This window comes from Ammospiza nelsoni, chromosome 2, assembly GCF_027579445.1.
Source record: "Ammospiza nelsoni isolate bAmmNel1 chromosome 2, bAmmNel1.pri, whole genome shotgun sequence".
NCBI classification, from domain to species: Eukaryota; Metazoa; Chordata; class Aves; order Passeriformes; family Passerellidae; genus Ammospiza; species Ammospiza nelsoni.
In genome coordinates, this window is record NC_080634.1 from 102,921,853 (window position 1) to 103,066,031 (window position 144,179).

Here is a 144,179-nt window from a genome sequence, read left to right on the forward strand (position 1 = left end):
AAGTGGAATGTTGAAAAAACAATCCTTTGAATCAATGATTAAAAGTGGCCCCTCTCTTGGGATCATTGAAAGAGAGGGATGTCCAAGTTGAAGTGGTCCCATTTCCTTGATGACCTTATTAATTCTTCTAAGATTATGAAGTAATCTCCAATTAGAAGTTTTCTTGTGAATAACGAACACTGGGGGATTCCAGGAACTGTTTGTTGGATTAATGGGGTCTTTCTGCAATTGTTCTTTCACTAAATGTTCCAGAACACTAATTTTCTTTTCTTCCAGGGGCCACTGGTCCACCCATACTGGGTCATTCATTTTCCAGGGTAATTTTAGGGTGCACCACCTCAGAGAAAAGGGTTCAAGACTGGCTTGCCCAAAATCAGAAAGCCTCTTTTTAATGGCATTGGTTTAAGAAATGGGAGTCCTGTGCTCTGGCTCCTTTTCCAATGACAGTTTCTGTCTTTTGTTCATTATCTATTTAAAATTCATACACAGTCTAAAGACATGGGCTCAGGTGCTCTCCCTCCCTCTCAAGGAAGCTCTTGTTGCTTCACCTGCAGAATCATATCCTTGCTGGTTTTCCAATACAGGCCAGTGGGGATTTTGGCAGATGGCCCTGGTATTATGAGAGCCATGAACATTGGTACTGAGAACTGGCTTTAACCTGGAGGAGTGGGCAGCCCCCAGAGGACAGGGGGCCTGGCTGCTTCTGAAAGTCAGGAGGAAAGGGCTCATGTCTCCTACATCCTGGGGGAGTGCCCTGGGAAAGGGATGTTTACCCAAGCACCTACACTGGGGAAACATAGGGAGAGGCCCCTGGCTGGGCTTCAACAAGAAAGGTTGCTACATTCAAGGCTTTGACTAACACAAAAATGGGTTTGAGGCCCAAGAGAAGAATGAACTCTGTATTCTGAGGAAGTTCAGCCTGTCTGGGGGTGAGACTGCTCAACTGAGCCCCCCAAAACCAGGGAGCCAGATACATCTAGCTGATTAGTAACAATGAGTAGATAGTAGTTGTGGAGGGATTGAATGTAAGAAAATAAAGATAGTGCAGAAGGTAGTCTCACCCCTGAGGAGTTACAGCTGTACCAATCACCAAAGATTAGGAACAGGCCTGCCCTTAATAGGCCACAGCTGTGTCCAATAAGAAGAAGAGTGCTACAAAAGAGTGGCTTAGCTGGGTGTGAAGAGTTGGAGTTTGCTGTCTGTGCTGTGAAGAGACTGGAGTTTGGTTGCTTTGTGAAGAAGAAGGAGTTGCACATGAGAAATCACTGAGAAGGATGGAACTTTTGCAATATGATGACAAGTAGTGACTGATTCCCAGTTCAGCACCTACAACTATCAGGAATAGAATCATCTGACCCAATCTATGTATTTTAGCCATTTGGGCTGGGCTCTTTTTTAAGGTTTATGCCAAGAAAGAAGCAATACCCACAGGTAATTCATCTGATCTGCTAAGGTTGACTTTAAAAGTTCCTGGTTTGTCTGCTGAGGACAAAAGGAGCCTGTAGTAGTTCACACATAGGCATCAATATTTAGCAGTGCAGGTGCGATACAAGCATGGCCCACAAGGCCCAAAGGACTGTCTGTGATGCTGTATTTTGCAGTGTCCCATCACTCAAGTAGGACGCTTACCAAGCTCAAAGAGGACCAGGACTGTGCTGCCTGGTTTCTGGTCTTACATGAAAACACACCCCCAGCAACTCAGAACATGGTGCCTGTGTGGAACCTTGAGGAAGCTTTCAACAATAAAAAATACAAACAAACAAAAACCAACAACAAAAAAACCACAACAATGACAAGGCTGATAGGAAGGTGAATACAAAACCCATACATATACTATGGCAGTGTTCTTCCCTGGGTGGGTTCAGAACTGAATTACACTGCGTTTTGGAATGAATCTTCAAATTTATTTCCTGAAAAGGATCTGAGGTCTGGTGCACAACAGCTGCTGTGCGAAATCAATCACATGTAGTGAGAATATTTGCTCCAAAACTGCACTATTTCTCCAAATCTATATTTAGGCAATGAGGACCATGTTCCAAAGGTAGAACAAGTGATATTCAAACAAAAAGACACCTGAGGTCATATTTTTATTGCTCAGATTGACTCTGTGAAATCAGGGATTATTGAAGCTGCTACTGGATGAGGATCTGTTATGCAGAAGCTCAGAGCAGACTATCCTGACTATTCCTTTAAATAGATGGAGTCTTGGATTATGCCTTAATCCAAGACTTGGGTCAGTCCTTAGGTTATCCAAAGGATGCTACTGTGAACTTCACTAGCATCTCCCAACTTTCCTTAAATTATTAACTGAGGGTCCATAGAAGTAGAAAAAATAACCTTACCTTTCCAGAAGCATTCCTGAAATACAGAATGTTGTCCACACTTCAGGAAAAACTGGTTTTCTAGGCTCTGATCCAAATTTGAGAGCAGGTTACCAGGAGTCCAAAAAGGCAACCAATTTCTTCAAATGAATTAGAATGTTACAAGCAGGGCAAATATTTCATATACAAACAAATCATCAAAGTCTAAAGATTAAAGTACACAATTTTTACAAGATGAAAGACATTTTAATAGAGTTTATTCCAGCAGTAGGTCAGCTAGGTCACAGCAGGATGTTAAATCCTGCAGTCTCTGAGGTGTTTTAGAGAGCAAGAAACCAGATAGTAGTCAAGATGACTTACTTTTATAGGAATAAAGAACAATAGAACTGACCCACTTCTGTGTTCCATGAAAAGTTAATTCACATTAAACAAAAAAAAGTTAAAAAATGTTTACAGATAAAATCAAGATGATCAACCAGAGATTGGAAAATCAGCATTTCTGGAATTGCTATTCAGAGGGAATTTCCAACTGAGGCAACATAGATATTTTCTTTGGCCATCTAATAGACGCTGATGTAAATATTCTGAGCCATTTTAGGGCATCTATACAAATATGAGCCTGCTGCATAGTAGAACATATGCAGACTCTTTTAATGCAATTATTGTAGATGAGCTCTCAATTCATTTCACCTTGTTAGCACATGCTAGTTACCAATTCAGACAAAACTGAATACCTGAAAAATCTAGACAGTAGCCAGTAAAGGGAGAAATAGCTGAGATGCTAAGTTCATTGTTATCAAAAATACAAAGGCTGCTACCTGAGACAATGTGAGAAATCCCTGAACAAAGTACCAACCATAGCAACAGTGGGGACGGGGTGAAGTGATAAGAGGAAGAGTTTGTCTGGAGGTTATCACAGAACTAACAGCTACCAATTCACTTTGCAAGCAGGGAAAAACTGAGCACTATATGGGATAAAATGCTGAGCACAGAAATGCACCACAACTCCCATGCAGATGTCCCAGGGAACAAGCCTCCTTCTACCTGTGTGCAAGGATAAGGTGTTATTCAGTCCTAGGTACAGAAAGAAGTGTATAATTTGTTTATTTCCCTGTCAAGTGAGTTTCTGCAGCATGTTGGAAGAGGCCACATGTTCTCCCAAGGACAATATTATTCTGATTGCCCCCTGCTCCCCTTTCTCAGCACATTTTGCTCACCTCACATATGCAGACAGCAAAGTTGAGGGAAATGAGCTTCAGCCAGTCCCACATAGGTTTCCACAGCCCCTGTTCCCTTGTGCTGATCTGGCTTTGCTGCTAGCTCAGAAGCCCTCTAGGCTGTAATCACACTCCCTTCTGTCATTGATACACACAGAGTTTGGAGAGAATCTTTCGTTTGCATTGCCATGGCAGCTGTAACAGCTCTCCTGAGGAGGTTAGCTCAGGCTGGTAAGTCATTTGTTGCACCTACACTTGACTCTCCCTTATCATGCTCCACATCATTTTGGGCACCAAGACCCTGCCCTTATGATTAGTGACAACCTGCCTTTTCTCTCCTGAAAACTTCCTTTAGTTTTGGGCTGCAATTCCTGCTTACACAGGTTCTTGCAGAAAACTCAACCTCTACTTTTAAGGTATTGCTCAAAACTTCCAGTGTCTTCCTGGAAAGCCAGGGCTTAGATGCCTCTAGAGGATTTCAGAAGTAGTATGCCAGAGACCCACGAATCTCAGGTCACAGTAAGCCTTTTTTGGTACTACTTTGAACCAACAATCATACTCTGTCTGATATTATTATCTTCAGAAAAACAGCAACCTAATGTAGCATCTGGCCCACCCTCCCACAAGAGCTCCCTGATGAGGAACTGTCTGTTTGGTCAAGCAAATCCTCCTCATTAGATCCAAACTCTGCAGGCATTACCCACTTGCACATGCAGATTCTGTCTCCAAGCAGTTACATAATGGGAAGCAATCTCAGCTTTGGGGTATGCATTAAATATGTTAGGCAGGTGCTAAAGGAGCTCACCTGTAAAGCTGACAGTGAAACAGGAACCCACACTGCTCAGATGCAGCACTGGACTGCAGACAGTAAGAAACAGCTCTGTCCACAGAGTCAGTGAAGTGCAATACCTACCCTGCAGTCCCATCCAAACTTGCATGCTGCTCCCCTTCCTTACAAACAAGCACAGATTCATTAAATGATGAATTCTTTCTTTAACACCACAGTTCACATCACATTGGCACCATGATTCTTTAGCAGTACCCAAACACTTCCAAATAACACAATTTATTGAAAATGTTTTGAAAATACATTTGCAAATTACAGTCAATCTTAGGAAATTCTTCACTTTTCACAAAGCAGTGGCCAGTGTCTCATTGGGGAAGACCTACAGTGACACCAATGATGCTGTCAGCATTTCTAAGGCACATATTCACAAACTACTTTAGGAAAGTGCAGCCATAAAAATACATTTTATGTTTCATTACCATTAAAGCTTCTTTTAGTGAAAAGACAAATTTGATGTGTAACCTGAGATTTTCTAGAGCAATGCACAGCCCTCAAACTTGCTGTTTTACAAAGCTGTAATAAGGAACATGGTGCTACTTATTTTTGTGCAGATATTTACTTTTGATGAATTAAAGCAGACATTTTTGAGAGTTTGACACAACTCTCAAAATTCAGAATTTTTCTTTATAGGAAAGTGTGCCCCAAGCATCTAGAGCCCATCAGTTACATGGATCAGATTCACCTCCTGTGACAGGTTTGATGATGCCCCAATGCTAATAGGATGCTTACACCCCTTACACTTTAATGCTGCCTTACACCCAGAGCAGCACCTCTCACCTTCCTCTTCTGTCCCAGTGGTTCAGGCTCCAGCCCTGGCCTTGCAGGGCTGCCTGAGCTGTGATGCAGTTAAATAACTTGTGATTTCTAAATTAAAACACATCATTCCATTCTATTGGGGAATAAGTGCCATGATGATGGAGTGGTCACAGGATAAAGAAAACAAGGGTGAACCTTACTTAATTTGCTTCACACTTATTTACTACAACTAATTGAGTGTGACACAGCTGGAACCCAGATAACACCCCAGGTTTATGACTGGTTTTTCTACAACTTTCATAAAAGTGTTAAAACTGGAGTTTAATATATTAACGTATTTACTTTCTCTCTTACAAAATACAAATATGAAACCACCTTCTAGTATCACTTCTGTAATTTTGTAGGTCAGACTTATGTTCAGCATTATCAGACTTCCAGGAGAAATAGAGAAAATGAATTTATGTGAAATCAAATTGCTTATAAAAGCAAAGTGAAAAAACTTATATCCAACATTAATTACTATAATCACACAGAGCTGAGGTACAGCAACCATTTTTCATTTGTACATATTGAACAGCAAAAAAAGTAATAAAAAAATATATATACAAACTTAATAGGAAAAAAACCTGAAATGGTTTTCTACTGCTCAAGAGAAAGACAATTTTCTCTTAAATGCTTTAGTGCATGGCCCTCCTCATTCCCAAGAGCTAATGCATTTATTCTTCCTGTTCCAAGGCAAACTGAAACCAGTCAAATCTTTCTTCAAATCAAGAAAGGTGTGAACTAGTGAATTGATACATATTCACCTGAGATTACTCTGAAATATAGGACAAGATAACAACGATTAACAGCTAAGGTGCACAACTGTTTGGTAACTTTTGAAGCAGCATTTACACAGAACAGTTTTTGCTACAGAACAGTAAAACTGCCATCTGTAATGAGAATTATTGAACATAGCAGGGGAAGAAACAGTATGAGAACTGCAAGCAGCTTACTCTTCTACTTTCTTCTATTCAATATTGTCCTGTTCCCAAGTTTTCTGTAACATAAAAAGAGGGAGAGAAAGGAAGAATAAATTTTAAAATATCAATTATTAAAAATATTTAATCTTTAACTCAGTTTATTTCATGCTTATGTAATTCTCACCCAAATGTGTTGACTCATTTCAAAGTAGTGCTAAGTAAATTCTATGAGTTTTATCTAAAGTGAAACCACAAAGCTAAATATAATCTACACATGTATTCAGTTTTGATTAATGGGTAGAATTAACCACGAGATTAAAAAAAAAAAGCCAATGCTTTTCTTATTTTTTGAAATCTGGATTTAGTTATTTAATCTTTTCTAGAGTAATTCTGTTGAATAAAAATCGTTATCAACTAGTGACAAGTTCAAACAAAATCAGCTTGGCTACTGATAACCACTTAAAAGCATCACAAAAGTGCATTCATCCAAGCACTGAACAAGTCACCTGCAACAGAGAACTACCATCCATAAATTCCATTGAGGAAAGCAAGGGCTTTTCCAGAGGCACTGTCCTGTACCTTGTGTTGGCTCAAGAAACAGAACCATTGTGATGTTTGGAGGTGGGAAGGATCCAGGCAAGAGTGAAAAGGAATGTCTTGTCTACTTATTTTTTGGTTATTTTAGGGCAGGCATCAGTACTATATGTACATGTGCCAGGTCATTTAATCTCTTAACATTCTGTTCTTTGCTCTCATAATTTGGGGATGGATCATTATCTTTAACATGTAGTACAGGAGAGCAAAAAAGAATTCAATTGAAAATCATAGAAGAAACCCCTGCATCTAAGGACTGAACTCCAGTTTCTAGTATCCCATGCCACTACTTGGATCAGGAACCATCAGGCAGAAATGCTGTTCATATGTAGCCTCAATTGTCTGCTCAGCACAGCTGCTCAGTGTCAACACCATGTGAGACATGTTCAGAGGGGAAAGTTGTGCCCTCCTCACAAAAGTGCTCAGAAATACTGAAAAGCTGAATGGGACACTCATACCAGCCCCAGCTCTGATGAATCTGCATAGGAAAAATAAAGTAAGTTTCAAGCCCAAGTTTCAAGCCCAGATCCTGCAGAGATCAGGTGTCTCATAGGAAATACAACCTCCAAACCAAAAGGAAATGTACGACTACCACGTTTACAGGTGAATAAACAACCAATCCAACATCACTCTGGCAAAAGCTATGGCAAACAAAGCTACAATTTTATAAAACCTGTTTGTATCTCTATCACTCTGCAGATTGAATACAAGTATTTATGTTGGGATGTCTTAGTTGCATCAATGCAATTACAGGTGAATATTAAGGCAAAATAAAAACTAATGTCTACACAACGTAGTTGAAGTGATTCTAAATTGTAAACTGAAGACACAAAAAAATGAAATATAATTTAAAAATGCATTTTTAATATATCTTCAAACACACAACTTGGTTTTGTACAGCATCCTACGTAAAAGATGTACCCAAAATACTTAGCAGACTTTAACATCTCAATTTGAGAGTTAAGCAGCAGATGAGGAAAACAATTAAATGCTACAGACAAGAAAGAAGACATAAGCTCTCAGATGGGACTTTACACAAATGGGAGAATTAAGTTAACTTTATTTCCTGTTTTAAGTCTAAAATAAATCAGTGTCATAAAGCAGTATCAAAACATTTCAGTTTACCTCAATAGCATCATCCATTTCCGTGCTCACATACAATAATTTCAGCTTGTGTCAGAATAAGGAAACTCTTTTTCTGGAGAGCTGTCATCACTTAGGTCACTGTAGCTGTCACTGTTGGAACCAATAAGAATTCAGAAAGATCTAAACCAAATATTTCATTTCAAGCCCTCCAACCCATGATGCATATGATCAACACTTTCCTCAAATGCAACCCATTTCCAGAAAACTTCTTTAGGCTCATGCTAAAAACATGGTATTTTAGAACACCTTCTTCTAAAGGAATGGGCTGAAGTCTGGAGTTTAAGACCTGATGCAAAATAATGCTCTACCTGATAAACAGTACATTCAATTTCTTTTTGCTTGCCTCCTGTACATTCATTCTGCATTTTGCTGGTGCTGTGTGTCTAAGATCATGGTTAACATGATAGATAATAACAGGTATTCCGAGCTAAAATAAAAGGAATTTCTCCCTTATGGTAAAGAAAATCATTAAGTTAAGACAACTTTATTAGCTCACAATTCTACACTTAAATTATAGTTCTTGCTCTTTTAGTAAGAACACAAATAATTTTCATTGCACCAAGCAATATCCTGACAGTTTTTCTAGAGGTTTTATCCCCATTTGTTGTATCCTGAGAGAAGCAGACTGGTTTTCAGAGACCAAATTGCCATGCAAGTGATTGTTTTATAAGTGGTAAGAACAAGGAAACAGCGAAGAACAGGAATCACCACAGTGACTGAGAGAAAGAAGTGCCCACAAACCACATTTTCAGTTAGTGTCTATTGGGTCTCCAAGCTTATCTTAAATTTAAGTGTACTTCAGAAGTGCCTCCAGCCTCAACCCCTCCCTACTATACTTCATGCTACAGTCTGTTTTCCGGATCTTTTAATTTCCCCAGATGAGAAGCCAGCAAAGGCAGCCCAGGGAACAGATTAAGTACATTTGAGCAGCAATAATTGTGGTCAGCCCTGTGACCCTCCAGAGCCCAGGCCATGGTTAGCACAGCACAGTGGGGATCTCAGACCCCATTTGTGTGGGATCATGACAGCCTTGGGTGCCAACTCTGTGCCAGGCACTGACTGCACAGCTGTCCTGTGACACCTCCCCTTTACACACCCCTTCATCCTCCAGACAACAGGACCCTACTCATGTTGTGTTCCCCATCTCTGGGCATGATCGCCTACTGAGACATGGAGCGCATAGCCCAGCCAGACAGAGCCTTATCAGTGACTGCCTTATCAGTGCCAGAGCCTAATCAGTGACTGCCTGCTGGACACTGCTGCAAGGGAGCCATGCAGCCCCACAGTCTCTGATGAGGCTGCATTGGGGAACAGTGAACAAACTGCACTCAGCTACTCTGCTGCTTGCTACTGAGCACTGCTTTATAGCCTGAATTTCACCCTCTCTTCTTTGAGAGAAAAGGAAAACTAAAGAAAGAATAGGTAAAAAACAGACACTTAAACAGAGTGGGACAGGAGGAATGGCACCAAGAGTCACCTCATTTAATTTCTACCTCTGTTAGGAAAGTTTCCCACAGTTACAGCAAGTCACTGTACCAAATCTGTGTAAAACAGCATAGATATTCTGGCTGTCCTGACATTCAGACTTTGTCTACAGCATTCTGCCCTGGTCTGTGTGACACACACACTGCTGATGTGTTCTTATAAAGGGTGTGTCACATCAGGCTAGTGTGAAATGCTCAATTGGATCATTTCATCAGCTGGTGATCAATTACACAGTTCAAGTGAGGAAAGTGTTGTTAACAGTATGATCAAGCATGCCAGATGCACAAGACAAACACAACATTACCAACATTGTACTTACTTTTTTCTGAAAGTACCCATGGAAACATGGAACAAAAATTCAGTATTATTAAAACAGTTTTGCATTTTCACATCACAGCAAAATAGCAAATACTGTCCACAGAGCAGAGAGTAAAACTGATTGTAGAGAACTGCACAATCTTATGACAGCCATGATTTAAGACCCAAAGTTTTCAGAGCACTTCTATTTTTTTAATTATCTCTGCTAGCCAGTGGCAATCCCAGCCCAAAACCATGCCAGAGCTCTGTAAACAACACAGTATGGGAGTCATGCTTAAGTAGAAGTGCTCACCAACCAACGGGGTGAGTGGGCAACTGCCCAGCTTCATCTCTTGAAGGCAGTCAGGTGCTGATCCCCACCCAGCACTCTCCTCATAGGTCCTCCCCCACTCAGTGACACAGGTTTTAGAGGGATTTGCCCACAGAAGTGGATGCTTCTCTGGTTTCACTGACTTACCACCCAAACTTCTTAAGCCTGTTTTCAGTTTCCCAAAGCTGAGGCTCACCTGGCCACTAGTGCAGAGGCTAGAACACTTAACTCGGATGATGACAATTTTGTTCCTGCTCCCACACTGCCCAATTTCAGTACAGGATTTGACACCAAATCCCAGAGAAGGGACATTCCTGACATCACCACATTCTTGATTTCTGCAGTAGCACCTCACAGTCTCCCCTACTTTAGGGCTGATCTATGGGGTGAAAGTCAGTTTGATGTCTCACAAGCAGGTCACAGGGCAAGAAAGGCAGGGGAAATACCCAGGTAAGGATCAGCGCTTGGGCTTCAGACTCAGGTAGAGGCTATCAGCCTCTCAGGTTCAGCTGCTTGAATGATTTGTCTAAGCATACCCAGAACATGTGGCATCATCTTAAAAATAAAAACTTGGGCCTCAAGGAAACCTGAACTTCAAGAGTTAGGCTGCCAGTGGACTTGAAAGCAAATAGGGACTCCTGAAACTTGGCATATCTGCACCTGTGTGTTACAGCTTCAAAGCAGCACTGGTGTCAGGTTTCTGAGATTTACTCTGATTTCAAACATATTAGTATTAGGTGTAATCTGAAGGAAAAGTTCAGATTTAGGTGGCATTAACCAGGAGCAAGCCATCTTTTCTCTTTGGAATAAATGTATACTTTGTTCCAAATTACAATGAGTTGTACACAGATACTAAACATAAAACCCTAATGGATGCTTCGTGCTCACAGCTGGTAATATTCAGTAACCTTATTTAAATCTGCTGGCTGTGAAAGTGGTAGTGGTGAGAAACCAAATAAGCCCAGCTTTCTTTAATGAAATTCTTTTGCACACTGAGCCAACCACTGAAAAAATATGCTTACATTTGCTTCAGCAAATTAGTCTGTTTTCAAATTAATCAGTAATTATTTTGTGCAGGAGCTCGACACCCACTTCATCTTATTTGTAACAATTCTTACAACAGTGGACAACAATAAGGAGGTATTGAGCAGATCTGAGGCCACCAGATCTAAGACCTAGCCCCAACAGGTTATGTTTGTTTGTTTTTGTTTGTTTGTTTTTGTGGGATCTCAAGTATATAGTGGTGGCCAAGGGAAAAATACATAACAAAACTCAATGTAGTGTCACTGGCTCTAGTCAGTCACTTCAGATGATGAATTTTGGTCACCTCACTCCCGTAAAACTTTCTGGTTTTCACTTGGAAAATCCACATCAATATTCTTTAGAAACAAAGCAGCAGTTTCAAGGAAGCTTTTCCTTCATCCATTTTTAATGTACAATTGATAAAAAACTCCTTTTCCAGAAACATAAGGAATTAAAATAATTACTACAGTAATGCTATACCCTGCAAGGTGCCAAGCTAAGTGCATTTCTTCCTCAGTGCAAATTAAAGATACATGAAGTACAGATAAATTTAATACAGACTGCAGTTGTTTAAGTGTTTAGCTTTTGAGGACTCAGCAAAATGAAATCTGCAAATTATAATAATTAATTTCCCCCCCAAAAATCTGAATTATTAAAATTATTATGTCATTAAAACATTATTCTGAATAAATGCATATTTGATGGTGCAATGGTTATAATTGCAGTCACCCATATTCTTGGTACATATTTTTATGATTATTATATGGTCATAAAAATCTCAGATATCATTTATGGTAATAAAAAATTTATCTGTCATTTAAAATCATGATTATCCTTTAAAACGATGGTCATCATGATACAACCCTATGCCTCCATAAAACATCATTTAATTTGGGAATCCGTCAGCACAAACCCAAAACTCCCCAGTCCTGACCTGTGAGCCCCCTGCCCTCACATAACTGGACCTAAGATAAAATCTTCATCTGGGACAGGCAACAGCAGCTCCCTACAATCACTGAAGAGAAATAGGCTCTGGCAGTGTGTAATGCAGAACTGACCCACAGAACAGCTATAATGAGCTATTTGGTTCCTTAAAGTGCATTTTCACTGAACAACTGCAGAAAAAGACTTGAGGTCACTAGTTCAGAAGGGTTTTCACTAACATTTAAATGACATTTAAACATCTAACATTTAAATGACAAAGTGAACTGACATAACTAGCCATTACTAAGTGCCAGTATGGTTAAGAAAGGATTTCCTTTAAAACTCTTCTGTAGTTTTCTGTAAGAGCTCTGAGGGTAACAGGATCTTTGCTGTCCCAACCATCCCCACTTGGGACCTGCATCACTGGAAGGTCACTGGAGCCAGAGTACTTGTCTTCTGTGGCAACTGTGGTACTGACTCAGGACACCATCCCCACCAGGACAGCTCTCATCCCCGGCTCCTGAAGTGCCATCTTTTGTGGAGCAGCCCCTCTCTTGCTGCTCTCCTGACAATCTTCAAATCCCATTTCCATCAAATCACATGTCTGGATTCAGCCAATGGCAGAAGCATGATGGTGTGCCAAATGTGTTCTTGACTGGGGACAATGTACAGGGGACATCGGGCACCAGAACAGGTCACACAGGCTGGTTTCTGTCCTGTTCATAGGTGCTTTCCTCCACAGCTGGTCTGAGAGAGAGCTGGACCATGCTAATGCAGTAAACACCATATGGGCAAATTTTCTGAGGTTTTTGGTGTTTCATTTAATGCACCATTCCTTCTGTTGTCTGTTCCTTTTGTTCTTTGTCTCTGAACACAGCTCATAGGTCATCTTTCATTAATGTTTTTCCTAGAACTCAAGAGTACTCTGTGACTAGATGGCATTGGATTGGTACTTCACATTAGCATATTCACTAATGCTTTGGAAAGCTTTGTTTTGGCAGTAGTCAGTGTTGCCTACACTTACTCACCTAGGAACACCTCTCATTTCCTACATTTCCTCCCTTGTACTGGATATTTGTGTTTATTTATCTTTAGCTTCTTATCTTCTTCCTCCAAAGATATCATTATACTCAACAGAGATTACTAAATTCCCTACATATTTTTTGTTACTTCTTTGTTCTGAATAGCGCTTTCATCTCTTATTCAAATGACATTATTTGCAAATATAATTAATGCACTCAGGCTTACTCTTGCAGGCCATTAATAAAGGTGCTGGCTGCAGACAAAGAAGAAATAAAGCGTGCTGATGCTAAACTGGATAAGGGGGAAAAACACATCAAAACAAAACAAGTAACATGGCTTTATTGTACACCAATGATTTTGCAATCCATATTATACCATTCCCAAAGACAAGTCAGTTTTTATTAATTTTTTGAAATGAAACTACGTAAGTCTCAGTAAAAGCCAACAACATTATATGTGAAGTTCCCCTCTTCATCCACTAGTTTCCTATTAAAACCCTTTGTTTTATCTTTTAAAGCAGCATATCTGTGGGTATTGAGTCTCATGTAGTTTTGGTTTTCTCTGCCTTGAAAATGAAAATGTAAACTGGCAGCCTCCACCACATTCCTCACTTCTATATGAAATGGTGACTTCAGTATTTCCATGGAAAGGTTTGGAAAAGGTCATGATCTAAAGCCATTCACAAGGAAATGAAGTGCAGGGTTTTGATGGTTGGGCACTCAAGCCATAAAGCACAAGAGGCTGAAACCACAAAGGCAACTTGGGAGCCCAACTAGTACTTCAGGTAAATAAGTAACAATTAATCACTGAGCTACTCTTTGGTCAGTTCTTGGCTGTCTCTTGGTGTATACACTGACATTTCTAGGAACTAAATTTTCCCCAGAGGATGCATTCCAGTCTCAAACTAGGTATGCTCATGCCTATGTGGGCCTATGTCTGTACCAGAATAGGCCTTAAAAAAATTTAAAAGACACTTTATTCACTTTCATTTATTTAGGGCACTCTCCCAGAAGTAGTAATGCATCCTTGAAGTTATTATTAGCTTTGCTTACAAGCTAGGAATTCTATCCAGGTGTCAAATATTCTAAAATCACACCCTAATTATGGGGCTATTAAATGTTCTGGAGTAATAGTTTCCTGTTAAGACTCTCATGCTGAAATACCCATTTCCTTTGTCTCAGGACTTCATCATTCACTCTCTCTTTAGTGTTTATGGTAGCCTTGCTTTGGTAATCTGCTCAGCTTGCTGGTCTCCACAAATTCTCTGCCAGCTTACTTTGCTCTAGTCCACAGCACAACTAAAACACAGGTGGGTGGTGCTGGATGAGGTGTGCAGAAAATCCTCTCCTCAGATTTATTTCAGCCTTGCTAGGACATGCCTTAGTTTTACAACTCAATGACATCACCAGCATTCTGGGGTTTAAAGGTTTACATTGGAAATCTTTCCACTCAGCAGCTGGGTATGTTAATATGAGTGTGTGTGCTGTAACTAACTGCAATTCCCTCCTGAACATTCTTCCATACAAAATCTTCCTCTTTTAGCCGCAAAATGCCTTCCCTATTCTAGTGATCTTAAGACACAGGGGTATGCTTGACTGCTGTGTAACTAGGTAAATAGCAAAAGTCTGCAATTTTATAAATTAAGTTTTGGAGTATGGATTTTTTTCTTTGCTAAATGTTTAAGATTTGGTAGGAGCTTATTCTATGAACATGAAGAAAAAGAGTTGGGTATACATTTTGAATGATTAATTCAAGTAAGTCTAAGTGGGGCAAATTCAGTAATGGCTGAAACTTTAGGTCAGGGTTAGATGGCATAGTTGTTATAACACTAAGGGATGTAAATTAGCAGGATACATGCAGATCACTTATTAAAAAAAAAGTAATTTTTCTTTATCTCAGAGAAATAAATATGGTTACTTATGGGACAAAGCAGTGTAAGAAAGGATATTGGGGCCTGTGAAGTGTGAGTCAGAGTGCCCACCAAGAGGGTAATGCTGAAGATCACAGTGATGGAATGCTCTGCCTTGACAAGCACCACAAAAATTTGATCTGTGTATTTCACCAGCACACCTTTTAAAAGGTAGCTAACATTATAACTGCTTCTAACAATAACAGGCTAAGGTAACAGGATTGTTTCAAACAAGCTCTGGTTTGCAGATCAGAAATTCATTCTCTTTGTATGTACATCACTGCACAACCAGGCAGAGAGAATAAAAACTGATACCCATAAAGGAGTAGGGAACCAAAAGAGATTGGTCTGGTCTGGCTTGGCTGTTTTCCCATTACTACTCAAACTTGAATAAAATTGCTATTTCTCTCCTAACAAACACATCTTATTTTAATAGAACACAAGATTTGGGGAAAAAAAAAAAAAGCCCAACCCACAGAATTAATAAGTTTGGTGTCTTGTTTAGAGGAAAAGCCAAAATGCCAGAGTTGGATCTGTTCAATGTTATTATTCAGTCATTTTATGATTTTTTAAAAATTTTTGTTACTGTGCCCAAGGCTTCCCCCTGATTTCTTTATTATTGCTACTATAATGAAATTTTAACTGTTCTTAATATCATTGAAATAAACAAGAATTAGTTAACCCTGGATAAAAAAATATTGGTACATTCAATAAACCAAAGCCTCTGTGTCCAAGAGACCAAGGACAGAGTTTTGGCTGAACCATCCAGTTCTGACCTAGATCCAAATCCTTCTGTAAGTCTAAAGGTATCCCAACTCTTTTATTTCAGGCCTGTCTCTGAAAGATAGTATTTATTATTTAGCTACTGCAAAATAAAATCAGTGCTTTCTTTGTTGTTGTTACCATCATTCAAGTACAGCTAGGTATGAATTTCACTTCATTGCTTGATCCTGTAGCAAATCTCTTTCCCTATGAAGCTACTGTCAATGGAAGTTAGCACAGGAGGCTGCTATCTTCTTTTGAATTTATTAATGTTTTTTACTTTTTTCTGATTGTAATGTGGAGTTCTGGCTTTAGCCCTAATAGCCTCTGAAAAGGAAGAAGTGAGGAACTGTGCTTCCTGCTTACAGGTTATTTTACACCCAGGTATATGACAGGCACACAGTCACAAGTAAATCAATACATGAAGAACTCCTTTTCCTCTTCTGGGCTTCTGAATTGAAGGATGGGATAGTCCCTCTGAAAATGTGACTGTCAAATGCAGGCAAGCAAAAAACAAAGATTACCTGGGAGACAATTTACATCCACGCTGCAGGTATGCATTCAGTGTCCCAGTTGCTGCCAGCAACAGTCCAAGGTATGGAGGTGAAGGTTTCATAGGTCTTGAGGAAAATTCTGGGTGGAACTGAACTCCCACAAAATATGGGTGATCTACAAGATAGACATCAAAGAAAATTACACAATGTAGGAAGAAGATAGTAGAAAAACTTTTAGGAAAAAAACTTATTAAAGATTTCAGACTAGCGTCCAGAAGCCAGAGCAGCACATGTGAATTTAAGGGTGAGGGACCAGAAAACTTCTTTCCACAAAAGGCAACTGACAACAGAGGCAGAAGGTTAGTAGGGCAAACCAAAGAAAAATCATCCTCTGATTCATAAAAACTGAATAATAAACCTGTACCAACATGTAAGGGTGGGAGGAGAGGGACACAATTGGAAAGTCACAAAGTTTACATTTATCATGTTATTTTCATGGTATTTTGGTTTCCAGTATCTATTTATGCATGTCTATTCAGAACAATATGCTCAAAGCAGGGACAAACTCAAAGTTAAATCAGGCTGCTGACAGCTTTGTCTAGTCAAGTTTTGAAGGTCTGGATGGAGATTTCACAGACTCTGTAGGTAATACACTCCAGTAATGTCATATCCTTTGCCTATACTGGATGTAAATGAAACACAAATTGGGAAAAATGAAATACATATGGAGACCTTACCAAGAACATTTGAAGGTGCTTAGGGAGCAGGGCAATGTCACTGTGAAACTGGCATATAGGTAAAAATCTATAAAAAGCCAGGAGTCTCTGATGAGTAGGAAAAGGCAGTCACCATGCTCTTCTTCAAGACAAAAAGAAGGATCCAAGGAACGACAGAAAATTCCTGACGTTCAGAACGTGAAGGTCAGGAAGATTGGAACAACAAACCTGAGAAGAATCTGTCTTTGGATGCAGGGAGAGCACTGGCTTCCCTTAATTCTGACTTTAACAAAGCTTTTCATATGGTTTCCTACCCTTTAAATTGGAAGCTGTGGACAATGGGTAGACCACAAAGTATGTTAAAAAAATGGCCAGACTTCTGTATTCAGAGAACAGTCATGAGTGGTTTGAAGTCCCAGCAACAGCATACTTGGAGGTACTCAAAACTTTACTGATACAACTCTAGAGAAGTTGACGTATAATTGGAGGTATCCCTGTGCTGAAGCAGAAGGTTGGATAATATAATCTCCCAAATCACTCAATGATTCTACATAGCCAAATGCCCCTGAGCTAGACTTAGGGCCTTTTGACAAGGAGCACATTTGTCCCACATAATCAAATACATGCACAGTCTTTGCAAAGTGTAAGACTTTTCCTAACCCACTCTGAATTTTCACCAATTGTAATACACAAGTGGAGTTAGCAGTTAGCACCCAAAATTATCTTGGCTGTTAAGACAGATAAATATTGTGCCTACATGTCATTCAACAATCTATAGCTTATAGTTCATACAGTTTTAACAGATGCAATAAGTATTACAAACAAGTAAGACACTCACTCTCCAGTTCAATAATTTCCATCCTGTTCCCTTCTGTATCATGACCAACAAATTTCAACCCTTTCTCTTCAAAGCAGTGAGTCAATTCTGGGTTCACCTGAAATGTTGAAAGCAATAACAATGGTAGTTCTGTTTATTTTTGGATTTAACAAACAGTAATTGTAATGGTTTTTACATGCATACAAGAATGAAGAGAATTGGGTAAGAGTTGGGAACTTTTGCTTTCTTATTTTAACAACTCTGGCATAAATTTGTAGAAGTGGTCATGTTTATTAAATAAAGAGATGAACCAGTAATTTTAAAAGTGACTATGCAATATTCAAAAATTAAAGCCAGGACCCTGGACCTTCTGCTTGCTGCTCTTCTGAAACCAAGCAGTCTGAATTCCCCCTTTTTAAATGACCCACCAGATGCCCACTGACCTCCCTTTGAACAGTGAATTTCAGTGGTTATGACAAAAGCTGTGATGCAGCTCTTCCTTCAAACTGAGGAGCTCTGCAGTGAGCTGTCTCATTTCCTTGATGATGTTTTAACCACTCAGTTAATATCCAAACTTGAGCAGGTTTGCCACCATCATATTCTCCTCCCTTTCAAGGAAGGTTAATATTGTCTGAATCAGTTACAGCATGCACAAATCTGATAGTTCAAGGCCCTTTAGAGACACTGATGGAGTCAGATCCCTTCTGAACTACCTTAGAGGTAACTCCAGGAGTCCACCTCATGTGTGTCTCCTTGAATGTCAGTATTCTGAAAGTATTCAGGCACCCTATCCCAGATGTTTGCATACAGAGGAGTGGATCCATGCAAAGGACAGTGCTTACCTCATAGCGATGCCTGTGTCTCTCCTCTACAAACATTTCATCACCATAAAGCTTCCCTGAATAAACAACAAAAGAGAAATTAAAAGCTCATGTGTTGCTTTAATAGTTGCTACAATTATTCCTTGTAATTTAAACCTTAAAGAAGTCACATTTAACACTTGTTAAACACAACAAGACATTATTCATCTCACTGCATTTTTCTGTTCTTCCTGAGTGGAAGAACACTCATCACTCATCCTGAGTGATGACTAGTTTCTCTTAATTCACTGTTACCTGAGTTTATTCAGGATTCAGATTCAACATTCCTTGACTAGAAATAGCTTAGGCAAACTAGACTCTAAACACACTTTAACTAATTTAAATTATAAAGCTTTAAAAAAAAAAAGTCTGAGTGAGCCAGCAATGTAAAATCCCTTCAGGGTTTTACAACAGTTGTACACAAAAGATGCAGGGAAGGAAGCGTTTTAGTAGCATCTGTTCCATTTCAATAGATTATGCATGGCACCTGGCAGAGTACCTCCAAAGAACAGAGAATATTGCTTTTCTCTGTTTTCCTGATCTCATTACCGAAATGACTCTGGCAGTCTTCTGTGCGTCATCTCGAGCACTCTGCCTTTCACAGCAACAAGGAGCAAGTTTGAGCAGTAAACCAGATTTCAATCATATCACTTACTTATAATCATGGCTCAAACTTTGCTCTCAATTTACACTAAGGTCATGAGAATTACTGTCTTGCCAGGGGGTTGGTACATGAACTAAACTGCCAAGAACATCTTCAGAAACTGTAGAATAACAATACTGCCATTTTACAAAGTATGGTGTATGTCTTGATTTTAAGGGACCACCTTTTTAAAACTATTCTTTTCATCCAAGTTGTAAAGCATAAGGAAAATAAATCAGATTTCCTGATTAAACTACCATAGCTTTTTCTTATTCTTTCCAAAGATCTAAACAGATTTAAACAACTCTTAATATTGGTCAAAGGTTACAACACATGTTAATTTTTATTAACTTTTCCAAGTGTTTAGGTCACACAATGACTAGAACATTGTGATATGCATATCTATATCACACATAGGCAAAGTATCACCCAGGCTAGTTAGATCACTAGTATGGGCATCTCTAGAATTGCAGATTTTTCATTAAATGTGCATATGGTATTACACTCTGGTCTCCTGCTGAAGTAGATGTAATTTTTAAGTATTCAGAAGGATACATTCCTTAAGTTTAACATAGTTAAATAGAGAATACCTCAGATCAATATCGGGGCAGGGCAATATAAGAAATAAACATATATTTAGTTAATGGACAAGAAACTACTTTTCACACTTTTGCAGCATCATCTCTATTACTATTGTATAATGGGCTGATTAATAGGAGACAAGCATTACCTCAATTTTAAAATACATGTAGATCTAATTAAATAATTTTTTCTATATTCTGATTTCTTTTATTTTGTTATCTGAAGCATCCTGTTACAGCAAATAATTTTCCTTTTCTGCAACATATACTTTGCTTTCCCAAAACAAGATTCCTTCCAGGATCAAGCAAGAAAATAGGAAGAAAGCACTCTGACCTTCTCAAGAACATAATGAATTAAACTGCCATCAGAAAAATTTCAGTTTTCTCAACATTTTACTCATTGCTTTTAAAAAAGCATTGGACCTCAGTGATAGTTTCACTGGGAGCTACAGATGCCTCTCATTTCCTTTTTTCACTCCAATTCTCAGTAAATGTAAATAACAGGATCAGAGTGAATGAGCTCAGGGAAGCTGCCACCTAACTGTTTGCTTAAGACTACAGCATTTTTGGTTTTCCATGTTACAAAGCTCCTATCCAAAAGGCAAAGTCATAAGAGCAGAAAAATAACTTACTTAAAACAGAATTTTCAGTTTTAAAAACAGTCCTCCTCTTCCCCAGTCTCATTGTTCCTCCCATATCTCCAGGATTGTGTTCTGGCATGTCAATAACCTGTAGAGAAAAGTTGCTCAGACACTGTTTCATTCAACAAATAAAAAAATCCTAAAACAAACAAGCCTAGCCTAGCAAGTGGCATAGATTTTTAAGTGGCAACTTTACATATTTTACCTCCAACCATTCCCAATCATTATTTTTCTTTTGTTTTTCTAATGTTTTGTTCTTCAATACTGACAAGGTTAACTAGTTAGTGACAAATGTTTTCATCTGATGTTAAGACAAAAGCAACTTTAAAAATTCTTATTTTAATTTTTTGGGGTGGGAAAAACACCTTTCTTTTAAAACTTATACCAAAATGTTACCAATAGGATAACTCTGCCCAAAGCTATTCTTTGTGCTAGGATAGTACACAGATTTTTAAAAATTCAAATTCATAGACCAAAAAAGTCCACCAAGTGATAAAGACACCATCTCTGGAAAAACAAAGTCCCTTGACCTCACAGAGGCTGAAAGATTATACATATTAAATATGAGTAAATAATATGGGTTAAAATTTCTGTACACTAGGCCATTTCTTATATTGCTTTTTCTTATGCCAAGAGGCAGACACAGATGTGGTATCAAGTAAGAAGGCAACCAATCTCTTGGGCAGTAGGAAGAGGGGAAGGGCATGCAGCAGCAGAGTGAAAAGAGGACACTTGTAGTGACAGGACAATGTTGTAAAACCAGAGTATGGGAACAGGTGACTCCAGTATGTGTGTGCTATTTCAGATTATAGATATAACTAACTTATCACAGAAAATGGAAAACCATACCCCTCCTTTTATCTCTTCTAAAGGGTTTCTCAGATTGCTGAAGAGTAATAAGAGTATTAACAAAATACTGGGTTGCCTTGTATGAAGAAAATGCTATTTAACATAAAATTTAAAGACAAGGATATACAAATACTGGGTTTGAGGACTGAAGCAGATGGGCCAAATGGCTTCTACGTGGGTCAGGTGAAACCCAGGAAAGTGGGATTCAGGGCATGTCAGAAACCACAGCCTAGTGGAAGGAGTGCACCTAGCTTTGCTCAGTTTGAAAAACCTTGCAGGTCTCACAATCCAGCTGAGAGGAAATGTGTCTAAGAGAAGTAAAACAGTTTGAAATTGTAGAAACATGAGCTGAAGCTTTGACCTACGTACTTGTATTCACATAAACATAGTCAGTGAGAAATGTAATTGACAAAGAAAAGTTCTAAAAATACAAATATTCACATATATGGGTAATCTCAATGGATTTTTATTAACCTTAATTTGCCCTCTGAGAGTAATGAAAACAATATCTGATGATACACTTCATAAAGTGAAGTTATTCAATTTAGGAGAGATGGTGGAAAGTGCTCAACCTTTGGCCTTGTGCCAATGCATTTCAGCTGTGCAATTATCTCTGTACAACCTTATACATTCAAAATGTTATTTATAAGCAATATATTCATTATAAAATGTCATGAGCAGGAGTTGTGATGAAACCAAAGGGATATTACAGATTCTTCAATTACCTCTCAAATCACAAAAGTAAGGACCTGTGCAAGATGTTGAGGTAAGCCCCCCTCTACAAATACATAAAATAAAAGAAAACCCATTCACTGAATCCTTACTATTTTAAAAATATGAAATTTCCTGAATTTATTTTATTTCCTTTCATTTATTTTCACTTTTTTCCTGAAGTAGTGGCCACAATAAAAGACGAGAGTCTCAGAAGTAGAGCATCTGCTCTGCTGAAGGCTTCTGTCATCCTCTGGGTCAGACCCCCTCATGGCACTGCCAGCACTACAAAAAATTTGGCTGCAGAAATGGTCTCACAGGGAAGGTTCAGGTGAGTTTCCACACCAAGTGTTTGCGTGTATGTCTGTGTGTTTGTGTGTGTGTTTTCAGCATTCCATCTCTCCCAATGCTGTTATATTAGTAAGAAATGGACAAGGTTTGATTTATTACTTTTTGTCATCAGGTGACAAAAGGAGCTATTTATGAATTAATGCCCTGGAACTACTTTGGCTCAGTGGCCCAGATGACCTCCAGCAACTACAACAGCACAGCCCTCAATATTACTTGTCTATATATAACTTGAGTTTCTCTGCAACAACATCTGTGCAAGAAGCTTTTGAAACCAAAGTGGCACTGCTGCCCTACAGCCCAAAGAAAGTCTTGAGAATCAGAAAAGCAATGTCATATTAATGAAATATTTTGCCATATTATATAGAATTTATTTGATCAGAAAAAGAAGAGGTTTAAAATAGTGGTAATTTTGAACTGTGCAACTGAATAGACTCTTCAACAAGCTTATGCTTCCTGGCACAGAATAAATCAGCTCTTCCTATGCATTAGTTCTTTGAAGGGCAGAGAACAGCACAGAACAGGCACCACAAGCAACAAAAATATATCTGTAGGGAGGATGCAAGAATAAATAAGGCATCAATTAGGTCTTTCTTGCCCAAATCTCTGAAAACTACCAACACTACAGGGATTTTATAGAGATTTTATATGTATTACACCAGATAGCCAACATGAAATTAAGAATGAATCACTGGAACACAACACAAAGCACATTCTAGATATAAAGCAGTCTTACCACTATTTAATCATGTTACTAATGAATAGTGACTTCAACTATCCATGAACAGAAATCTTCTTTCAGATATCTACTGCCTGGATTGTTTCATTGTTGATAGAAAACATAAAAGCTAATGAGAAAACTTTTCAAGCCCTGAGACTCAACACAGAGCAGCCAAGGCTCTGAAATCCCCACAAATATCATTTTAGCAATCATGCCAGGACCATTACATTTTATCTTTGTTTTGCCTCATGTTCTGCAATGCCATTTTGAGAAATTCATCTACTCTGGTTACCTTGGCAGGGGAAGGGGAGGGAGTGGGGGGGTGTCTGCTTGGGTTTTGTTTGCAGGCTTTGTTTTTGAGGAGTTGAGGAGGGACATGAGCATTACTTGTTTTGAACAATTGAGAGCTAAGCAGCTTTGAAAGCACCTTTTTACAAGTTTGGGGTCTAGGGGTTTTTTTGTCTTTTTACTCAGCCCTTGACTGGTGAGCAAATGATTTAACAATGCTGAAATAAATTACTACACATGTAAGTGCAGATCAAAGCATCAGGAGATGCCACAGCCCTGGAGATTACCTGAACACTGAGAAGAGGCTCTGAACACAGCACACAAGGGATTGTGTAGAGGGAAAGCTGACAGGAGCAGGGAATGCAGTGACAGGTACTGATGAATAGTAATCCCTGCTGAACATAGCTATGGAAAAAAAATCTAGCAGCACAAACTGACAAGGACTCAACCCAAACTTAAGGAATTCATCCTTTTATTGACTCTTCCATCATTCTCTGTAGGATTAGTCAGTACTTGCTAGATTTGATCAAATCAATCAATCACAAGTTCATCAGTAGAAAAATCCAGACACCTACAAATGGGATATTTATACTAACATCTATTCTGTTTTAGAAACAAACTAGTACAAATATTTTAAAGAAAAAGTTGACAACTACAACACTACCAGGGGCACTGAGACCTTCCCACTTGGCAAGGAAACCAAAATGACAGACTTTTGCTGTTCAGAGGGTTACATTTTCAGCTACTGAAAGAATGTGCAAATATTACATCTACCTGCCTTGCTCCCTTTTCCCCCAGAGATTTCCCAGTTCCAAGCAAACTGCATCACTGCCCACCCATGTGAAGCACTCAGTGCCCTAGGACTGAATTAACTGCCAACAAAGCCACTTCCAGATTTCAGACTACTCAGTGCCCCATTACTCTGATCGGAGTAATGTTTTTAAAGGACATCCACCATCATGTGTAAGATCAAAGCAGAAATTATCAATAGCTGATTCATGCAATTACATACTGATACAAGCAACCAGCTTGAAAAATCCTGTCCTCTACTCTCTTCAATAAACTACAGCACAGTATCCAAACATTCCAACAAACACCAATTTAAATTTCTTAAAACTCTGAAAATCCCATAGAATACCACTGTCAACTATTTTCCAGTTTGGGTGATCCTCTTCTCCACAGATCTGTTGTTTCCTATTTTAGAATTAAGTAACTGCCATGGAGCATTCATTTATTAAAGTCTAAAAGCTCTCTAAGGATTCTGTCTAAGCAGAAATTCTGCTCCAGAATGTTTTGTAACATTTTCTCTAGGAGAATTCATGAAGGCCGTGGCTTCTTTTCAAACAGTGCTTACTCACTGGTAAGCAGAGTGCAATGAACTGAGGAAGTTAATGGAGATGTTGATATGCAAAGCCCATAAAGATATTGCTTAACAACATTTTGAGAACTCATTCAAGTTATTCCAAACACATGTCCTAGAGTTGGCTTAAAGACTTAATCAAGCAGAAAGTTTCAGACTGTCAGCATTAGTGAAAGGCACAGGGTCAGATAGTGCTGGCTACAGAAATACACTGGAGCGTCAGTCACACCATGCCACAAAGGGCAGGATTTGCCACAGACTTGAATAACTAAAAAGGATGTGCAAGGGTGTTCTCAGACTTCATAATGGTCCATCTCACATCATAATTAATGACTAAATTCTAATTTAATTTCAGAAAGATCAGCAAATCTGTAGCTAGGTGAAATCCTTAATCCTATCATATATATCTTTAAAAAATCAGAACTCTGTCACTGCCTTTGAAGAAGACTTCTGCAGCTGCAGTTCCAAGCAGGTGAAATTCTTAAATCAAATGCCCTTAAATCTACATCAGGTATATCAGAAAGAGGAAGGCATGAAGCAAGTCTGAGCATCCTAAAGAGAGGGAGAACCTAGAGAGTGAGATAGAGCCTGGTGAGTATGTTCATCAAACACCCCACCCACAAAGGTGAGATAGGAATAATCAAACACAGCCTGGGACTGTTTGAACAGCGCTGTGCTTGGGTGGTCTCTGACTCAGAGAGTTATTACATCCTGCAGGCAGCTGCCACAGAAGACTGGGCCACAGACAAGGCCCATTACCTAAAATACACAAAATAGCCACAGAAACATGAAATTGTCCCTGGTGGACACAAAGCACAACAGATGTTTTACCCTCAAAATTGTCCAATATTCTATACTTGCTCCTCCCTGAGTTACCATGCTTGAGCAAGTATCCATTCCAGTTGTTTCTCATTCATTAACAGACCTGTGCTAGTTTAAACCACTTCATTATCAGTTATCTCTGCCTTCAGCAAGCAAGACAGAAGGAAAATTGTTTACTTCAAGGAAAGTGAGCAGGAAAACTGATTATTTCAAGTGGTCACTACTCCAGACCATCACTGAGGAGAATTACTGATACCAGCTTTCAGGCAGTGCTCAGCGCCATGACCTACACTATCATGGTACTTCTTGAAGAAATTCTATTCATCTGCCATAAAAACCATTATCCTCACAGGGAACATGAGGAGAACTAACAACTGTTTTTCATCCCATTTCCCTAAAGTAATCAGACCACCATCAGACTTGTAAGAAAGGCTGCCTGGAGTCCAACCACTGATCCCTCCCACAGAATGGTGTCACCACCCATTTGATTTTCTGTCCACCTTCAAAATCTGCTCAGTGATGATTTGGTACTCAATAACCAGAGACACAGAAACTGAGGTATTTCTTTGAGAAAGGAAGTGAATGGGCAGCAAGTAGAAAATTACAGATTGACCCATTTTAATTCTTTTTCTAGTTGGAAATTGTTTTTATTGTAGTGTAAAACTTCCCAGCTAAATGTAGAGCTGAGAAGAAATCCCTGGAAGATCAGCTGAAAGACACCTGTGGACTATTTATTTGATTCACTGGATATGGAAAAGCATCCTATAAAAAGGATAGCTATTTGAATAGAAAATAAAAAGATAAGGACCCTTAGTTGAAAAGTTGAAAAAGAGACAATATTTTCAAGTAAGAGCTCTACTCACAGAAGAAAGAAGTGCAAGTGCTATCTAGAGCATGAAATCCATGTCAGTTTTAAGAACACAAACCTGAACGTCTGTATTTTTTGTGGTTTTGCTTCTGTTTTAAGAGAAATTATTTTCTTTTTGATTCAGCCTGATCATTCATTTTTACATTATCTGACAACACACATTTGACCAAAGCTTAAACAACTTCTAGCTAAGATGATTTCACCAACTAGGTTTAGTTGCATCTGATTAATGTATCATTAAATTGAGGTTTTAAACTGAAGGACAAAAATATACAATCACACTGGTTGATACTGAAAGAAGATAATTCCTTACTTACAATTTGGAGTAAATGAATGAAACAGAAAGAATGGACTCTAGCTCCATAAGGATTTCTTTGCTACAGAAAGATAGGAAGCAGCTCTCTACCACTCCTTCTAATTAGGGTATTATGCTTCATATTATGCCCAAAGATCAGTGTCTGACCATCACTTTAATGGCTGATTGATCACCTTTTGAAACAGACACCAGAATTTAAAATCTGACATTTCTACATCAAAAAGAATTTTCTACTAGTTGGGCTAAATCGGTATCTCATTTTCATGAACATTCCATGAAAATCAGCTGAATAGAAGGAAGAACAAACTCAGAATAAAAAATGCTAATTTTTAACTCTTCAAAGAACAAAACCCCTGTAGTACAATTCAAAATCCCAAAGAAAAGTAGTGAGAAAATATCTTAAAATGTGTTAAAGACACCACTGAGCAAGCATGTTAAACTGCTACAAGGTATGATGCAAGCTGTCTTTGGAAAAAAATCCCACTAAAGATAACTGCAGACAGTTGTGAAAGTAAATCTTGATCTATATCCAGTGCCCAAATCTTGTGCCAATCTGACTCCTTCCACAAGCAGCTCAGCTGAGTCCACTCTGGAAAACCACACAAAGCAGGCAGCTCATGCCCACCACTGTAACCTTTAATTGAAACAATTTGCTCTCAGGCACAAGTCTATCTTCTTTTCAACTGTTCTTTTACATCTAAGCTGTAACTTTGTAGAAATAAAAATAGATGTACATAATGAAGCTCTCATACTAATTAACAGTAGAGCCATGCTTCTTCCTACCTTCCACTTCATTCTGTTCTTCATTTACATTTTTTCATTTTGAAACAGCATCTCACAGAGGATCACAACCAGGAAGAACACTGCAAGCTCAAATAACTGGTATTGGAATGCATGCAGGATCACTTTTACTGTTTAAATTGATTCATATCTACCATGTAGAGATCTTGAAATATTTGACATGCATTTTTGTAATGCCCTCCTTCTCTCTTCCTCTTTGAAAGCTTCTGGTTTGATTTAACTCCTGTTTAAATGTCATCCCAGTTCCCTCACCTCTACAACCTACACCCCATAACAAAGCAAACAAAATTAAAGGCCCTCTAGAACTGAAGCTGACCACTCCATTACTTAGTGGTACTTCCAAATTTACTAATTTGAGAAATTCTAGTAATGTTAATCTTATGGATTAAGAACAGAACAAACATATTTTAACATGGAATATCTAGGCAGAAAGCCTCTGGCTCAATCATTCTAATTTTAAATACTACTCTTGTCTTCCATTGGATGCCAAGAATAATACATGTACTTTGACATATCTGGTACATCTGATATATCTGTCTTTCCTGTCCATAACTTTTCCTAAATTATAGAGAACATGAATGCTGGGTATCTTGTTAGGCATACAGTATCGACATTTATTCTTCTGGAAAGCTCTCCAGCAACAAGCAATGGGATTTTCTTTCCCCCATGAATTCAACAGCAGATTATTTCCTTGAGTCCTTATCCTCCCTCCCACACATACATCATAATGTTTCTCTTCTCATTCTGGAAAAACTGAAGCAAGAGCTGGATATCATATAGTGCTCATCAAGGAACTGAACTGTAATTCTAGGATTTTCTAAATCCTATAGTTTCCTAGTGTGAACTATATTAGAAAAAAAGACAGCATAGGGAGATAATTACAACACGACTTTAAACAGATTATTTTGTAAATACTTTGGTATTTCCATTACTGTCTATCCAACAACAGTAAACATCTTTTCAGCTTCAGAAAACCAAAAGGAATGCTGCATATTTATATCATAGCAGAGATTAATTACCTTGATTGTCTCTGCCAGGCATTTCAGGGATGCTTTGAGGCACATGATCTACATTACATTTAATAGCTTCCTGCTTCCATTTCAGAAAAGCTTCAGTTGGCCAAAGACCATCTTTTCTGGAAGACTCTATTCTGATAAAACACTTATGACCTACAATACTTTTTTTTTTCCTCAAGTAGAAACCATGATGTTTTCCTTCTGAGCAGGATCCCTCCCATCTCATTTTGTCTGTCCTACTTCCTCCAAAAACCTAATAAACATCACTGTTCTGATCATTATTTAATTCTGCACTTCTTGTGATCTTCTCCCCCAGCATGTTAACTCTATCCCCTTCAACATGAAATGACAAGAATTCTTTAGAATTTGCTTTCCTTAGTTGTGTTTATAATGTATAATCAGGGGGTAGGTTCAGACACCATTCAAAGGGACAAGTGGCTTGACCAGTTGCACCCACACCACGTACATCAAACAGTAATCACTTCCTCTCCCATTCCAATAACAAGGCCCAGAGTTAAAATGACAGTCCAGACATGCCTGTGCAGTTCTTGCTTGCTAACAGATCATAAAACCAGAATTGCAAATCTTCATTTCCATTTTTAGGGATGGACATGGTACACACTTTTAGAATATAAACCCAAAGAAAGAGCTACCTGTGAGGAAGTAAGAAGAGAGAGCAGAGAGGATGTGAGTATGCATATGGAGAACCACTAGAAAAAAGGTCAGAGAGGAAGAGAAATGGATCTTCATATCGCTTCTTATTTAGCAACAAGATGGTGAAAGCCTATAGAAAAAAATACCAATATTGTTTCTAAGAAAGTAACATTTACAGATTTGACTTTATACTAGTGCAGATCAAGCAGACATTCCATTAGCATGACATCAGCTGAACACACCCAGCAGAATTGTTCCTCTGTGAAAAGTGTGGGTGGCCAGGTACAGATTAAATCAGCAGATAATGCAGTGATCTACTCAAATGCTACAAATGTTTACTGAGCAACCAAAAGACATTGCCACACAGCCAAAGCTCCAGGCTGCATCACCACAGTGGCACACAACAGGCACCTAACAGCCAACCTCACAAAGGCAAAGTTTCCCGGTGGCACCCATACAAAAATAATTTTTATCCTTCACCTGCACCTCTGATAGTCTCCAACAGCAGAATGAAGAGACAGAGAGCACGAGAAAGAACTTTTAGTTTAAAAGCACAGATCTACAGCACATCACTGTCAAATCCATTGCAAATGCAGTTCTGTTGTTCAGTGCCTAACCCCCCAGTATGGAACACTGAATTATCACATACAATGAAGGATGGGAGGCAAATAAATACAGAATTAAGGAAACAGAAAACCTCATTAATAAAAAGGTCTTCCTTTTGGGGAACTTTCATAATTTTCTTATATTCCACATCATTTTTTTCTCCATCACATCAACTTCACGGGAGGGGTCAGGGGGCAGACCAGACCCTCCCCATGAACTAAACTTTACGCTAAAATGAAAACTTCAGCTAATAGCTTTTTTTAGTTTTAATAAAAATTAAATACTTCACAACATAATAAACAGGCCACTCACATCTAATAAAACACACCCTCCAATACAACCATTCAACTGATTTGAATCCTTTATTTTTCATTGCCCATGCACTTCTAGGCACATGTTCAGCTCCAGTTCTCACACTGGGGTGTATAAAAGGCTATTAGGAAAAGGGTGGAATTCCTCAGCTGCTGCACAGACCTTTCTCTGCAGGTATCAAGTCACTTTACAAAGGCAAGTGTGCTTCATTACCTCCATTTGGTATGGGAAAAATAAGGCAGATTAAACAATTTTTTTCACCTAGCAGAACCAGGATTTCTGTGATATCTAATCTTGTTCCTACACTTTATAAACAAGGCAGCTAAGGATACAGAAACCACACCTTCCCAGGTAACCTTCTAACAAGGCCAGTGCCTTAATGTCACTTGGTGCCTCATCTGAGTGGGAGAAATGTCTACAGAAATGGCATTCATAAAATTGAAGATTTCATGTCATTTTCAATGTATGAACCCCAGTAATCTATTGAGTTATGCAGGAATCTGTGAACATTAAAATAAGGAATTAAATATTAGGTAAATATATAAATTGAATATAAGGTAAAATATTTCATGTTCCCTAATTTTTAGATCTTTTGTTAATGCACAATTTATGCAAGCTTGTTTAAGGCAGTGGGTGGAGGAGATGTTTTGGAATTGTTATACCAAGCAATATAGTCACAGTATTAAGGGATCTGGACAATTCCCCTTTACATTATTGACTTGCCAAACAGAACAATGGTGAGGAACTACTTCCCTAGTTACAGTGTTTCCCCTATGTGTGACAATCACCTCACATAACTTCAGCTGCATAACTTCTAGATAAACAATTTAAGGGAACCACCCAAGTGCTTCTCTCTGTAGAGACCACAACACAGACAGGAGGCAATACATTCAAGCTGGAGAACCTCACCAAAACATGTGGCAGCTTGAAAAGCTCATCTAAGCCATGAGGTGAGCAGTGCTGATCTGCCCTAACCTGCACAGAAGGAGTTTTGTGAATGTCCCTTCAACATCCATTCTTTGTCAACACTCTACAGCATCCCAGAGCATCCTCAGCTCATTCTGAAGTGACACACAATATATTGCAGCATTACCCATGCAGACTCAGGCACACAGTTCTCCATTAAATAAAATGTTCTCTGCTTATTAAATCAAACCCTGACAGACACTCACCTACATCCACTTCATCCAGAAAAATGTTTTGTACACAGCACAAATTTCCCTATTTGATTTACAATTAGTTACACATAATTCCTTTTGTAAGTACTGGAAAGGGCAAAGCTTTTTTGATAATCCAGCATACATTTCTACTTAGAAAAATGCTTTTTTTTGAAGAAAATTTTAAGAAAGAAAAAAGGTGGGAGTTCATTAACAGCAAAAAGGCATTCTTCACATAAACTAAATGTCCAAATGAAGAAACACAAATACCTTTAAGTTTATATATATATAAATACCAAATAATTTACCCCATCCCCCAAATATTTAAGAAGAACCTTGTAAAAGGCATCAGTAACTGAGAGTCAATTGTTTTTATTCATTTTCATTTAAGGAGAAAAATGGCATTGTGAAGTTAATCAAATATCAGGACTAAAAGATAAAATAAAAAACTCATACACAGAACAATGACCATGGCAGATAAAACATGAGCATTCTGCTTGTGTGCAGTGTCAAGGAGTTGAAATTGCCAAGCTTAAATCCATTTTCAGGGGAAACTCTCAAATTGAAGTGTTAAAAGAAGTGGTTACAAACCAGACAAAATAGACAGCAAAAAATCACTGAAAACAGGTGGTACTCATTCAATTTTGAAGAGACTGAAGGGTGAAACAGCTGATCCAATACCTGTGGGGAATAACTTCCCAGCAGCCTTGTCACCCAGCCAAGTGGCAAATGCCTCATGGAGATAGAGAGACCCAGGGTCTGAACAACCTGACGGCCATGCCAGGCAATGCAGCTGAAGCTTTAACAAAAATGTAGAAGTACAGAGCACCTGGGCAGCTATAACAGGTTGGGACACTGACAACAAAGATTTTGTAAAGGGAGAGACAGGACAAGTCTGGCCAAGGGGCCTTTGGCCTGGATGGAGCTGTGGCCTGACCCAGTGTGCCCTTGTTAAAGGCGATACCGTAGCATGCACTGTAGAGCACCACACACATTGCCTTCCTGTGAAATAATTACAGGTGTGCTTAGCCACAAATGTATTTCATCAGCTCAATCTGGGTCTCCAGAGGAAAGCAGGGTTCTCTCCTTTTAATTCCTTATCTAAAGTAAAGGTCCTCTCAGTGCTATTTGTCACTTGACCTCCACATTTTGCTGAGTTTGCAAGTATGTGGTGGAATGAAGAAAATAAGTTCACTGAAAAAATTCTTTTTAGAAACTTTTTCAGTTGTTTGCTTAATTACTGGCTGTCTTATTTCTCCAAGAAGAGAGATATTAAATGTCTCATTACTTAAGAGTCGGCTCAGAAAAAGCAGGTAAAAATTAGTTGAGTGAGAAGGTGATAATATAAATATATTCACCACATAATGGTGTTAATGATACTAAATCTCTAAAATGGTAATTTACTTTGTATTAGTTAATTCATACTGTTTCTTTATAGTCTCACTTACAATTCCAGATTCACAGTGAGAGAAACAGCAAGACAACACAAACCTTGCAAGAACTCTATTTATCATTACTTAAAATGGATTATCCTGAGAAAGATTAGAATATTTCTTTGCCACAAGACAAAAAAGTTGTACACAAAGTCAAGCTGTGCAAGAAAGTACAGTCGCTGATCTGTGTCGTTTGCAGGCGCAGCATGTCTGCTGTGATTTGTCAAAACTAATTTTTCATTTTACAGCTTCAGCAATACTGAGGTTTTGGTGGTTTTCCCAGGCTCTTGGGCAAGTTCCTTCTCATCAATGAAGACCAAAGTTAAGAGTTTCATGGCAAGTTATGTCTCTGATGCCTACATAGGCTCCCCCTAATTAGCCAGGCCAAATGACAATGCCAATGGAAGCCACAGCTAATAAATCTGTATTATCTTTCAGTGGCAATGCAATAATCACCAAGTGGTTTTAGACATATATTTTAATTTTTTTCAAATTTATAATTTCAGATTCTTCACAGCTAGATACTTAATACTAGGATCCAATGGGCAATGGAAGGTGACTGTTCAGAGGTGCTGGGAAAAATGGACTTCTCTCAGAGGATAACCAATGTCTGGGAAAAATGTCTCAGAAGAAAAGCAATGTTTCTCCTTTTTTGATGTTTCAGCATAGCATGCACAGGTATCTTGGGTTACACAGCTCTGCTCCAAACTGGCACCAGCCTTAAGGCTGAGCTCTATATGGCATCTGGTGCACTGCCTCACAAGCTAAAGACACTTAAAACTTTCTTATAAAATTCACTCCACTCTTGATTCTGAATCCTAAGAAATTACTTAAAGCTACATTTTGTTACAGCTTAGCTGTGAACTCCTGTGTATTACAGGAAGAAAAAAAAAAAACAAAAAAAAAAAACCCCAAGTCCTTTTGTGTTGAAGGGAAGACTAGTCACTAACCCAAAATAAATTAAACTGCCTTTAAGGAAAATTCAACTTAATTGATAGTTGGTTTCCTCACTAGCACAGCTAAGAAGCAAGTTATGGCTGAGTTGGATAATTGTTCATTTCAGCTTACAAAATGCAAATCTACTTCTTCAAAGCTCTGGTTTACAGATGTTTAAATATGATGCACTTGTCTAAACTGAGAAAATCCAAACTACTACTCCAGTTACTTCTTGAACCTAGAATAATTTGGTTTTGATTTAATATTCAAATTGAGTAATTAGATAATCTAAAATTAAGCCAGGTGTACAAGCACTACCCTTTCTTAACTACAATTTCTGTAAATAGCAACAGCTTAATTTCTTTCAATAGGCCATAATCACATACAAAATAGTTAGAAAACTGATTGCTCTATACTGTTTGTTAGACAACTGCTACTCTTCTCATAGGCCTCATTGGTCCCTCTAAATTCATTGATTTTCCCTCATGTCCACTCTTACTTGGTCAAAATAGAGGATAAGGGGAGAATTTTCTGGGAGCTTCTTGCTTCCATTGTCCTAAATTTCTATTAACCTTTCAGAGAGACCTGAAAGTTACTAATGCCAATTTTGACAGTTTTCCTTTGAAAATAATTTAGCAATAATTTAGCAGTATCTATTCTATCTAGACATTAATACATCAAAATGCTAACAAGATGAGGGATTTCTATGCCAAAGGTAAAGCCATTACTTTGTAGCATCATTTTTGTTATGCTTCCCATTGGTAATGAAACATACCCCATAATACCACTAATAATCTGATTTTACAAAGCATGGCTCACTTGCAGTCTTCTCACTGAGAACTAGTAACTTCTGGAGCTCTACTGGTGCATATAAGCATCTCTTTCTCCAAATCAAAGAGAGAGCTCCAAAGTTCTTACCACTGTTCTATTTATTCCTCTGTCTCTGTATTTTGTACTGCTGAGTCTGATCAGGCCAGCAAGGCTGACCATCCAGATACACAGTGCTGAAGGGGAAGAAATTGAAGAGAATCAGAAGTTTCTACCAAAAAATGACCTCCATTTATTTCTGCCTAAGGGCACCTCTCATGTTTGCTGCTGTTTTCTCCACACTTACCTTTTCCTGGCAGAATGTAGGTGGTCATTATCTAGCACAAGCACCTTCAGCTCAGTATTTTGGCACTCCCTCAACAATTTCCTTCCACTTCAGCAGCAAAGTCAGCACAGCTCCAGCTGGGTCCCAGGGGCCTAAAGGGTCACTGCAGCACAATTCTGATAAAAGACCTCAGTCACTGATTGATAGGGGCTTGAACATGGTTGACTGCTGAGAGCCCCCTGTCCCTGCTCAGTGTACATCCACAGAAGAGTGCACACTGGTCCATGGGGGAAAAACACCAGAACACTCCTTCTCCCAGCTTCTGTTCTTTAAAAGAAAAGCCAGAACTGTTTTAGAGAACACAGAACCCAATCCCCCATCTTTCCCACATGCACACCATGTCAAGAGGATCCTATCATGTCACCACACCACACCTATCACCACACCATCATCTCAAGATGCAGGCTTTATAAGAAAGCCACACAAACTCATATGGTATCAGACTCCTGTCTGTCAAGTCATTTTCAATAAATTCTAAGAATACAAAATGGATTACATCCTTCCAGGATCAAGACAAGCAGATATGACATTTCTTACTCACCAGTAGGATTATTACATTGAAAGACAGTAGTCCTAGACTTGCATGAAAACAGATTATAATTATTTTTAGATAAAAAATATGCTGGGCAAGGGAGTTTCTTAGTGGTACATTTCCTCTTTTGAGATCAAGCATCTCAATGTGATATAATCCCTAAATTAGGTGCCCATTTGTCTTATTAGATGCACCTCTAGACCTCTTTTGAACAGTCCATCAGGTTTGCACTGCTGAGAGCAACAACAATGCTCTGAAAATGAGCTACAAACTTGATCCCAACTCCCCTCATCGATTTTTTCTTCAGGATTAAGAAAGGTTTTTAGATACAGATGTGACATCTAGAGACTCCAGTTATCTCCAGTGTCAAAGGGCAGCTGAGAAAAGACCTCATCTCACCAGAGAAATAAACTCACTAGTGCCTCTTGTACAGCATTATTGTACTTATAGTTACTTTGCACTACCTGAAATTCAACCAAAGCCACTCCTCCATAAATGCATATATGCTTTGCTGGAATGGAGATTTACACATTTTTGATCACTCTAAAGAATTTCAAAAAACAAATCTGAGTTAGTATGCAACAAAGAAGATAAAGGGTTTTAGCAGCTACATAACTGTAAATTTCAGCTGTGGCACTAACAACCAGACTGCACTGCTGCACGAGTCAAGGTTCACAAATGGAAGGATAAAACCTCTTATTGAAACACATTCTCCCTCAAAACTATCTTGTGCAATACAGAATATCTACATCACAGGGAGTTTCAGTAATAAATTAGTCTGCCAGATGTGTACATATGACAGTAACAGCTGACACATATAGTTACAATGAATAACACATCACCAATTTAAAGCTGACTACAAACAATGCATCTTATTAAATAATTCATCCCTGTAGCAGTCACACCCCGTCCTGTTTAGGGAGACACCTTCAACATCTCATTAGGTGTATGTCACAAGGGAGGGCCTGCAAGAGACTCTTGTCAGGATAACCCATATAGCTCAAGTTTAATTTGTGAGATGAGACAACCCTTTTACACGTCACCACTACAGGTTTTACAAACAATGACAATTTTAACATAGGGAATGCATCACCTGTGACACATAAAGGATTTTACAACTCATCCCCAACTTCCATCTAACAATTCCATCCCTCAAAGCAATGCCATGTTCTCTACAATGGCTGCAGTGCAGTTTGCTGAACTTCTCACCCACAATTATTTGATCTTTTTCAGAAAGTTTGTTCACTGAATGTTCCTTTTCTCTCAGTCAGTCCTTTGTCTTCTCCTAGGCTAACAGTAATAACCAAGTGACAACACTGAAATGTTCTATCACAACGCCCCTATTTGCACTACAGAGCTATTTCCCACATCTGCCAGCACCCCATATCTTGGAAAAATTCCCCATGGGTTACACTGGCTCTCAGTATCCCAACTTTAAAGCCCGTTCCTTTCTGTAGACAGGTCAAGAATGCCTGAAGATGAGTGCCTAAAGCTGTGGGACTGACTCTGCAAACTCACCAAAGCCCTTAGAGCTGAAATGAACTCACACCATGGTAGCAGCAGCCATCTGCACCTCCATGGATTTCATTATTTGCAAATTATCTACAGCACAATGTATCCCACATTTAACTTCAGATGCAGCATGGGAATTGGTAATTTACAGAGGCAGAGGCACACATACATTCTTTATACCAGAACTAGTTCTACACAATTTCTGCTCTGCCTTTTCACACAACAAGAAATCAAAACTTGACACCTTGCAAGATTTCTTTGCAAATCACATAGGACTCATACATTCCACAGAGTCCCCAGTCCACCCCAATTTACTTTAATTGTCCCATCATTTTTCTCCCACATCTCCCATCTTTTTCTGCGACAAAAAACAAGCAAAGTTAACAAAGGGCTTTCTTTGATCCAGTGATGGATGCCTGTAAGCCTGAGATGATGCACAAGCACTATGTATGTAGAAATAAGTGAGTGGACACTAAGCACAAAGCCGCTTCCTGCTCTTTTTTTACAAGTGTTCAACATCCACAAAGGTATGTTCTCCATTGCAGCAAACTTCACTTTGACAGCAGACATTTCAGTACTCTGGCTAGGCTGTGAAATAAGCCTCACAGAGATCCCTGAAATTGCTTAAAGTAGCTGGGTTTACATACAAGTAAGCCTGGTGCTGCTACAATAAAATACACCAAAGAAGGTGGAAAAATACTGGAGGGTTAGGGCGTTAACCCATCACCAGGGGATTAAACAGGATGATTTGAGATAGTCACTGCCCTCAGGTGACAGCCCCACCCCTGTGGAGAGTGCCCTGTCCCTTCCAACAGTGTCAATGAATGGCATAGAAACCCTCTTGCAGACCAACCCGATTTATTGTCCATCACCTTAAGGTAAGCAAAGAGCACAGAATCACATAACATTCAGCCATCAGTGGTGGCAGGAAGGATGTGACAAGGGCAAAAGAGACAACACCTGGATTACCATCCCACTGAATTCATCATTAAATGCACATGACTGTGATGCTGTAAACTTCACCCCTCCTACCACTTTGGTGGCACCCAGACTTCAGCCATCCCTGCAGCTTGTGCTCCCTTACTTTCCAATGTGACTGGAACTGCTTCCTCCAAATATGCCAACAAGCCAGTTTACTGGGGAAATATTCACCAGTAGCCAGTTTTGAGTGAATACTGAATGCGTACACTCTGAAAGAAAATGACACACCGCCACCACAGGGACATGCATTAGCCATTGCTAATGGCTTTGTACCTAAGCTAAAATAAAAATGCCAGTTCCAAAAGGGTACTGTGCTTACAATGACTTCTGTAGAAGAGGGCAAACCCAAGTGAATTATGCCAGAAACTGCAGGAATTATATATTTTCATACCTGCAAGAAAGAGCAGCAAGGCCCTGGAACCAAAGTTGGATTGCTGCTTCTACACTGGAAGTCAGCTTGCACAGACATCAAAGCTCCAAGTGCTGCTCTTTAGTCCAGATAAATGCTGATATCTGCTAGTCACACATCATCAGGGCAGCAACAGTAACATACTATCTTCCCCTACTTTTGCTCAGATTCTTAGTGAGCAACCGGAATTCATTCCACCTGGATATCATTCTGCCATTGCTGGGCTGTGCTGGGTAAGGTGGATGTATTTCAGAATAACACTTAAGTTCTACAAGGAGACACTTCTGGAAAAGACAGAGTACTGGGGCCTGTCAAACTGAGTTCTGTGGCTGATTCCAGAGTTCAGAGATGCCACACAAACTACTGGAGGAGGACAAAGAGTCAGGAGATCAAACTGCAAATCCCAGTTCTGCCATTCTCTCATTCAAACAGCCTCACAGATAACAGTGCCTTGTGAACAGAGCTGATCTGAGAACACTGGATTCACCCCCAGATTTGGCACACAACTCTTGAGGAAATCACCCACATTTCCAGACCTTGGTCTCACTTTCCCAGGAAGATATTTCAGTAAAACTGGTTATGCTATTTTGCAATTAGGTGGTGTTCTTTAACGAACTCTCAGTAAATTACAAGGCTAATGTGCTGAATTCTGAGTTGTGATCCCTCAAAATGCAGCTTTTCCATATCTTACTACTAAGCATCTTACTACTCCATTCTGTACTCAGGGAGGTGCCTTAGGTACAAAGAGAAGTCATTTGACTACTTAAAACAAATCTTGTAAATACTGTAATGTCAACAATTCAGATCAGGCACACCAGCTTCCCAACACTGCTTCCAAAAGGGATAAAGCAGCGAGGATGGTGAGGCCACCAGACAGGAGCTGCAGGGAGGAATTAGCAGGTGTGGAACTGAAGCCTTAGCAGATTAGCCAGTCACACAATACTACTAAAATTTGACCACCTACCAAAGGTGGAAAATAGGATGAAAGGAGAAAGAAGCAGATATTTCTTTTTCATTTTGTTGGCAGAAAGAAAAAGAAGACAAAAGGACTTATCATTATCTTATTGTCAGGAACAACCATGGAGTTCATGCCCCAGTTTGGTGTGTGGGACTCACCCTAACCCATGCAATGCATTCTAGGCCACGAGCCCCATGCTTGCTTGCACTGCTACTCCCAAATCCCATAGCAGCAGGAGAGGTTCTGTTAGTATAGACAGCAGCAGCTCCTGAATTTCTGTAGAGCCAAAAAGCAATTCCAGCTTTGTCCCTCAGCTGGACTGGACAGATACTGGGGGATGCCTCGCCCCAGTTCTGTGAATTCCAAGCCAATGCCAAGCTTTTGCACTGAATTTTAAATCACTGTATTTGTGCTCTCCACAATCTTGAAATTAAGTGTCAAGGAACTTGACAAGTCTTCCACTGTTAAAACTCTGTAGCTGGACACTTCCCTGTAAAATAACACAGAGATTGTCCTCATCTGCCAAATGCCTCTGGAACTATTTAAATCTGCAACACCACCCAGAGAGGGGAACAAGTGGCGCAACTCTGGACATGGCATCTCAAGCAGAATGGGAAACAGCTGAAGAAAGTCAAGAAGAAATTACTAAAACTAAGTAGCTGGACTCACAAAGGAAGACTAAACTAGCAAAGATTTCTGATTAAAAAAAAAAAGGAAGACAGGGAATTTCACTGATGTCAAAGGCCATTTTAAGAAGGAAGATGTCTGTTCTGCCTATCTACTGAGACAGGAGAATCAAAGGGCTTGAGTGCAGCAAGGCTTGTGGACACACAGTAATACACTCTAACAAAACCCAAAAGGAATAGACCAGATAAGGAGGCTGTAGATGCCCCGTTATTAAGGCACTTAATAAGTTGAGCAGACAACCAGTACAAATATTGATAACTCCACTCCAGGGAAAAGGAAATAATTAGCTATATGATCTCTAGGGACTCTTCTAATACTTTCCTGACACTTGGAAGTGAGTGCAAGCACACTCAAATGGGCTGCTAATGCAAGGTGTGTATCTACATAATTCATCTACCAAAGTTTGCCTGGTTTTCTCAGGAAACCTCCTACTTACCTGTTATGGAATCCTACACCCATACAGCTGCAGTTCCAAAAACATCCCTTCTGCCCCATCCATGTCCTACAGAACCACAAAGCTCTTTGTTTAGAGTTATAAATGATGAAATGATAACTGATTCTGAAAAAGTGATGGACAAGGTGAAAAATCTAGTCAGTGGGTCTGAAGCCAAGCATCAAAAACAAAAAAAAAAGACAACAGACAGCAGGCAGATTAGAAACCACAAGAAGAAACCACAGCCAGAGCCAGCAACTCAGCAGTTGCAAAATTAACAGTGTTGGGTCATGAAGCATCAACCACAGGCTGATTATCAGCTCCAGGATGTCCCACAGACCATCAATGGAACATGATAAAACCATTGGAACATTCAGAATGGAACATTCAGAACCTGCAGAACACAACAGTCAGTTATAAAGGTGTTCCCAAGAAGGGAGTGTTTTTCAGAACCTCACATTCAACTTTCTCATTTAGAACACTTCCATTTTCTACCATTCACATCATGCAACGTTTTGTTTCTTAACACTAGCAACCAATATTTTATTCCAAAGGAACTTCATCTTTTTCCTGTGCTAAGAAATAGCACAAAATATGGAGAAGTGTGATTAACTACTCACACAAAGAGTGAGTAGCTTCTTAATATTTTATTTACATATCTGGATAGGTTTAAAAACCCCTTATATTTGCCATTTTCCAAAAGACCACTATAATAAAAAATGCTATACACATCGCCATAGGAGTCTTTTCCACACTTCTCTGAGTGTAGTTCATCTTGAAGTGAAGAATACACAAATTCAAGCAAGAAAACCTCTCCAGTATCACCCATAAAGACCAAATAAATATACACCAAGTGCAGTGGAGGATGATGACATATTTCAGAGATAAAAAAATATTACTCATTTCTACTACTAAAGTGTCCTATTCCTTTGACTACTGAAAACACAATAACTAGTGCACTGACTCAATGACACATGCCAGTTTCATAATTAGGGTGGAGCATGCAACTATAAAGGTTGTCCCAATCTGAGACTCTCACTGCTGGACATCTGAAAGCTCTGGGTTCTGAGTGAGGTAAGCATAACCTAAATATATTGGGTCTTTCAAACCCTTAAACCTAACTTAGACAATTTCCTTTCTTGGGAAAGTTGATCAATTTTACAGAGAAAAAAACTCAACTCTTTTCATGTAGGTTAAGTATTGTTCATTAAATGGTTAATTAAACAATGAAGAGTGTCAGATATATTTCAAATTGTGATTGTTGTTGTCTGTTCTGTTTGCAGTTATTCTTCAAGACAACATCTGAGAAACATGGAACATTTACTCAACGAAAACCTCCTGAAGTATTTTACCCAGTATGCTTTACAGGAGGGCAGCACCAGTGCCCTGTCCATTGGTGGGCTGAAGAGTCTGCTTCAGAATCAATTTGCACAGTACCTGAAGGTAAGTTTCACTCTCATTCTATTCACTGTGCTTCTATGGAATGCATGAGAAAAAGGAAATAGAGTCAATGATGTTCAGGGCAGATTACTGTGTCCAAATTGTTTCACTAAATCCATAATTCTTAAATAAGGTTTGGCTTATAAAACTTCATTTACATTGGTAACAGTAGCTTCCAACAGATATTTGAGCACAGAGTTAATACAAAGTCCTATGAAATCAAATGCAAAAAAAATGTAAGAGCTGTTCTGTTTGGGTGTGGTTTTTTTTAATGCAATCTGAAATACTGTATCTGAATCTTATAAAATATTTTTCATTTCAATCTAAATAATTAATCTTGAATCTATAAAATATATAGAAAAAATCTATAAACAGAGTAAAATAGTAGAACACATTTAAAAGCAAGAGACTTCAGCCATTTTCTATCTAGGTTAAATTACCACCATCACAAAATAAAAGAAGTTTTGCCATTGCAGAACGATGCCAAGTAAAGAAAAGAGATGCCACCAAGCTGGAGAGAGAAATACCCATTTCCTGTAGCTAGAAAAAAAAAATCTCTGTTCTGATTTTATATATATTCTCTCATTTTATATATATTCTCTGCCAAATCTTTCCTGAATTGCATTAGGAGTCAATTTAGATTTTTCTGCTAGACTAATATTTGAATACTGTGTTTCGGATATCTCACAAAAGCAATTTTTGCTGAAGGTCTGAAATAAATGGCACTCCCATTGAAAAACAGTATTTTGAGAACTACAGTAATCCAGTTTAATAAGTTCAATTAACATGAGATGGCTTATTAACAACAGGCTCCCCAGAAAACCCAATAAAACACAAAGGGTTTTTTCTTTCTCTTAAAAGACAGCTTAGAAATTGGTTGTCAAAAATTAACAGGAATGTGATGGCAAATTCAGAAATATAATGCTTTCTGTAACACTGAAGACAATTCAGCATCATACAGATTTTCCCAGCTATGTGGAAATGGAACTGTTCAGAAAAAGCAATATTGATGTTTTCTGTCTGGACCTCAGACATTTTCAAGCAACAAGTCTGTTTCCAAATATTTAGGACGCCACAATAAATCAATATCAAAATATAACAGGTCATTATAAAACATGCAGAGATCCAAGGTATGAACAAAAGAAAACATTTTATGAATTTAAATTATAACTCCAAATTTGGTTTACATTATTTAATTAGCCTGATCAGGGTTGTTATCAGAATATTCACTGCATCAGGATGCTACATGCACTCTTACCAGACACAACAAATAAAAGAAGCTAATAATGTATTAGAAGCTAAATGTATTACATCAGCAAAAAGTTTTTAGCAGTGAATACAGTATTCCTGCTAAGGAGGGAGAAGGGAGAGGGAAAGAGACCCTCAGATCCTGGCCCAAAGCATAAAGAAAGTAACAATATTTTTTCAAAATGTGCATACAGGGCCAAATTTAGTGTCTAAAAAAGGAGTAGATCATATGCTAATTAATTTTGACTGGTGATTATGCACCTGCTGCAGCTATTTCACCTGTTCCATTTCCCAGATTCCAAATTTACCCAGAAGAATGAAGTAACCCATCTGAGTAATACTTCATCTTTCTCAAATATTTATACATCTTTGTTAACATTTTTGGCAGGCAAAAGCAGACACTGTCCTACTAGTTTAACCAGTCAAACCAGTAAATACAACACCACCAGTAACACCTTCAAGCAACACTGACTGTTATTGACTGCATCATTTCTTGGCAACGTGCTTCATAGGAAAATGCTCATGGTGATCTAATCATTTCATTCTCTTTTTTTTCTTTAATTCTTGTCTTATAAAAACAGGATCAATTCTCACTTGATAACATAATTAAATCGTTGGACAAAAATAAGGATGGATCTGTCAGCTTTGATGAGTTTATGATGATTGTAAAAAAGATAACTAGTACAGGACAGTGAGGCATCTGCAAGGACGAGTATCACTGCTTTGGAGAAGAGCCTGGCATTTGTTTACACGACATGTACATCTAAACCCACAGATTTGTTATTATTTTAAAGCATATGGAATAAAGATTTAACAGAAAAAAGCATGTCTGCATTGCATTTTATCCACAGTCACCAGCCACACATTCCAGCTAAAATGCCTTCCAGTAGTTCAGAACTACTGCTTCTATTTCATGCTACATTTGAGGTTTTATTTAACAAATTCTGCTCTACCTGGGCTATTATTTGGACCTCTAGAGAAATTCAAATCACACAGCTTCTAAAACACACAAAAAGAAAGATGCAGCATTCCATTTGAGGAGTGTTTCCTAGAGTACACTATCCAATACTCCTCACAGTTCAGTTTCATAATTCACAAAAGATGACACTTCATAAAAGAAGCCTTTTAAATTTTTCAAATATTAAGTATTTGTTTTCAATATGTTACCTTTTCAATGTAACAATGCCAAATACGATAACTGCAACATTAGCTGCTCATTTTAAATTATATTTACAGAAGTATGTACTTTTTTTGTTATGACTCTGTGAATGGGAACATACAAGTATATATATAAACGGAGTGACTGTCGTTGCAGTTAAAGTTCATTAGCTTTATTTGGTGCAGTCTTAACCTTTTCATTGCATGATTCCTGTAACAGATGTGTTTTCATGGGCATTATTATTTACTTCAAGAAGAAATTAGTGAAAGAGAAATATGAAGAATGTATATTTTGAAGACAAGTAATCAGTGGATTAGGGACTAATCCTACTAAAGAACTTGGAATTTTGGACTGAATTTTAACACCAACATCATCCATTATACTGATAAATCACATAGATCTCTTAAGTTACTTAAGGACTTAAAGACATGGCTTAATTGCAAAGCCTGTGAAGTGCATTCAAGATCCCACACTACGGTAGCTCCCATCCCTGAATTTCCCCTCAATGAAAGGAGGAATAAAGTACTCCACACCAGTGATGTATGAACAGAAGCCTTAAAAAATATGATGTTTAAACATCATATAATTGTCCTAACATGCTCCCAGGCCATTCTTTTACAAAACCCCTTTGGTTGTTGAAATATGTTATTTCTTGAAAGAAAGAAAATTGTATGTATTGTTTTTTTCCCTGGTTTGCAAAAATATTTTAAATTAATGATATGCTTTGATTTACAAAGTAAATACACTACATGCACATTATGCTAACCAAGCTCCACTAGCAAATTTACACACACACCTAAGTACAATCACAGAATTTTAGGACTTTTTGCATGTGTGAGACATACATTCCTTTTCATCTCTTAGACAACCTTAGAAATTTCGGATTTCAATCAGGTTACTGACATCCTGAATAGGAAACATGGGCACTAGGAAATTAACATGTTTTAAGAATGTCACCTACTGGCAAAAAATACTTCTGCACAATTTCTTGAGTATATAGAAAATGCAGTTATTTTACCCAGTGCAGTAAGATCAGGTTCATGATCCTATACAAGATGTAATTGCTCATGAAGAACAATGATCACAATTAAAATTAGCTTTTGTAAATCAAAGGAAAAAAAAGGAAAATTATTTCCAGAAAGTTTTTTTTCTTCTTCCAAAGCAGTATTAGATGCAGTTGCAATAAAACTGACAAATAACATAATTTAAAGGATCTTTTAAAAAAAAGCTAAGTTTAATAGTAGAGGAAGATGAGAGAAATGGAACAAAACAACTCTTTATCCATCCAGTGAATCCAGTTCACTAGCAGTTCAGACCATATTGTTTCCCTTTAAATGAGTTATTTGTGAAATTACTATTTGCATGAGAAAATTCATACCAAGCTCTACACTCAAGCATATGCATGACCTTTCTGAACAGCCATCCTCCTGCAAAGAATACTAAAAATTTACCTATCATTATTTATCAAAAGGGCTAGGAAGTAAAGCAGAAAGCTTAAAAATATATAATGGGAACATCATCTGCAAATAATCAATGAAGAACTTGGGCTGTGCTCAGAGCTCATTTATCTCCCTTATTGCCTGCTGAGCTAGGGCAATGCTCCAGGCTTGGGAAGAGTGACTGGAAATCTGCTCTGGGCAAAAGGGCATGGAGGTGCTGGAGTATGTCCAGAAAATGGCAACAGAGCTGAAGAAGGGTCTGGAGCACAAGTCAGACTGGAGCTGTTGAGGAGGCTGGGGTTTAGCCTGGACAAAGGGAGGCCCAGGGGTGACCCCATCAATCTCTACGACTGCCCAAAGGCAGCAGGTGGGCACCGGGGAATTCTCCCAGGCAGCCAGTGACAGGATGACTGGAAAGGGCCCCAAGCTGTGCCATGGGAGGTTCAGGATGGAAATCAGGACTAATTTCTTCTCTGAAAGGGTTGCTAAGCATTGGAATGGGCCAGCCAGGGATGTGGTGAGTTCAGCATCCCTGGAGATGTTCAAGACACAGATGTACGTGGTACTTAGGGCTGTGGTCCAGTTGACAAGGTGGTATTTGGTTTAAGGTTGGACTTGATTTTGCAGGTCTTTTCCAACCTAAGTGATTCTGTGATTCTGTGTAATACTGACTTACAGGACTACTTGATAATTGTAGTTTTTATTTGCCACAAAAAGTTTAAATTTACATAGATGCAGTCAACAAAGAGAAACACAAGAGACCAAAATATTTTCTAAGTGCTTTAGATGAAACTATCAACTTTAGTAGTACAGTTCTGAGTACCTGAATGCTTAGCAAACTAAGAAGCAATGTAAGTAGCTGCATCTTTTATGATGCCCCTCAGTTCCCCTGCCAAACTACCTGTCAAGTTCTATCTTTTTTTAAAAAATAAAAGGAAATGTAACTACTGCCCCACCAGTACCTTTCTTCTCCCTCCTCTGTTTTCAAAGGAGGAGAAACCAAAAGAAAAGTACACTGCTTCAATCCTAATTTAGTGCACATTGGCATCACAAGATATTATCAGTGCTTATATACTCCAATTAATTTTCTTGGATAATGAAACATCTACATCAGTTTGATAGTTCAGCAATCTGCTTCTCTTCCAACTGTTATTATTGATTACATAGAATATCTAAACAGCTTTCACACAAGATGGACTCTGCTAAGGCAGATTATTTAGTGGCTGTAATTATTGATAGTGCAAATCTCCCACTTGGAATGATTTACATCTGTTTCTTGTCCAGAACTGAGGTGTCAAAGATCAGATTAAGATGCTGAAATATGACTGTCAATAACCAATTTCAGAAGCTTAATGCAGCTCAGAAAAACAGAATATCCATTATACACACTGTAATGGCAACACTTCCATCATAAACAATGTATTAATCTTCTATGACACATTCACTCCATTATTTTCTTAACTTTATGTACACATAATTTTCTTTAACAGTCTACCTTACTTGCCCTTGAATGTAAACTGCAGATCACCCAGTTAAACACCATTAAATAAAACTGACACTCAAATTAAATAAATATCATTAAATAAAACTGACACTCAAAAAGCTCTAGAAATAAGGATGCCCCAGAATCACTCTTCTGTGCTCTATCTTGTTCTAACCTAAAATTCTACAGTAAGCTTGCAACATCTTCCACATTTTACAACACATTGCTATTATGAAATTGACCCCTGCAGAGAGAGAGTACATTTTTGCACATAATCAAGGAGAAAGGAAGAGACTTCTAACTATGGCAAGACCACAAATTTCATGCCAAAAGTTTCCCTTCACTCACCTGTGCACTTCTCCAAATACCACCAAATTCTAGCAGCAAGGCTACCCTGAAACTCTGAAGGTCTTTAATTTACCCTCAGAATTTCAGACTAGATTATCTTTCCTATGCAAACAAGCAACGTTGACAAACTGAGCAAATGCTCTAAAAATCCTCTTATTTGCACATTTCAGACTAAGCAGATGTGAAAAAAAAGTATATTTTACTTGTAAATCTCAACAAAATTTTTTTGAAGGAAATTTATAGAGAAACAGTAGGTTACTGTGAGCAACCTACTTAATTTGCCACTAGAGCAAATGTTTATATCTCACACCAAGATATTGCTTTATTTCTCATATTTACTTCTGTTTCATTTTCTTAAAAACCCCCTTTCCCTGATCACTTATAAGTTTTACTACATTAATAATGTGGTGAAATCCACTCTAAAATCCTATCATCAGAATATGATGCAGAGAGTCCTGCCATATCTGGGGCATTGACATTTTTGTCAAAAGGAGGATCATAAGATGCATAGGGAGGATGGCTGTGGTGGTTATTTATACTATATATATATATATATAGGAAATATAAGAATTTTCCAGCCCATTTCTTGTCTTACAAATTTTTATTTTGGTAATAGCTTGTGCTACACATTTCAGCTCCCTTTTATATTTTATTCCCTAGTAAAGCCAACTTGAAAATTATTGTCTACTCCCAGCATGAGTTTACACACAAGGAAACCATTAGAAAAGTTACAAAAATAAAGCTAAGGCAATTCACAGAAGCAAATAGGCAATGGCAAGACACTATCAAAAGAAAATACCTTTCTAAGCAATACTGAGTAAAGACAGGAGATACCACCTCATGTCCTACCACATAGAAATATAGATAAATTTTAAGTAACACAGAGTCAAATTCTCTTTTTAAGAAAGATGTATGTTCACAAAACACATGCAGGGAAAAAACAGTACTTACAACTGGGTTTTTTGTGTCTGGGTCAAATTCTGTAGAATTTGCATCTAGAACAGAAGTTCAAAGTAAGCACAGTACATTTACTCTACATGCACTAAAAACTCATAACAGCTCTGTGGCATTTCAGGGCTTGTCTACATTTATGTTACAACCTCATGAGTTGAAATGCATCCTGCACCACTTTTGAAGCAATAGTAGGAAGCATATCACCTCAGACACATAAGCTCCCTCTCCAAAACACTTTCCTCTCAGCTCTTAGTATTAGAAATTGTTGATAAGTTAAATCTCTTCATACTGCTACTGAATGGCTCTTGTTTGGCCATTCTGGCTAATGAAGGCTAGTGAGAAAACTCAGCTTTTACTTCTCACCACCAGCACACTTCAGAAAGAGACTACAGAGGTGAACTCTAAGCACACTTTCTTCTACACTCTTTAGATCAAAAAGCAGATTTCAAACAATGCACATAACAAAGAGTTCTTCCTCCCTTGCACAGAGAGGTAGCACAGGGTACTTAGCTGAAAATGGTCTTGCTGCAAGGGCTAAGTATCTAACAACCACAGGATCTGGAAACAGTTCTAATAATAGGCATACATTTCACACAGAGAATAAAAGTCCCTCTAAATAAATCATACTCACACCAGCCTACTGAGCTCACCTTCCCAATTCAAACAGTTTCTTGCAAATTCCACAACTGCTAACTGCATTCCCAGGCAAACTCCTAGAAGAGAAAACAAAAACTCCAGAATTTCCAGGCTGAAGAGTGGGACTGACTAAGTACTTGCTGCTCTGTCTTAAACTCGACTGCTTTGAAATCTTGGTATTCATTGCATATACACAGACTTACAAAAAACTTAAACCAAAAGTGGCTGCTCAGTGTAAAACTCACACTTGAAACTTGGCACATTATAAATACACGTGACACAATTATGCACTTTAGGTCCTTTCAAAGATATTTTATTCCTCTCATCTATTTTACCAATAATTATTGCAAATACAAACAGAAGCTGAAAGCCTGGTATATACAGATTCAAACTTTGCTTTGGCAACTACTCAGACACTTAAAAGTAAGAAATGTGGAGTGGGAAGCAAAGCCTCAGAGGTACACAAACTTAGCTTATAGGCCAGATGACATTTTTTACTTTACTGTAATAACATATAGCAGTAAATTAAAACAAAAAAACTTTAATATAGCAAAAGTGGTGCAAAGACATTTATGTTTTCTGCATACTGTTTAATAAAGAGAATTATAGTGATATAATTACAATGAGAAGCAAAGACTCTCCACTTTTGTACATGTAAATTAAACCTTTGCAGAAGGGATTGGTTTTTTCCCTTCCTCATACAGCAGGTGTGGTACAAGACTATGCTCCTGGGAATTCTCTACATGGCAGATAGTCACAACATCACACATACTTCCCTAAGACAGGATACTTCTCTAATGTGGGGGTTTGTCTTTTTTAATCAAATCAAGCTATACATCTCCTAAACACAGAAATTTCTCACTCTAATGATCTTACCAAGAAAAGGTTTTTTCTTTGTTCTTGCCCAGGAGATAGCTTGGAGTTTGCCTTCTGTTCCTCTGATTCCAAAACCTCCTGGGACCAGAATGCCACTGTAATGACAGCCATATACAAAAGAATATACATGTAGAATCAAGCCAGCAGAGGAATCCACACAACTTGAAGACTCTTGAAGTTAAAACTAAGCAAGCACAATTCATGAAAGGCATGTTTTATATGAACATTCAGAATACAAAGACATTAAAATTGGAGATTTATTTCATCTACCTACCCCAATTCTCATCTGACCAATATCACATTTCACAGTGAAATTCCCACTGCTTAAATAAATATTGCTCAAATAAACTAGCTACATATTCACTGCTTAAAATCCTAACACCCAAAATTTAGATCTTTTAATACCAAAAAACCAAAATGCATCTAGACAAGAAACAACATCACTTCAAAAATACAAATTGAAATCCTAGCAATGATTCTTAACAAAGACATTTTCAGTGTGCATTTACAAGCACATTTCACATCAAAATATCACTTTTCAATCAAATCAAAACCCTAAACCAACAACCAAACAACTGCAATTTGTCTAAAGAGATTAAGCAGACTTTGAGGGTATATGTTGAGACTTCAATTTGCTGAAGTTTTTCACCACCCATTTAATTTATCCTTTCACATAAGTAACAAAAGTCTGGATGCATTGAGAAATTATTTAATTTACTGAAGCATTTTTCATCACATGAAATAAATATCATAGTCTGCATTTAGGATACAGAATGCCCAATGTCACTTACTCTGCTTTGCACAGTTTGTGCCATGCCTGGTGATATTTCACTGAGTTTTCTGCTTCCATAGAACGTTCAAGTTCTGTTGAATCTATGTACTAATAAAGAAAAACATACAATGAAATGGTCTCTTTTTCCACAGAAGGAGCAGTAGACAGTACATGATCAAGTGCTAAGAGAAACTATTAACAGTTTCAAGTGAATTTGCCAATAAACCTGTAACAACTTCACTGAAGAACCTGTATTTGCTTTCAAGATCCAGTGTTTGCTCTAACTGCAGCAATCTGTGCCCTTTTCTTTGCACACAGCTCAGGAGCTGGGTCTGCCTGCAGCCCTGCTTGGCACCCTCCAGGGAAGCAGATTGACTAGAATTTGCAACTCTGAACCCAGGTTACCCTCCTAGGGCAACCAGGGCCAAACAAGGAGTGGTGCTGACCTTTTCCTGCCATCCCAATGGGATGTGGCCAGGATCTTTCCTTGCCTGGCTTTTGGGTGCCACAGCTTGTCCAATCTTATAATGAGACTGGAAAAATCTGCCTTGTCTGTGAGAAAGGTGTTCCTGGGTCTCTTGGGTAGAAGGGGAGAAAGAATCATTACCTATGCCCTAGTGGAAATACTGCATTAGAATCTCTCGTGTCATTAAAAAGCACGGGTCCTGACGCACCACTAGAGTTAAGTGAGGGAACAATGTACTGCACTGGGGACACAAAAGATCAGAGCTTGATTCTGGATTCTGTCAGCTTTTTTCTCAGATTAACATAATTAACCACATTCTGATATAGACTCCATCCTCCATAAAAATGAGATCATCTGAAATGGCAGAACTCACCTGTGTGCAGAGAAAGGCAACTGACAAGGAGATTGCTGAAAGTTTCCCAGACAAGACTGCTTTCTAGCAAATATTTTCTACTTTTTCCACATTCCAGAAGGCATCAAAAATACAACAGAAAAATAACTACTTTTGAATGTTGCTATTTTATACTAGAAGAATATTACATAACCAACTAAAAAGACACTATGATAGTGTGAGGTTGGAAAGAGAAACTAATGACAGTTGGAGTTAACTGTATTTTCCTTGCCAAACATATTAAGAAGGAACATTTATCAGTTAAAGAAGCATCAACATTTTGTCATTCAGATAAAGCAGTTCCTTCAGAGCATGGGATTATACTGACAGCCTTTGGGCATAAGCACTAAAAGGAGATTTGGACATGCAGTTAAGTACAGTGGGAACTGTGTCTGTTAACATTGGTTGCAACTGCACTAGAGCTCAGCAACCATCAGTTTTCATGTTTGTTAATGCAGAAGTCCCACCAAAACTAAGACCAGCTGCACATGAAGCTTGCTGTGCATTTGCAGACAGGGCACCTTTCACCTTTTTTGCTAAAAGCAAAGCTATTTTTCATATCATAAAAACTTTCCCCTCTGCAGCTGTCAGTACAAAACACTACAGTGACACAATCATGTAGGGCAGAAAGGACATTGGGAAGTCTCCAGCCTCATACCCTGCCCAAAGCAAGTCAAATTAGAGCAGGCTGCTTAGGATCATTTCCAGTCAGGATCTAAAAATCCCCAGGGATCAATTCTGGCTGTTCCCATTTTCTTGTTTCTTCATGCACACAGAAACAACTTTTTTAGAGTATTAGCTAATACTCTTCCCAGGGAACAAGAAAAGGCTGACCATCTGCCATTTCCCCAAATGCTATTTTTTACCTTTTCTTTTTTTTTTTTTTAAGACTGGTACATTTTCCTTTTTCTAGTCATAAAATAATTAAATTCTAGTCAATAAATAATTCTAGTCACAAAATAAATAAAATAATTGGAAAGGATGTCTAAGATCATTGAATCCAACTATTAACCCAGGACTGCCAAGTTCACCATAAAACTATGTGTCATGAAAACAAGTGAAATCTAACTATGGTAGTAAAGACAAATTTGCAGATAAAGTCTGCTTTTTCATCAGATCCAGTTTTGGGTAACTTCAGTGTTCCTTTCAGGTAGTTTAGTTCTAAATAAAATAATTAAATCTGTAAACATTTCTTTTAAAAAATGAAAGTCTCCAGTCTGTATTTATCTGCATGATTAATTTTCTAGTTTTCACATGAATTAAAACTGCCACACATGATGGGAACTAGTGGGTTACCACAGAATGATACAACAGTAGAATCAAAGTATTCCTGAAAGCAAAAGCCAGAAATATGCTTACCATTAAATCCAGTTTGTAATTAATTGCCAGTGCAGAGTGTTCCAGAGCCTTGAAAACAGATGCATAGCAGTCACTTAGCTTTGTGTACTTGCCCACGAGAGCTATGGAACACACCTTCAGCAACCTTTCATATCTGACAAAAACAAGTTCTTCAGTTACTACACCAAATTTCACAAAAAGAAGAAAAAAAAAATTTAACAGCATTTGCTTTTTCTTTCACTCCACAAAGTATCTCCTAAAATTCCCAAATGGTTTTAAACCCAGACCATTCACAGGTGTCCATCAGCACTAACCCACTCAGTCCAGTCGGTGACTTCATAGCAGCCAAAACTGACCTGGAATTACAGCACTTCTAGAAAAAGCAGCAGCATGTAGAATACCTGCAAGCCATTTTCTTCCACTTCATTAGAAGATCACTTGGCTGGTCATCAATAGGTAAATTTAGCCTCTGTTTAAAATACTTAATGATGCCTTGCTCCTCCAATAGGATTGGTACTCGGTAAGTAGAAGAAACATCATGAATAAATATCACCTAACAAAAAAAAGGCAGAACATAAAAAACTTACGTAAATTTTTCATAGGAAACATTCATTCTACTTTTAGATACTACATGCATTTTTTATTCTATACACATTCTGGTTTTTAAATATTTGAATGAGCAGGACAGATATTTAAGGTTCTATTAAATCTACTATTTAAGGTTCTATTAAATCTACAAGAAAAAAGTTACTCAAAAAGTAAAAATGTGTTTTACTTCCTCTTCACACCATCATACATGCTTGTGAAGCCTATCAATGCATCAGTTTTAATGCAAACATCTGGCTCCACAAACACTCATGCTTGCTAGCAGTTCTTTCCTCCCCTCTCACAAGCTTGAGGAGTATTAAGCATGAAAGCAAAAAAACAAACCTAACAAAACAGACCCAATTTGGTTGTGACAAAGTCACCTAAAAGGATGTTGTTAGTGAACTAGCCTATGTAATTACTGAGTACAGTCCATCTAAGGACCTTTTTGTTCAGAACACATTTACAAACTGCATCCAAGCTGCCAGCAATGAAGGTGATTGTGCTTGGTTTACCTGAGATCACAGAGCTCAGAATCCTGAGCACAAGTGTTCTCAAGACATGAACAGTAAAGGATACTCTCTTTGTTACCCCTGAGCTGTTTCTGCTCATCACAAACCTTGTACGTGTGTGTGCTGCCCCCTGCCTCTCTGTGTGCCCATTCAATCTGAATCTGTTGTACCTTCAGCATTATCCAGAACATTGAAAAGTAAAATGCTCTCACTTGCAAAAATATTTAAAGAGCAGTGAATTAATCAAAAGTAATATTTGAATAGCAATTAATTGTAAACTATTAGGGGGAAAAAACAGACAAGAATTATAGGAGAATATATAACTACACAGTAGATGCATGCTTGCATGCTATTACATATAATCACAGTAAGAGTGTTCATGTGGCTGTGACCATCTGTGGACATAAGCAAATCACCAAGCTTTAACTACACTTTGCTAATCCATTATTATAATCACCTGAGATGGTTTATGGACAATAAATACATAATGATAAATAATTAATAAAACCAGCCATAGTTGTGAAAACTGTACAGTTTCATGCTATGTATAACAACTAACCATGCACTCAAAATCTATTTTTTATTAGCTTTTACTCAACACGCATTTAAACTATTCATGACTGTCTGACATAAAACTTAACGTATGTACTCCTGATATTTTGAAAATGCTATGGCATCCATAATAGCAAGATAAAAAATTACAAAAACAATCACATATGAATGAAACAGTCAGAAGTTGAAAAGAGAAATGCACAGAAATATTTGTATACTGTCCCACATGTAATATTGAAATACAGACCTGCTCAGGCTCCACATGACAAAACATGGAAATCTTCTCCTTTACGGCCATCTCTATAGGTTTTGCACTTCTGCAGACTATCTGTGATAACAGAAGGAAAAACTTCAAATATTTACTAGGCAAACCAATAGAAGATCCTCAATATTTCATAGTGAAATTCATCTCTTTTGGAAGCAGAGCACAAACAAATGTGCCTTTTTTTACTCTTTCCCCCCTTTTGGAGTTCTAGGATATATCAGAGCTCACAAATATGTACTAGCAAGGCAGAAGCAAATCCATCACCTGCTCATACTGACCAATTTTCATTCATCTTTCATTGGCATTCTCTTTAATATTCCTTCCTCATAATCTTATTTCTTGCAACTACTATTGTAATACTCTTTGCCTCAAGTCTAGCAGCTCTATAATAATGAATATGATGAATCAAAAGAAATATTGTAATCAATATGATCAGATTTAAATTGAGAGAAATAATACTTAGCTTGCATGCATGAGTATTTCGGTATTTCAGCATCTTCTTAATTTAGACATCATGACAAAAACAAGGCCAAAGAGGAGAAAACTAATTCATAATTCTGTGGAGTTTTTACTGGTACTAGTATTTTGCTGATTCATTTAAACTCCAGTAATTTTAGAAAATATTGATAATTTTTAACCAATTAAAAAATAATTATATACTTTGGTGTTTGTTGGAAAGGGTCTTTTTGTGCATTATATAATTCCAGGCAACTAGATCAAAACGCAGAACTGCTCTAGTAAAGTGCCTACTTATTACTCAGTCCACTCCCTTCAGTTATTTTGAAACCTGAAAGTATAACAAAAAGTAGGATGAGCCTGTTACAAGGCTACTTCATTACTTTCCCCATCTTTCAAGCAAATGCAACTACTTAATTCATCCAGCCCTTTTGCTCAGAAACTTGTAGCTGCCCTTTGATCACCTTGCTAATGCAGCTTAGCTACTTTGATACTGATGGAGTCTAATTAACTTACCCTAACCTTAGAAGTAATTCTGGAAACAGAAAAAAAATGCCAAGTATAAGGGAAAATTAGTGTGCTTTTAGATCAAAAGGTAATTAGGAAACAAACTATACATTCTATTCACTTAAGCACAATTCATTTGTAAAATTTGGTACAGTTTGAATCTGAAGGTATAATTTATAAACCTTGATAGTACAAGCACATGAGTAAACCCACTTTGAAATCTATCATCCATCTTGTGGAGACAAATTTAAAGCTAATGCAGACACAGAAATCAAAAACATCAGAGCCAGCACAAAAATAGCAAAGCTACAATAAAAATGAGAGAGATGCACTGCAAAGGAACATAACACACAATGAGGAACAATTGAATCCAACAGGGCAGCTCTGACAAGTGCACACTCTAAGTGCTGCATCAGAGCACAGGATCTCTGCAGCCACAGCACATTTGGCACTCAGAACAGACAGGCTGGGGCACACAGAGCTGAGCAGCACCCCCAGGGATGCCTGGGGCAGGCAGGGAGGCAGCAGGGATTCAGAACTGGATGGAACAGGCTCAGCTGTAGGAGCTGCCCCATGTTCTGCCTGGCCAAGACAGCAACCATTTAAATATTGTCCTGAAGCAGCACTCAAGGAACTTTGTAAGGGCACCAAGAGGCTGCACCTGAAGTGAGAGCTGTCCCTGCTTCAGGTGTCAACAGCAGCAGTCAAAAACCAAAACAATACTGTGCTCCTGGCAGTCCCAGAACTGCCCCAGGCAAGAACCCAAGATGCAAGACAGTCACTGTTTTTGTCTGTTCTCCTTCTACTACACATCCACTTAACAGGCTTTTTAAAAAAAATTATTTTTGGTGGGGAAGGAGAAGTCAGGCCCTGGAAATTGCCCTAAAGGCTTTCAAAGAACAGGAAACTTTGTTATGCAATTAGCACTTCAAGAGGGATTTTGGAGATTAGGCCCTGAAACTTGGAACACGGTACAGCATTACATTAATAAAAGTCTTTCCTTCCACAAGCTGGTTATGATTATCATGTCACAGCCACTTCACAAACACATCTTACACATCCCCTATTTCCAAATCCATTGGTTTTGTAGCTAAAAACACATTCATTCATAAATGTTAAATGAAAGAGCTCAAAAAAAAAAAAAAACAGAAAGAAGCACAACACAAAATTTAGTTGTGTGACTATCTTAAGAATAAGTTTTCTTTTTTGAGGATATACACACTGCCTCTTCTTAATAATGCAAAAAAAATCTGAATGTTACAAGAAAACAGAAACATTCTAGGTTTTTCTAAAAAGTGAATTGAGATTTCAATTATTTTTAGCAGTGAATAATTATTTTTGTAAAAAAGATGCCTTTGAAGGACCTAGCTACAGTCCCAAGATATTGCAAGAAGTTAGTTGAATTAAGTTAGCTTAGAGTGATTTTGACTAATTTGATTTCCTGTGGCTTTAATGGAGCTATGCAGCACATATTTTGCATTTCTTCTAAAATTCTCATTTCTCCTGAGAGACTATGGCTTATTCTTTGAACACAAGTTATGTAAGGATATTTCTAGATGACCTATAAATAAAAATCTGTATTTATTGACTCACCAAATCTGGAGACAAGCCTAGACCCCTCAGTGCTCGAACGCTGTTCTGTGTTGGTTTTGTCTTCTGTTCACCAGTAGCATTAGGCTGAAAAGGCACATTTTGAAAGCTCAAATAGCAGCTAATATCTGCTAACAAAGCAGTTACAGATTAAAAGACAAAATTCATTGCAAGTAATAATATTTGCAGGAAATAAACATATCCAAAGAGAGCCATAATATGCCAGAAACAGAAATGACACGACTGTTATCACTTGTATATGAAATACTGTGATGAAACCACAGGGTTCCAATTCATGTCAAGTTTATTTTGTTGTTTTTGTTTTCAGAGAAAAATTTCCATATAATTGGTTTGGACAGTAGAAGAAGAATATTCTAAAAGTTGGATTTGGCTAAAAAATGGAGAATGTCCAACACAGCACAAAGCCTCCAGTGACTGTTTTTGAGATATTCACATGTAATAAATAATTCTGTTCTCAATTACACAGAATTGATCCTACCAATTGCTGTTCAATTCTCTAATCCACAGCTGTAGTTGGTAATTATCTTTTTGTCTGTAGAAGGTGAAATCTATCATCATTACAAACCTTTGCTTACCAAAATATCCCCAGTGAGTAGTGAAGCAAAATTTAGGTTCAAATGATGTCGTGGGTTGACAGCCTTTATCCCAATATCGTGTGTTGTGTCTGGCAGCTGTGCCTTTTCTCTCTTCCCCCCCCCCCCCCCCCCCGCGGCCGTCTTGCTGCGGCGGGGCGGGGAAGAGAGGAGGGAGGGTTTGACCAGGCCTCTTTGGCTTTTTGCTTTTGCTGCTTGGCTTGGCTAGCCGCTTTGCTTGCTTGCTTTCTGCTTTTTGCGCTGTTTTTTTTTCTTTTCTCTTGTTCCCTCTTTCTTACCCTCCCCTGAAGATACTGGACCGGCTCCGGACCTGACCTGAGACGTCCAGGACACCCGAAGCTTGCAAAGAAGAGCGGCGCCCTCTCAACACAGTCTGTTCTGGTTTTCTTTTCTTTTCTTGTGTTGGGGAGTGTTCTTTTGTTACTTGTAAATAAATAGGTTTTGTTTTCCACTTTGCTCCTCCGAGAAATTCCTTCCCGAACCCGGTATTGGGGGAGGGGTGGTTGGAGGTTTGTTTTGTTTTGGGGGGCTCCCTTTTGGAGATTTCCCCTAATTTGTCCTAAACCAGGACAAATGAAAAAATACTTTCAGTCCTGTACAGGGAGTTACAGTGGTCTTGACTTGACTCCAGCATGAAAGGGTTAATGAGACAAGTGAACAAATATAAAGCCAATATAGATTAAAATTTATAATATTAACTCTAATAACTTACCTGTGGTACTAGGCTAACATGGATATTACAGAAGTTCTCTCTTTTTGCTTTGAACTGAAACTGTCTGAATGCTTCAACAAATGGCATTCCTTCAATATCTCCAATGGTTCCCCCCAGCTGAAAAGGAAATGGATATGTCAGAGTGGCAGAATGCAAACACAAAATAAAAAAAGTCTCACGTATTTCAAGATGTTTTCTGAAACTTTTATCTGAAAAAAACCCCTGACAATTGAAATGTGCAAATATACTCTACAAAGTGCTTTCATCTACTCTGCACGGTTTGTTTCTTGTGGAAAACATTAAACAATTTTCCAGTTTTGTTATGTTCACTTTCCACCAAATACACAAGCTTCCCAGGGGAAGATGTGTGGTGCTGCTGAATAATACATGCCTCACACTGCCTTCAAAGTGGTGAACCAGCAATCAATAGTTAAACTGATGCAAAGATTTTTATACAGGAAAACTTTATTTCCTGTCAGATTAAAAAATACTTGTGATTAACTAGAGACAGACATTTCTCAATATTATCACAGCTTTCCAACACCAATAATTGTTTATTATCAAACCAAAATGCAAGACTAAATCCATGCTGAAATTTATTTATAAAGACAGAAATCAGATGCCTTTCAAGGACACAGGGAGAAATAGCAGACTAAGCACTGAATAAAGCAGCTTTGCACACAAGTCTGATGAAATAGTTGTATTTCAGAATGATCTTTTTGTGCCACCAAGTGGTTTTCAACAGAATTGCATATTTCTGTTCATCCAGTACCAGAAAAACTGACATCTATATTTGTACATCACACACATTTAGTCTAACTCCTTCAGGATTTTACAATGGAAAAATGTTACAATTATTTTTAGAGTACTAAAGAAAAATCTTTGTCAGGCTAGAGGTATAAATGTAACAAAAACAAACAAACAAACAAAAAACCTCCAAACCAAAACAGAAAAAAACCTGAAAAAACTGTAGCTAAAGGACTGATATGACCATCTCTCATTAATGTTTTTGTGCAACTTTTGTATTTACTTTTTCATATTTGTTTTAAATTAAGTATTTGATTCCTACTGTGAACATCATAAAAAGATCTATAGGTATAGTGGTAAGTGTGTCTCAATCAAGGCAGATTCTTCTGCATAAGAAACACTGAGTAATTCTGCTGCTGGGTCACAAAGTTTATGGTACTATTGATTGCAGAGCTCACTTCTGGCATTAAATCTGTGAGATGTTCTGTCAAATTCACAACTATAATCTTTTTTTCAGTATTTTCTGCTGTAATAGTGCTACTAGCAAATACTGGCTTTCATCCAGCTGTCTGAGTGCCCTACTAAGGGTGGGTCAAACTCCTTGTTTCCATTGTGCAGAACATCAGCAGGTTCAGTAATTAACAAAGTTGCCACCAAAGATAACATCAGAAAGTGGGACACAAACTTACACATTGTTTAAATATATTCCTGTAAGCATGACCACAAGCAACAAGATGAGCATTTGAAGTTCTACAGCAGCTACAAAGGCTCTTAAAGGCTCTCCTACAGACCACAGGAGATTTGAGGTATTACACAAGTTTTCTCAATACTATTAACAGTATAAAGCTCCAGTCAAACATCTGGATCTTGGAATAGGCAGTTCACATTACAGTAACTGCTTTAATTCTCTAACTTAATGAACTCTTAAGAAGCTCAATTTCAGCTGTATTCTAGAGTGGATTTAGTCAAGTAAATGGAAGCTGTAGAGATAAGACCATGCCTGTCTCTTTCAGACCAAACCAAAGAACATAGGAAGTGTTTTTGAATTTCTGCTCTCCACAAAACTTCAGTCTGACCCCTTTACAGTAAGGAGCAAAGAGAAAGCAAAGAAGCTCATCGTGTTCACTGTAGATAAACAACCTAAAAGGTTCTATACTTGCCTCAATTACACAGATTTGTGGCTCTTTTTTGTCATCATCCACAGGAACTTTTGCCTGATTCATTACCCATTCCTGAACTGCATCAGTAATGTGTGGAACAACTACAAAACAAAACCAAAGAGGCAAGCACAGCTTACTTTAGGTCCATATACTAATTTTTGCATGCTAAAGGGGTTAAGTGAACAGAAAGCCAAGAAGAAACTACTAGGTCCTTTCTCTAGTTCTCCTTTCCTTGAGCCCAGAAGCCAAACATTACAGGAATATGCCCATATCTTTTGGAAGGGAGAAAGGAGGAAGGTGGCAGAGCAAGAAGCAACCTGTTCTAGCTGATCCCCACTTTTGTGAAGACTGAATGACTAAAATTTAAAAATACAAAAACTAAAAATTAAAATTACAAAAAAATACAAAATTAAAAATATTACCTTGAACAGTTTTTCCCAGATAATCACCATGTCTTTCTTTATTAATGACATGCTGATATATCTTTCCAGTGGTGATATTGTTATCTTTATAGAGACTGATGTCCAAAAATCTCTCATAATTTCCCAAATCTAAGTCAACTTCTCCACCATCATTCAATACAAAAACTTCACCTGAAAGAGAAAGCAAAAACAGGCAGAAAATCAACAAAATAATCAGAAATTATGAAACACACAGCAGGAATTCCACAGACATCTTAAAATAGAAGAAAAAAAATTAAATTATGTATGACAACAACATATCAATAAAGTCCATAAAGCAACCCAACCTGCATTGTCAGTCTGTATGACTTAATATCCAAGTCAGTTTTATATCTAATGTCCATCCCTCAGATACATATAGTTTTGCAAATAAAATGAAAATTACATTGCCAAAATATTTAAGCCACATAAATATTTAACCAGCATTTCAGCAGCAGAGTAATCCTTCACTGGAAGAAAACAACCTCTGGGAATCATAAATCAGCAGCAAATAAAATATTCATTTACCAGCAGGAGAGAAAAACTACGCTTTTGTAAGCATGAATTATTATACATGTTCAAAGTGTTTCACTATAAATTCTCATTGATTGGATCTATTTTAAAGATTGAGGCTTCAATCAGGAGTAATGTTATGATGAAGTAAAATGCTTCTTCAAACATCATCACCATTTCTGAATCAGTTGTTTCATCCATGCCCACAACAAGGGTTATTTCTGACCCTGAAAAATCCACTTAAAATACCCTTCAGGTTCACACTTTTCTCAGGCCTCTAAAGAGTCTCTAAATTCTGAACTCAACTTACTAGATCTTGAGGTAAGGCTGGAAAGCTCTTCAGAAAACTGTAAATATTTTGCCATGACCCAATAAAATCAATGGCAAAACAAATTACATGATTAATGCAGACAAGAAAAAATGGACTACAGGAATGTATATTCCACCAAAGTACAACACTCCACTTTAATGAACTTAGGTTCTCTAAGCTTCACTAATGTTTTTGAATAATTTTTTTTTTTTACTAAAATGAGAACTTAAGCTAACTCTCATGAAGGCACTTATATTAGAAGGCCCTGATACCCAGAGAAAAGCATTCTCAAGTAACTCTTATGGACTTAAGTTTCAAGTAAGTTTCATAGCACTGTTTAAAAGGGGTTTTTAATCAAGTTGAACTGAAGACAGCATTAACTGAACAAGTCTTACAGCTAGGATTTTCCCAGTAAAGTGGGATTTTAGAGAAAGGAAGCATCTGCTCATAACAGTATCTTCAAAAACACAGGCTTCTGTTTCTTAACTTAGAGCAGACAGTGTCCTTGAGAACACAGAGTAAGCAATAAACTTTCAAAAGAATGATAAAACAAGTTGTAAACACCATACTAGTGTTTGGTTGTTTTTTTTTTTTTTAAAAAGAACACATTATTGTAAATATAAATGTTTATGTGAAAGAGAACAGCACTTATCTTCATACCATGTTCATATGGGGAAAAGGTTCCAGCATCTATGTTTATGTAAGGGTCAATTTTGATTGCAGTGACACGAAGACCACATGATTTCAGGATGGTGCCAACGCTGCTTGCAATGATCCCTTTGCCAATGCCCGAGATGACACCACCAGTTACCAGGATGTACTTCATTGGAAAACCAGCACACATGCACACACCTTGAGCTGGAAATCTAAAACAACAGAGATTTACTTCTGAGGAATGTACATTCATGTCTGGAAAGATCACAGACTCAATCTGCAAAGATCTAAATTGAAATGACCTTATGCAACATACAATAAAAATGACCATCCTGGAACCTGGGAGCAGGACTCACCTCTCCCAGGTTGTACACCAATCTGTAAGATAAACACTTATCTTATGCTCTAGGTCCTGATGGGGCTGATCAACACACAGAGCCGAGGTATTAATTTATGTTTCTAGATAGAAAGGGGTGCTGGGTGGCAAAACCACAGAAGTACTATAAAACTTTTTACTATTTCCATATTTTAGCAAACATCTACAAGCTGCATTTTTCCACCCATCTGAGAGAGGATGACACATATCTCATCTGTAAACAAATTCACATTCCATTCAGGCAGCTGTGGAGGCTAAGCACTGAACAATTTTTGACCAGTGACAGCATGGCTCACCATAAAGCAAGAACTCTAGGGGCAAGAAAATCTTTCCAATCTTTCCTTACTTAAATACTCAATTCACCCAAAATAACATGCAACAGCACTTGATCTAATGACCCTCAATATAAATCAAAGCAATGTGGTATTTCAGCTGCTGGTATGAAGCAGTAGATACCTAATGAACATTTTAATTCTTCTTTTTGTTATACTAAAGTAACATAAATAAGGCCTAGATCTTCAGGAGACTGAGTTCAGGAATGTAACAAGGCATGTTATCAACGTTTCTGGTAATCGGAATTAATAAACTATTTGCTTGTCAATATGATTGAAAAGACAACCATAACCATTAAACACATTTGACTCAGGAGAAAAAGGAACACCAGGATTACCTTTCCCTTGACATTTAATTTTAATATGTAATTCTTTTAATAGCAAAGATTTTAATACTTGGACCCTACTACCTCTGTTTCCGGCTATTCCTTCAAAACTTAGCCAACTTCGCTGTCAACACTAACATCATAAACATCTAAGCCATTTTCAAAGCCCTTTTCAGGAAAACAGGGGGGATAATTTCAACAACGGTATAAATCTTGAGTACACGCCACTTTAGAACCCTTAAATCTTGCTTACAGAAAGCAAAATGGAATTTTTGCTGTGATTTTAGCAAAAACAGCGATATCCCAGCAGCTTCAGGAAACGCGTTTACTTCAAACAGGTAAAGAGAACCGCAGGTGGTCAGGGAAGACACTTGTAAAAGATGAAGGAAATAGCGTTACGGAGGAAATCATTTTGCTGGGGAGTAGCACACGAATAGCTCCGTCCAGCCTTATCCACAGGAGCCGCCGCCTCCAGCCGGGATTTGCGGGCGCTGCGCCCCGGACGCGCCGCACGGCGGGAGGGCTCGGGCCGAGCAGGGAGAGGCCTCAGACTTACGCAGGTGTTACAGGCGGCCGCTCCGAGCGGAGCCCGGCAGCGCAGAGCAGGAGAGCCCGCCGCGGGAGAGCCCAGCCCGGCGGGGCGGGGGCGGCACCTGCCCGGGGCGGGGGCACAGCTCCTGCAGGCACCGCGCCTCCCAGCGCAGCCCGGCAACACGCGGGGGGCCGGGGACAGCGACAGCCCCGCTGGGCACACCCCGGTCGGGACCGCCCCGCTGGGCGCTCCTCGGTGCCTCAGGTGCCGAGAGCCCCGCGCCGCCCCTCCCCTGGCGGCGCCGCCTCCCGGCGGAAGTGGCGCACGCGGAAGCCGCGCTCAGCGCCGCCCGGTTCCGCAGCAGCGCCGGGCCGGCCGAGCGCCGCCGCCGCCCCTGAGCCATGTTGCGCGGCCTGGGCAGCTGGCTGGGGCTGGAGCGGGCGGGCGAGGAGCAGCTGCTGCCCGCCGGCAAGAGGAGCGGCCCCGCCGAGCAGGAGCGTGAGGAGGAGGAGGCAGGGCCGGCCGGGCAGGAGCAGGAGCAGGGCGAGCTGCAGGGGGACTCGGAGGCGCTGCTCAGCCAGGCCAAGGGATTCGGCAGTGAGTGTGTGGGGGCTGCCGGCTTTCAAATATGAGCTAAGGAAACAAGGCTGCAAAGGGCCCTTCGATTATCGCCTCCTTCAGAGCGTTTCTTAAGTATCTGTTGTGTTGGCACTGTGGGAGGAGGTGTGTGTGTAGAGAGAATAGGTCTGTCTACGTAATGTACTACGTGCATTGCACTGTGGGCATTTGCGATTTTTTTAATAGGAAAATTATAGTATTTGATGATTTTGTTGAACATGTCTGCAGTCTTAAAATCACAGAATGGTTTGGGTTGGAAAGGACCTTAAAGATAATCGCATTCCAACCCCCCTGCCATGGGCAGCTTTTGCTAGACCAGGCTTAATGCCCCATCCAGCCTGGCCTTGAACGCTGCTGGGGATGGGGAAAGCTGTAACTTGCTGTAAGTGAAATCCCTACTTTACTGTAGTGAATTCTTGGTTAAAATCAATCCACAATATAGACCTATACTCATTACCAAAGGATTTTTTTAAGGTAGGGGCTTTGGGTTTTTTTAAATTGATGCTCTGAAATTGTGGATCAGGATCATCTGAGAGGTTAATCTGAGCTTCTTTACTGTCCATTGTCTTGGGCAGCCAGAACTGCAGCAATTCAGTCGGTGTAGTCTGGTCAAATACCTGTCTTGTTGTGGTAAATTGATACTAACCTGCTGCTGACTCTGGTTGTTCCAATCTGCAGATCGCTCTGACTGTTCAGGAAGGATAAAGTTTCTGGGGAAGAATAAGTATTGACTATTATCTATATAAAGATCCATCCCATAACTTGCTCTGTAAATGAAATTTTGGTTTAGTGGTCAATGGGTCCATTGTTTGTGACACCAGAATAGATTGTGGTGGAAAGGCTTTCTTGCTGTTTTAACACATAATCCTAGAAATCTCTGCATGGCCAACAATCTGGGTAGCTGTTTAAAAAGAATGTCCTGGCCGATAAAGAATTTTACTGGTAAAACTGAACCCTTATAGACATTATTTTTGCTCATTATCATGACATTACAGAAATTATGAGCGTTTTGCCAATGTGAACTAATAATAGAAGTATTGCTAGATACATATTCTTAGTACAGGCATACATTTGTAAGATGGAAGGTAGGTTTCTTAGTCATTTGAAAGTGTTATTTTCACCACTCTTCCTATTTTTCTAAGGCTAGGTACCACCCCTTCTGCAACTTTACAGGTACCTTAGTTCAAAAGAATATTTGCCCTTAATGGAAGTAAAAAGCATTTTGCTCTTCAGCATGGGTTCACTTTGTGCCATAGTGCCAGAATGTCACCAGACAGCAAATGCCTCTGCACATTTTGCACCTAAAACAATTGCAGAGAGGAGAGGTTCCAGGGACACATGAAACAGCCAATAAAAGCTGGTAGGGAGTAACCAGTCCAGTAGGTTCCTGCTTCCTCTACTCTCACAAGGGGAATAATGTATGTGTCTATGTCTAAAATGTAGACCTTTACCTTTTTTTATACCCAAATCATGTGATGGGTTATAAAGCCTGATAACAGATACAAAAGATGCCAGTAAGTTGAAGGATGTTTGGTTACAACCATTGTGACTTGTAAGCGAAAGTTACATATAAAAATTTGTCTTAAGGCTTGGCTGGACCTCTGCATATTTTGGTATTGATTTGCTGATATCATTACAAGAGGACATTTTATCCACCACAGAGCATAGTCAGCTTTCCAAGAGGTGACATCAGTGTTCCAAAGTAACTCATTCTACCAGTGGCTAACAACCATGTGTTAAAAGAACGTTTCTTAACTTTTTTTTTTATTTATTTTAAGATTATTTTTTACATTTTTAACCCATAGAGAAACTGGATTTTTTGAGAGTTCTTGAGAAAGAGGCTGGTCTTTTATTTGAAACAGAGGACCTGGGTTTTGGTGGAGTTTGTTTGTATTGGGAATTTTTTTGGTTAGTTGTTTGATTTTTTTTTTTTTTTTTTTTTTGACAACCCCCTGTATAGAAGTCAAAGGTGATTTTATGGAATAACTGAAATATGTGACTCCTATTGAGCTGATGACCAAGCAGCACCCCCAGATCTTTTCTGCAGGGCTGCTCTCCAGACACTCCCAATTTATATTCATTCCACATGAAGAATCCAGCATGTATTCCAGAAATTTATCGTGAAATTTCATGCCATTGATGTTTGCCTAGGAGTTCCTATCTAGATCCCTCTGCAAGTATTTTATTTCCTGTGGCACTGACACAATGTATGCACTACAACTGAGGCACTGCAGTTGGAATGCAGCCATTTGGGTATAATTAAGTACTTGTGACATCATGCTAGCTGAGAAACAGCACCAATGGCTTAAAATCACTTGTCTCTAAGCTGGTTTCTGAAGGTTTATGATATACATCTTTTTTCTTGCAAGTTTGTTCTCCCTAATTAAAATAGAATAGTACAATGCAGATGGCCATGCTATGTGTATGTAGTTCTTCCCCTGACACCTCTCTTCACTTCTGCACTGCTAATACAAAGAATGTGAGTCTTTGAGAATTGTCTTCATTGCTGTTCTGGCACTGAATATTTTCAGAAAATTTGGCTCAGAAAAATAAGTGAACAGAGCCACAGTGCTTTTCACTTCCTAGAGGAAGACAGTGCACAATAGATAAGAGCAAACATCAAGAACAAGCTTCTATGCTAAGACTTTTAAAGGTGTTACCCGCCTGAGTTTTTTCATGGATTTGCTGCCTCAGTTTATAAGAATTTATTGAGCATGTTGATTTTCTTAAAACATATAATTATGTTTTAACACTGTGGCTAAGTTACTTTATGGCTTAATGCCTCCAAAATACTTATATGAAATCAGGAAAGACATGTTGCTTCAGAAAACTCATTGGAAAGGAGTATTTCAAGGACCTTAGCAATGTTTGATAAAGAAAAGGATAAATAGAATTTTAGGAGTTTTTTGTAGGCCAGAAGCTGGGTTAAGTTATTTTGAAAGAAACTTTTAAGTAAGTATCCAAATGTCTAAAGAGAAGATAAAATAAATGTAGAAAGAGAACTGGATGTAAAGAAATCTATTCTCAGGTCTTTGTTTTTTTGTCTGTGAAAGGTTACCTCTTCAATTTTGCCTCTGCTGCTACAAAAAAGATATCTGAGTCTGTTGCTGAAACAGCCCAGACAATAAAGAAGTCTGTAGAAGAAGGAAAAATTGACAGTATCATCGATAAGGTAATTTATTTCTAGACACGTGATCTGAAATATCTGTTTGCTTACCATTGTTACAACATGTGGCATATCTGGCATTTGATAACATTTCCTTAAACTGTCTTTAATATTATGTCTTTCAAGAGATACAGTGCATCTCTTGTCATGATGAATGATGTGACTGAAATGTTTATATATGGTAGTTTCCTAAAAATGGTCACCCTGCTTTTCTCAGTGCTGCACCCGTGTTTGTTCACTTCCCTTAGGATGTTGATAGACTGGAGAAAGATCAGAAGAAAATATGAAAAATGCTGATAGGTGGAAGGGCTGGATAAATTAGAGACAGGCATTTGGAGAATGTCTGTCCCAAGATGTCTGGACTGGTTTCTTTTTGCCCCACAGCTTATTTAGTTGGAAAAAGGAATGAGGTAGCTTGCACCTTAAAGGCAGAAGTCAAAATTAGCTTGGCATTATATATATTGTATCCTAGGACCTGGGGTTATACAGGTGCAGCTCTGTAAGAACGGGTGAGCTAATGAAACACTTTGTTACTGTCCTGTTCTTCTCCCCACCCTGACCCTGCCCTCTTCTTGCCCTCTCTGTTCCTGTCAGCTCCAGTTGCTTAACTTGTGCCATCAAGTGTTCTTCCAGTGCTTCGAGCCACAAACCTGGCAGGAGGAGAAGAAAAAAAGAAAAAGGCAGCAATAAGTGCCATGAAGTGTTCTGTGTTTGCTGTTGAGAGTATCTGGGAAGGGAAGGGAAAGGGAACTGGTCAAAACCATCCCAGCAGGACTGTGCATCCAGGAGTGTCTGACACAGCAAACCCCTTTTCCTGCTCTTGTCTCTCAGACAGCCCTTCTGGGGAACTACAGCATTGCCTGTTTATTGTTTAATACAACAGAATCCTATTTCTTGACAGAATTAGTTTTCAGGTTGTCTTCCATCAAATGGCATCAAATTAATTTCTATTGTGATCACATTTTACATTTTGTCTTCAGATTTCATAGGCACTTGTCTATATAATTATAGCAGAGATCTATTTTCTTCTACAGTAACATCAGAGTCTGTAATGTAATTTTGATCTACATCAAAGGGGGAAAATCAATTAACAAGGTTATTTGTTAATTTAATACACTAATAATAATGCTCCTAAGAAACTGTAGCCAACTACCTACAGTATATTTTATACCAAAAATACAATTTTCTTTTTTCTAAATGTTTTAAAGTAATATTAATTCCCTGTTTCAATTAATCAGTATTACATACAGGAGAAACAGGATTATATCTGTATCATCACAAAGCTTTCTTCTTATACCATATAAATTATTTTACCATAAGTAGAAAAAAATTAACATAATTTTAAAGCAGAAGGAACCACAATAATCTGTTTGTATAACTGACACTACTGTAGGTCTCTCACTGATAGTAATCTTAAACTGGGTCACTGAAGAAAAAAAGAAGTAAGGAATTTATCAGGATTTAGCTTGAAGACTTCTGTGCTTTTTGGCAACTCGTTAATCCATAGACCTCACCACATAAAAGTTGTATTTTTGTGAGTGATTTAGGTATTCGTTTCTAGCTTCATCTTTTTTGTTTCTGCTTTCAACCACAGAACATTTGCATTCTTAGCTCTAGATTATGGCATACCAAATTCTGAGACCATTCTCCATTTTTTAAATTCAAATTTCAATATAGAATATTTCTAAACATGATTTTTTTAAATGAAAAATTGTCAACAACATAAGTGGAGAGGCTATTTTGTTTCAGCTAAGCAGGTGTTCTGAAATGCAACTTTACAGTTTTGAAAGTCCAGTTTCTTGCCATGGATGTATTTCTTAGGCAACTCTTGAAACTGCTGTAAGGCCAAGAGTATCTCTACGTGTTAGTGCTTTAAAAACATGTTTAAATAAGTCTAAACAGTCTGTGTTGGCTCTGTCTTAGACAAGACAATACGTGGATATGCCAGTGTTCAAATTGATTTTCTTTATTTTTTTTCCTTGTTCCCTGAAATTGATAAAACTATAAATATAATCTTGAAAGCATACACAGTAGTTTTAAATGCAAAATCAAAAGTTTAAAGAAGATTGATTTTTAATTTTCTTTTAATTGTGCTTCCCTATTTTTTGTTTTAGACAATTATTGGAGATTTTCAGAAGGAACAGAAGAAATTTGTCCAAGAGCAGCAAACCAAAAAATCAGGTAATGTATGCTTTTTTTGATGATGTCTAGCATCACATAAGTGAAACCTTGCTGAAAGCTGGATAATTGAGCTGTATCTAAAACTAATCTATCAAAACACTATTTCATTAAATACATTATGACAGAACTTAATGCTTGTGGTGGAATAGGAAGATTGTATTTTTAAGTGAAGTTGGTGTTACATTATGTAGTTGGCTTAGATTTGCTTTTTAACCAAATTCTGCTTTGTGAAATAAACTCAAAGATCACCATGCTAGCAAAGTTTTCTCACATTGTGTTTCATCATTGACTTTTATTGTTTTTATGTTACCTGAATGCAATAATTTCTGACAGTTTGAGTATGTAGTGTCTCTGTTAATCTTTAAAGTGAGCTGGTTTTAATGGATTGTGATAAAATTTTTCATGGTGTTTTTAATTAGTATGTTAGTTCAGTTTCTTCTTGCAAGATTGTTTATGGGATTGTGTTGTCTGTATTTCTGTCTTTTTGTCTGTTAGTAAACTTGGGATTCTCTTAATCTATTTCTAAAAGCTTCATGAAAATAGGTAGCTAGATTGGCTGAAGGAGGAGTGACAGGTGGCCTGACTGAAAGAAGGATCAGCATCTGATGTGGATCCATGTGGGTGAAAGATCTTGCTGATATCAGCTGCACAGGCAAATATGTGCTGTTTTGTTAGTTTAAGGGCATAAGAGTTATTTGTCTGCTACAGATGCATCAAATTGTCTCTGTAGGCTGAATTTGCATTGGCAGTGAAGAGATTGATAAATATCTATACATCTATAATAGTTTATTTTCCTCTCTGTACAGCCCAAAGAACTATTTTGAAAGTATTGGCAATAACAATAATGACCAGCTGAACTGGAGTAGACTTACTCAGTGTATAACAGGTTGTAATTCATAACAAATTTATAACATTTTTCTCCATTGTTAAAGAATTGGTATCTTCTGGGTGTAAGTTACTTTGCAAACTTAATTTAGACAAAGTTTACACATTTTGGAAATACTTTTTGCTGTCACTTTAACCAGTTATACAGCACTACTTCAGTAGCTAAACTAAGAGGCACCAAATTCTGACTGCTGCATGCTGCAAAGAAATCCCCACAGATTTATTTTTACAATTACAGAGATCAGCAACTATTTAGTTGTTGTTTTGTTTTGTTGTTTTTTTTTTTTTTTCCTCTGATAAGCAAAGATCTATTCCTAGGTTTCTCTCTTGGGCCAGGGACTTAGTTTAGGAAAAAGACACAATGACTTGGCCAATGAGTGTAACTGTGACACAATGAGTGAAAACTCTGCTTGCTTTTGTGACACTGTTACCTTATGTAAGGTCTGTTATTTGAAGTGAGGTTTTTTCCAAGTAATTTACATACAATTATCTTCCTGTTTTCAATAATAGAAGCAGCAGTGCCTCCCTGGGTAGACAGTAATGAAGAAGAGACAATTCAACAACAAATACTGGCTTTATCTGCAGTGAGTATTTAATTTTCTGTAAGATTTGGAGATTTGTAATTTGGAGATTTAATTTGTAAGATTCGTGGAGAAATTTAAACTACTGGGTTTTTTAAGTAAGTTTATTAAATTATGTGTTTTTACGTGTGTTTTATGTGTCCTACTTTTAATATGTCTGTCACCACATGAATCATGTGCAAGAGTAAATAGCTCTAGCATTTTCAACTTGACCCAAGCAGATTCTCAATATGGTTTTTATTTTTATAAAGGCTTTACAGATTGCTTTACTGCTCTTGTGTGTGAAATACGGTGTCCTTTTTCGGATATCATTTAATGGCTATAAATATGTTCTTCAAAGGATAAACGGAATTTTCTGCGGGATCCCCCAGCAGGTGTGCAGTTTCATTTTGACTTTGATCAAATATACCCTGTTGCACTGGTCATGTTACAAGAAGATGAGCTTCTCAATAGGATGAGGTTTGACCTTGTTCCCAAACAGTAAGTAATTTCTTCTGGTAACTGTACCATCATGCTTTTAATGTGTCTGTAAATACTCATAAATTATTCTTTGTTCCTTTCACTTCCTTCAGTCTTTATGTTCTTCCAATATACATATATTGTGTACATATATTTTTATGCTAGTGTCTAAGACATGCAATATTGCACATGCATTGCAGTGCAATTTGCAATTTGAGGTAAGAAAAAAAGTATTTGTGAGACAGAACTAGTAACGACCTGTTGACTTAAGTATGGGAGAGGTCCTCAGTATTACTATGTCCAGTGTGCTAAATTTTATGATTTTTTTTTCCTCCAAAGAAAGGTAAAGGCAACAAGCAAAATGTTCAGATCTGTTGGTGTAGCTGATATCCCATACAGGTGATTACAGATAGTCAGAGACTGCCCCTGGAGAAATGGTAAGAGAATGTGTCACAAAAAAGCAGCAATGCAAGCAAGAAAAACTGGATTTGGATAGGAAATGGGAAAAGCTGTGTTGCAGAGCTTTATTCTGGAGCTGTTATTCCTTGTCCAGTCCCAGACTTATTTCTCAACTCATCTTTCTATTTAAGGGAGAGTTCCCAACATTAGTCTCCTTGTCTAAGGATGAAAATGGAAAGAAGATCTTTCCTTGCGACATTTTCTGTCTTAAATCTCCTCTATGACGGTGTTCACAAGGGTCTTAGTTTGAGGGAAGAAATGAGGATCTGACTCCATGTTTCAGAAGGCTTGATTTATTATTTTATTATATATATCTTACATTAAAACTATACTAAAAGAATAGAAGAGAGGATTTCATCTGAAGGCTAGCTAAGAGTAGAATAGAAAAGAATGATAACAAAGGCTCTGTCTCGGACTCTCTGTCTGAGCCAGCTGGGCTGTCATTGGCCATTAATTAGAAACAACCAACATGGGCCAATCACAGATGCACCTGTTGCATTCCACAGCAGCAGATAACCAATGTTTACATTTTGTTCCTGAGGCCTCTCAGCTTCTCAGGAGGAAAAATCATAAGGAAAGGATTTTTCATAAAAGATGTCTGCAACACTTCTCCTTTTATAAACCTTCCCAGCTCCTCATTCTGTTTACCTTCTTCTCTGTTGTTAGTTCTGAAGATCTGCACATATTCTCTGATGCTCCCATATTGTCTTCAGCCTCTGGTCATGCTAGCCTTGCCTTTTCTACAACATTGCTTAATATTTGTTTTGCCTGTTCTTAGTCTCAGTCACTGTTTGCCTGAATAGGTGTGAAGGTAGCTTCATTCTTTCTCAGCCTACACGAGTTCCTCCCCACAGCTCTTGCCATTTCTGCCTTCTGTTGCCTATGGGTTAAAATTGGATCTTGTCTTTCTTGCTGGAGGAATTTCAGAGGGAAATGTTACCTGAGGTAGGGATAGTCTGCCATTTACCAGAGCTAGTCATTTCCAAGATGGCAGTTTCTGGTTACTATAAGTTCTGTGGATGTGCTGAAGGATGTGCAGATAGTGAAGTAGTACTGCTGCAATCTGGGATTGGCTTCTGCCACCACAGATGTTCCAGTTCCACCCGATGTCTAGGGAAGATGTGGACAATTATAGTTTGACAATAATAGAGGGTTTGGCTTAGAGGGGAAGAGAACGGAGTTTTTTGGCTTGTTGGGTTTGTTTGCATAATTTGTCAGGAGAAATGGAGCACCAGAGTATTTTTCCATACCATATATTACTGCATATTTTTAAGCTTTATCTAGAGTTATAACATTACTATTGTAGGTTCAATTCAATTGCAAATTGAGAGATCAGGAACTTCTAAATGATAGACTTCTTAGAATGTGTTAATGTCAGAAATTTCTTCTTTAAGATTTTTCTTAAATATCAGCTATGTCTATTCCTCTTCTCTGCATATTTAATTTTATTTCACTGCTAGATGGTAAAAGGAACTGTATTCCAAATGTAATAATAAAAATGTGTTTGTTCTCTCTAGTGTAAAGGAAGAGGTGTTCTGGAGAAATTATTTCTACAGGGTGTCCCTAATTAAACAGTCTGCACAACTCACAGCGCTTGCAGCTCAACAGCAAGCAGCAGGAAAGGAGGAGGGCAAAGGCAGAGAAGAGGACAGTGAACTGAAAGGTATGGGAAACATTTGTTTTAGCACAGTTCATTCACTCAGTGTAATGCTGTTGTCTAAAATCAGAAAGAAAGAATTTTTCATTCAGTAAAAGAGAGAAGAAACATTTTTCAAACAGTATTAAAATTGATAACATAAAGAGCAATCTTTTATTGAAAGCTTTCAGTTGCACATATAAAACCTATATGTATGTGCAGCATCAAATTTTCACAGTTTTTATAAGTTTAATTAATTATAATGTTTAGCAAGTACGTCCAATAGGAGAACAGTTGCCCTGTAACCCACCCTTGGATCTGTCCCATTGGAGCCCCTCCAAGGATTCTTAGCCCTACATGGTGTTATATCTACAAAGTATCTGATTATTTCAGCCCAGGTGCTAGTGCAAACCAGGATGTCCTTGTTAGAAACTCTTTCTTCTTGAAAATAAGACCAAGCAATTTCAAGAATCTGGCATAATATGTGAGAAAGGGTAATTAGTGTTCCAAAGTGTAAGAAAGTGCTAGAAACTATACAGCTGTTTATTAAAAATGTGCAAAGCTACAAATTTATTTAAAAAAAAAAAAAAAAAAAAAATCTACAGGCATCAACAAATGTTCACTGCATACATCAGGTTGCTATCACATTTTTATCCTGGATTGCCTATTAAATCAAGGCTTCTCTCACCATACTTGGTGTCTTTGTGTAGGCTGGGGAAGAGAAGGCTCCTGGTGCTTTTAAGCTGTTTTCCAGTTTCAGCCAACTTTGTTAGATGAGTGGAAGTCTCAAGAGGAGAAATGTTGTACTTGGCTTATGACAGCTCATGACCATTAGTGGTCGTAGGTATGATCTTTTACCTGTCAGAAAGAAGTAGGAGATACCTTTGGTTCACTTGATCAGACAACAGGTACTAGCCAACCCAGCTAGCTGGCATATGGATTGCTCTTGGCTTTTGCTCATCCCTCATGCCAAACAGAAGTTAGTGAGTGATACAGGGGTAGAACTGCTGTGGTGGTGGAGTGCAGGGTGTGCAAAGGCCCATAATGTATTGTGGAAACAGAAAAAAAGGGGGCCAGGAGGCTCCCTGGGATTCAACCTTGAGATGAAAAAGCTGCTTCAACAAAGCTGTCTTCAGTTACATTGATCAGTTTCTACTGGTGATTCTTACTGGCCCTCTTACAAACCACTGCACCTCTTTGCATGTTAATAGATTCTGCAAGCAGGAATATCTGTGGCTTAAAGAGTATAAAGCAGTTAGTTATTGGCAGAAATTTTCTCTGAGTCGATTCTGCAGTAGCCTGTCCTGTCAGCATCATCATCCAAGCAATGCTGACAGAACAGGCAACTCCAGACTATACTGTAGACCAAGAGGCACCAATTCCCACTGCTTTTATTCAGGACAGTTGTTTACTGTCCCAAAACTGTGGCTCTTTTAACTGAAGTGTCTCAGCTTTGCAGGAGATACTGCATCTGATCCTATTGAACAACAGAAATGTTATGTTTGAGTCACCCAAACCCTTGGAAAGTACCATTCAGTCAAAGAGAAAGTTGCTGGATTCTAGTAAAATTGCCGTTGTGACTAAAGCAAAACATATCTCCATTTTAAAAAAACCAAAAAACTCCATTGTCTTTTGGCCTGTTGCAGCTCTTCTACAGTTCAAACCACCAGTATGGGATATGCAGATAGATTTCCTAATGACTGCATGTTCTGTAATGGCAAAGATAGATGTACCAGACTGTAGTAAATGCATGTTTTGTTTGACTCAGAAATTGCATAGATTTGGCAAGCTCTGAATCATACATGATGTTTTTGGTATAACCTTTTTGAAAGTTGGTTTCCCTAATTGGAGGCTAAAACTGGAAGTAATTGCCTGTTGGTAGTTCTTCATAATGTTCAGGGTTTCTTCTTAAAGCTGAGTGTCTATAAAATAGAATTGTTAGCCTTCCATTTCTGTGTCTCCTCCTTAGCTGCTATTTTCAGAAAGTTAAATAAGCACGGTTGATGGGAAAGGAAAAGAGAAGAGACAAATGGAAGAAATTGCACATTCTAGTGTAAAGACCATGTAAGACCTATAACAAAATGCCAAATTCCAGCCCTTCTCTAGGTATTAGCAGCTCTGTAGTTAGGGAGTAAGTCACCTTGGGATGAGAGCACACTGCAATGGAGGAGATGATGGCAGACCTGTAGTCCAGAATGGTGCTAATAGTACATCAGTCACACCTGATGGGGACATGGCCAGGGCAGAGCAGCTGTGTCCCACCTGCACCAGAGCAGCAGGGGGGTCTGAGGCCCCTCTCTTGAGCAGCAAACAGTTACTGCCATGTCCTACAGCTTCCTCTGGCAGGGAATGCTGGAGCCTCTTTGGCTGCAGTGTTGGGTGCAGTGAGACTCTCTGGAGACAAGAAAGTGGAAGAAAGAGAGGAGATGGGACAGAGCAGTGGGCATTGAGTAGATGAGCTATAAAAGCAGGGACAGCTACCAATTAGGGAATGATTTTAATTAAAACTGACCTTGATTTTAAAAATTAAACACAAAGAATGAGAAATTGCTGAGTTAGCAGGAAGGATCCAGCTGGGCACCCTGTAGAAAGCAGAGCTGCAAGCTCAGAGCTGCTTTGCATGTTTAAGCAAAGAGAACTGCTAAACAAGCACTTGACCACTACCACAGCCTCCCCTGAATGTTAACTGTTCTTGCAGCCACCTGGCTCTTCATTGTAACTCCTCTCCCCTGAGAGAGAAAAAGCTGGGGCATTCCTTTACCTGCCAGGGAAAAGATCTAACCTTGCTTGTAAACAGTCATTGTCTTCCTAGCACCGTGCTCTAAATACAGAATACACACCAAGTTTTCTTAGGAAACTGAGACCAGCTTCTAGGGTTTGTTTCTCAGTGACTTCCTTTGCCTGTGTGAAAGGTAAGGCTGCAGAGCACTGTTCCCATGTGCCCTTAGGGTTGTGCATAGTACATGGGCAGTCTGGTCTGCCCAAGAGCTAACTGGCACCCATGTCAGCAGTAGAACCCAGCCATGGGAGTTTGAAAACTTCTGTGATAGACACTGACTGGACTTCGTGAGTTTAAGTTTTAAACTTACAAGTTTATGCACTTGTAACTTTAAAGATCTTGGGATGTCCTTTTGAGGGTCAGAGGGATCCTGTCTATTAAGTTTGGAGCCATAATGAGGAAATGGCTTGCTAAATTTGTCTTGATTAACAACAGAAAATTGTTTCGCTTTGTTTTTGAAAATGGTTCACCTGTGGCTAAATTCAGCCTTTAACCACAAGGATTCCTTAAAATACAGTATTTCTTTGTATACTTAACAGCTATGCAAATTAAATTAGATTTTTAAATATTTAAATGTTATCTACCATTTTTTTCCCTTGACAGAAACAGTACGGCCAAAAACACCACCTGTTACGATAAAGCCTCAAATAAAATCACAAGAGGTAAAAATGCTGTTTTATTTTATCTGGGACTTAGTACATGAAGCTGTTCCTTAATAAGTAATTATCATCTTTTTGACTAAGCTCTGCTATGAAACCGTAATAATATAGTATCTGACAGCCCTAACCTGCTGCTGCTTTGCTGTGATGATAATTTTCAGCATATAATCTTGAAACTCATTTTTAGTAGCAGAAACAGTATTTATCTGAAGAATATTTCCCTGCACATAATGATGTGATTTTACTGTCAAGAGTGAAATTTCCAAAACGTTTGGGAGTGGAAGGTTAGCATTGCATTGAGACATGAGCAGTACTTTCATAAAAATATATTTGTGTGCCATGTTCTGTCCAACTCTTCAAGCAGTAGTCAGGCTGAAGTATAAGGAATCTAAATGATGCATTGCAATATTAACACTGTTCTATTTCACTCTTGCTGGGTACTGCAAAAGCCTTTACCTTAGACACAAAATGACCTTTGTTTATTTCTGGATTGTAAAATTGGTGCCAGAGAACACTCTTGGCAGAAGCAGAGCTGTGCATTCACTTGCCAATAATATGCAGCAGGCAAAGATTTCCAAAGAACTGTCCTCTCTTAATCTTACTTTGGTGTTACTGAATTGTGATCAAATTTTTAATGTTTAAGTCTTGTTCTAAACCACTCTGGAGTTTATTATTGTTTCTGAAGATTACAAACTCAGAATTAAAGTTAAGACAACACAAAAAGCCTAGAATGTAAACCAAATAATTTTCAGTACAGCTATCTAACATTCTTGTTTGTACAAAAATACATGTAAGGAAAATTAGCCAGTAAAGAAAAATAGTTGTGAAAGTAATGTGCTTGGCTTTTGCCAACTCTAGTTAAAAGCAGTCACATAAGTGGAAGTATGTATTGGTGACTTTTTTTACTCTGTCTGGTAAGTTTGTACTGAAGTGTCTTGTTGCAGGATGAGGAAGAGATTTCCACAAGTCCAGGTGTATCAGAATTTGTGAGTGATGCTTTTGATACCTGTAACCTGAATCAAGAAGATCTAAGAAAAGAAATGGAACAACTAGTGCTGGACAAAAAGAAAGAGACTTCAGTAGTAGAAGGTAAAGCTACTATTACCTCTGTATCTTACATAGAGCAATTCTAAGACAGGTTGATTTAAAAGAAAAAAAGGCTGTAATTCAATTTAGAAAAGTAGATCTGTGAACATTTTTTCAAAAGTGTACGAAACAACCTTCAATGAGATATTGCAGAAATTAATGATCATTTTTGCCGTGGTCAAACCACATCTTAAATAGAATATTAGCTGTGAGGGCTTTAAATCCAAAGAACTTAACACTTTTAGGTCACTCTTCGATGAAAGTGAGTGTGGGGTATTTTTTCTTTTTATCTCCTCCTTTCTCTTTCATAGGTTCTTCTGCATGTGAATTGTTTTCTTTAATTGACATCCTTGTAGGTAAAGTACAGTATTTGAAAGTCAGGCTCCGTTTTCTTCTTTTGGCACCAGCTAAAAAGGCAACTTTTGCACCAGACTATGAGTTTGAAGATTCAGGCTTCTCCCTATAAAGGTTTATAGGCATTTGGAACACTTAAAATTTAACAAATAGTTTGAGAATTATGATAAGAAATTAAGTGAAGCTTATTAATTAAAATAATTCAAAAGAACTAGTATCAGTGTAAAGAGCATAAAAACAGCCTGTGAAGATGTGACTCTGGCCATAGATAATTTACTTTGACAACACTTTTATATGCAGATGCTTATCACAAAATTTGCAGAATTTGCTTAGAATGTGCTTTGGATTTTCTTGCATCTTGCTCTTTGATTAAAGTGTTTTAATAGGTCATTAATGTGTTACTTGTTCAGAGCAATCTCTGCTGGCCTGAGCTGATTTGGACTCTGGAATTGCTTACCAGGCTGGAGCACCAGCCAGCGTGTAGCACGTGAACACCCTCTCCTCCCCCACACTCCTGCCTATGATAGGCAGAGCTAATTAAAACAGAGATTAGCAACACAGGAATGCCTTCTGACTAATTTTTTGCCCTGAAGTATGAAATATGATTACCTTTAACCCTGATTAAATGAGCTTGCCTAGCTAGTGAGAAGAGTGTTTAAAATGATAGTGAGGAGAGTACCTTTTTTGTTTTAAACCAGCCACAGTATTTGACTTGATTTCTTTTTTTCTGTAACAGTATATCCACACTTTTACAAACTTTATTTTTTTTTAATGGGAATTTAAAATTGTAAAGGGAGATTCAGTTGAAAGCAGAGTGAAAGATTGTAGAAAATGATCTTGCAAAGGGACACTCATAATGACTTAGCTGTGTATTTGCTGTTCATATCTTTATTATAGTATGCATATATTAATTAATATTAATAATAATTAATTAATAATAATTATAGTATGCATATATTAATTAATTAAAATATTTAATTTAATTTTTTTAAAAGGAACTTCAGAAATTTCACCTTCCTATTTGTGATCTATAAGAAGGTGAAATTTCTGAAGTTCCTTTTGTTTCTAAGGAGAATAGTCCATAAAGTTTAGAGGATATAAGAGAGATTCAGTGCAAATATATCTAGTTTTATATAAATAAGCAACATACAATATTATCTGTTAAATTCTTACACATCTTTTTTTCTCTTTTAGAAGAAACTGCTGATTGGGAAAAGGAATTACAACAAGAGCTTCAAGAGTATGAGGTGGTGACAGAATCAGAAAAGCGTGATGAAAACTGGGATAAAGAAATAGAAGAAATGCTGCAAGAAGAAAATTAAACATTTTCACAAAATCACTATAACCCAAAGCTCTTTTGGAGGACTGACATGGATTTCTGCTTTCATATTTTGCTTACAAAAATATCTTCAGAAGACATAAAAGAATCTAAAGTCATTATAATTCCATATGGGAATACAACCAGTATATCTGTTCTTTATATGAGCAGTTTCTGAACTTCTATATTCTTCAAAAGAAAAAAAGAGGAGGCAGATACTGCAGGTTATAATTAAAAGTGATAACATTAATACATGAAGCAGTGGTTCAGTTTGAGGCATTTTTAGGTGATCAAGAAGCTCTTCGAAGAGATTTCTAAATCTAAGAATTGCAATTTTTTTTTTGTCCACAGCCTTCTGTTTGGGATGTAAAAATGGATGTTGTAAGTAACTTAGTCCTTGACAACAATTCTCTCTTGATATTTGCACTCTGATTCCTGTATAATCTGTAAATGTGTACTATTTTTAAGGTACTTATAGTTGGTAGATTTCACATGTATTTAGCTTCCTTAATGTATGTAGCCAAAGAAATGATAGAAAACCCTATTGAATAACCTTCAAGGATTTGGTAAAACACACTAATGCAGAATCCAAAAGAAGCTGATTATTTATCAGTCAGGCAGCAAACATTTAAGCATTTAAATTAGTAGAGTTAGTAACTGCTTGAATTAAATTTGGGTTTGTTAATCATATTGAGATACTGCCTTTCCCCACAGAGAGAAATGGTTTAATGCATTCTTTCTGCAGAAGGCTGTTATGTTTCCATTTAATTTTACTGTCTTAGCTGAGAGCAAATTAAATGCTTCTCTTTAATTTTAAGTGCTGAAACATTTATGTGAAAACTTTCACTGGTTTGGACATCTTTATTAAATATTGTAAATATGTATAAGATTGGCTCATTTGTTTGGAGGGAGGGCAGTGAGGAGCGAATTATGCTTCAGACACAGATTTTAAAAATAGACTTTTTCACAGTGCTTAAGACATAAAATTTAAATTTAAAAATAGGGGTTTTTTTCTCTAAAAGGTTTTTGATTCTTCATAGGCATCTGGGTGTTTCCTGTGGTTATACCATTAAGTCAGTATCTTTATATATAGATAAATTAAAATTTTATGTTCAGCTTGTCATCTATTTCATAAACTCCTATGACAAAATATTAATGAAATTCCAAATACAAAGGAAAATGGGTAAAATTAAGTAGGTCGGAGCCATTAAGCACAATTGAATTATAGGCATGTTACATACAGTAAGCTCGGTCTTAATGACATAATTCTGCAGAAAACTTTTGTAAAGAGACTGAAGAGATTATAGCTGTAATTACTCAGTCAATATTCATCCCGTGGGAAATGAAAAGAGCTAAGTAGTTTCCACTGCTGTTACTGTAAGAAAGGAATATTTTAAATTGTCTCCATTAGCAACTTGGACAGAAAGTTCTCTATTTCTCGTTATGGAAAAGGAGTTGTTTTAAACCTGCATACATTTGGTTTCTTAAATTACTTCATTGCTATATAATTTCTCAACTTCAAACCATTTAAAGCACAATTTGTATTTTTCTAGTGTTTTTCACTTAGTTTACAGACGTGAGGTAAGTCACGGTAAATAAGATGTACTTAAGGAGCTTTTATATCTGGGATTAATTAAAGATGACAAAAGGTAAATCTGTTATGCTTATAAAAATAAGTATTCACAGCTCAGTGGTTACTCCTGACAAATATAACTGCTGGAGATTTAAGCTGGAAATATAGGAGCTATCTACTGTACAGTTTGACATGGCACCTTCTAAAAAGATGGGTAGTTCTATTCTGATAGTGGCAAATATTCCCTGGATGACTGAGAGCTCCAAAATCACTGCTCCAAAAGTCTGCTTTCTTAAAAACAAGCCTGATCATTCCTAATGTTTTCAGATGTATGATGGCCTTATTTGCATGGGGCTTGTACATCAAGCCTCATCTTTCTTTTCATGTTAGCATAACCTGTATAGTGGTCATAGATATTAAATTCCATTTCTCATAAAAGATGATTCCTTCATATAAAATGCTAATTTTTCCCTTTGTGTGAAAAGCAATTATATCTATAAAATAAAAGAAACCAACCCACTGCTTAAATTTGCATTTAAAAAAGACAATGTAGCAAGACTGAATTTGACTTGAGCTCTGATATTTAAAGTCTCTTATCAAAAGTCATATTAATATTTTCAAATCTGGGTATCTGGTTTTTAACTGGAAAACTGAAGTAAATTCTCCATAATCCTGCAGTTTTCAGGCCTGGCCTATGACTTTTATTTAGGTAGGTGCTACAAGTGCCTATCAGTTCTTATTGTGCATGAGAAGAGGGAAAGTTTCTGCATTCCACTTGCCACGGTGGAGGAGCACAGGCAGACCTTTTCATGTTTGTGGTGAATTCTGCATGCCTTTGTACCCAAATGTGTCATATTAGTATATTACATAAGCAAGTGTTTTTAATCTTTTCTTAACAAAAGATGACAAAATCAGAAGTACTGGGATGGTACAGTGCATCCCAGCAAAACAGTGCTACAAAATGAAACCAAAAATGAATGTAAATAACATCATCCTGTGGATACAGTGTGATAGAAAGTACAGTTATTCAAAACATTGAGAAGAAGCTCTCTTGGAAGATAAACTTGCAGATTTTTTTAATTAACTTTTGGGAAACAGGCAAAGATCACCCAGGAATTATGTAGGTAGCTTAGAATAGGTCTGAGAGACCAGCATTTCCACTTATTCTGTGCACTGAACAATCATCTTCAACTATTATATTTCCAGTTGCTATTAGTTAATACCTGTATGGAATTTTAAAAATTTAATAATCTGTCCTGGAAGAAGAGGAAAGGTTGTCAAATCTGGAAATAAGAAAAGTGTAGTGAAAAGTTCCCCTATGTTTTTATGTGATCACTTACAGATGATCTGTTATCAAAGTTAATCAAAGCTTTCAGTTTCCTGAATTGTTCTAGTAAACCTCTAGTTTTTTTATTTTTTTGTCTCAGTATTTTTTTCCTTGGTGTTTGGTGATCTTGGTGGCTGGTGGGGTGATTTATGCCGTATTGAAGTGCAGGATGTCAATTTTACCCTTGTGCATTTAAATAACCCTATGTGCAGGAGTGTGTTGCTGGACTGTGAGATGCATCCTTGAACTGTTGGCCACTCACATATTATTGACTTTTACCTTGCAATATCTATTGATAGAAAGGAGCAAAGTGTGTCTGGTTACTTCTCTGTGCAGTGCCAAGCAGCTGCATCAGGCCCTCAGTCCTGGGGCTGTCAGGAATGTGGTTGTACCATTGATGCCTTTTTCTCTGGTCCTAAAAATATGAGCCAGACACAGTTAGGGTGATAAAAAGGGTTTTATATAAATCTTTATATAAGGATCCTCAGGTGCACAGCTGGTTTGGTGGAAAACACTGAACATGCATGCCCTGTGTGACATGTGTACAATTTTTATAGATTTTGTAAATTGGCATATCTGACAAGAGCCCTGCAATTAGCAACTGACCTGGTAAAGTAATCCCCCCAGTTCTAGTACCTTCTAAATTCTCCCCACCTTCAGTGCGGACCAGGCCCTGTTTACAAAAATATGTCTCAAAAAGCTGTTTTCAACCTTGGTTTCTAAGGACAACCAAGACAGCAGAGGGATCCAGGAACTTGTTTTGTTTTCCTGCCTAGGGAAATGCTGAAGCTAAGCTACAATAAGAAGCTACAAATATATGTGTAAAGAATACAGACAATATATAAAAGAAAAAAAGGTAAAAACCAAAACCATTTACCACCCTGATAATGGTCGGGGTTTCAATTCAGCAGAAGTCAACAGGATGTATTCTCTGGCCTGACACTCTTATGTCTCAGTAAGAGCTGAGTGATAGATCTGTAACAGCAGTACAGTAGCCTAGCCTTAAATAACATTACCCATTAGTAGATTTTCCTTCCAAAATACTAATTTTCAATGCTTTTCTCCTTTGTTTTAAACATGTAGATTGTTTGTGTGTGTTAGATCGTCATTCTAATTTTTTTTAACAAAATGGCAAGTCAATTGATTTCTTGCTATATTCTCTGTATATATTACAGTTAACGATGGAGAAAACAAAAATTTCTACAAAAATATCAGAAGACATGCGTGGCTCTGTTTTATTCTCAGTACAGCCCAGCATTTCTTATTGATAGATCAAGACCATGCATACATATAAATGCAAACCCACATGTATTATAGTGTCTAAATTAAACAAATTATCATGTACTTTTCAGCTGTTACTTTGAACTAGATACCATTGAGAGACAGTACAACCAAAATAATTAGCATTAGTTTGTCACACTGGTATTTATAATGAGATGGCTCTCTGTAAAAATTAAGAATTAAATCAATTGCTTTGTTTCCTAAAAGATTGGCTTTCACTATGAACAGGTTGGGACATTTTCCTTTGCTAATTCAGGAATTCATGAATCTATGACAAACCTCTCCAGATAAACTTGGGAGGTAGAATTACCCCAAAACTACATAGGCAGATAGGTTATTTTGTCTCGGTGTGATTCTGGCAAAGTAGGGAAAGACAAGAAAAACGCCTCTAGTTAAGGGCTGTATATAAAATTAGAAGAATAAATATTTGATGCCCTCTTTGATATATGATGGTCTAAAGAAAATTGTGCTTAGTAGGTTTTTTTTTAACTTGTCTGCCTGCATAAAACCTTAATTCTGCAGTTGCTTTTATTTATTTCTTCTCGTGGCTATGGTTTCCATACACAAATGTGAGGGTTGAAAAGCCAGATAAAACTGCTGCTTTTCTGCATTTCCTCTCCTTCCCAATTAAATTTGTTTACCTCACAGTCAAATCATGGCCAGAGACTGGGTTGGTACACCCAGCTTCTTGTCCCACTTACTTCAGAAATGTTTTAATGCTGGCCTTATGCCCTTTGATGCCAGCAATTTAAACATCAAACAGTTCTGGTTGTGCTGTATCATCACCACCTTTCATCCTGTATCATGTGTAACAAGATTTTCAAGCCCATCGTGTGTTGGGTGGATGAAAGGTCCTGCTGTAAGGATGTTATTGGGGTGGAGAGGATGTAGAAACAACAATCTCATGGTGGGATGTAGTGTCAAAAAATTAGTGGGCAAGTTCATGAAAAAGCAGGAACCATTGCCTAAGCAGGCAAAAGTACTGGTGCAAAGGATCTTTCAGGTGGAAGAATGTTGTTATCCAACCCACTCTGGGTTTCTCTGGCTGTGGATGTATTTGGTAGTCAGCTGACATGTCTGAGCACATGTTGAAAACAGAATGGTTATAAGCAATTACAAAGACCACTAATAATGTTTGCCCTGAGTCAGCTAGCAAACTCTCCATCCCAGCCACTGTTCCCACTGGAGCTGGCAAGCACCCCGGCTTTGGAGGCCAGGTGCCAAGGGCTACAGGAGGGAGTGGTCTGCATCCCCTTGGGCTGGGGAAGCAAGCAAGAAAGAAAATCTCCTGCATGTTTAAGTCACAAGTGCAAGAGCAGCTTCTGGCTTGGGTGTCAGCCCCCAGCCTGGCTGCTGTAAGCCAGGAGAGGTGCAGTTTCACAGTGAGCAGTGCCAGGCTCACACAAACCCCACACCAACCTCCTGCCTCCTCCCTGGGGCCACAGCTCCCCTTCCTACCCTGATGGCTGACATCCCAATTCCATTGCAAAGTATGTTTGCACAAACATGCAACTGCCTATTGTTCTTATTCATAAAAAAATACAGCTCTTTTTTTAGAACTAATTCATTACTTCCCAGGTATTGTGGGGTAAGAATTTATTCATGTGTGAAGGGGACAAATCTTTTTATTGATTTTGAATTTACCTGAAAAGTATGTGACATAGGAGAAGGACTTGACTTTGCCTTCTTTCTATGTCCCACAAGTTAACTTTCTTGAGTCAAGTGAGAAGTTTCAAACTTCACTCTTTTCAAATTTTAATGGGGGCAGTTTTCCATATACCAAATAGTGTGTAGCAGATTTCTTCAAAACTCACCTTTGGAGGTCATTCTCTGGCAGTGAGGTGTGACATGCAACAAGCACATACAAGAAAGCACCACCCAGCTGACACATCCTGGTTTTCTGTATTTCTCTTCATCTCATTCCACATGTACCTCAACTTCTTGTTTTTATCTGTAGCTATATAATATGTTCAGCCAGTACATGTTTGTAGTGTTGTCCACAATGGACCCCAGGCAACTTCCCTAGCCACCACTGAATTTTAGGATCCTGTAAAGGCTGGTGATTTGGGTTTGGTTTTTGATTTGTTTGTATTTTTTTCTATTTCCCTCCTGCCTTCATTTTAATTTTTGATTAGTTATTCTGTGAAAAGTAACATTGGAAGAACTACTGCTCCTACTCAGTGTCATGGAGAGAAATGCTCCAAAAAAAATTCTGATAGTCTTTACCTTCTCCAAAGTTTCAATAGAAGCAATTATTGTAATCATCATGAGGAAAGGACAAAATTAAATACTCTCCTGACTGCATTGCATGTTGTAACAATGCTGTAAGGAAAGAAATAATATCTTTATTTCACAATTTCTCAGTTGTCTTTGGTTAAAGATTTGAACGTCTTGTTCTAGTTGCCACCTTGCTGATGTGTTTAAACATAATGGAGGAACTAATTTTTCTCCCAGTTGCCTGGGAGTGCCTCTGCAATGAGGGCAGTGAAGCACCCAGGAGATGTGTCAGCCTGGCTGGAAAGTGGAGAAGGCTCATGAAGTCAGACTACCCTTAAGCAGGGTAATAACCACATAACTTGGCTGTAGCTCATAAAAACAGAGTACTCCAAAATTTGTAAAAAGTTGATGACTAAAGATTTCTGCCAATGGATATTTAGTTATATCCCTAAATAATAATTTAAAAGAACTAATCTTCCTAGACTTTCAGCTTCTTGCCTGTCAAAACTTGAGACCACTGCACCTTCTTGGCAGCAGCCAGTTGGGTGGAACACCTGCTCCTGGTGCGTAGGATTGCACCAACAACCTCCAGCAAGGTCATTTACAGGGCACAGCTGAAAATATGTTCTCAGTACCTGTATTTACTTGCAGGAATGTATTATAAATTTCCCATCCTGTTGACATGCACTTTATTGGTAACTGGGGAAGAGGGAAAGCATGTTCACATGAGCACAAGAAGAGACACAGGTAGAGAATGTTAAAGGTAATTTAAAATTCTAAAAGTAATTATTTTAATTCAATTTCTCATTTTTATTCTCCAGAGGACAACAGCACTGCAGGCAAACAGTACACCAGAGATCTGAGTCCTGCTGGTACCTCTCACACTACACCTGCATCAGCTATCCTCAAAAAACCCTGAACTTCTAAAAAACTGACTTACTAGGAATAGTACCTTTCTTTACAAAATAATTATAATTGATCTGTGTCACTTTACCAGCAGAAAGAAAACCTCAAACATGCAGTTCATGTGTGAAAAGCATTACTGCTGGAAATATATTCTCCAACATCTGATAATTTTTGAAGAAAACTTTTTTCTCTTTGACAGATCAGCCTTGTGCCTTCTTCTACTGCACAATATATGCTAACTTCCCTGGCACCCAAATTCACCAAAATAGAGCTCACATTTAATTTTATTATAGACAGCAAGAGTTCTGTCGTTCTTTATTCTCTCCAAGTACCTCGTATTTGCAATTAATCTTCCTTCCATTTCAAAAGTGTCTAAGAGGGGGACAGTGCAAAAGTAATTTATGTTTTGTAAATTTATATATATATGTATGTATAAAAAATAATGTTTGGAAGAAATTAAAAGTAATCTTAAGGCCCTATTTAAGGATTTCATGAGCTATCCAGGGATCAAACAGAGCATTTTTGATGACTGGATCTCTTGCCACACTCAAATGGAAGGGATGCACAGGGAAAATACTAAAACAACAAAATTCTGCTGGGGAAGAGGAGTGGGCTGTCTTCCTTTTTCCAAGAATTTTTACCAGTATTACGCATGTTTGTAAAAGAGCAAGTGTTTGGGGGGACAAATCTCCCATCCAAAGATCAGGTTGATACAAAGAAAATGTAAAATTATTTTTGATTTTGAGATTAACAGTTGAATACTTATTCTAATACTCTAGTAAGTTTAGATTTAAGATGTAAGGACAAGATATTTTAAGCAGTTACTGCCCCATTGAAGCAACTTTATTCAACACTAACACTTGACATGTTCTCTGAAGTATTAAGTGCTTTGGGAGGTTTAGAATGATATTTTTATTCAGTAACTCATATATGGAGTGGGTAAGCTTATTTTCCCGGAAAGCAGAAACATATGTAATGTATTTCTACGATGTTTGTTTCTACCAATTTGAAGTTATTCCCCTGCAGCCCCGACACCCGAGCCCCACGTGTGCACATGGCACGGATGGTGGCTCACGGGAGCGCAGGAACGCTTTGGCAGCTTCATTCTCCGCTCCTGTGCTGAATCCCTGTTTCCCCAGACGGGACCCTTCATCCCGGTGCCCCCGAGCAGGAGGAGCCGGGGCCGGGCGATGGCTCCCAGGGCAGCCCCAAGGGAAGCACTGCCGGCAGCCCCGGCCTCGGCTGCCCCGCGCTGCCATTCCCGGCACAACTTCCTTGCGCAACTCGCTCTCCCCGCTCGCACGCCCCAGTTTTCCTGCAGAAGCAGCAGCCGAGTGTCACTGAGTATCTCCAGTGAGCCTCCCTGGCTGGAGATATTCCAGAGCCGCAGTGCTCTGGGATGCCCTGCTCGGGCAGGTTGGACCAGGTGCCCCGCTGTGCTCCCCTCCAACCTGACGCACTCTTTGATTCTGCTGATCCCGGCCGCCCCGCCCGCTGCCCCGTCACGGACACGCCGCTGAGTTGGCCCCAGCTTCAAAGCCGTGACCGAGGCAGGAACAGGGACGAGGCAGTCGGGGTTCCCCAGGGAAGGGACCGGCCGCCACTGACGCTGTCCGCCCGGGGCCATGCCGCGTCCCCGCGCCTCGACGGAAGGACTACAACTCCCGGCACACCCCGCGGCAGGGAGGGCGCAAGCCCCCCCACGTGAGCCGTAGAGCTGCGCGGCGATTGGCTGCGGCCGGCAGGGAGGCGGGCCCCCGGGGAGCACTTCCGGTGCCCCGCGCTCGGCACTTGTTTGGATGCTGCCGTCACATCATGGCGACGCGCGGGGGCGGCGGCGCGGCGGGACCGACCCAGCGGAGCTCGAGCCTCAGCGGCGGCGGGGACCAGGCGGCGGCGGCGGCGGCGGCCCCGAGCGGCAGCCCCGAGGTGAGGCGGCGGCGGCCCGGTCGGGCCCGGCGGGAGGGAGCTCCACCTTCCCCGCCCCGCCGGCTCGCGTTCCCCGCCTGCCCCGTCCCCACGCGGCCGCCCGGCCCGGGCGCACGGGACAGGGGCGGGCAGTGCCCGCGCCGCCTCCGCCGCTCCGCGGAGCCGGAATCTCGGGCTGCCCCCGAGGCCGGACGCGCCGAGGCACCCGCGGCCGTGAGGTCCCGGCGTGGCCCCCGGGGAGCCGCGCTCGCCCTGCGGGGTCGGGAGCGGCCCCTCGGCGCTGCCCGGGCGGCGCGGGGCGGTCCCTGCCGAGCGCGGGCCGCCGGGGGCGGCAGCACGTGGCGGGCCCGGTGCGCGGGGGGCGGGAGCTGCGGGCCGGGGGAGGAAGGGATGCAGGGATGCCCCCCCCGCCGGGGTCCCGCCGCTGCCCTCCGGACCCTCGGGGCTCGGCCGGGGTGCGCGGCGGGAGCGGACGGCGGCTCTGCCCGTGGGGGTGGCGGCAGCGTTCTCTTAACCTCAGAAATAGTAAAAAAAACCAAAAGGCCATTTTATTTCTTTTTTCGTTTTCTGCCGAAACCACACTGAGAGCAGGGTTGTTCCCGGTGATGTTACAATAATTTCTGGTTGCAGATCCGTGTAGGGAAGAGCTTAAAATACCTGTGCCTGGTCACCCAACGGCAAAGACTTAAAATATGCTGTAATTCAGCTGCTGTGTGCAATATCGGCTCGGTGTTTAATGTGACAGAACTGCCTTGCTAATCTCGTGTGCTGCTGAAGTATCTCATCCTGTGCTCTTACATAAATTCAAGTGGCTTTTTAGTGGTAACTGTTTTCCGTGGTACAAAGGATAGCATCTCAGAAATAGTAACTTCTTAGTGGTGGTTTATTTTTGCTGTTAAAAAGGTCTGGGAAGCGATAGAGCTAGTTTTCTTCACTGAAAAGCACCGTCCTCTGCAGTGTGGTTTTTTTAGTTCTTTACTAAGAAGTAACTTGTAAGTAACTTCGGTGTCTATTATGAAAGCAGATGATGATGATGTTAAAAAAAAACCCTGTGTTCCATATTTTTTCAAATACAGTGGAAAGGAATGTAATTATTTTAAAGAGGTGAAATATGGCAGGCAATGTTAAGCAAATTCTACATTCTCTTGTAGATTTCCCTCCCCCTGCCTTGATATTATTTTTAGGTTCCTTGTGACCTGTTTGCATTGGGAATTCAGAACTTGTCTACCCTGCTTTTTCCAGAATCATACTGTGGGTAACTACAAAATTATTAACTTTATAGTAAAGAGGAAGTGAAGCCTCATTGGTGGAAGTGATTCACACTATATTAAATGTTTTCTTAATTAGCACCTGTCTCAGATGTTTATATTAAAAAAGGTCTTGTTAGATGTGCAGCACTTTGTCCTGTGGGTAAATGCCCTGAAAGCATCCATGTAAGCTTTGAGTTCCTGTAGTGAATTTTTTGCTAGAGTTATAGGAGGTGTTTGTCATGAATTTTTTAGGTTGTTTTAAGAATCTCTGGCCAAAGTAGATTTTATATAAAAGCAAAAGGATGACAGAGTTGCTTGGCAAGGTTCACTCTGCTACTTACTCTGTGGTTTAAGTATGCAGTGAAAAAAATTCAATAAAATCAGTTGATCTAAAACTAAAACCAGCCAAAATGATCATCATGGATGCCAGGGATGGGAAAAAGGTAAGGATGAAAAGAAATAAAGGGACCCTCCTGTTGAGTCACACGGTTCAGAGTGAATTCCCACCTGCCAAATTTAGCCCCAGGCTTGGCTGATAGTTTAGGCACAAAAGCACTTGAACTTAACAGCAATTAATCAATGCCTCCAGTTAACCAATTTAACAAAATATTCTGTAGAATTTACTATCATTACAACAGTAAGTCCCAGACCTCACTCACTCACAAATGTGAAGCGCTTAAGAATCTCAGAGAGCAGCATTCACGGCACATTTGCTATAGCAAATATATTTACAAATATATACTTACACTGCACAGACACAGACTTGAAGAGTGCGTAGCAGGTGTCTGTTTGTGAAAAATTCCCCTCAGATCTGGGGAAGTACTCACGGTTGGTGCCTTTCTGTGTTCTCAAGGGACAAAGAGCTGAGCCTTGAGGAGTGCTATCAGCCCAGGCTCCATCACCAGCAGCTGGCAGTGCTCCTCCAGGAATGGCAAACGTGGGAGTTGCTGGGTCTGAGAGCTGCCCCCAAGGGGGAAATGCTGCCCACAGCCTGCCATGGTCCAGGGGAGCTCGAGGGATCTCACTAAGACCACTGTTTGTAGGGTCTCAAGAGAGAGGACTTCAGTTGTAAGAATTTTTCATCCTGGTTCAAATTCGGGTTGGTAACTTCCCTTGAAAGCCCCGTAACAAAAATGTTGTTCCACTTGTGTTGTTATTCATGTAAAAAAAAATGGTTTTCAAGGATGTTTGCTGAAAGCCATGAGCTTGTTAGACATCACTATTTCCTGGGAGCAGACAGTGTTTCTGATAAGCTCTGGATGAGCTTTATTCCTGGGTGCTGTTTGTCACGGCCAAGGCCTTGGGATCGTACTGTGGCCAGGGGTGGGGATGTCAGAGATGCACCACCACTGTTTTAGTGCCTTCAGCTAAGTGAGGAAAGAGATGGTTGGGTTTTTTCCTGTTTGTGCTTGAGGTGAATTTAAAAGCTTTTCTTAAAAACAGGCATGTCATCTGTGTCATGAGGTCACTGAAAGAGCAAAAAAACCCAGTGTGGTTAAGGGTAAGAGGAAGAAGGGAGGGCTAGAAGCAGGGATCATGTGAGAATGTTTCTGAACCAATATTGAAGACCAGGTCTTGAATTATAAGGCCAGGAAACTTAATGGTGGAATTCTGCTAACAAAGAGTCTGTCTTGACTTTTATGAAGGTAAAATACAAATTTAGGAAGTATGTGTTTCTTAATAGTCATCCTGCTGTGTTGGAACTTCTAACCTTGCAGTCCTTTGAAACCAGTGATGAGCAATGCTGCTGGCTCCTCTGTCCAGTGTTTTGAAAGTAGATAAATGAGTGCCCAGAACATAGTTTTTAGTGTAATGACAGAATGTGATGAAGTGTTTGTTTGAAATGACTTTCAGATCTCACAGCTGAGATCCTTGTTCAGTGGGGAAACCACCTCAGAGGCCATTAGGTTTGAGAAAGGTATCATTAGAACTGTGTGATCATTCAGGTCAGTGAGCACAGTATAGAGAAGTATTGCATAGAGAAATAACCTCAATAATCTAGTCTTGTGGTCAGAAGCATCTGAATAATTGTGTCTAGACCAGTGGATGAAGATGCACCTGCTATAAAATTCAAACTCAAATTTTGTGATGTCCTAAAATGGTGGTTTTCATGCAGAAGTTGTAAATAAAATTATTCTTCATTTAACATAACTGTTGAAAAATTGATTTGAGGAAAAGTGTATCACATATATGTTTTCAAAATAAGCTTTTCTGTGTTAGCAGGAAAAAGTAAATTGCTGGGATGCAGGAAGCTTAATATTTGTTATGACCATACACATTTGTGATAAATACAACTTACCTTTTTTGCTGCAATTATTTATTTTTTTTTACTGCAGTCAGGATAAGAGGTATAAGAAGGCTTTTATGACCAGTTGCATGTGAAGCGAGTTTGGAAATGTAGTCAGCTGAACAGTGTTATTCAGATTATCTCTTTTGGAGTCTGATGTTGAGGAATTGATTATATATTTATTTACATAGGTTGTCATCACAGTTGTGAAAATGTGTTTTATGTACATGTGCTTGTTCCAAAGCTTCCTGGATATTTCCTGAAGTATTAGCTATTCCACAGACTAAGGGTGGAAGAGTCTTTTCACAGCACAGTCCAACTGGGGTATGTAGGAGTTGTTTTCACAGATTAATGCTAGTACTTATGTTTCTTAGGATAATTAGCTAACATTCAGGATAAAATTGATTATGATGCAGTTACTAATCGTGGGGGTTTTTATTAAAAATACAGAGAAGTATTTTCAGGTGGTTTAGGGAAAGATTGTGTATTTGTATGCACAGGAATATGGAATACAGGTAAGCATGGTACTGACAGTATAGCACAGTATATTTAGGCATGATGTGTAGCATAGTGTGCTGTAGACTTGTGTAGGTGTAGAACAAAAAAAATAAGTGGGTTTGTGATACATTTTGGCATGGTGGTAGGACAAGTTCTGTAGGACAAGTGTCTGTTCTGTCCTTATGTGCAGTGCATGTTCCTGAAGCTGAGCTGTTTGAAGAAAAGCTGGCTTAGACTCGTGTGATCGTAGCAGTTTTCATATATGGGGTATGTGTCTTGTCTGCTGATCTTTTAGGTATGAAATAAGGTAGAGTTTTCTTGATGTGCATCTTTTTTGATCGAGGTTGAAGGAGCAGAGCAGAAGACTGACTGAAAACTGGAGTGAGCAGGGGCAGTGTTGCCAGTAATTTTCCTACAGTCATCTTTAGGTGGTTTGTCCTGTAACTCTTGAGCAGCTTGAAGATGACATGGTTATTCAGAAATGTCAGCATCTTGTAATAGCTGGTTTCACAGCTAGGTAGGTTGCACATATCTTAGAGTTTTGATAAATATGTGATCTTATGAATTTGCACATTACCTGTGCAACATAGTCTTTTTGCCTCTCTGTAAATCTTTCTAGGCATTTATTAGTCTGACTCTGGGTTATCAGATCATGAGCCACCTGTGGTTGAGGATGGCTGGAAGCTGAGAGGGAATGGTAGCAGTTAGAAAAGGTAATGGTGATTTCAGTAGAAGGTCTTTGCTGGGGTAGTTTTGTTTTGGTTTTATTCAGTCAGTACTGAATCAGCACTATTATACAATGTGCTGTGGGAAGTGCTCTGTTCTGGCTGGAATGTTCAGCTGAGAAGTTCACTAGTCTGATGAGCACACATTTGAAAAGATGAGAGGTAAGAGTTAGGGTTGTTCTCACCATTGCCTCAGTAAGGAGGGAGCAAGTTCAGTGATTAATACAGGTTAATACTTCACATTCTCAAAGTGTTGTTTCTTATTCCTATACTCCAGCTTGAAGCTTGATACAGACCAAATATGAAACTACCTGCAGTTAAAGTGTTTTAAGAATAGCATTGGGTGTAAGAGGGGTGTTGAGACTTCTGGCTAATGGTGTTAATATCTAAAGTTACAGCTAATGTAGAAAATTCTTTGTTAGTCATAATCAGGAAATCATCTAGATATTTGTGTTTGTGGCCCCTGTCAGGCAGTAGCAGACTTGTGTTTTTTACAATGAAAACACTTTCTAATTTAGAGTTTTAGTATGTTGTGCCACTACTCTCAGATTTGCTAAAACTTACGGGCTACAACTTGACAGATAGATTGAGTTTTAACTTAGAAGGAAGGAGGTTTTGTGTGGGGTTTTTTTTTGTGTGTGTATGCTGTCAGATTGTTCTAGCTGCTGATAGAACCATTTTTTGAGTACAGTATTCTAGTCTGTGGTCAACAATTTGTAATTGTACTTAAGAAAACTGGATATTTTTACAAAGCCTGTCTGCTGCTACACTGAGCTTTGGTTTTGCAGGGAGCTTATTTGCTTGTCAGTAATCTTGGATTTGTTCTATGTTCATGTTTGGAAAACCAAAAGAGGGTTGACAAGTTCTGTATATTTTCACCATCTTTATAATTTTCAAATGTGTTGGAGATGTACAGGACAATTGTACGCAAACCTTTTTCTTTATTTGAGTATTCTGATAGGTTATTTCTGCCTTTTCTGTTAGACTTTGGAGAGTGAGTCTGAAATTCTAAAAGTCCTTGTGGCTTTTTTTGACAAAGAATAGAGAATACTCAGAGTTTAGAAATTATTATTGTCAGTAAAAAATTGAACTGACACCTAATTTGACTTCAACAAAAAGCTCTACTGAATTAATGAGGTGGTGGTGTTCACTTCCTGAAAGTTCCAGATGCTTTAGAATATGCATGTGAATTGCTTGCTCTGAATTGACATTTAGGTTACTGTGATGGTTTGCTCAGAAAGACATGGGCATTTCATGACTTACTGGTCACATGTATGCCCCTGCTAGCAGTTGTTCTTTTTTTTCACTGGAAACAACAGAATTTTCTCCAATAAAAACCTGTGAGATTTTTTTCAGTTGACTAGGTTTGAAGCAGTCACAAACTCACACAAATGTGGTCTTGTTGACATCCCAGTCCTTCAGTAGCCAAGGTGTGTACCTGTGGTGAGAATAAGGTATTGTGTGTTTAGTTCTTGTGCTCTGACTGCGGTTACATTGGCTTTTATTTTTTAGAGGCTCTCGTGCTTTGGCTTCTTTCCAATCATCGTGCTTCTCCTTCTGTTGGCAGGATTGCCTATTGCTGTGCAGTGAACTGGGCTGAGGAGCTGATTTGGCTGTAAACTGTGTTAGAACAAGTTGCACAAACGTTAGTGCTAGGCCAAAGGAGCTTGGGCATTGCTGCTGTTCAGTATGTGACTGCAGCCAGTCAGGCTTTCTCACCTTCTGTTGGAGTTGCTGGCAATTTTCTGCTCTGCTTTCAAAATAAAAACCTCCCAAGTCTCTTTATGGATATCAGAAAGTCTGGAAATGCTTCATGCTTTTGGGTGCCAAACCCGAAACTTTGAGTTTAAAGCAAACTTTCTGTATGTTTTGCAAGACTACTTGGGTACAAGTGTCTGAATCAGAAGTTCATGTTCTATGCAAATAAAAACGCTGCAAGTTTCAGCTGTTCTCTTGGTACTGCAGGTACTCTTAGTATCATGTTGTGTTAGAAGAATCTGACCTTTCTTGTCTTGTCAGCTTAATGTGACACAGTGTCTTCAGCTTCTGTGTGAATCCTGGGTTTTACACAACATCTGTGCCATGGCTTCAGCCATTGGTACACACAGAGAGGTGAAGAGAGCTGTGCTGTTTTCACATTCTTGTGTTTTCACATTTCTTGTTCTTTCGTGTTTATTTGACTGACCCTAGAGGAGTAAGCCTTTCCTGAAAGACCCACAGTTTAGGACAAGCCAAGGGGAAAAAAATTGGCATTTTACAGATGACTTTTTAGAGGTGTAAAATGTTGTAATTGGTTATTTGTTCCAGCAGTTCAATTACTGCATGACCTTTGTAGGCATTTATCAGTAAGTTCTCTGCCATGGTTAGAGAATCAAACTGCAGTGCATTTATGTTTGTCCATAAAGCATGTGCATCATTTCCACATTTGTAAAGTGAATCTTCCTTGGAAAGTCAAAAGTTGCTTCTTAATGTCTGTAGAGATTATTTGCAGTTAAAATGCTTATTGTCCTTTGAGAAAGACACTGTGTGAAGTCCATCTCCTCAAGAATGAATGTACCTTGAGATAAGGTCTAAAGAAAGTGACTTGCTTTAAGAATAGAGAACAACAAAGCTGTTATGCATGAATATTTAAAAAAAATATGTATTTGTTAAATGATTTTTAAATAACCTTTTCAAGCATGCTGAACAAATTTGGAGTTGAAATACATCTCACAATATATTATGAGTGTTGGCTGCATTCCTTTGATGTTGGCTAATTCCTTTTGAAGAGGAAAACAGTCCTGTGCAGAATATAAAACCCAGTGCAACCCCCTGGCTTTAAGAATTAACACATTTTTATTAAGAAAATGCAAGGTAATCTGATATTAATTGGTGCTTTAACAGCATGACTGTGTATAAACAAGCTCTGTTTTTACAATTCCTTGGGATTTTAAGGAAATTTACGTTCAGTCCACTGAAAATAAATCAACATGAATTTTTCTTTGGCAGTGAGTTCAGCTCTGCTTATCGTGCTTTTAACTATCCATGTATGTTGTATATTGAGATTGCAAATGGACAGAAAAAAACCATGCAACTTTCAAGGATTGTCCTAAATCCCAGCCCCTGCCGTGTAACGAAATGAACAAAGCAGAAACACACCCAACCAAACATCCTTACAATTCTCATCAGCCTGAAATGTTTCTAGAAATTGAGAATGTTGTTCAGGTGATTGAGAGAGAAGTCTGGAGGTGCTTAGTAAAGTACACAGTATTATATAGAGAACGTGGGGTATTCTGCTCTAAAATATAACCATGTCACAACAGTGTTATAAAACAACTGGTGGTAGTTAACTTTTTGGTTAAGTGATTAAACATTTAGCATTTTAGGAAATCTTTAGAGAAAATTCTGTTTAATTGAGCCAAAAGAATATATTCTTAAAAGTCACAGGCAGTAGGAGTCCAGGCCTGAAGTCAGTTAATATTCACTTTTTTGGATAATTTCATTGATGTGAATTTCATTTCATTGAATTTTACCACTTCAGAAGTGCTCCTGGTCCTGTTTCTCATTCTTGTTGTAACAACCAGTCTTCTCCAGTTAAGAGCTGACAGTTGCATTTGGCATTGTGATTGAAGTAGTTCAAACTCTTTCTCTGTGCCATTGAAACAATTTATTTATGTATTCAATAGACTTCCTATGAGGGTTTCTTTTTTGCATTTTACCCTTATTTGTCCATGGAAAAGAAGGGTGGAAGTTGTCATTTTAAACACATTTGCTTAACTGTTCACATCCACTTTTTTCTTTCCATTCTGAAGGTGGTTGGTGGTGCCATGGAAGAAGCTGGATCTGGAGAGATGGGGATGAATAACCAGGATCAGCTGGTGAAGAGCAGGTGCCCTGAGCTGTCTGATACAGCCTTGCAGTATCCCCAGCCCAATTGCTACAGCCTGGAGAGCACTGGCAGCTTGGAAGAGGCTGAGTACATCCCAAAGAGCAGAAAGCACCCGGGGCCCACGGGCTGCTCCCAAGAGTGCCGCGAGGAGACTCCTGGCAGAGAAGAAGCCCGAACTGACCCACCTGATGGGCAGCAAGATCCAGAGAGTGAAAAACACAAAGAGAAAACCTTGGGTGTGTTCTCTTTGGCGTTCTGATTTTTAATATAGTATTTTTAGAAAATATTTATAAAATATTTATAGTATTTCTGTAAAATAGCTATGGATTTGCTCCTTGTCTCAAATTTACTCTGTAGCCAAAAACTTGTCACCCGTAACAGGATATTTTGAGAAACTGTGTGTGCACTTCTTCTTGGGAAAGACAGTTCTTAATGCATATGTAAGACTCCTTCAGCTGGCAGTGCTATTTTTACATGAACTTTAATAATAATGTGGTAATTGCTAATCAACTTTTTTAACTTTCTGGTTTAAATCTGGGATGGCAGTGTTCAGTGCTGCCAAACACGGCTGATAATTAAATTCTAAATGCTTATTAAGAATGTATCTGCCAATACTTAACCTTCTAGATTGCATTTTTTCAGATTTTTTTATTATCTGTGCAATTCTAAAACAAAAATATTTTTGTGTTATATATTAAAATAATTTTTGCTCTCCTAGTTGTTGACTAGCAAGGCAAATAGGGCAAGATGAATTTCTTCTTGCTGATGACATCTTGTGATGACTTCCCATTTGTCTTCTGTTAGGATTATGCAGCTGTCAAACCAGGGAACAACTTAAATCAGGCTAATTTCTCATGGATCTATATTTTACTTCTAAGGACAGGCTGCTTTTCTGGTATGTGGTTTTTCTTCCTCAGTAACATTGTCTATCCTATCATCCATTTCATAGGAAAAGAAGTGTTGTTATTAATGCAAGCCTTGAACACGCTTTCTACTCCAGAAGAAAAGCTGGCAGCTTTGTGCAAGAAATATGCTGATCTGGTAAGTAATTCATAAAGATAACAGGAGTTATTAATGTGTTAATAGTAACTATGGAATGCAAGAACAACTAATGAAGGACAGTTAATGATTTTGAGTATTTTACAGTGTTGGCAAAAAAGACACTCAGGCTGACTGAATATTGCTTCAGCCAAACTTTCTTGTAGTCATTTCACTTCTACATGACTGCCCAAATCCAAAGAAAAAACAGGTTTTGATAACTTGGTGTTGAAGCATAATATTAGGATTAACAGAAAAGTTGAGTTTTTTTGGGAGTAATTGATAATGCTTTTGTGCTAGTGTTTTATCATTTTAGGATAAAGGGAAAGAACATACTATCATACAGAGATTTGAGAGGGAGGGAGAATGTTCAGTTATATTTAACTGTTTAGTGATTTTTGGAAAATGTAAGATGTTGGAAAGATCTAGGTTTAATTTTGCTTTCTGATGATGTGAAGGAACGGAAAGAAAGGGTTGCATTTCTTCAGTAACAAACCAAAAAGAAGCAGTTCATAAAGTGCATTCCCACCTCAAGCTGGTAATTCTCTAAAACAATTGATCACAAAATTGGGGGCGTTCATAAGTTTACTTTTCATAATTTTTCTAGAGGTAACAACGTTTGACTCATTTTTCTTTAGACAGGGACAGACAGGAATGGAAAGACTGGAAATCTTGTGTGTATATGTTTTCCCACCGCATTTGTAGTTATAAAATGAATGCCAACTAAAGAGATTACAAAAGCCTACGTTTTCTCTCTGTAGCTGTCAAGTGTATCATGCAGATATTTCTGAAAATTACATAATGGCTGCACAACATGGCATTACTCTTCTGTAAGAATTTTTTTTCCTATGAGATTTATAGTGTCCAAAACTTTGAGGATGATCTAGCAGGTGGTCTTTTTACTCACAGAGGCAATATTGATTACTTAAGAAGAGACTTAGATTAGTTCTGTTATGGAAATCCTGAGTCCTCCATGGAGGTCTGTTACATTTTTGCTTTGTTTTCCTTGCTCTCTCTCACATGCTCTTGGTTCATGTGAATGCATTTCCTTTAAAACCAACAGCTTCTCTAAGAAGTCACTTTTATTTAAATGAGAAACAAAAATAGTTCTGAATTGTAACTCAAGGATGGGGAACCCACCTGAAAATGAGCTTCGATATTGTGAGAGAAGAATGAAGTAGGTTAGTTGTTCCTTATGAGCAATTGCTTGTGCATGTGATGCCTTTTCTATTTAAGCAAACAGCTCATGTGTCACCTCACAGTGATGGTGACGGCCTGCATGAGGAGCTAGGCCAGTATGAATACCTCAGTTCTGAAGAAAGAAAAGAGCCTGCCCTGTTTCAGTTTGAGTTTTATTATTACTGGAAAGATCTCAAAACTAGGGAGCAGCTGGACCAAGTAAATTGTAATCTCCTTCGAGAAGCTTGGTAGTCAGATGAGATGTGTCCTCTTTAAGGTTTTTGCCCTCCCAGGAGCAGATCAGTAGACTGTAGGCAGAGTAAGCATTCCCAGTTGCCATCCTAGAAAATCACCTGCTTTCCTCATTATGCTCAGAATGACTGAGGAGCTGGGTGAGGGCTTGTCTGGGTGTAAGAGTAGCTCTGTTTCAGCTAAATGAGTTTGAGGGATGCCTCTGTTCCACTTAGAATGTTTAGGTTGGATCTGATTGTGTTCCTTTTAAGATGCATTCTTTTCTTCATGATAGTGATGGAGAACCACTGGCATAGGTATCAGCTTTAATGCCAGCAGAGGTTTGAACTGTTTATGACAGTGCACCTACAATGCTTTTTTTCTTTTTTTAAAGATTCATCATCTTTAAAGCTCACTGTCAGGTTTTTCAGTGGTGTCTCATGAAAAGGACTGTACAATGAAGGTAGGAATGCCTCTCTCCTGGCAAAAGATCTTCCACAATTTTTTTTCCATAATTTGGAATCTATCAGGAGATCAGCCTGTGATGCAGGAAGGTTTGCATCCTTGGTGATACATCTCACACTGGCACACTTTTACAGGCCTGAAGTTTCATAGGTGTGTAGACAGCACAACCACTTGAAGCAGTGTTTTCTGGCCATGCAGGAAAAGGGCTTTTTGTATTTAGATATGAAAATACGCCCTTAACATTCCATTTTCCTAAACTCCATTAAAAACACATTTAATTTATTGTTGTCATGGAGGTCCTTAACTTTACTCTTTCTTTTGTGCTTCAGCATTATTTTGAGCTCTTTTAGAAAACCAGATTGTATTACTCTTCTGTCATGTGATGTTCCGCATTGCCAACCCTCTTTTCCTAAAGTGTCCCAAGGCTGAGGCACTATCTTATAAGGAGCAATGTAACACTTAACATTGTAGCCTTCTTTGCAAAGAAACAGCCCCTAAATAATATGGTGTCTCAGGGAGGCCAAAAATCAGATATAATGGAATATCTCTCTGAGATATTAATGCAAGAAAATTCTCTTCACTGGATATTCATAGAATAGATTTTTAAATATGTATAGAGTTTACCTGTGTAAACAGCCTAAAGGAAATAGGAAAAAAAAATTGCTTCAAAGGGTTGAGACTGCAGATCTCTACATATGGACTATATAGTTGTAATAGTAACTGACTTGATTTGTCAGGGCTGCTAGTTTTGTCTGTTCTTTTCTGAAATACTGCAGAATTCTACAACTTGCATCAATTACTGCTTCCCTTGGTAGGTGCTCCTGCTGACAAGGAGCTCTACACAGTTCTGTGGTTTTTTCTTTTTGATAGCAAAAACAAGACCCGTTGGATAAACAGTTGTGTGTACTTTCAAGATAAGAGTGGGAAAAGTTGTGACTTGTTGAAAAGCTAGTCTCAGTTGGCTTTTAATTGTATCTGCTACATCTTCCTTTCAGAGGGCTGTTCTTAATCCTGCAGATAAAAGCAGGCTGATAGCTCATAGTCAACAAGAGGTACATGCTGCCTGTTCCTCAAATGCAGATGTTAATTGGCAAATGGAATTTGTAAATTTTCATTTTCTGTCCTTATATATTGGAATTGTCTGGATGGATGATGGCAGTTTCTCTTTAAGTTTTTCTTTAAGATCAACTTGGGGTTTTAATGAAATTTTATTTCCTTGCTTTCATCCAAAATGTTCAAAAGTTTCTTCAGTGTCCTCATCTAGATGCATAAAGATGTTTCACCTATGTTTATTAACAAATTTACTCTCTAACTATAGTTGGAGGAGAGCCGAAATGTTCAAAAGCAAATGAAGATCCTGCAGAAGAAGCAAGCACAAGTTGTGAAGGAGAAGGTCCACTTGCAGAGTGAGCATAGCAAGGCCATTTTGGCACGTAGCAAACTGGAATCTCTCTGTCGGGAGCTTCAGCGTCATAACAAAACTTTGAAGGTTAGTTTATTTACAAAAATTACAGGGCTGCTGGTGATGGAAATCTTACAGATCACTGCTTAAAATCAGGACTGCTGCTTTTTTTCTTTGTCTCTTTGTCCATTACCTGTATGTGTAGATGATTGGCATGTAGTGTAAGTGCAGCTGATTTAAGGTAAGGAATACAGGGATAGTTGACTTGCTGATGTCCCTTTCCCCCCCAAACCAATTCTTGTTACTTGAAATATTTGATCTTGTCATATTTGTTTCTGGTAGCAGTGCTGATAACTGCTGGAAAAAATTGCACAAGTAAAATAATAGCAGCATGAATTGGCAGAGTAACCAAAAAGCTTAATTCTATCAGAATATAATTGATGGGAGTGAAATGGAAGAGAGCCAAGATAAGAATCTGTGATTGCTGTAGAAAATTGCATTATAGTATCAGTGCTGGTTGTTACATCTGGATAATGCTGACACTTGCAAAGGTACTTAGCATCTTAATGTACCAGCCTTTGAGTAATGTTGGGAGTGGTAAAGACAAAAGTCTCTAGAAGTTTTGCAATATCTATATTATTTTTTCCACACGCTTCACATGGATAGTCAGCGTGGTATATTATGATTGTGGCTTATGCTAGTTCTAACACTCTAGAAATTGAAGCTGTACAGAAGTGAATTACTGCCATTGTTTCTGACTCAAAAAGTGCATGGTTTGACCTGAACACTTTTAATATTTTGTGTTTAAATATTTTATTGATATTTATCCATAAAAGGAAGAAAACATGCAACAAGCACGTGAAGAAGAAGAAAGACGGAAAGAAGCAACTGCACACTTCCAGATCACCCTGAATGAAATTCAGGCTCAACTGGAACAGCATGATATACACAATGCCAAGCTCCGTCAGGAAAATATTGAACTGGGGGAAAAACTGAAGAAACTCATTGAACAGTATGCACTGCGAGAAGAGGTGCTTACAGTACACTTGTAATGGGATTTTCTTAGTTCCTTGATTGTAAGGGTCAGATAATTATTGAAAAGGGAGGAAAACCCCTCATTTCTTACAGCCATTTTATATATAGTTTTTGTAAATATTCTTTTTACTTCACTTCTGAGAGAAACTTAGTAACTGTTTGGCTCCCTGTCTGCCCTTCCTGACTGATTTTGATGATCTGATTTCAAGATGCATTGGAGAAAGTTTTTCACAATGAAAGTAATCAAATAGAAATAACTTGTCCAGAGATTGTCAAACCTCTGCCTTTAGACATATTCAGAGCTCAGCTGGGCAAGGTGTGAGTAATCTGATCAGGCTTTGAAGTTGACCCTAGTCTGAGTGGATTAAATGGCCTCCAAAGGTTACTTCCAACATAAATATGTATTAATGGATGAAATTCTTCAGAATTATAATGGAAAGGGATGTAAGAGTTATTCTGTCTTATTTCTTCCATTTCATTAAGGTTGGGGTCTTTGGGGGAAGCTTTGTGTACATAGCTGCTCTTGGCACAGAGTTGAAATAAGCTATCATGCTTTAAGAACATATTTGGCCTGGTGTCATGGAAATGTCTCTACTGTAGGGCTAACTGAGCTGTCTTTAATTGGCACCAGTTTGTGAGCTAGCTGCTCTAAGCTACAGTGATGGAATACAGCCAATTCTCCTTGTCCAAGAAAGAACTGAGCTGCATGGAGTTCTACAGCTAAGATTAGTTGGCTGGTTCTGAGTTGGCACAGGAGGTTTGGAGTATAATTTCTCAACTGTTTCTGAAAGATTATTTTTTGGTTTTGTTTTTGATCTGGATCAGTTGGTTAAAAACCTCTCTGTAAGGTAATTCCCTACCTTTTGTAATTGTGAAATATTTGTATCTACCTTGAGACTATAGTAGAAAAGACAGGAAGTTGCCTTGTGCTACTTTATGGATGGAAGTAAGACTGCAAAATGCAATTATTTGTGGGATTTCATGAGCTAAATTAACTGTTGTTGCAAACTTTGCTCCTTTTGAGCTTTTGTAATGATGAAAACTAGAGCTTTTAGAAGTAACACAATAAGGATTAGAGGTAGATAAACCAGCTTTAGAAGCAAGGATGTAGACTGCTTTTTACAGGATTTTTGACATGTCTGGTGTGATGTGACTGATGGTATTGTGCCAACTTAATGAGACAGGCACCTGGTGTCCGTGAAAGACTAAAAAGGGTAATTACAGTTTATGGAGATAAAGAGAAAAAAAAAAAAAAAAGACATGTAAAACATGATCTTTCACCACTTTATCTTTTGCATGAAACTTTTAAACAGTGTGCATCTCCCCAGACAGTACATTGCCTTCATTGACCAGCAGACTATGTTTGGCTATTATGGTTTTCTTTTTCCCTTCAGCACATTGATCAAGTGTTCAAACATAAGGAACTGCAGCAGCAACTTGTGGATGCCAAACTTCAGCAAACTACCCAACTTATTAAAGAAGCAGAGGAAAAACATCAGCGAGAACGGGAGTTTGTAAGTGAACTCTATAGATGTTAACAGAAATAAAACCCACCAAACCAAACTTTTCCTGATTTAAAGCAAATACAACAAATAGAGAGGACCATCTTTTGAAAGTTAGGGTAGATTTCAACAAGGACATTTGAGATTTAAGTTTTGTATATGATGCCTAGGTTATTGATATCCATGCTGACAGCCAAATAATGTTACTTGTTTGCATTTTCTCAGCAAATATGCTAAATATAATTTAAATTTCTCTTAGACTGGGGAACATACTGTGAAACACCAAAGGTACTTTCTGCAGTCAAGAATTGTAACCTCTGGTGTTATGCTAGAAGAGATAACAAATACAGAATAAAGCACTTTTTTTTGTGCGCTGTTTGCCCCCCAAAATGTGTTGATATTTTATTTGTATGTTGATAATCAGCAATATACTTGCAGTCTTCTGAGAAGTTTTCTTTCTATGAATCTGTAAATTCTAGGAAAAAAAAAGCCTTGTTTTTTTCTGTATAGTCTTAAAATGACCATCTAGTGTTGGGTTCTTCTGGTTTTTTGGAACATAATTTCTGAGTCATTAGCTGGTGAAAATCTCCTCAAACATGGACGTACAAAATGGTGTCAAGTTGAAGTAAAATTGGTTTGAACTAGTCTTCAAAGATAATATGGTGACTGGAGAAATGAAGGTGGAAAATAAATCAGGTTACAAATCAGTTACAGATTACATGCAGTTTGTTAATTAGCTATTCATCATTTAGCAGTTCAAACTTGCTAGAGAAATAGAAATATTGCCTCATGTTGCCAGTTAGAGAAATGTTTCAATAAAATTCTGTGCATGACATCACATGTTTTAAATTGTATATATAAAAATGCAGTGTAGTAATAAAGCCTGTGTGAGAAAATAGCCCTGTGGTTGAATAGCCCTTAGGTGGTGATAATGTTTGTTCATTTTTAATCATAGATTGAATTAAGCCATTTTTGGGAGTACTTTTTTCATTATATGGCTTTCTGCATTGTTTTTCAGCTGCTAAAAGAAGCTACAGAATCCAGACACAAATGTGAACAGATGAAGCAACAGGAAGCTCAGCTGAAGCAGCAGGTATCTTTTTTTGATGGAGAGATCTTCAGTAGCAGTTCCAAAAAGAAAATACCAAGAGATTTTTGACTGTACTGAACATCAAGCAACATCTGAAAAAACTTAATATTCAGATGCTTGTGAAGAGTACTTGGTATTTTTTTTAATAAGTTTTAAATTTAATTTCCAGTAGGTAACTCTTCTGTAGTGAAGCATGAAACATAAATTGTGAAGAACTGATGTTCTTTATAATAGTTACTTGCTGTTATATACGTCTGGAGAGTACTGTTCCAGGAAAGTGCTCAACATTGAATTTCTGGAGTTAGTGCTCCTGTGAATTAATAGTGTTAATATTAAAAAGACTAGAATGTGGAAAGCTTAAGAAGAAAAGTTTAGGAAAGTGTGACTTCTCTGAAAATACTGTTCTTTTGTGACTGTGAAGAGTTGTGTGGGGGTTTTTACTCAGGCAGATTTTAGAATCTGTTTCTTACTGTTTCCATCACTACTTGTTGTGGAGGATTGGGAGCAAGCAATGTCCTGTTTATCCCTGTAGTTATTCAGATGTAGTAACCTGACTATCTCTGTCCACAGACCCTACTGTCTTCAAATTATTTTTCTTGTTGTAATGTAAATGCTACAGCAAAATCCCCTCAGAGAGAGGAGAAATGCTCTCTGGTTTTGTGCTTTGGATCACCTTCAGTCATTGACTGCACCTGAGCTCAGCACGAGGCACAGGGAAATGGCAGTTCCAGCCAACACAGAGCAGTGGGAAGCAGTAGCTGTTCTCTTCACTGTGTGTCTGTTACTGCTTCATTTGGGGTTTTGTATGAAGTCTGTGTCCTGGTTTCAGCTGGACTAGAGTAAATGTGTCTCTATTCTGTGTTTCAGATTCACTATAACATTGATAGCACACAGCTATTGGCTGTTGCTAAATTGTGCTTACTTTTAAGTCAAGGGCTATTTTATGTCTCATGCTCTGCTAATGAGGAGGTATACAAAAAACCCCCAAAAAACTGGGAGCACAGCTGGGACAGGTAACCCTGGCCAAAAGTCCAAAGGGATGTTCCAGACCAGAAAACAACATGCAGGCTGATGTGGGCTTGGGAATGGGATCTGGCATTGGGCAGTAGGTGGTGAGCAGCTATGGTGTGCATCACTTGTTTTTTCTATTCTATTATTGTCAACATAATCTACTATTATTGTGTTTTACCTTTTTTCAATTACTAAACTGTTCTTACCTCAAACTACAGTTTTGATTCTCCTCCCCATCCCACTGTGGTAGGTAGTGGGGGTGAGTGGGCAGCTGTGTGGTGCCCAAGTTGTCTCCTGGGTTTAAACCATGACAGTGTCTTTGAAAGCTATTCCATGCCCTTTTTTCACACATACTGTACCCAATTCTTTTCTAGCCTTTCCAGGAGTTAGGTTTAAAGTGTGTGTGTATGTGTGTAGTTAGATGTAATCATACACATCTCCAGAGGAATATCCAGATACTTCCAAGTAGGTTATTTACCAGGCTTAGTCTTCTATTACTTTTTTCCAAGTTGGTTACCCTTTATTTAAAATCTAACTGCCTCTTTTGTTGTTTTTAATAGTTACAATGGGTATAGTTAGTGGTTTCTTGGGGACAACAGATTTTTTTGTAGAATAAGATGAATTAGAACATTCAGTGGCAGTAATGGCAAAGAGTCATAATGTACTGCTGACAAGCTAGGCTAATTCCTGTTATGAAATTCCCTTTACTAATAGAGCAAACCACAATATTTCTATGCTCTTAACTGTATTGTCCTGCAACCCCCAGTGTAAGAATTAAGAGAACCTACTACTCTTTACTGAGAGTAAGAAGTTATTCTGAAATGTATTCCTAGAACATTAAATCACACACTGATTAGGAATAATTTTTTTAAAACTGTGTTATTAAACAGATTTTGCAGTTTTTTCTTGGTGATTTACCTTGTGGTGCAGGGCAAGAAAATTTTCTGTAATTGAATGTTAATGCTCTTGACTTTTAAAGGTGTAATTCTCTTCACTGTTCTGTGAATTTCTTTTCAATATTCACTTTCTTTGATTTTTGTTCACGGGGCAGATTACATTGGTTGTGAATGAGTATTTTGATTTCTGAAATCTGTCCTGTTTATTTTGTCCCAGCCTTGGTTATTAGCTTTGGCTGGTTATGGTGGAAAGGTAGGTAATGCTTAAGTTTTAATTCCACCAACCAGGTGCTAAATTTCCTATATTTGTATATGTCCACAGAATTTTTTTTTCCAGTGGGGAAGTAAAAATGAGGTAGTGATGAACTGTGATGTCTTCCAGCACTTTAATAAACACAATATTCTTTTTACTTCAGAATATATTGCTGTTCTATAAACACAGAACTCTACTTCACATATAATTTGAATAGCAGGTCTCTGTGTTCCTCAAGTGGAAATTGTAGCATAGTTTAAAAAAATATAAGGAAGTTAATGTTTTACCATTTCTAGTTTCATTTTGCCACGTACCTACATGTTTTTGTATTTGTATACACTGCTCAGATTAATGTTCCTGCCTTTTTTCCAATAGCTTTCTCTTTACATGGATAAGTTTGAAGAATTCCAGACCACCATGGCAAAAAGTAATGAGCTCTTTACAACTTTCAGGCAAGAAATGGAGAAGGTATTTAAAGGATTACCTAGTTTCATAAAAAGTAATATGGAAATGCATGCTGTTAGTGGGTTGTGTTTTAGATTTTATAAACATTGGCCTTCTGAAAATATAAAGAGTATTTCGACAATTTAATGTGGATCATAAGATAGGGTATAAGAATTATGGAAGAGTAATGTAATTAATTTTTTTTTGTATTTTAACATACTTAAGTAATACTTAAATTGGAATTTCAGTGTTCTACCAAGTATTGGTTCTCATTCTCTTTGGCTGTGCTTATGTTTTAAAACTTGTTTTCCTGAAGGTTTTTATTACTTGTACTTGAAAGTTGATAGTCTGTTTCTTTTTTAGACTCAATATTGTTTTCTTTGAATCCAGAATCTGTAGTTGTAGGGTTGATTCTGTGCAGAAACACTTTCCCAAAATAACTTGTTCAAACTGGACTTGGAAAGTAATACAAAGTCATGTAAAACCACCTATGTTGCAGCACAAGCCACAAAATTAAATCTTTTATTTATCTTTTGTAGATGACAAAGAAGATTAAGAAACTGGAAAAGGAAACCATTTTGTGGCGTACAAAATGGGAAAACAACAACAAGGCTCTTCTGCAAATGGCTGAAGAGGTAACCATCTTTTAAGCAGCAGTGTAGTTCAGCTGGAGCTTGAGCCCTAGAGAACTTCCAGCAGTTTTTCAGTTTTAGAGAACTGGAAGTAATACACTGCAGCCTCTTCTTGGACTGTCTGCATTATGTTTCATGTTATGTGAGTTATTGTCCTCCTCAGGCATGGAAAATGAAAGGCTGCTATGTAAATCTAAGCTGATGGCACAAGAAGAAACTGAGCTTGGTTATTACTTACTGTTTAATTGATGAGATGTGTATGAAATCATACAAGCTGAAGGAATTGACTGCATTTCAATATGCTGAGCAAAGTTCAGCCAATGCTGTGATAGAAATCTGTTTGAAATGCACAAGACTGACATGAAGGGAGTAAGCCCCATGCAACAGATTGATTGCTTTCTTGCATTGCTGCTGCTTTTGAGGTCACAAAAGGCCATTTCTGACTTGCAGGCTGGCAGGAGCTGCACAGTGCAGCTGTGCCTGCTCTGTCCAGGGCCTGGTTCAGGTATGTGAGGTCTGGCCTTGGCAAACAGTGCTTGGTTGAGTAGGATCTGCTCTAGTGCTGTTTATCTTTCCCTCCCTTCTTATAAGGAGCTAGTTTAGGAGAGTCCCAAGTGTGGTGCATTCTGGCCTGGATTCTGCAGATGGATTGTGGATTTCTTATTTCTGTGCCCTTCTCCTCCCTACACTTGCCACTATTTGGGTTGTAGTTGATAGTGTTATGGGAGTTCATATCAGGGTCCTGGTTGATGCCCAGCCCTTTCTTGTAGCTAGCATTAAGTGGATATGTATTTCCCTGTGCTTGTTTTGAAAGGCATCCATTGCCACTCCAGCTCCTGGCTAAGTGAAGTATTCTGAACAAATTGGTTCTAGTTCAGCTGGAATTTGGCCTGCTGGATTAATTAAGACTTAATATTCAGGATTAAATAGTGGTGATTCTTTTAATTAATTTAAGGGGGAAAATGGTTGTATCACAGAGTTTTTATTTCCTTTGTCCTTCAGAAAACAGTAAGAGATAAAGAATACAAAGGCTTTCAAATAAAACTGGAGCGTTTGGAGAAGCTCTGCAGGGCGCTTCAGACGGAAAGGAACGAGCTGAATGAGAAGGTGGAAGTGCTCAAGGAGCAGGTTTCTCTTAGAGAAGCAGATGTGGATCTGGCAGTGCAGGTGTTGCAGTCCTGCACCCTCAATTCCCATGAGGAGCTGGGAACTCCCATTGACACGGAACCAGGAATCCAACCCGATGCGGAATCACGTGCGGGAAGTAGCTCAGAAAAGACTGTCTCAACAAGTCCTGTTCCTGGCACTGAATCTGTAGACTAAAATGAAGTGTAAACACTGTATTGAGAGATATATTTTGTGTATAACTTTCTCTGTTGGTGGTAACTATTTGGTTTTGTGGTGAAAATTTTCTTACTTTTTCTACCATATCTGTATTTTCTTAGAACTACTGGACTTATGTGGTACAGGAAGCTGCATAGCAGCTTTAAATAGCTTAAACTATAAATTTTCCACAACTGTGTTGCACATCTGCCTCATTTTTTAGAAGAAAATATTTTTCCATAAAAGGATGCATGTGCGTTTCCTCCCCACAACACAAATCACTGTCATGGAAGACTGTACAGACCTGATATCGTTTGGGGAAAATGGTGACAGCAGGTCACTCTTTTGTTTTAAAGAACAGCACTCTAGTTTTGTTCATTGATTTGCCACTCGATATACTAAAGATTATCAATTTTTCAGTAAATTTATCTACATAAGGATGTCTAATGGCCAGTAAAAAAGTCAACTTTCCCCCTATATATGTTTTCATATATATGAATGAAAAAGCAAAGGTCCAGAATATAGTTAAAAGTATGTTTAAAGGGTTTTATGTACTTTGTGGTATGAAGAAACAACTTTGAAATACATTAACTTGCAGCTGGTGAAACAGGGTGTACAGCTTTTTGCAGATGTCTCAGGGCTGTATTGTAAAGGTTAGTTTGGACTATTTGCCCTACCTGTGAACATGTTAAATATAAATACGTGGGAAAATGTACAGTGATGCTACCAAGTGGGATTTTGCAGCTGTGGAGCCTATTGCACAGGTCTTGGTCACATTCTTCCCTCTTAGCTGCAGTGTGTCCACCACATGGTTATCCTAACTAGAGAAGTCCATTCATGTCTGAGCAAACTTCGGATTATCTGAAGAGCTGGAAAATAAGACACTTCCTGCTGGAGGTGTGCAACACAGGAGTCTGGCATATAGACTTCCTCTAATAGCCAGGTATGCAATGTATTTAAATGTTAGTTAAGGCTGTACAGGTTATGATTGAACATGAAGATTCAGATATGTCTCCTGAAGAACAACGTGGAATTTCCTGCACATTCAACCTCAAAGCTGTACCAGTTGGCTGAGTGCCTTCCCAGGCAGGTTATCTGGTAAAGATGGTACTTCACATTCTCACACTAACATACCACAAGCACAGCCCCCTTGTTAACCTTAAACCATAGTGTATTTTCCTAGAAAATTTGATATCCACATTGTGACTTCTTTTCTTGAAAATAACTAGGACCAACACTTATTTTTTGGCAAGGCAATGTGATCTAACTACATGCTACCCCTAACTTTAGTTCCCATGCATTTACTTTCTAGTTTTGGTTGCTGTCATTTTAAGAAATATGAACATGTGTAGCCTTTTCTGGTACTTAAAAGTTTTTTGCACTTACTTGGGAGGGGATTTCTCAGTCAAGCACATCTCAATGAGCTTCCTACCCCCATAGCCCTTGGCAGTTCAGTGGCTAAATTACTTGAATGTTCAGGCTGCACTGAGCTCCCAGTCCTTTTCCTGTAGTAATGTATGTTGAAATATCTTAGCTGTCTCAGAGAGAAAGGTTCTGTAAGGCCTAATACATGTGTTTTAGCTCATACCACTAAAAGGAACTGTGCAAAACATACATTTCTGAAATAGAGCAAATGGGAAGCTGGCCATCCTAGATTGTGTGGGTTTGGTGTTTGTGGTCCAAGCACAATGCAGGAATGAAAAGAAGGTAGCAGTGAGCAGTCAGATTAGATTCAGAGCTTTGAAATGCTGATCATGCAAACCATGTGGCATAAGAATAACTGGAAAGAAATATTTCAGATTTGCTGTTCAAATTACTTGCTTTATAGAATCAAGCTTGAGAAAACAGGTGTTGTGAGAACTGGTTTTCAGCTAACACAAAGTGTGATGTAATTTTCCTGAGGAAAAGCAAAAACCTTTGTATCTGGTGCATCATACCCTTGGCAAGGTAGGACATGCAGTTTTCAATTTTTACAATTTGTTATTTGGACATTTGTATTCTGAACAATTCTTTCTGTAGTGCTTGTTTTACATGGAGGCAAGAGTGAGTTTTTGGACCCTGCTGCAGGAATAAATTAAAGGGCTTTTAGAGACACAACAGATGTATGCAACGGCAATACAAGTATCTTTGACACTGGCTAAATATGTAAATGAAGCTGAATGCCCCAAGTGAAAGGCTTTTAGAATGGGGATATTTTCTCTATTTTCTACCCTCAACATACCCTTATCATAGCAACTTATCTGGCCAAGGCAAACTGTATTTTGCTTCCTGAAACCAGTCAGCAAAGTTTCATACATTGATTAAAAAGTGTTGTTTTAAAAATACAGACTGATGTTAGGGATAAGCTCAGCACTGTCACTGATCTGCCATATTGCAGGCTATTGCACTGCCAGGCTGCAGCCAAAGGGGCTCCAGTAGGGTTTTTAAGTAAATTTCTATTACTGCCTTTCTCCCACTACTACAAACCATTTAACCTGGATGTGAACTGATGTAGCCTGAGGTGAGTGTGTCTAATTGTCAAAACTGGGGCCTGATGGACAGTTTCACCATGATTAAGCTGCAAAAAGCTGAATTGTATGTGATTCAAGACCCAAGTACGTGTATACACACACACGTAAGTTAGGGCTGTATCTGTATTGTTTTGTCCTTCCTTTCATTACACCTGGTTATGTTACAGTTCAATTCTCAGGTGTTGCAGAAAATCTACCTCTTTGGACTGTAGATGGAAATAACTGTGAAAAAAGTGATGCAGAAATCTAGTTTGTGCTAAACACACTGCTTTATTTTTACAACCCATGTCTGCTTTCATGAGGAAAAGTGATAAATGAACAGGCAGTCTTTGTTTTGCTTTTCAAAAACATTTTGTAGAGATTTTTCACTAATGTGAATCTGAAATTTTATCTACCCAATTCTGTATAGATTAAGTAAATAAGTATGCTTAATATATTGGACTCTGAGTTTTTCTTTAACATCATACTCGTGTCTTGTAACTGAATCTGCTGAAACTGTATTTATTTGGAAAGTCAAGAGTGAAAACGAAAAGATGTGACATTTGATTTCAAGCATATTGTTGGAGGAGCTGCCCTGGGAGGGGGCTGCTCTGGGGTCGTGGCAGTGCCTTGCACATTCCTGGTGCTGTGTGGTGGGAGCAGCCCGGGGCAGGGGGTGAGAGGTGCTGCACTCTGCTCACCTCACCTGGGGTGTCTTAAGGTGAGGGTCACTTGGACCATGAAGGGCAGGAGCTCTGGCTGAACCTGCCCCTGCCTGCTTCAAATTCTACTCATGCCTTTTCTCCAAAAATTTACCCACCATAGTTCAATTGGGTGTACTGTAAGAAATGTGAGGATTTATGCTAAAAAATAAGGTTTCCTAGTAAGTTCATCAAGTGCTTCACATTCTGTCATACTCTGTGGGGTCATTTGTTCCTAATGTACGCTCGCTCCCAGTTTCCTAATACTGAAAAGTGTTCTGTTTGCCTTTTTTGGTATATACTCTAACATTTGGCAACTTCCCTAAACTGGGTTTTGTTTTGGAGTTGGTTTTGAGTTCAGTTTTCCTTTGTGTCTATTTTTTCTAGGTAGCATTTGGAATTGCTCTACAATACCATACTCTGTGCTCTCTGACTCTTTGCAGATAGCATTAATTTTATTAATTTAAAAACATTTAACTTGTTTGCCAATACCATTGTATAAGAAGTGAGCAGCATGGGTCCTAGCCCTGAGCCTTTTCTAGAGCTGTGCAAAGTATTTTGAAATCCAACCACACTGTCTGATCTTAGTTGTTCTCCTTGTACTTCAAAGTATTCCTTTGTATCTCAGACTTTGTATCTCAGTCTCCTCAAAGGTGCTGCCTCTGCTGCTGTGTAAACACATCTCCTCCTCCTTTCTTCCAGTGCATGCTGGTACAGAGGTCAAATCTGGTATTATTTATTTCTTTGGATCTTCCCAATCTTCCTAAGTTCTTTACAAAACTGGTCAGATTTGCAAGCTTTTGCTGGAGGGAAGTTTGGTTGCAGTTAATAGCTGGGGATTTTGGCTTTTTCCTTTTTTCAGTCAAGTGCTAAGTCTCTCCTGCTAATGCACATGCAGACGTGCACACACACTGAGCTGTACTTGTCTAGTGAAGAGTGGGTCTGAGGGGAGAACCTTTTTCACCAGCTGCATTCTGAGCCCTTCAGGTACCTGTGTTTGATGTAGCAGAGATATTTGGGTTTAGGCCTTTACAAAGTTACTCCTCACAGATACTTTTTGTTCCTTTCTGGTTTGGTTGGGGGTTAAGTTTTACATTTAAATTTTGATAATTCCACCCTTCTTGTTTAGCTATTTCTTGAAGGAATGCTGTATTTCCTTCTTACAGCCTAACTCAGCCTCATCTAACTGTGCTAGCTTTTACAGACCTTGCTGACTCTGGCACCCATCGAGCCTGAACTTTTAAGTAATTTAAGAATACTGTGGTGCCTGAAGACTTTATTTTAATTTCCTTTAGAACTGTTTGTTATGTTTTAGCTTTGGGGCTGCATGTTGTTTTGGATTTCTTGTTCAAACAGGGATCTGGGCTGTACTTGTCTCATGGACTGGGACACTTGAAGCAGGCCTTTGTGTAATTCCTGACTATGCCAAGGACACTGCTCTTCTTCAAGAAAACAACCTCTTAGAGCCTTTACAAATTTAAATACTCTGTTATATCTTGTGATATTTCAAGCTGAGAAAATGAATTTAAGTCACTCATTTTTAAAATGTATCTGAATACAGCCATGTGACAAATAGTCCATATTGACGTAGTTCAGTATCACCTCTACCCGGTTTATGTCCTGGTATTAAGCATCAAAATAACTACCTCAGTTCTGCCAAGTCCATGATGATACTGCTATTTAATCCATGTAATCTGTTGGAGTTGGTTGGTTGGTTTCTACCCTTTATGCCTGTATTCGTATAAAACCATTTGATCTTGGTCATGCTGCCTGTTTTATAAATCCTTTTCATCAAAGCTTTTGCTGGCTTTGTGAATCTGGTGTTTCCTGCTGGGTGGTTACTGACTCTTTTCCTAACCCTTTTCTCCAAAATATGGATTTTATGCACTGTTGATGTTTTATTCATTCCCTTTTAAAGGGGAAGAATAGTTGAACTCTCAAAACATTCTGTTATCCATGTTTGATTCTGCTTAAATTGGGGAAAGCTTTGGGTTTGAAATTCACAAGACAAAAGTTGATGTTGAAAGAATTATGAAGACTCTACCCCACCAACCATCTCAGTGGCCATAAAGCAGCAGGTCAAACTGGGTGTTTGACTTAAATACTTGCTCTCTGTACAGAGTTTACATGGCTTTCTTCAGCTGTTTCAGTGCTGAAGAGGCATCACATACACATGGAAGACAATAAAGTATACTATGGATAATGGCATAAACTGTGTGGCTACATAAAAAAAATTACCTGTTAAGGCTCTCAAGGGTCTTGCATTTTACAATAAAAGCAAATACAGTTCTTCTTACACAGTAAAGGAAAACCCCAAACCTGCTTTTTGCCACACTGAAGCAAAATACAGGAATGCTACACACACTCTCGGATTTGTTGTTATATAGATATCAGTCTTCCAAAATATTTCAGCATCAGTTACACTTAATGCCTTGCAGCTCCTCACAAATACTTCTGTCAAGTATATCTTCAGAGGAGTTGGTGATGCAAACCATCCCATTCTTGGGGAAGAGTGGGAGCAAAAATGTGTGATGCACAACAGTAGTGGTCCTTGGCTTAATTAGCAATAAAAGACCACTCTGCCACAGTGCTGGTTGAACACACAAAGCTGGAATCACCAATTCTATGGATGAGCTGTGCTCTACATGTTGGTGCCAAGCAGCCAAGAGGTCTCCTTGAAGTGAGCACTGAAGAGGACCAGCAGCAGGGAGGGGTCATGGCACAGAGTACTGCTCTATCCGTACCAAGAGCAGCCACCACCATGCTCTCAGGGAAGTATTTATGTTCTGTACAAAGAGGAGCCACCATCATGCTCTCAGGGAAATATTTCTGTTTTTCCAGAAAGCTGGGCCATTGACATCTTCATTTCCTGCTTTTCAAGAGCTGTGTGTGTCAGAATGATTGCCCAAAAGAATGTAGGGCCTGACCAAAAACCACCTCTGAATGCAGTGTTAAATGCTTATCATGTGCTGTCACTTGCACTTCCCCAGCAGGGTGGGGGAGAGAACAGGAAGAAAAGCTCCTGGGTACAGCTGGAGGAGTTCCAGAAGTGGGTGAGGGAGAATAAAATCACTTACCTCCTCCCTGACACAGGTCACTGCCCTGCCACCATCCAAGCAATGGCCACCAGGAAAGGCCCTCTTCACCTTCCTCACCCATTTTATTGCTGAGCATGGCCTAAAGTAAGGATATCCCTTTGGCCATTGGGGTCAGCTGTCCCAGCTGTGTCTCCTCCCCAGCCCAAGCCCCTACCCCCAGTGTGCAAGCACTGCCCAGCAAGCACCAAAGCACAACTGCCTTTGCAGCATTCCAGCCATAAAACCAAACCACAGTCCCCAGCAGCCCAGCCCTGCTCAGATGGACAAGCTCTCCATCCCAGCCAGGCCAGCACGGGCAGATTCAGATACACTGCTTGAGCCCAGTTGTCTGCTGACTTCTTACAGCTCCAGTGGAGAGGAGAGCAAGGTATCACCCTGTCAGTATCAGTCACCACTGTCATTTTTTTTTTCAGCTTGAGCAGAAAGATCAGGATAGCCAGCAATTAATTTAGTAAGGTCTTAAGTAGCTAAGAGCTATGAAATTCATTTACACTTCTCTGACAGCTCCCAACGTAACCCATCGTCTATGTGTAGATCAATGATAAATATGAACACATTTTGCTTCTATATAGGCAAAATTCTTGAGCTTTTCAGTCAATCTAAGGTTTAGAAGCAAACTGTGTGTTTGTCTATTATTTGTTCAGACACTGATGTATTTTAGACAACTACCCAATTGCCTCACTTAAGTAAAAAATGCAACAGGAAGGCTCTAACCAGACACAGGTGACACCAATTCACTGGGAGGGCACTGGCACCTTGGCACTAAGAATAAAGGACAGTGCTTTTATCACCACCCAAAAAAGCCTCACAACACACTAACACAGACAAAATCCAAACACTAATCACCCATACACAAAGAAGTTACTTAACTCTGCTCAAGATTTGTACTTGAACGTGACAGGAGATCTACTGGCTCTCCTCATGAATTCCCTAAACCTCCTCCTAAACCCATGCCCTTTGTGAAGAAGTCAAGTTCTGTACTCCAATGGTTTTTTGCATGAAAACAACTCAAATCATCCCAGATTATTAACTGGTCTAAGTTATAAACTAAAAAATATGTAACTTTGTCACCAGGTAGCAATTAAATTCTATTCTATTATTGAATGCAAGAAGGCATTCAACTTATGCCAGTGGACATTAAATACACCAAACACTTTTTTTAATAGATTTTATTTATGCAAAACCAATCCAAAAGTGGTGTGGGAAAGTGAAAAGCTCTTTTTACATATGAATAGAAAAGGTGTTTTTTATACAGTTTCTATGTGTGAAAAGTGAGGATTTCACCATTTTATTTACAGAACACACAAAGTTTATTTAAAAATATAGACATAGGTATTAAGTCATTGTCAGTTTCTCTAAAGCTAACTGCTGTACAGTATACAACAGCTCAAAGTGCCCACAGAACCAAGAGTATCCCATGACAATTTGATTATACAAGCTTTTTGCTTAATCCAATTAGGAGTATTCCTGTTTTGATGCAAGGCTTCTCCCCAGTGATTCTGGGGTTCTTTGGTTTGGTATTTGGTTTTCTGTGTTTTTTTCAGGACTTTATTTTATGTATACAGTACTGAAATTACATTACTATGTCATTCCCTCTAGTTCCTTAAAGAAGAAAAGTTACATTCCTTGAGCTTCCAGTTCAGCTGCTGTTATATCTGGTTCTTCATCACTGTAAATGTTTTCTGCCTGAAGACACAAAACATTACAAATGATACACACAATTGTTTTAAAACTATCTTCTACACTTCATACAGAAAAAGCCCTCAATAACACCACGGTGGCACAGCCATCATCCCCTTCTTGAAGGGATTTTCTCCCTGTCCCTTCTTAAAGGGTTGCCAAATTTAGAAATGTGTACACAATGGCTACATTTTGGCAGCTGCCTTCTTACACTGCTCCATCTCAACAGCAAAAGCACTAGCCACTTAACCACTAGCCCTATTATGAACATTTTATTTGGAATTATTTCAACCACAGTCTAAATACACAAAACAAGAGCAGGTACTAAAAAAGAAGCCTCACCGGTGGCACACATTTTAGTCTGTTAAGAGTTTTTAAACTCAATTTATTCCCAAATTACTTTATTCCACATTTCTAAGGTAGCAGATCAATTTCCTGTGATGTAAAGTAACATGAAATAACTGGGGATTTAAAAGGCATCCTGCTTTAGAGGCAACATAATGGGGAGGGAGTTGGGCAAGAGTAAGTCTTGGCTAATACTGGATATAAGTTTGCAACTGCTTTGTTCAGAATAAATCTTAATGTTAATTAGTACCTAGGACTTGGAATCAAGAATTAAGTAGCAGTTGCTTTTATTCAAGTTGTTTTAGTCTTGGTTTTCTTTTTAAAGTCTTACACTTTTTGATTAGATCAAGAAGTATATGGCACAGACAACTTTCAGTCCTTGAAGGCACAGGCTGCCCCAAGAAGAACAAGCCTTTTCAGTTTCGTTTGTACAACAAGCTTTAGAGTAACTCAAGAGCTGTTGTGACACTCACCATCTGCCATATCTGCATTATGTTGTCCTCTGATACAGAACAGATTACCCAAGGCTCATTAGGATTCCAACTGAAGTCTGAAATTTTGGCAGTGTGTCCTCCATGAATAAACTGTTAAAAAAAACCCACAAGCTTCAGTAAGTCATTTCAACTTTAGATAAATCTGTTTAAACCCAGGATTCTTAAGTTAAATTCATCATGCTAAAGACTACCCAAAGAAAACCCTGCTGCTAGAGATTCACAACAGACATAAGGAAGGTGTTCAAGTGCTTCCATTTGCTGATTATGGCCACAGATGCAGTTGCTGGGACAGCATTTGAGATAACAGTTCCTACTATGACAACAACAACTGACATCCTCAAAATGGTCTCTCTTCACACAGGGCTGGGCTGTGAAATCCAGCCATATTTCATTCTGATTATCTCTAAGAGCACTTACAGAGTCACACAAGACATGGGGAAACCTTCAGAACTGAAGAGAGGAAGCCTACAGCAAATTAAAGCACTGGACTGGAAACCAGGGAGGTGAAAAGATTTATGAACAGCTGCAGTTTTAGCAGCACAGTGACAAGACTGTGACATCCCACTGCCACACAGCATGTCAGCACACTGAAACCTGAACAGAAGGGTACCAGCAGCTCAGGAGGCCCATCTTCTGCATCCTCTGCTGACTGCTCTTCTCCAATTTTACTGCAAGAAAGTAGTTTATACTTTTTATTAAAATGACAGTTGCATTCTCTGTCAGCTTAACTGAACAGTTCCTGGCCTTTGTTTCCCATATTTGCAATTTGTGTTTCTCACTGTAAAATATCTATAAGCACCAGGTATAAAACATCAACTGTCTGGCACTGTCATTACTGAAATGGAATCTTAACTTGTGAAGCACATGGAGGCAAAAATCACTTACTGATGTGATGCCCAAAGATTTTTAGCCTTTTTCATATTTGTAACTTTGTAGATTTTTAATATAGAGTTGTATGATTTCTAGTACTTTTTCCTGTCCTCACTCACATTTTAGAATGATTAGTTAAACCTTTCTAACACACCCCTGAAATTCTGTTTAGTCTTATTCTTAAGAACAGAATTTCTGACAAGGACCTCTTGTTTTCCATCAGAAGCTGAGAGACATAACAAGAAATAGGGCAAAGAAACCCCTGGACAAATACCAAAGGGGCAGACCCAAGGGTGTTGTACTGGGCCAATTGATCTCCTACTGGATGTACCTGCTAGATAAACTAATTAATTACCCTTTTTAAAATTGCAGAAAATTATTTTTTCACACATACACTTATAGCCATATTTGTGCACATGAAAGCTTTCATTAAAGAACTGCTTTTTATCCTACCACTTTAACACTGTTGCAAGTTTTGTCTTTTGAATCTAGGCAACAAGTGGACAACAGAAAACAATGCTATTAGCAAGAAACCCTGATGGAGAAGTAACTTTAGATATACTGTGCTGTTTCTATTTATACTCAGAAGACCAGACCTGAGGTAGGCAAGGAAAGCTGGAGAACAGCACAAATGAAACCTGCCAAATAATGCAGGCCTGCAGCCTTTTTTAACCATCTGTTCACATACACTAAGAGACAGGAATTGTTCCTCACCTCAGATCCCACACGTGCAGGCGACGATCAGTACCACTTGAAGCAAGAATGGTTTCATTATGAGGAGACCAGTAAACCTATTGAAAGGAAACAACTTCAGAGAGCAGTTACTGATTCCTAAAGCATGTCCTGAATAACCAGCACCCTGGCCACTAATTTTTAACTATACTCTGTAAATCAGTTTCTTCCAGCACAGAGGATATTCACCAGCTCAAACAAACTGCTTTAGTCTTTAAGATTTCTCATACTGAACAGACAACATATTTTACTATTACAGATTTACAATATTTCATGCAATTTGTCTAAAAATGCCTGTTACTTGCACTTAATTAAATAGGCAAATTTCACAAAATTAGGTTTGAATCCAAGTCCTCTCAACAGCACATTATTTTAAAGAAACATTCTTGTATTTAAGGTACTTGTGACACCCAGTATCTTTTTAGCATTAAGTTGTTGACTATTTGCTTCAAGTGGGGAAGGGCAGAAATAAATTACATGGTACTGTTTGTAATTGTCAAACTCAACATAGTGAATTTTGATTAAACAGATTTATTTGTGTTGCAAGAACACAAATCTACATGTTCTTGTCCAAGTCATTACTCCTCTTGGGTTTTTCCTACAGGTTGTAAGTAGTTTACCCACCTGAAAAATCTCATCCTTATGAGACTCAAAAGAATGGAGTTTCAGCTTTAAGTTTCAAAGATCCCACAGAGCCACCGTCTGGGAGACACAAGCAACAAGAAATTGGTTTTACTATAAAGGCTTTCATCTGCACTGCTCAGGAATGTAAAGTACACACAAGTGAAAACCTTGTCAGCAGAGCCAGTTGCCAGAATGAACTCGCTGTAGGGATTGAAGGACAGACAGTTCACCTCGGCTGTGTGAGCATCTGCTGAGTGACTCGGCTTGGACGTGGCATTAGATCTTGTGTCCCAGCTGTGGCAGTGAAGGGTTTGGGGAAGGGAGGAAAGAGGGAAAGCAAACAAACTTAAGTTTTTGAGAAGTTCTTTTACACTACAGCTTTTACTACTAAACTCAACTCTGAAGCTACAGCATTCATGCCAATATCTCCCGTATTTTGTGTCTTTTGTTCATGAACAGCTTGCACCATGAAGATGACACACATATTAGTCACATCTTCTTATCAAGTGATGTGAACACACTAAGTGGCATGTAGATTTCAGTGAATCTGCACCATCACTGTAGCTGATTGCCATAAAGAACTACATGAATTCACTCCAAAATTCAGACCTTTCATTTATCCAAGTGCTGTAGACTAGGTCCAGTGGCAGTGATGCTGTTTTGGTTTTACCTTTTTTTCTTTAATATATTCTCTGTATTCTTTACACATACATTTGTAGCCTATTGTATTAGTGGTTAGTATTAGCCTATTAGTGGTTAGTTTTCCTAGAAGTTTTCCAAGCCCTTTCCCTAGGCAGAAAGACAAAACATATTCCAAGGGCCCCTATCCTATCTTGGTTCTCCCTGGCTACCAAGGTTGAAAACAGCTCATGGAGACACATTTTCATAAACAAAGTACAGCCAGTACCAAGGGGGGTGCTCCAGAAAAGGAGCTTGACCTGGGGGTAATTGCACCAGCACTTGTCCTCCTAATTGGTGTTTTTTTAATAAATGACCAAAATTGAAAAACTTATAAAACAATATGCATCCTCATGGGGGGTGGGCTTTTGTGGACATTCTTCCATAACTGCCCTAAAGTCCTCTAATAAAGATCCACTTTTATATTACCTCCCATACTAATATCATCCCAAAAGTGTGTTTTGTTTGTTGAAAAAAGGCATCAGCAGGACACAGCAGGCCCTACTCAAAAATCTCCTAACTTACATCATAAGCTTCTGATCATCTGCCACAGATCCAAAGAGAGACTCATGGAGCAGGTGCCATGCCACATCTTCCACTACTGCAGAGTGCCCAGTGAAGATGGCTTTGGCATCAACAATCTTGCCCTCTTTGGGTCCAGCATTTACATCCCATAAACACACTGTCTGTAAATAAGCCACATTCTATTGAAATGCAGACTCTGATTGTATCATCTTTCAAATAAATAATCAATCACACTCTATATATTAAGAGACAACACTCCTGAAGAAGTTCCTTGCTTTTGAAAAAGAACACATTATGCCATAAATGAGAGCTAAGTTATCAATCAGCCTTCTGCAAGTTCAAGGGCCAAAGATTATTTAGAAGGTCACAAAAGCAATTTACACTTTTAAAGCTCACAAAGAAATTTATAAGCTATTAGTTATTGATCTTTGAGAGTCTTACTAATTTATGGTCTTGACCTAATCCAGTTTAAAGGGTTTTTTCCAGTAGACAACTATAAAAACATTCTGTTCTTACATCAAGAACCTTAAAAAGAACTTGTGGTTGATGACAGCCTCAAACCAACTGACAGCCTTTAGAAATATAATTACAAGATGTGAGAGCTTCCCCACATAACAATACACAGCTGCTCTGGGACAGATTTTCTCCAATTTTCTACTACAGCATAAGGAGTTGGGCTCTTTTTACAGGGGAAAAGTTGTGGTTTTTTACATGATCATCTGATGCACTGAGAAGATGTCCACTCAAATTTGAGTTCCATGATAAGCCATAGCCTTCCTTCTGGTGGCCTCTTAATCTAAGTTCAGGATTACACTCTCCACTTGGATCTGAAAGATAGAAAATTCCTTTCATTTAGCATGTGCTAACACATCAATTCATAGAAGCATCATTATCACCCAATTTGTGTTGTAATAATTATATTTCATACATAAACCTCTTCAGAGAGTGCCATTTCTACCAAGATTCTTTTATGAAAGTGAGCATAACCAGGAAATTAAAGTCACTGAAGAAATGGGCATTCCCCTTTGGGTTTCAGAGCCCAGCAACTCTGTCCCAGTCACAGTTAAACACAAGTTTACCCCTCTGTGACAAGAGGCATTTGCTTAGCTCCAAGGAGCCTGACCCACCTGGTTCTGAAGGATGTTTAGTGCAGTCAAACACCAGCACATCAGCAGAGGGTGTTTTTGTCGCGACGATGCGGGGATTCTGCGGCATGTAACGGGCATGGTTCACTTCACCCTCATGGTTAATTTTAATCTCCATCTCAACTTTGCCAGTCACAGATCCAAAGCCACCAAGTTCTACAGTTGTCAGAAAAATGTTAGTTTATTCCATCCATTATTTTAGACTACTGAAACAGGATTTCAGAGCGTCTTCCCTACTCCAAGAAACAGTGGTAGCACCTTATTAAACCTAAAGACTAGGAAAGACTCACACCATGTAACATAATAGCATTAACATTTCTGATATTTAGAATCCTCTTTCAGAGCTTTAGTTTTTATTTGAGGTGTTTATACAGGTTTTATTTTATTCTCAGTTTTCACCACAACTGAGAGTTGGTAGACATTCTAGTAGGGATTGCCTATCAGTGTTACATAAGCTCTTCTGAAACAAACAGTTTCTTCTCTTTAGTTGTCAAGAATTAGTGTGGACTGGTACATATTTGTCCACTTTTGTATTTAATAGAAAGTTAGAATATCATTATCAGAACAACTAAAAGCAGTAATGATACTGCTCAAACAGAACCTAAGAATGCTGCATACCCACCTCCTTTCTCACTGCCAGACTTCAAAGAATCAAACTGATAATTGTTGGGAATCTGGACTCTGGCAACAACCAGGTGATTCTGTTCATCAGACGTGTGTGTTCCCAAAAGCAGCCAGTGCAGAGCATAATCCTTTCCTTCTGCCCTGTTTAGAATAATAAATGTTGGAATAAAATTATGTGCTCAGCTCCAGAAGTTCCATAGCTTGCATCAATAACCCTGAAGGTGCAAACCTCTTCAGGGAGCCAGAAAAGAGACACTCCCTAAGAAATCCTCCCCACTGGTGCAAAGCCTGTGTAATAAAGCAAACTGGACTCTGCCATGGCAAACCAAAGACACAACCAGCAAGGCTCAAGTGACAATACAAGGCAGTAAACATTGCCACTGGGGCTTGAAAGGGGCAGTTACAGTTTGCACAGCAGTTAAAGGAGACACCAGTACCTACTTTGGTCTAATTTCCCTAGAGTCTCACAGTATTGATTTAGGAAACAATCAATACTCCTTTCCATAAAACATAAATCCTGAGGAAACAAATGGCAACCTATTTTAGTTACTTCTCTTAGCAGCTTTTACCAGTTATCTGAACTAGAATCAAATTTCTCTTCTGGTGGTTGAATGCAACATTTAGTTAAAAGTGAACAGCTGGATGGAATGGTGCCATTCATCTCTGAAAGGACAAATGTGAGCAGTAAAAACCAAGCAACCTCTGCATTCTTGAATGCAACAAACTAATTATGTTTCCTGAATCCAAGCAATCCAGAACTGTTTGGGCAATCATAAACTACCAGAGGTACACTTCCAAATGTAGAGGGGGGAAAAAATACAAAGCCAAACAAGAAACACAATGCACATGCACTTACTTGCATCAGGAACGGCTGTCCCATCATGTCAGATGCCATACAAAGAGGCAGTCCTTGCCTTAAATGGCTATCATATTTTGACACTGGATAATTGGAAATACCAGGTTTTAAACTGAATATTAAGTCAATCTGCAAAATACAAGGCAAGCAGAAGTGTTCCTCATAAGAGCTCCACACCCTCAAATCCCCACTGCATTTTCTCCATGCCATGACTAGCTCGTATCTCTTAATATCAACCCCAAACATTCTGGTACCCCAAATGAAGTGATCACCTAACCAACATGTAAAACATCCCATATGTAAAGTGGAACTTAATAGAAGAAAGAGACCATCCTCTGATAACTGCATGAAGCTCACACACAGGGTATTTTAAAATCTACCTAAAATCCCCATTACACCAGTCCTTGTCCACTACCTCAGTGGAGCCCTGAGTTGTTACTGCAACATTTTAAGTTCTGTAGTAGTTGGCACATGAACAGAATCTATCCCCATCTTCATAATTCTTTAAGAAATTAAACTGAACCCACAGTTTTTTGTTGTTGTTTTTTTTTCAGGGGGATGTGGAAGAATGGGAAATTTAAACACGTTAATTCAACAATGAACCAGGTACAAAACCAGGATGCAAAGAACCAGTTTTAGAATATTCTCTGAAGTCCAGGCTTAAAAGATAACAAGTTTATACTATACTATAGATACTATAGCTTGGATGGAACAATATATACAGTGCACACCAGGAAAAACATTCTTTATGAATGAGCTAATTTAGTAAATAGATTTCTCGATCAGAATTAACTATAGATGAGCACCAGAGTTTTTTATTTAGAAATGAACTGAGAAAGATTTCTGTGTTCACACCTCACACCACCTTCTGCTAGGCTAATATAGACGTCGGTGAAGTATCAACTTGTGACCTTTTTAATGTAAGCAAAAGAAAGAGCTACAAGATAACAAAAAGAAGTCTAACCCAAATTGCTCTCGTCTCGCACGGTTTTTATCCTCAAGGTACTCAGCACTCACGGTTAACAGGAAAGGAGCCGAGCGCCTCTCCGGCACCTTGCCTCCCTCACCTGCTGACATCAGGCAGCCACTGCACCGTGAGGCTGGGCCACTCCAGGGCGTGTGTCAGCACCAGGTCGTACAAGAAGGGGCTGTTTTTCTTTCAGATCTTGTACTCCTCGCTGATGACACGCTCCTCCAGCGCTGCAGGAAGGGAAGGGATGAACCCAGGGTGGAGGGGCTGAATGGGGCCGCAGCCCCGGCCGGGATTCTACCGGGGATGGGACAGAGCGGGGGTCCCGCAGGACCTCGGGGGCGGCCGGCGGGACGAGAACTGCAGCCGGCCATCCCCGCTCCCACCGCCCGCGGGAGGAATCCCGAAGCGCCGCAGCCCCGCTCCGCCATGCCCGGGCACACGCACCCCCACACGCCACAGCCCGGCCGGGCAGAGGGCGAGGGACGGGGGCTCCTACCGTCGGTGCTCGCCATGGCGGGGGAGACGCGGCGGGAGGGAGCGGAGGGGCAGGGAGAAACGGAGGAGGCGGGGAAGGAGGGAGGGAGGGCGCTCAGGAGCCCCTGGAAAGGCGGGCGGGAGGGAGGGAGAAGAGGCGACGGTGCACAGGGGCGAGGAGGCCGCGAGCAGGACCCCCGGCCCTGAAGGGCTGCTGGGCTAGGGCGGGGAGGGGTGGGGCGGGCGGGAAGGGGCCGGGGGATGGCGGAGGAGGGGTCGGGGGAAGGCGGAGGCGGGTCCGGGGGAAGAAGGAGGAGGAGGGGCCGGGGGAAGGCGGAGGCGGGCCCGAGGCCGGGGGAAGGCGGACCCGGGGGAAGGCGGAGGAGGGGCTGGGCCGGGGGAAGGCGAGGAGGGGCCGGGGGAAGGCGGACCCGAGGGAAGGCGGAGGCGGGCCGGGGGAAGGCGGAGGAGGGGCTGGGCCGGGGGAAGGCGGAGGAGGGGCTGAGCCGGGGGAAGGCGGAGGTGGGCCCGGGGGATGGCGGAGGAGGGGCCGGGGGAAGGCGGACCCGAGGGAAGGCGGAGGCGGGCCGGGGGAAGGCGGAGGAGGGGCTGGGCCGGGGGAAGGCGGAGGAGGGGCTGGGCCGGGGGAAGGCGGAGGAGGGGCTGAGCCGGGGGAAGGCGGAGGTGGGCCCGGGGGATGGCGGAGGAGGGGCCGGGGGAAGGCGGAGAAGGGGCTGGGCCGGGGGGAAGGCGGAGGAGAGGCCGGGGAAGGCGGAGGCAGGCCTGGGGAAGGCGGAGGCGGGCCCGGGGAAGGCGGAGGAGGGGCCGGGAGAAGGCGGAGGCCGGGCCTGGGGAAGGCGGAGGCGGGCCCGGGGAAGGCGGAGGAGGGGCCGGGGGAAGGCGGAGGAGGGGCCGGGGGAAGGCGGAGGAGGGGCCGGGGGAAGGCGGAGGCCGGGCCGGGGGAAGGCGGAGGAGGGGCCGGGGGATGGCGGACGAGGGGCCGGGGGATGGCGGACGAGGGGCCGGGGGAAGGCGGAGGCCGGGCCGGGGGAAGGCGGAAGAGGGGCTGGGTCTGGGGGAAGGCGGAGGCGGGGCCGGGGGATGGCGGACGAGGGGCCGGAGGAAGCCGTAGCCGGGGGATGGCGGAGGCGGGGCCGGAGGAAGGCGGAGGAGGGGCCGGGGGATGGCGGACGAGGGGCCGGGGAAGGCGGAGGAGGGGCTGGGCCGGGGAAAGGCGGAGGCCGGGGGAAGGCGAGGCGGGGCCAGGCGAAGGCGGGGCCGGGAGAAGGAGGAGGAGGGGCTGGGCCGGAGGAAGGCGTGGCCGGGGGAAGGGGAGGAGGGGCCGGAGGAAGGCAGAGGAGGGGCCGGAGGAAGGCGTAGCCGGGGGAAGGCGGAGGCGGGGCCGGGGGATGGCGAACGAGGGGCCGGAGGAAGGTCGAGGAGGGGCCGGGGGAAGGCGGGGCCGGGGAAGGCGGAGGAGGGGCCGGGGGATGGCGAACGAGGGGCCAGGGAAGGCGGAGGCGGGGCCGGGGGAAGGCGGGCCCTGAGGAAGGCGGGGCCGGGGGAAGGCGGGGCCGGGGGAAGGCGGGCCCTGAGGAAGGCGGGGCCGGGGGAAGGCTGGGCCGGGGGAAGGCGGGGCCGGGGGAAGGCGGGGTCGGGGGAAGGCGGGGTCGGGGGAAGGCGGGGCCGGAGGAAGGCGGGGTCGGGGGAAGGCGGGGTCGGGGGAAGGCGGGGCCGGGGGAAGGCGGGGCCGGGGGAAGGCGGGGCCGGGGGAAGGCGGGGCCGGGGGAAGGCGGAGGAGGGGCTGGGCCGGGGGAAGGCGGGGCCGGGGGAAGGCGAGGCGGGCCCGGGCCGAGGCGGAGGCCGCTGTGCCGCGCTGTAGCCGCTGTGCCGCGCTGCGGCCGCGAGGTGGGATTGTAGCTAAAGCAGCGCCGCTGAGGACACCTCTATTAAGTCAGTCTTAACCTAATGAGCCTAAATCGCACTAGAAACGTGGATATTGATCCCCCTTCGCAACTAGAAATGATAGAATTATTGAGTCGTAGACTGGTTTCGGCTGGAAAGGACCTTAAAGATCAGCTCATTCCTACTGCCCTGTTGGGCAGAACTGCCCTTCACGAGACCAGGCAAATAAATCTGTAAGGAAAAATGGTTACAGTGGCCGCAACTGAATCGTTACTGTTTTTTCAGCAATGGTGCTGAATATTGCTTTATTTTCTAGAAGAAATGTATGTTTTAACGATTTTTAGTTGGAGCTTTGGCATGGAAGGCACTGAACTTCATTACTGAACTGTTAGACACACAGGATCAGTCACTGTTACAGAGTTTTAGTTTCTATCGCTCCCTAATGGGGTCAGTGGTGATGTCTCATACCCTGGCAAGTGGCATGGCTTTCTTTAAGCAGCCATGTACAAATCAAACATACAGCCTTACCACCATACAAATCAAACATACAGCCTTACCACCGTGCCTGCCCAGCCTTGATGATCTCTCCTTTCAGCTGTCAGTGCACAAAAGATTGTTTAAGGCCAGCTGGATGGAGCTCTGAGCAACCTGGTCTAGTGGAAGGTGTCCCTGCCCTGGCCAGGGGCATTGTAACACATGATCTTTAAGGTCCCTTCCAACTCAAACCATTTTATGACTCTATGATTTAATTTCACTGCTTTCAATTCAACTTAAATGAACACTTGCCTTAACCAGGGTAGATCTTTCTGGCAGCTAATAACACTTTCCAGAACAATAATGGAAATAGAGGCAGTTAAGAATCAAGTTAGATTCTCCCAAATGCCCTTAAAGATTCAAAGGAACTTTTTGTCTCCAAATAGCATGTGTTTTCTTGCCATGTTGTAAATTACAGTCTTAAGATGAATCCTTGCTTCAGTGTTAAATTCACAGAGATGAATCCTGTGTCACAAAGGCTCATATGCATGGAGTCCCAGAAGGGAAGGAAATCAACTCTGAAGTGGAGCTCACTGTGCTTAGCGATGGATGGTGGCAGGAGAGAGAGGGAAACAGCCAAATAATAGCTGGCATTTCATTTTAATTTCCCCTCTGTGAGGACACTCTTCATGGACTGAGCCTTCTAGGGTCTGGACACCAGTTTTTCAAATAAGGAATCCAGTTCTGGAAAATGTTTATGTCTAGCAAAGGCAGGAGACTCCGAAGTTCTCAACAGCAGCCAAAGGCTACAGCATGGGAATCAGGGAATAAGATTGAGGAAGGCTGCCAGCTCCTCCAACTGGGAGCTTTCCCTAATAAACCATTGCTTTTCTGACCAGAGTGTTAAAAACCAGAAATCTATTGGTGATGTTAAATAAGTATAGATTAACCTTTGCCTTAACCCACACAGACTGGAATTATACCTGTGCATGGCTTACTTATTTAAAAAGAGAATCCTGTTGAATTGCAGGAAGCTGTACAGCAGTCAGCTCCATAGGAGTGCACGAGTTAACACAGACACAGGGCCTTGTCCTGCCAGATGTGGCACCAGCTTCCCTTTGGCACTGCTTACTCCATGCTTTGGTGTTTGCTGCCAGGAATGTGTCTACTCCTAGGAAGTGCTGAGGCCTTCCTAAAACATTTTCAGAGTGAGGACTGAACCTTTCAGAGCCTGTGTGTTGTTACAGAGCGTTGATCACTTAAACTTCAGATAATGGATAAAGGAAATCTCTGTCAGGCTTCCTGGCTTCAAGTGACCTCTGTTAGCTCTCCCAGAGGGGTGATTATGTGGCCCCTTGACAGATGAAGCATGTATAAGCATTTGGCTATGATGCTCTTTGTGATTTTGCTGTAAACAGCAGTATTTGTGGCCACAGCTCACCTGGAATATGATAGGGAAAATGTGAATTGGTTTTGAAAAACGATGGACAAAATTGTTTTTCAATGATATCATGTAGGGCTTGGCTAAACTATAAGTGAAGAATTGCTCCCCAACCCCCCACGAGTTTTTGTTGACTCTGTTTAGGATCTGGAAATCAAGTTGGATTGTAATAGATTCCAGAACTAGAACTAGCTTTGGTGAACAAAACCTGTTACATCTAGATGTCAAAATGGTTGGTAAGTGACCAGCACAGTTCTCCTTGTTAACAATTACACTTGCACACAACCACATTTTCTCTTTATTTAAATCTGTGCACCAAAAATCCTGCTATTAAGTGCTCTTCTCCTGTTGAGATTTATCATGGAAGAGACAATTTATAACACTACATCTATCAAAGATAGCACATCATCAACTCTTATGTTGGTTATTTGCAATTCATTGGCCTGGTCATATCTGTGGCCACACATCTAAAACGTATCCTTTGATCCCCACACTTTGTAAGGAAAGCAATTATGCAAGGCTGTTGTTCATCGTTTGCAAGATGTGTAAAATGCACCATAAATTAGTTCTAAAGTGAAAGACTAACTTGAATCATAAGCTTTTATTTTATTAAGCTAATACTTCTTTCAAACCTAAGAATCAAATACTGCATCTTCATTTCAGTAAAAAGCCATCTTGTGCATCCTCAACTGTATGTGCTGCATCATGCTTCAAATTGCAGATATATTTATAAAGAATTATATTCACTTGTTAATTTTAGCTTGAAGACAGGTATGCTGATATATTATTCTGCAAAGAATTAGCTGGCTTGCTGTTGCTTCTTTCTCTTATACATTATGCAGAAGGGAGGGATGTTCTTAGCATAACTCAGCAAGTAGGTGTAGGTATTACTGTGAATGACCATCTCAGTCAGAAAACTGTGTAGGGTAAAACAAATTTGCACAAAACCTCAAAATTTGCCATTGGAAAAGTAAAATAGCAGCCTCAGCAGTTATTGTAATCTAACATATTTGCTGTCATTGCATAGTCACAGTAGCCTGTTTGGAATAATGCACAACTTTATTAAAACATGTTAATAAGAAAAGCACACTTCATTTTAATTCACTCAGAATTTCTTGAAATGTGACCATGTTTATTTTCCCCACTGCTCATCCAATATTTCTTTTTATTTATCCAGCAATTATCATCTCTCCAGTATCAATCACACCTAACCAATATCCTGATGTCACAAAAGATCTGGAGCTGTAGCTGTGTCTTGGACATGTTCTCTGTGATGCAGGTTGGGATTTGTCTAATGACAGCACTCTGACAGCACTTCTAAATATCTGTGACTGTATTTTATCCTGATGTGCAACATCTGTGTGCTGCACAGCCATGTGCAATTGGCAGCTCTTGCTTTGCATTGAATAAAGAGCATTTATGGCAATGTCAGTGCTTAGGGGAAAGCATGGCTCACTGGATTATATCCAGCATTGTGGACAAAAACTCCTCTTGCACCTTCTAGGTGGCATTGCTACCACCACTGGGATGCTGCAGTGGGAACTCATGAGCTGCAGGGTTTGGGTAACTAGCACTGTTTGTCACACTTTCAGCTGACTGCTGTAGATTGTATTGAATTTCAAACTGCAAATGAGAGGAAATCCTATAGCAGTCTTGTGGACTCTTTCAGTATTCAGGAATATAGAGTGTTTTACCTTTGAAGTGGAATATGTTTATTCTGTAAGAAACCAACCAAGCTTGTTCTCATATAACAAGTCTCTCCTTCACCTCCCAAAGTAGCACTGCACTGAGCTAAGACTAATCCAACCCTGCTAAACACTTTTTTTGTTGCTTGCATGGACATGGTAATATTCCCTCGACTGGGCTTGCTGGGCTATTTCTGTGCTCTGTGACATTTATTTAGCATTTTCTATACTTTTTTTTAATAATTCCATGTAGAATAGCAGGTAGATTATTTGAGAAATAGATATCAATGTTTAAATAACTGGCTTGGTACACTTTTATTAATTTTGCACAGAGTACTGAAACTGGTTGAATTACAGAAGAGCAGGGGAATAGTAGTTTTTAACATGTCATCTTATGAAACAGTGCTGCAATATGTGCTGTTTTGCATGCTTTATATTTCCAATATGTGTTTTCATTGTTTAATCTGCTGTAGCTCTGCAGCCTCTGGCCTGGACACGTTATTGCCCATATGTGGAGTTGCAGACCTGTAGGGATATTAAAAGAAATGGCAGAGAATATTTTGCTCCACAGAAAATACTCTGGCTTTTTGATAGATGTAGCAGATAGGCAAATTTTTACAACAGCCTATTTTCCTAGAAGTAAAAATGCTCAAATTAATGCCATCAGGGAGATTTTCAATAAAATGGAAGGAGAATTCTGACTTCTGAAGCTTCCAGCACTTGGCTTAATGGAGTTCCTTGCTGCTTGTTGCCTTGACCTCCCTCTTTGTGATCTTGGAGGAACTTGGGGAGCATGAATTGGGAGTTCCAAGTTTGTGTCTGGGTCACGGGAATCAGAGGAGACTGTAATCCAGACACTGCTGTTTTCAGTTATATGAAAGGAGTCGAGGCAAACTGCTGCTCTCGATGATGTGCTGAAGCACAGGAAAGTCTCAGCCTTTCATGCCAAAGAAGGTGAAAGGGAGTTGTTTATTATAATCCATTTCCTCTTCAGCTTCCACTCTAGGGCTTAAAAGCCTCTGTGAGTATTCAGTGAAGGAAAGCGATCTCTGCTCTTGCCTTCTAATCTTCAGGAATGCCTCTCCCCACCTCAGCTGCCTGCCCTTCTTTTTCAGAGGCTTCTCTGAGGTCACCATATGGTTTCTCTTTGTATTCTTAACTCATACTCTTTTGAGATTTGAAGCAATTAATAATGGCATTATCTTCAAGGTTTGGGATATCTCAGAGGTATATATCACAGGAACCATGCCAAGCTGTTTCAGCTCACTGATCCTGTTTTTGTGGTAATGAAGGTTTTTGTTTGTGCTGTTTGATTTACTCAGTCATTATGGCAGAACACCCTCACATGCAGTCTTAGAAAGGTCTAGAGATCTTGATTTTTATATTGCCTTCTTTCCAAGGTTTGAAATACCAAGAACCACAGTCCTGCACAGAGTGTGCATTAATGGACAGGTGTCACATCAGACATCTGTGCAGCTTTTTGCTTCGGGAGTCAGAGGCTGGGGCCAGAGGAACTGTGGACTCACAGCATGGGCATTATGTAAGGGAAGAAGGAACAGGCAGACACATCTGCTGAGACCAGGTTGGTGCCTGTTTGCATTTCTGCAGTCACTTCTAAAATTGGTGGCTACCCAAGCAAATAAACTTTGCTGTTGTTTCTGCTAGTTGCTCACTGGTGACTCGGCTGAAGTGGTTTGGCTGCAGGTTCAGAAATGAGAGAAACAGGGATAGTGGCACAGCCCCATTGTGCCAATACTTAACACATTCTTATATTCCCTGTGACCAGTTCAATGCTGCTAAAGCCATCTTGCTAAACATTTCAGAGGATATTTTTATGAACAGTTTAAGCCAATGTAATACCATAATAATATTATGGTCTCCCCTCTTGCTCACCACTCTTCTGCTCTCCCCAGTGCTAACATTCATGAGGTCAGTGGGGAGCTGAATCAGATCCCCGGGGTAGCTGACTTTTGGTTTCTTTGCAGAGTTGATTTTCAGCCAGATGATCAGGCTGAGGATACTCATTGCATGTCTTCCTGGTTTTAAGCTTGGCACCAAGGGGAGGTCATGGCCATGGGCAAGAGCAGGGCTGGTTCATTCAGGCTCTGGTTTCAGATTAGTTTGCACCAGTTGTGAGACTACACCATGGGCTATGAAAGTCAATAACTGTAGCACTCTAGTGCTGGTTCAGTGCCAAGTCTGGAGTGTTCAGGTCTGTGAACCACCCAGCTAAGAGTATTGTCTCTGTGCCACTTGTCTGTCTTCTGCAGATGAAAAACCTGAGACAGAAGGTGAAAACTCCATTCACACGCTTTCATTTGCTGACATGGGAGGAAAGCTTTAAAATTCCTATTTAGTTACTGGTATAAGCGGGATATATAATTAGGACTTTGGTGGGAGACAGCTGAGCTAAATAAGAGTACAGGAACTCACATTGTCATGGGACACCATTGAGACCTTATTTGACATACATTTAAAATATTCTTCAAAGAGGTTTCTTTAAAGGAAAAGGGTTTAACAAAATTGCTGCTTTGCTGAGAGGCAGCACAACTGGATCAAATTAAATAAAACCTGAATTTTAAAAGCATCTTGTGATTTGAGATACTGCAGAGAGCCACTTTAAAAGGTATCTGAGACTAAGCATCCATCAACTGAGGAAATCCCTAGCACTAGGGGCTTTAGAAAAATCTACTCTTTCATATTTTAACTATTACTCCATACATCTGGAAATCTAATGTAAACAGGGCCTAAGCAACTTGGCCAAAGTAATTTAGGAAATCAGAACTGCTGACTGCTAGTCCTAGCTCAGGTTTCTAGCCTCATGCCCAGAATGCTAATGTTTAGCTTTATTGGTTTGTTTTTCCATGATTCTCTGCTGTGAGGTGCAGTGGGGGAAGAGTAGAGCAATGATAACTGTTAAGATAACATCTCTGCCCTGTTTCTTAGGAAGGACCTGTTTTCTTGCTGAAGCTTAGGGAGACAAGTATAGATTACATGACAACATATTTCTGTGTGAAAAGTCATTTTTGGCTCTGTCTTACTTTAAAAACCACTGCACATGGGAGGTTAAGGAGGGCGTGAATAACCTCATTTCTTGGTGGAGGAGTGACGCAGATGCAGCAGGTTGGATGGCAGAATGGCTCTGTTATTAGTGATGTGTTGCTGCAACATCTCCATGCCACAGGCACAGGGCAGCACCTCATTCTGTCAGAGCTCTGCAGACACTGAGGGGAGATGCCAGTCACTGACCTGAAGATCAGTCCTTCTCTTGGATTCTGAGAACAGGACAGTTGGATACAGGAAGACAGGGCAGTGCAAGGTGGCAATTATTGGTGAGCAAAATAAGCAGTTCTCATGGTTGCAACCTCCCTGGACGCAAAGGAAATATAGAAAGAGAATTGAAATTTGAAATTGAAAGAGACACAGTGTGGCTTTGTGAATACTTAGGGAAGAGCTGTGTCTGGATGAAATAAACAAGTAAGAAAAAGGGATAGATAACTTTTCAGATAAAACCAGGTTGGGGGTTTTTTTGTTTTTAATTTGGTTACCTCTCAAAGGAGTTGTTTTAGAACCCTCACTGCAAGTCTCGTGGAGTTAATATTAACATTTTCGTTTGGACCAGGTGTGAACTTGGAAGCAAATCTTGTGATTGCCTTCACTTAGTGCATTTCAGTTCACACTGCAGACAGAGCACTGCTCACTGAATCCTTCTTGAGAGAAACTAAATCAGAAATATTTTCCATCTGCCAGTAAGGGGGGTCAGATGTACAGAACCAGACAAAAGAAAATCTAAAATTATTAACACCTCCATAAAATATATTTAGCATGGAGTCAAGGTCCTCAAAAACAATTGTTTTACTCTACAGATCCACTTTTATTCATGGTACTATTTGCTAGTGTTAGACATAAAGTACCTTGTTTCTTTGATATTTTTTGTTGAAAGGAATATAGCTTTTTGGTAGACTTTCAAGTGCTATTTGCATATATTTCTTAATGTTAGTATCTGATCATCTGTAACGCCTCAGTGGCATTTGCTTAGGTAGCATTATATGCTGTTTAGTATTTGCAGTGAAATTGCACCAATTTCAGATCAAAGTTTCTGGATTCACAGTAAGCATCTTGTAAGCTAAAATGATGTACTAAAGGTAAATCTCAAATGCCTTCTCAGCATTTTGGCAGTGGCACATATGGAAACACACAGTTAAAGATACTGAAGGTCAGAAATTATGTCTCAGGGGATTTTGACTTGAAATGTGAGAGTTTTAAAAAATATGTTACAGGTTTTAACAGAACATTTGGAAACACTTTTCCCTCTTTCCCATGTGTGGCCATGGAGTCATTCATCAGTCTCTTCTCTCCACTTACTTGGCTCAGCAGTGGAAATATCTAGGGGCAGTATACTGTTGATCTTATATGTGTTTTATTAAGGCCCAGCATGCTTTCAGATCCCACAGAAGAGTTCAGAAGAGAAATATTCTGGTAACATGTGGAACACAAGAAATTGAAGTGGGCTGAAATGTGGAAACACTCCCAAGTCTCCATACACTTAGAGAAGGGGAAGGGAAGAGTTTACCACAGGTTGTTAAGGGGCAATGTAGCACATTCTCACAATCAGCCACAGGGAAAAGGAGGGCCCCAGGGAAGTGAAACCTGGTTCTTCCCTCAGACTTTTCCTTGGACTGGTACAGCTACCCACAGCCTCTCCTGTAGTGAGGCATTTGTGTCTCTTAAGGCTTAAGTATGTAGGAGATGGTGGTCAGAGAGTGTGGACACAGAAGAATCCCAGTTTCATTTGGACTGAACTGCTACAAGAATTAAGGATAATAAATTTCCCCTCCTTTCAGCACAAATCCCAGGCACATTTATTTAACAAGGCTTTTGTAATACAATACAGATAAGTAGCAACATGGGCATTTAGTAGCAAGGGGGAATAAAAGGTAATGCCAAAACTGACAGCACAAGAACCCACCTCCTAAGAAGGGATAATAGAATACTAAACTCCATGTTACAAAAGTCAGGTAACACTTGTAATTCATTCTTAAGACTCAAAAGTGCCATGAAGACAATAGAGCTATTTTAATATAATAGAATCCTTGAAATACATTGTATTTAAGTAGCATTTTTCTAAGTAACTGATAATGGCATTTATGTGTTGTTCACATAACAATGCAAAATCAGATCTGTGTAAAGACCTGTTCTGAGTGGGGTAAGACAGCATGTAATAATAAGCCATAATGACTGGTTTTTTTCAGACATCACCTTGCCCTTCTTCTTTCTGGGATAACAGCAGCTTAACAAGAAGCCTGAAGAAGTGCCAAAGTAGCTACTGTCTCAGAGGAAAGTGAGAAATCAGCTGCTGCCACTGAAATCTTGCAAATGTTGGGCAACAGAGCAGGTTTGGGAGTTGGTGCCATACAGGAGGTCAAAATTTTATTCAGGATTCTCATTTATTTATGTTTAGAGTGCAGCAGGACCTTGATAATGCCTACTAAGTGATCTTACAGCATAAAACACAGACTACAGTGGGTCTTTGACCCTTTCTGCTAACAGGATCATGTTCAGTTCAGAAATTCTTACTAGCATAGAGATCTTGTATTAAAAGAGGACAAAAACCAAACCTTTTTTAGCATAGGTGTTGCTGCCAAGCAAAGAGAAAAGCAAAATAAGAAACTCCATGAAAATTAATGAATATACTGCATAGCAACTAACATTTGGCTTATTGCATAGAGTAATGCTGAAATAGGAAGATGGTTTACAGCATCCTGCAAACTAATTTTCTCATGGGTAAGTGAGGGCTAGAAGCACCACCTATCTGTGCCATCAGCTGGGTGAAGGCATGTCTAACTAAGTTTTACACCAGCAAGTGCTGTGGAGTTCTGTGCAAGTGGGCTATTGGCTATATTTCTAGACTTTTTTGATGGCAAGAAATATCTGGGTTTGTGTGCATGTGCACATTGCTCTCCACTAAAATTATCATTTTCTCCCCAAAACAAAGCAGATATGGAAAGAACAAGCAAAGGAATGTGAAAAAACCACAACTCTCATAGCTAAAACATTCTGTTTCTTGTGATGTCCTGTTTGTTTGCTGAAGGGTGAACTGTGAGAGAATTTCTGGGCCATTTTGCTCTACACAGCTGTATGATAATAGCATCTGCACTGACCACACCAATTCAGGATATTGATTTGGAAATTACAGAGTTACCGGAGCCAGCTCTTTCTTTGCATAAGCAACCATGCTATATACTCCATCCAAACTTGTCCAATTTCACTTTCAAAACTATTAACTGAGTTTGACTTGCTGTATATATATTGGAGAATTCCATTTGCCCACAATTTCCCAAACCAGAAATTTCTCAAGGAAGTGTTGTGAGAACAGAATGAGAATTTCTGATTCATTCAGCTCAAGACAAGAGCATGTCCCCAGCAAAATATTACATAACTGGAGATACATAATCCTCATAGTTTGTTAGTGCAACAAAAGACAGTACAAGACCATAGGTGAATAGAACATGATTTTAATTTACAATTCCCTAAGTAAGTTGATTTTACCCATTCACACTCTCATGCCCACATACTTACAAGCACTGCAATATGTGCACACCCAATCAGTTTTGCCAGGATCACCTGCATGCCATGGAAGGCAGCAGCAAATAGCTTTCAGGTCCTCACTACATCTCTTGGGTTCCTCTCTATGGGTGACAACAAATGGGTCTGAACAGGTTTTTAAACTCTCTAGGTGTCAACTGTTATTATGGGACAATATTTTCACTGAACAACCTTGTTTATTTTATCCCCCATAAATATTCAATAAGATTGCTCTCTGTTCTGTTTGCTTCTCCATTTCATGTATCTTTATGACTATGGTCTGTCTCAATGCTGAGATAACAGGGAGAGGAATGGCTCTTCCACTGTGCTGCAGCTTTGCTGCTTTGCTCTGCTGTTCTTCCAGTGCTGTTGTGGATTTCCACCCAGACCAATTCCAGTATTTCTGTTATCCAGCTTTATACACTGTAATGGCAAAAAAAGCTTTTCCACCTTTTGCTGTTAAGAAACTTGCAATACATCTGAGCATACTTGGCTGAGTATCTGAGGCTATGGGCCCAGAAAACTTTGAGCAGCATGCCAGATTTGCTCTCAAGTGCATTACCTCAAGGGACATCATTTGAGTGTAACTAATTATCACTCTGCAGTGAAGTCAACTGAACATCTTTTTACATGCCTGGATACCTGCCTTTGACCCCAGGCTACTACTCCTGCTTTCTAACCAGTATTCCTCCTAATATCCCAAAGAAAATGGTGGGTGAGTGTCTCACAGCTTATATAAAAATGCAAAGCTTGTATTAAGAAATTAAACTTTTTATTGTCAAAACTGAAACTCCCCCTCCCCTCAAACCAAGCATTCAAACTCAGTTCTTTCAGCAGGTCACTCAGGGTACAAAAACATTTTAATGATGACTAATGTAAGCCTTGCAAATACATATTTCAAGCTGTTTCTTCTTGCTGCATACATTCAGGGGTACAGATGTGCTGTGTCAGGTCAGCTGCAGAATAAAATGGAGCCTTTCATACATTTTCCCAAGTTCTCCATTTTTAGTGCACGTGAAAAAATTTTGATAAGAACCTTTTAAAATCGATACTTCATTATTTTCTCCTAAGATTAGGCACACTAGGGTTTGACATTTTTCAGTATTATGGGTTATTGACTATTTCAAACTGGCATTCATTGTCTCTGAAAATAAAGAGTATTCAGTTCAAATTGCAATAAATTTTAGTCACAAGACAGGAATTGCCAATATAAGAGATTTACCTCTGAAAGATAACCTGATGGAAAATATTTTTTCATCTGGAATATGGGATTTGTTATCCTGGCTTGAATCAGTCTAGTGGAGCTCTGTCTCAGCAAATGCATCTGGACTATGGAGGACTATGGAGCCAAAGAGAGTAGTTTTTCTTTTATGATTCTTAGAAAGGTTTGGTTTATTTGACTAGATTTATTTAAGTGGCTTGCAAGCAATTAGGAGTCACTAAAATTACACAGCACTTAGAAAATGTTTGTGCAGTAACTAACTTGGTGATCAGCTGCAGAGTTTAACTCTGCATTTATTCCCTTTGGTTTTGCAGAATTGTAGCTTAGGTCTTGGAAACACATTCAGTGAAGAAATAGCTGCAATAATATAAATTGTTATTGACCAACTCTTTGTTGTTCTCCTGCCAGAGGTGAACACAGCCACATTTTCAATGTCCTCCCTTTTGGAATTAGGAGAGCAAAATGATCCTTTAGCCACTTTACTGTGAAATCTAGTAGTTTAGTAACAGAACCCAAATTACTGTGAGGCAGCTGATCCTGAGCTGCTAGATTTCATATGATATTGGCTTAGAATCACATAAATGTTACTTGTAAGAGATTTGGAAAATGTAACCAGGTCTGGGCAGTGAGGAGAGTAAGGATTGGCAGCCTCTTAAATCACTGCAACTGCTTCTGAAATGAAAAAGCACACAAGCCTTGGAATTCTAATCTTCCATCCCAGTAATTTCTGTACCACAGCTTTCTGCCATCCTTTACAAACCCCTTGGAAATGGTGTAAGGATGTTCAGAATAGAGATGATGCTCACTTACATCAGTTCCAGAAGTATGGCCATTAGTCACTCAGGAGATAATTTACTAAAAAGTTTCTCTTTTCCACCATATGAAAAAGGAGATATTATTTGATTTTTGCCTTGAAATGCAGCTTTCAAAATACTGAATTGGAAATTCTGCATGAAGAATGAAAGGCTAGAAGTTCACTGATTCTAAAATTTAACAGGTGTTATGTTTTTGTCCCTAAATTGTCAGTTGTCCTCAATGAGAGGTAAAAGAATGTGTAAAGTTCTCACTAGAATTTAGTAAATTGTAATTGCTAGCATGCTAGGACTATGAAACATCTTCACAGAAATGCAGCTAGGAGCAAAAAGGGTACCAGACTAAAGAAGCTTGGAGGCTCAGTGAAAAAATGAGGTGCTCTGTTTCCCATACAGCACTGTTTATGCACAGCATAAAAACCACAGAAAACTGAGGAGGAAAACTCTGAAAAGACCAGCAGTTATCATTCACTGTATTTTTAGCATGGGATCATAGCCAGACAGCATCACTCAGCAGCCTCCCATGGTGTTCCTTGCTTCAGCCAGACAATCTGAAAGCCCAAGGAATGACTTTGCACTTGTGCTTGTACCAAGCAAGCTGCAGGAGGCTTTCCATCCTTGCTTAGCACAGTCAGTGGTACTAAGAGCTGTATTTGTCAACAGCTTTGTATTGCTCTCAGCATCATGCCAGTTATCCTTGCTCCTGAGGTTTCTGCTGGCAGCACTGGCCATGCTAATGCTGCTAACAGTACTGCAGCTGAATCACTGAGAACAGAATTCTTCACAGTGCACCAAACTCAGGCTGACTCAAAATAGCAGTGATGCACTGTCATCAAAAAGTACCTGCAAGTAGAAGAGCTCTCATTAAAGCTGGTCAAAACCTTCCCAGTGGGATCAGCTCTGCTTCTTGTATCTAGCTGGGGTAGACAGTAAATTTATCTTTTTAATACAGTAGTTTTGTCAGAAGGCAGCAGCTATTTGCAGTGTTCACAAATACACACAGTTGAGCTTGGAAATGTGAAAAAAACATTACTGGGAGATTTTTAGTGATGCTATACTCAGAGTATTCACCTTTCCTTCACCAGCTGTGAGATCATGGTCAGGTCACAGATCTCATGGCATCTCTTCCCTAAGGCAAAGACAGTGGTATGACCTAAGTAGATGTACTGAAAGTAGCTTGAACTAGCTAAAGAGACAATAGGACATGATACACATAGGTCAGTAAAGGCCCCAAAGCCCATTTAAAAATTCAGGTAAACATTTGGTGTGCTGGCCACCCTGAGATGCTGCAGCATCTTTCTCCAAACCACCTGCCCATAAGTTCACTCTGGAGTGTCTCTGCAGGCTGCAGTCACACACTGATGGCAGTATGGACACATCCTCAGTACTTCTAGTGGTCAAGCTCTCTACATAGGGGTGACTGGAAATCAGAAAGTATTTCTTAACATGGATTTTACATCTCTGCCCAAGGCACTCTACTGACACAAGATTATTCTCAAATATGTGTGGAATAACAGTGCTTCTTTCTGCATTAGTATATTCAACTTTTCTAGTGAGTAATACACTAACATGAACAAACATTCCTAATTCTGTAGTAGTAGTTGTGGACACATGGAATCCCTCTGCAGAACTAGCCTGTAAATTCTCCCTCTTTTTTACTCCAGTCTTGTTTGCAGGTTCCTGGTTAGAAGGGGGTAGTTCACTGTTATTTCTAGAGCAGCTCCCCAAAACATTTTAAATACCTTGATATGGCTTCCTCCACATGTCTCTCTCTTGAGACACTCTGACTGAAGGCCTGTGCCTCTTCTGTTGTTAATTCAGGATCTTCTTTGCTGTAAGCCCTGTCCCAGCTTTTCTGTCTGTGCAATTTATTAAATGCAATGTTTAGTACCTGATTAAGACATTTGCCTGCTCCCTGACACCTGCCAACAGTAACATTTACATGCTGTGTGAGTTTAGGGGCTTGCTTGAAAGCTGAGAAGTTACTGGATCTGAGCAGGCAGGTATTTTGGAGGAGAGCTGCAGGCTCTAGCCTTGCTTCAGACCCCTGCAGCCTTCTCTACCAACAGAGAAAAACTTCATGCTTCCATCCACATCCAGAGCCAGCTTGGCACTCCTGCTCTGCAGCAATTAACCAAAGTGGCATCTCTTGTGATGCTGCCAGTGAGACAGCACAAGGATGCTAAGTGCCTGCAGCTTATTCTCTGCCTCGTGTGTGTGTGGGGGAAGAATGCCAAGGATCTGGCTAGATCCTAACAAAACCATGCTCCAGCAGGTGCTTGCAACCCACAGATAAGGAGCAGAACTACCCCAGGGCACTGGCCCTGCTGAGCCAGCTCTGGGGGGAACTTCAGGCACCTCTCAGGAGCACTTAGGAGGGTGTCCAGCACCGCCTCATGCTAAAAAATGCAAAAAACACCTTGTATGCTGCAGTATGCAATTTGAGCCATATGTGTAAATAGGCATAATCTGCTCTTTTTCACTGGCCACAAGCATTTGTAATCTATAAACCTGCTGATTTTTTTTACTTTGCAGTATTTTCCAGAGTACTGAACTCAGTGATTTTTATATTGAAATTATTTAAACGGTAAAAAATAAACAAAAAGTTAAAAAAATTATACTGACAATAAATTTCACCTTGCTGTCAATCATCATTCTCTGGGGTCTCAAATGGAAACAACATTGCCTTCCTCCCCAGACCCTCTCACTGCCCTTGACAGGAGGCAAATTTTATTTAATGAAGACACCCATACTTCAGTATAAAGGTGTCAAGTGAATTATTCATGAGCTCCTTTGTCTCCAAAGCATTCCGGCTGCTTCATCTCATTGTAAAATTGTAAAAGAAAATTAAAGTTTTTTTTGTGAAAGTGCAGCTGTTGCTTTGAAAAGCATCTGTTTACCAACTATTACTGGGAGGCAGAAACATCCTCAGCTTTTGCTGTTAAGTAGCAGAAGTAAAAGACCAACAGAATTGGGCAAACAGATGACACTGGAGAGAAATGAGCACAACTGATAATATCAGCTCTGTGAGGAAATCAATATTCAGATATTTTAGGTGCTTCATGTTCAGCAATTAATATCTTGAGCAGTATTGAAAAAAAAGGAAGGAGCTGAGCTTTTTTTCCCCCTCTGTATTCCCTTTTCTCTTAACATATGACTGTTCCTTACCGTGAGGAATTTTGTTACAGACCAGCCCTGTCATTAGTGCAGTATGCTGATAGGGATCTTTACTCCTGAGGAAACCAATACAGTCAGCAGG

The 144,179-nt window shown here is 39.4% G+C and overlaps 3 protein-coding genes across 3 annotated transcripts; 2 read left to right on the forward strand and 1 right to left on the reverse strand.

Annotated features, from left to right (window-relative positions):
• Positions 1–5,585: 5,585 nt before the first annotated feature.
• CTPS2 (CTP synthase 2) lies at positions 5,586–64,192 on the reverse strand. The gene is made up of 19 exons (XM_059466675.1): positions 63,970–64,192; positions 62,386–62,591; positions 60,885–61,055; positions 60,463–60,563; positions 58,556–58,672; positions 57,233–57,316; positions 54,659–54,739; positions 53,164–53,315; positions 52,784–52,916; positions 50,587–50,675; positions 49,796–49,890; positions 48,934–48,996; positions 48,281–48,324; positions 20,341–20,437; positions 18,467–18,522; positions 17,646–17,742; positions 16,122–16,266; positions 7,823–7,933; positions 5,586–6,180 (listed from the first exon to the last, which is right to left on the reverse strand). The coding sequence occupies exons 2-18, from the start codon at positions 62,567–62,569 to the stop codon at positions 7,864–7,866; spliced, it is 1,779 nt and encodes a 592-aa protein (XP_059322658.1). The 5' UTR covers positions 62,570–62,591; positions 63,970–64,192; the 3' UTR covers positions 5,586–6,180; positions 7,823–7,863.
• Positions 64,193–64,307: 115 nt separating this feature from the next.
• Positions 64,308–83,112, forward strand: SYAP1 (synapse associated protein 1). Its single transcript, XM_059491602.1, has 9 exons — positions 64,308–64,542; positions 67,617–67,735; positions 69,844–69,910; positions 71,306–71,379; positions 71,717–71,856; positions 73,812–73,957; positions 77,313–77,371; positions 78,313–78,457; positions 80,003–83,112. Exons 1-9 carry the CDS (start codon positions 64,347–64,349, stop codon positions 80,128–80,130), a joined length of 1,074 nt encoding a protein of 357 aa, XP_059347585.1. The 5' UTR covers positions 64,308–64,346; the 3' UTR covers positions 80,131–83,112.
• Positions 83,113–89,055: 5,943 nt separating this feature from the next.
• TXLNG (taxilin gamma) lies at positions 89,056–113,432 on the forward strand. The gene is given in 11 exon segments (XM_059466582.1): positions 89,056–89,127; positions 89,129–89,359; positions 97,911–98,223; positions 98,937–99,028; positions 102,219–102,389; positions 103,139–103,333; positions 104,732–104,851; positions 105,858–105,932; positions 108,465–108,557; positions 109,073–109,168; positions 110,168–113,432. Coding segments are annotated over 11 exon segments (1,779 nt in total). The 3' UTR covers positions 110,489–113,432.
• Positions 113,433–144,179: the final 30,747 nt, after the last annotated feature.

Bases quoted from the DNA above. Each gene is read 5' to 3' on its own strand.
- CTPS2 (XM_059466675.1), bottom strand. From the start codon at position 62,569: ATGTGTGCTGGTTTTCCAATGAAGTACATCCTGGTAACTGGTGGTGTC. The intron at 60,564-60,884 runs GTAATATTTTTA...TTTGTTTTGTAG, and splicing joins TCTGGGAAAAACTGTTCAAG to TTGTTCCACACATTACTGAT. The intron at 20,438-48,280 runs GTAAGTACTGTT...TTTTCTCTACAG, and splicing joins CAGACACAAAAAACCCAGTT to GTTATTGACATGCCAGAACA.
- SYAP1 (XM_059491602.1), top strand. From the start codon at position 64,347: ATGTTGCGCGGCCTGGGCAGCTGGCTGGGGCTGGAGCGGGCGGGCGAG. The intron at 69,911-71,305 runs GTAATGTATGCT...TTTCAATAATAG, and splicing joins GCAGCAAACCAAAAAATCAG to AAGCAGCAGTGCCTCCCTGG. The intron at 78,458-80,002 runs GTAAAGCTACTA...TTTCTCTTTTAG, and splicing joins AGAGACTTCAGTAGTAGAAG to AAGAAACTGCTGATTGGGAA.